Genomic DNA, 144,179 nt, shown 5'->3' with positions numbered 1-144,179 from the left:
CTTAATTGACTTCTAGAGATTATAATTTCAATTTTGACTTCCTTTTGAATCAATGGCTTTATAAGGATACTTTTCCTAATTTCTAATCAGCTGAGATTTTATGCCACTTTTATTTGTAATTTTATTAAAATGAATGTATCCTATAAAATCTTTCATTTAAGAATTGTTAAAATTTGTTTTATGACAGTCACATGGGAGATTTCTGTAAATATTCCATGGTCATATAAAACAAATTTATATTTATTTTTTAAAGAGGTAATTTTTTTTTCTCTCTCTCTCTCTCTCTCCGTGCACACACATACACTTGCATACACACATGTACATAGACACATATGCAGACATACATACATGAGTGTTTATGAAACTGAATTTGTTGATTGTCGCATGCTATCTCCATGCTCTTACATACTGTTGTCCAGCAGATCTGTTTGATTATGTGCCTTTGACGCAAACAACCAATAGAAAAATAGATAAAAGTTATGAATGGGCATTTTACAGAAAAGGGTCTCATAAAGCCAATACAAATATGGGGAAATATTTATCGTCATTAGAATTAGGTATGTGCAAACATGAAAACAATGACGCACCATTTTATACCCATTTGATACACAAATTTTTTTTAAAGTCTACAATATTAAGTGTAAGACAGAATGTAGACAGAGAGAATCTTTATACAGTGCTCTACATTTTGAAAACCAGTCAGATATCATTTTCTAATGTTAGATGGTCACCTATCCTATATGCCTAGATATATACCTAAGACACACTCCATATCTACAGCAAGAGGCATGTATGAGAATGCTCATTACAGCTCTGGTTAACAAAATTAAAACCCTGTAAAATCCCAAAATTTCATCAATGAGAGAATGGAAGGATAACTATGGCTCAGTGGAATGTTGTATTACAATAAAAAAGAGCTACAGGAACATACAACAAAATGGATGAATGGATGAATCTTATTAATAAGATATTAATAAAAGGTAAATCTCCAAAGATTTTATACATAGAATTCCTTTGTATAACGTTAAGAATTGTGTGTGTGTGTGTGCGTGTGTGTGTGTGTGATTTAAGAACATATAGATGGAAGGGAATTAAAAAAAAAGGAAAGCAAATGTGTGTTCTATAGAGGACTCAGGTGGTGGAAGGGAGTGGGGTGGAATAGGAGAGGGAGAGTATGGTTAGATGTAGGTTATTGTTGCTCTTCTGATCGTCTGGGGTAGGGTATCTGAGGTGTTTATGACGTAATTAAAAATAATACATTAAATATCCAGCTAACTAAATAAAAGTAGGCTGTGAATGGATCAATGATGAGAAAGTATCATGAATGAGGGATTATGAATAATCTATTTTTATGAACCCGAGGTCAAATAAAAAAATAAATTGGGCTTTTTCTTATATATATATACACAGGATCTCACTCTGTAGCCCAGGCTGGAGTGCAGTGGCATGATTATAGCTCACTGTAACCGCGAATCCTTGGGCTCAAGCAATCCTTTCACCTCAGCCTTGAGAGTAGCTGATACTACAGGTATGCACCACCATGCCCAGCTAATTTTTTTTTCTTTTTGTTTTTGAGACAGGGCCTCGTTTTGTCACCCAGGCTGGAATGAAGTGCCGCAATCACAGCTCATTGAAGCCTCAACGTCCTGGATTAAAGTGATCCTCCTGCCTCAACCTCCCAAGTAGCTGGGACTATACCCTGCTAATTTTGTATTTTTTGTAGAGATGGGGTTTTGCTATGTTGGCCAGGCTGGTCTCAAACTCTGGGCTCAAGCAGTCCTCCCACCTTGGCCTCCCAAAGTGCTGAGATTACAGGCATGAGCCACTGCACCCAGCCTAATTTTTTTGTTTTTAGTAATGTTTTGTAGAGACAGGATCTCCTCATGTTGCCTAGGCTGGTCACAAATTCCTGGACTCAAGCAATTCTTCCACCTCAGCCTCCCGAAGTGTTGGGATTACAGACATGAGCCACTGTGCCCAATCTAAATTGGGCTTTCAAAAATCAACACACAATTTCTCTCTTTGATCTGTTAATTAGCTTTAAACACTACCTGTCTGATATTAATATTCACGCTAACTTTTTTGTTTGTTTACATGTGTCTGGTACCTCTTTGCTCCCTGCTCTATTTTCAGTGTTCTTTTATAAATTGGTTTTAAATGTCTCATAAAATGAACACTTCTTAAACTTTAACATGCCCATGAATGACCTTTATTTTATTAAAAGTTTCTGTTCAGTGGGTCTGGGGTGGGACCTGGGATTTTGCATTTCTAGCAGGCTTCAGGGAATGCGAGTGTTGCTAGTTCCACACACTTTGAGTAATGAAGTTATAAACAATATATATCTGATCTTTTCTTAACCAAGAAAGTCTCAGTCTATATTTTAATAAGGGACTTCGGCATATTCACATTTAATTAAAACAATGCATATACTTAATTTTAGTCTTTCCATTCTACTTTAATTAGGATTTCATATTTTTTATGCTAGTTGAATTGTCACTATTTATTCACTTTTTCTCTTGTTTGGAAATTCTAAAACCATTTTCTATTCAACTTATGGTGTTTTTCTGTTTCTCAACAGCTGCAATTTATTGCTTAAACAAGTATTTAATAAATGCCTACAATCATCTGTTGAGTGTATTTATGTATTATTCTTGGAAAACAAAATGCCAACTATTTCCTCCTTCCAAGATACTCTCTTCATCCACTGATTTCCCTACTCCAATACAATGAGATCTTTAGATTATATTTTCCTTTCCTCTTTTTCCCTACAAGATAACATCTTTATAATTCATTCATGCTTCTCCCACCTTTACAACCTCTAGGTATTGCTGAGGTAACTATATTTAGGTTTTACATTACAGCATGTGATTTCTGTTCTAAGAATTGTATGTGAACAGTGATGTTGCTCATTATCCATCACTCTGTCATTATTCCTTTACATTCAATTACATATATTGCAAGGTCCATTTCTCACTTCTCTTTCCTCTCCTTTTTATTTTCCCCTAATTTAAATTCTTCCTTGGGATTCAAAAGTTGTTTAAAGTCCTTTTTATTAATATTTTTTTCAGATGGGGCATATGGTGACATATTTTCTAAATTCTTGTATATTTTCCTCTTATCCTGGTAGGTAGGTGATTGCCATCTTGACTGGATATAGAATTCTTGGGTTGTGTCTACTGAATTTCAAAATTCAAAACATATATTTCAACTTCAACAAAGTGTTTGTGCTTTAATTTATTTTCCTTATGGGCTCATAGTGTAATAATTATCATCATTATTTGGTTCAGATTGCCATCTATCTCCTCAGGAGTTCTTTATTAGGGAACCATCTGGGTGAGATTCTTGGCTTGTTCTTCTACTCTGTATACACAGTGTTTTGTTCCTTTCTCAGCTCATTGCTGCATTAGCTCTTGGGGCTCAGGTTCACCTGCCATGTACTGTCCATGGAATCAGTGTCAGTGATGAAGCTGAAATAGTAATGTCTATCCTTATGGGCCAGTGGTATAATGGCCAGCAGGTCATCTCTCAATCATCTCATCTTCAAGGGCTAATGCTCTTTTAACTTAGATGCCAGACACTTCTGCAGCTTTCTGGGAGCTGGGGAGACCAGTTAACCCTACCAACACCACTTGTTAATGCTTGTTCTGCTCTTTCCCTTGTGGGTTCTCTCTACAAGACAACCTAGCTCAGTCTAGAAGGATTCTCAGGGCAAAACCACTCTTAATTTGGCTTGTGGAGCACACTGTAAGGCATAACAAGTGGTCAGAAACATACCAGATGCCTCTCTTCTGCTGACAAATTCCAGACTCTTCAGCCTGGCATGGAAGTGGAAGGGCTTTCTCCTCTCTGTTTTTTTTTTTTTTTTTTCTTTTTTGAGACGAAGTTTAGCTCTTATTGCCTAGGCTGGAGTGCAGTGGCATGATCTCAGCTCGCTGCAACCTCTGCCTTCTGGTTTCAAGTGATTCTCCTGCCTCAGCCTCCCGAGTAGCTGGGATTACAGGAGCATGCCACCACACCTGGCTAATTTTTTATTTTTAATAGAGACAGGATTTCACCATGTTGGCCAGGCTGATCTCGAACTCCTAACCTCAGGTGATCCATCCACCTCGGCCTCCCAAAGTGCAGGGAGTACAGGCATGAGCCATGCGCCCAGCCTCTCCTCTTACCTTTCTAATCTTAGCTTCTCTATTCCCTTTCCTCTCATGCACCCAGAAAATTCACTCTTCTATGTCCATGCCACATTGTTTTTGCCCTCCTGCCTGGATTCTTCCTTCAGGCTGGCTGCCATACTCCTAACTATGATTGCTCCCTTCAGATTATTACCAATACCATGGTCCCCACTACCCAGAGCTTGCTTCTAAGCTCTACGCATCATGGGTATTTGTCTAACCTGATAGGGCAAAGTCCTCTGATTACAATAAATTATGTCACACATCTAGATGTTCAGGGTTCTGACATGATACCAGTCTTGAATATAATTTTCCTATGATACTTTTCTGGAGGAGTTCTTCTGCCAGTATCTTCTGGATTAAAAGCCTAGAAAAATGTTGCAGGTATTGAACTACGATGTTAGACTTCAAGGAAAACGAAAGTTAATGTTAGGTTGAACAAACAAATCAACTCCTTCCCCTCTTTTCCGTTTCTAAAGCAGTAGCTAGTGGAATATAAATGTTTCTCTTTCCTTTTTCAACAGAAAGATCTGCATTGATCAGCATGGTAGAAAGTTATGGTTAAAATGATTTTAGAATAACAGACAATGCTAGTTATCTGGAAAAATTCCTTGATTGGCTGATTAATTCATTCTTCCATCAATTGCATAAACACTGATTGAGTAACTGCTTTGGGTCAGCCTCAACTCTAGTAGCTTTGTTTTAACATTTATGTTCATTCTCTGGATCTAGTTCTTTAATTTGAACAATTAGTGGTGGTAGTATGATTTTTGCTCTTATCACTCAGACTTCATAACTCTTGCTATTTTGTCACTCTTAATATTTATATGACACCTAGTGAGTGATTGATCTTCTATAGGACCCTATGGTCACTCACATTTGCTTATCACTAGCACATAGGGGGCAATCCACAGATTTATGGCTGCCAATAAAAGTTGTTACCAAAAGTACCATTTCTTTTTTTTTCTGTGTGCTAATTTCTAATAACTCTTGTGCAGGAGAGCAATTACTGACAAAAGTCAGCCTCTGTTAATAGAATTTATCACACTTCATCATATATCCTTTGTCGTTGGAAGCATTTTGACAAGCCCAGGGTTAATTAAAACCAAGAAGACAATAAAATACACCTAATCAAACATAACAGGTACAGAAATCAATTAGCAGATTTATGGTACTTTGGAGGTTTCCATAATGTATAAAATTCAAAGAAACTATCGTTTCAATTTCTTCAAGACAGTGTAATTAAATTTCTAATTGAAACTATTTTTCAGTAGGTAATGTACAGTCCGCCCAAGTTTGATTTGCATTAAAGTGGGGTCTACAGAGGTTGAAAGAGCCTAGGAAATTAAAAAGATCATTGAGTCATTTCCATTATTGTTATTTTGTCTATCTGAAAGTTGGGGGAAAGTTATACTGTATAAAAAGGAGGAGAAAGGAAAAGTGGTGCTTTGCATGATAAAAAGAATAAGTGAAGTCTTTTATATATCAAAGACCTCTGTTGTTACTCATTGCAAAAAAAAATCACCAAGGGAAAGTGAACATCTCAAATAATTCTCAAATAATGCACTAGTTTTGTCAGCATTGTTAAACAATTCATCTGGCTTGTTTTCTCAACTTGATGGATTCTTTTGACTGGATTAATTACAATGATCCATTGCTTTGGTATCATGGAGATGTGGCCTTAAATAAGCCATATCTTTTTGAAGTTTTATTCCCCATCCAGCTAAGTGAAATGTGATGCCAGTCACCATGCCTGGAACACATTGTCTCAGTGGAGAATGGGTGAGGATCTGTATGGTCAAGTGTCTGTAAGGCTGTGTTCACTCCCCTTGTGGACCGGTTGACCAATGGGCATTTTCCTCTCTGCCTGAGGGTTTCTTCTATAGATACTTGTCTACATCTGCCTGATACTTTCTGAATTATTAACAAAATATCTTAATGCTATTTAAACATAGAAATGATCATATTCTTTACCTTCCACCTGAAATTATTATTATTATTATTATTATTTGAGATGGAGTTTCGCTCTTGTTGCCCAAGCTGGAGTGCAGTGGTGCAATCTCGTTTCACTGCAACCTCCATCTCCCAGGTTCAAGTGATTCTCCTGCCTCAGCCTCCCACGCAGCTGGGATTACAGGCGCCTGCCACCAAGCCTGGCTAATTTTTTTGTACTTTTAGTAGAGACAGGGTTTCATCATGTTGTTCAGGCTGGTCTCAAACTCCTAACCTCAGGTGACCCCCCTGCCTCGGCCTCCCAAAGTGCTGGGATTACAGACATGAGCCACCACACCTGACAATTATTCTTTTTTTGACATTTCTGTGCCATTGACATTTAATTTAAATATAGTTTTGTTGGTTTGAACTTTTTTTGTTTTGCCTTTAATGATTACCCCCAAATGTAATTATTATCAACAACAAAAGAACTTATATTTGTTTCCTGAACTTACAATTAAATTCCACCTATTATTAGGTTTTTACTTTTTTTGTTTGTTTTGCTTTTTAGAGACTAGGACTTGCTCTGTTGCCCAGGCTGAAATGCAATGTTGTGACCGTAACTCACTGTAACCTCAAACTCCTGGGCTCAAGCAATTTTCTCACCTCGGCCTCCTAAATAGCTAGGACTACATGCATGTGCCACCACGCCTGGGTAATTTTTTTTATTTTTGTAGAGCTGGGAGTCTTGCTATGTTGCCCAGGCTAGTTTTGAACTCCTGGGCTCAAATTATCCTCCTGCCTTGGCCTCCCAAAGTGCTGGGATTACAGACATAAGCCATGATGCCTAGCCAGGGTTTTACTTTTAAACTGGGAATAAATAAAAATGTATTACTCCTTTTATAAAATGATTGCTATAAAACAAACTGCAAGGTCAAAATTAGGTTTTAGATATTTATTTTGGTCTACGGTACTGGCTCTGAGGCTGTGCCCATATAATGCTAATAAAAGCCATATACCTTGAACAATTTCATGGAAAAACAACCGAAACATTGCTGGAATTCACAGAGACAACTGTGATAATATGCTTATTAATTATTTTTTTGTTAAAAGATATGCTGATGGCAAAGTAAAACAAATATTCAAATGTGTGTAAATCAATATTTAGTCAAGTAAAGACAGGTGTGATGATGTTAACATAAACCAGATCTCATGCTTTTTCTTTTTCCCTAATGATATCTGTTTTCTGGCCAGTTCATTGTTTTAAATAACTTCATTTGAGCGTTAATGGGCATTAAATGAATATGGAAGGGTTAGGCAATAAATCAGTGGTGGCTGTTTCATACTGCATGTCCCTAGGTTAATGGTGGAGCTCTTATCTGGACTTACTCTGTTGTTGGTCAGTGGAAGATGCATCAGAAACAAGAAGGTTTTATGTCTAAGCTATCTTTGTTGCTTTCCTATATCTCAGACCCTCCTTTCTCAATTCTTTATTAGCTCTTCTCCCTTTTTCCACTCCAAAATATATATATATATATATATATATATTTTGATGTTTTAACACTTCTATTTATCAAATTTTGGGACTTGAATATAGGCAACACATCAGAACAGACTTTTTACAGGAAAAATAATGATTAGCTACTCTAACTACTTCATAAATCGATGTATGAATATGACATTTAACATAAACATAATGTAAGTTAGCATAAAACCATTAACAATTGTTCTCTTCATGCAGTGAAGGATTCTGGTTGTTTTACTGCAAATGGTTTAGAAGACAAAACATAAAACAGCAGTAATAAACACAAGAACTGAACATATTCATACAGGCAAATAATGTTTTTGTTTTTTGAATTATTTTTCAGAACTATGAAAATTAATACCAGGAAATGCTTTTTAAAATTTATAGTAGCATCAAAAATAATAAAGCACTTATAGATAAATTTAACAAAGAAGTACAAAACATGTATACCAAGAACTATGAAACATTGTTCAACAAAATCAAAGAAAATTTAGGTAAATGGAAAGACATACTGTGTTCACGAAGTTGAAAACAATATTGTTTAGATGGTGATATTTCCTCCTCTTAAGCTGACATATTTATTCTTACATTTTCACGCTTTTATGTATGATATGAGAATGTGAATATATATTTAAGACACAGTGCTCCACTCATTTTCCTACACTTTCTTCATCTGAGAATTCTCCTATTCAAACTAGTGTCAACAAACTTTAATTCGCAAATAACAAATCTCTATTTACTATTGAGTCCTTTCTCTTAGGCTTTGATTGTGCCGTGTACTACCGGCTGCCTGTAAGACTTCCCACTCTCTTTTAGTATTCTCTAAAACTCCAAATTAACGTCTTTTTCCCAGCTCTTCTTCTGTTAGTGGTGCCACCATATTCCAAGTCAATGGTAAAGTGGTTTAATTCTGAAATAAATAGACAAAAATGTATAATGGTTCAGACTCGATTGAATGCATTGCACCGGGTGAGAGAAGAAGTCTGCAGGGTGGCCCTCCCCTCTACGTGGAGGATTGTTTGCAGGAGATTCTGTAGTTCAGATCTTGAAGTGCTGCATAATCTCTGCCCTCTTATGTTGGCTGGATCTCAGCGTCATGGTCACACATATCTCAAGGGAAGCCGGGAAATATGGTCTATCGCTTTGTCCAGGAAAAAAGCCGGAAATGAATGTTGATGTATAGCCATCAATCTCTGCCACAACCACCTAAATGCAAAACTATAGTTTCGGCCGGGCGCAGTGGCTCACGCCTGTAATCCCAGCACCTTGGGAGGCCGAGGCAGGCAGATCATGAGGTCAAGAGTTTGAGACCATCCTGGCTAACACGGTGAAACCCCGTCTCTACTAAAAATACAAAAAATTAGCCGGGTGCGGTGGCGGGAACCTGTAGTCCCAGCTACTCGGGAGGCTGAGGCAGGAGAATGGCATGAACCCAGGAGGCGGAGCTTGCAGTGAGCCGAGATGGCGCCACTGCACTCCATCCCGGGCGATAGAGCGAGAATCCATCTCAAAAACAAACAAACAAACAAACAAAAAAACTATAGTTTCAACTCTGTCTTATCCCCCATATCAGGTAAAATCCTAGACAAAATGCTGTTTTATTTTCAAAGCGTAGCTTATTGAATCTTCCCTCTGGTCCTGATACTACCACGTGGTCCAGGCCCTCATCACTTCGTATCTGGATTACTACATTAGCTTCCTAAATGATCTCCCCAATTTAAAAGCCTCTTCTGCTCCAATCCACCCTACAAAATCCTCTTCACACTCACTTTCCTTATGTACAGCTTTCATTTTTTATGTCACAGATTGAAACCTTCCACAGCTCTCTCTCTTTTCTGACATATCAAGTCTAATTTCTCTTGCCTAGCTTTTAACAATGGATATAACTTTAGAACTTTTTCTTACTTCAGCCAACTTTGATCTACTTCTGGAAGTTTCTGCCATGTGTTTCTGTATCATTCAATTTAGATATAAATATCAACTGTCGTGTCTTGTGTTGTTAAATTTTACTTTATGTGTTTTAGAGTTCTCTTCCTTATTATGTTGTGAGCTCTTTGAGAAAAGAGATGATGTCTGGTATGCTTTTATTTGGTTCCCCATGTAATCTAGCACATTGCTCAGTGCATGCAAAGTTGGTATTCAATAAATACTTGTGATAAATAGGCTAGCTGTGTGAAGAAATTAGTCATTATACTGATTTTATAAAATTTTACTTCCTAAAGGTGTCAGCTATATTGGCAAATCTTTGTTACAAACTGTCGTTTATTTATGGAAATCTATGCTTGATTATAATTAGTGCCAAAGTATCTCAACACAAGCAGATATAAACTAGAGACATTTAAAAGCCTGGGGAAACTAATTTCAATTGGTTTTTTTCCCATTAATTCAACCAACAATTTAATTCTGATCCATGTCCCGAAGAGGCTCATACACTAGAAGAAAGGCTAGGATACATACACATTGCGGTAGGCAGAATTCTAAAATGGTCCCAAAGATTTCTGCCCCCTGGGATACATGCTGTGCATAATCCCTACCCATGAGTGTGAGTGGGACCTGTAAATATGAAGAAATACCACTTCCATAATTATGTTACATTACATAGCAAAAGGGATGGTATGGGTAATGAAATTCTCTGATCAGTTGATTTTGAGTTAATCAAATGAATGATTATCTTTGGTGGGTCTGACCTAGTCAGGTGAGCCCTTAAAAGAGAAAATGAATAGCTCTCCTGTGGGCCTGGAAATACGCAAAAGCTATGTTGTAATCTCACTATGGAGGAAGTCTTGTGGCTAGGATCTGAGGGCAGATCCAAAGAGCTAAGAAAGGTCCAACAAGAAAGTGGGGACCTCAGTCCTATGACAATAAGTAATTTAATTCTGCTGCCAACCAGTGTGAGCTTGGAGAAGGATACTGAGCACCAGAGGACAATGTGGCCCAACTGACACCATGATCTTAGACTTGAGAAACACTGAGCACTTGGTTACTCCATGCTCATATCTGTAAGATAACAAATGGGTATTGTCTTAAGCCACTAAGCTCGTGGTAACATGTTGCACAGCAATTGGAAATTGATACACACATTTCTTAACAATATGTTATTTAATTGCTATGATGAACTGTTATATATGAGTTTAATCATGTTGAGATGATATAAATTTTAATTTTAAGACTTGAATTAGTTCCAATATAAAAACTCATAACAGACAAAAATCCTTTTGGACTTGAAAGTACCAATGTCATTTGCTTTCATTTTCTTGACCTTGAGTCAGTTAACTTCTGACCTACGTCAGTGAAGCATAGGTTGGCATTCCCTAGTCTATTTTCAAAGACTTTTACAAAAGATGATTTCACCCAATTATCAGTATTTTATTAGGTGGTTACCCCTTCTTTTCTCTATTCTAGCATGCATATCATGCTGACTTAACATCATTTTCTGGATAGCCCACTAGGTTAAATATTCCAAGAATCTTTGGAGAAGAGCCAAAGTAGTCTTTTTGCTCTTTAAAAGGAAAATGGTTTAAAGGAAGTTGCTGCTTAGCAAAGCCATTACTCTATTGCAGAGCAGGCATGTTTCCAAAGTACATTAACAATGCTAATGAGAAAACTAGCCCTGGAATGAAAAAAAGAGAAAATGAAGAAGTCATTTCATCGTCAGACGTATTCTGGTGAGGTAGAAAAAGCCCTAGAGTATGACTCAAGAGATGTGGCCTCTGTTGGCTGAAAGTCCTTGTAGAGCTCTCTATGTCTCCGTTTTTTTTTTTTTTTTTTGAGACAAGGTCTCGCTCTGTCACCCAGGCTGGAGTGCAGTGGCATAAGCATGGTTCACTGCAGCCTTGACCTCCCACACTCAAGTGATCCCCCTGCCTCAGCCTCCCAAGTAACTGGAACAACAGGTGCATGCCACCATACCCGGCTAATTTTTTGTATTGTTTGTAGAAACTGGGACTTGCCATGTTGGCCAGGCTGCCCTTGAACTCCTGGGCTCAAATGATTTGCCAGCCTAGCCTCCCAAAGTGTTACAATTACAGGTGTGAGCCACTGCGCCTGGCCTCAGCTTTTAAAATCAATAATGTGGGAGCATGAACTAGATATCTCTGGGTTCCCTTCCAACTTTAAGATCAATAATTCACCTATCCAATGATAAAATGGGAAGGATAAATGTGGGATCTTGGTGGAAAGCATAGAATGCTTAAAGTCTGTGTAAGGATATGAGAGAGGAAATATTTTTCCCTGAAGATCAGTCTCCATGTGAAGGCGAACACTAGGTTGTCTTCTGCATATCAGTAGCTCTATGGCTTTCCACTGTTGAAATTTCTTAATCTGAAATGCAGCATCCTCCCTGCCTGCCTCCTCTGGCCTTTTCCATTCCTCCATTCATCATTTTCTTATATATTCTCTATTTCCTTCCCAGTTGAATTCTTCACTCTTTTAAAAATATATCCTATACTTTCCCATCCGTGGTTGGCTTTTGTGGTATTCACAAGTGGATTGTTCCACCTTCCATTTTCACCTGACAAATCCTGGTCATGCTTTAAGCTCGAACTCAAAAACTACCTTCTCCATAAAGCTTTCCCTGCTGGTACTTCTCTCCTAGAAGTGACTGAGCTGTTCTTCTTTGGAACTTTCCTTGCTATGTATCCTTCTTCAAGCATAAGTCTTTATCTACCTTATATGTTATCTGTGCATATCTCATTCCTCATACTGTGAACAGAGATGTTATAGGAAACTGAACTGAGTAGTCCCTGAGTTTAGACTATAACCTGAAGGACATCTTATATTAGCTTGCTTACCTAACATCTTGTCTTCTTGTAATTATTTTTCCTGTTACTAGAGTGTAGCAAAAGTAAAAAGGTAGTTTCCTGATAGCGTATATTCTCAGGAGTCCTTCCTGTAGAATATTCATGGTGATAAGATTCAGGAGATCAGGTGCTATGAAATTAGCTGTGCTCTTTTGCAGGAGTCTTGCGTGAGCTTGATGGTTGGCCAAAGCAACAAAGGCTGAGGGAGACAAATTGATTTGGTGGGAGTCACATGTCTAATTAAGGGCTCCAGCACAGTAGGTTTTGTTCCCTCTCCTCTCCAATACACACTGCTTCAGAGTCCGCCCCCCAAAATTGCTTAAGGCTGCTATGATCCCCGAGGCAAAAGTATCTTCTGAATGAAGAAAACACTGATTTGATTTGTTTCTTCACAAGTTGTACTCCCAGATGGTGCCTCCAGACTCACAGAATCTCAATAACATTTTATTTCATTTCAGGCCATGGCTGATTTGCAGTGCTTTTCCATTTATAATTTTGAAGCTGAATACCTTTATGACTTTTCTGTTTCCTTTTTCTTTCAACTTGGAGCTGGAATTAAACTGAAGAATTTAGAAAAAATAGTTGTAAGCCGTTAAGGGGAGATTGTAAAGATGTACAAACAAAAGGTCTGAAGAAGGAAAGAAAAAAGAAGAAAACTGGAAGGGTTGGAAGAAAAGTGGGGAATCTGGCCAACATTACTCAGTACTACATGAGCCAGAGCTTTACTAGCTACTTGTCTATGATGCCTCATTTCATCTTATGACAGACCAGAAAAATTAAATAATATGTCCAAGATCCCATAATAAACAAATTATGGGAAAGGGCTTTGGATTGAAGACTGTTTAACCTCAGGACCTATGCTCTTTTAACCACAACTTGCTTGGGGGATGCTGAATAACACAAAGGCTGAATGCAGATCAAGTAAGGGATGGATTGGAAGGCAGGGGGAGATGAACAGGTTTATCTTCTTATTCCTCCAGTTAGAACACAGTGTCTGAGCTGGAGGGCACATTGAAGCATCCTCTAATTTCCAGCTCGTGTGCTGAAAACCTAGAGAAAAACAACCCGTGAGGCTTTCAGGAATTTAATTCAGATGATATGCTTCCTTCTTTTCATTTTCTTTGGTTTTCATGAGTCTCTAAACAGTTGTACTGGTCTCAAAGTTCTGTTTCAAGTACCCTCCTCTTCCCCTCTTGATTCCCTCCCCACCGAGGATGACACTTTTACTTCTGAAAACCTTAAGCAGAAATCTACTCCAAAATGGGCCATTGAGGTCAGAGTTCCTAGACTAAAAGGTAATGAAGAGAGATGTCTCAGCAGAAAATAAGGACTGGAGTCAACCCTGGGCCTCAGTTACTTGGGTGATCATCTCAGGTTCCTGATACACACACCACAACTCATCCCAGCATTACTTAGCTGCCTGAAGTTTAAACTATGAGATTATTATTATTATTCACTTTCTGGGATCAGAAGAATAAGAGGTAAAGAAAGACAATGGCAGTTTTATTTGTTCATTTATTTATTCACTCAACATCTCTGCTATGCTGTGGGGGAAATACAAAAGCAGAATGTGCACAGTCTCCACTTTTGAGGAGAATAAAGTGCTGGAGACACTGACCCGAGATTTGAGAGTAATAAGGCAGATTTAAGGCAGTGGAATGAATATGGACAAGTACCTAAACACAGTGTAGAAAATAGGTATTAAAAATTATCAGGGGCCGGGCGCGGTGGCTCATGCTTGTAATCCCAGCACTTTGGGAGGCCGAGGCGGGTGGATCACGAGGTCAGGAGATCGAGACCATGGTGAAACCCCGTCTCTACTAAAAATACAAAAAATTAGCCGGGCGTGGTGGCGGGCGCCTGTAATCCCAGCTACTCGGAGAGGCTGAGGCAGGAAAATGGCGTGAACCTGGGAGGCGGAGCTTGCAGTGAGCCGAGATTGCGCCACTGCACTCCAGCCTGGGTGACAGAGTGAGACTCCGTCTCAAAAAAAAAAAAGAAAAAAAAAATTATCAGGAAGAGAAGAGGGTAGAGTGGGTTAAATGAGAGGCAAAATTAGTTAGTTGAAGGAGCACAGAGAGGGGCTTGAAGGTTTCCATTTCCCCTCCCAGAGCACAGGGACTTGGACACCAGACTGGGGCTGTTGGATGGGGTGTCCCTGGAGCCTCGGTGACATTTGCCTGAGAGCTGACTTCAATGAATGAAACAGAGGGGAATGATTAAGAGGTGGTGTCCAGAGACAAAACCAAAGCCAGAGAAAGGCAGACAGTCTACCCAGTGATTGGAGAGGGATGCATAGAAGGTAGTCACCATGGTGACTGGGCCAATGCCTGATGGTCCTTCTCAGAGGCCGCATAGTGAAGCGTTCAAGCACTTTCTGAAGCAAGGTTTACTGGCTTTCAATCCTGACTTCATGGCTTACTCTCTGAGAGACCCAGAGACAGTTACTTGACCTTCTTGTTTTACAATTTCCTCATGTTTAAAACATCATTGATTATTATGGTACCGACCTAGGATACCATACCATCCTAGGAGTAGATTGTACAATTGAGTTAGTGTGGGTAAAGTGCTATGAATAGTTTCTGGCACATTGTAAGTGGTTAAAAACTGCTATTTATTATTAGTTATTAGTAGTTAAGGCCACTTCTCTAAATTCAATTTGGGCTACTAGTTAAATTTTGAGAATGATTTTCAAGTCTGATCCTTATCAATCTGTTTGTCAACAGGCACTGCCATTCTTTAGCCCATTCCAGACAGAGCAGAAGAGAGAAAAGAAGAAATAAAATAAAAGAAACAAGAGGGAGTAAAAGAAGCTCCCATGGTTTTTCTCTGAGAATTTCACTGGGGATCTAATTTTAAAGAAGGAGACATGAAGATTGAAGAAAGAACACTAATTTCAACCATTTTGTTAAATGAAATTTGTTGGCTCTATAAAAAAGCTTCTGTTTTGGTTATGCCCTCCAGTTTTCCCTGGTTTTCCTCACAAAAAATAATAATTCTGTTCTGTCCTCTCCATCCCAGACTCTAAATATTCTTTTTTTTTTCTTGTCCATAAAAGCAAAACTCCTAGGCTACATCCCATGTAACTCCGGCAATGTGAGCAAGCTTTTGTTCCCAGTATTGGCAGCATTTCCCCGTCGCTTGTCCCCCTGCCTGTCTGCAGGTCTCGGAGCAGCTCTGCTGTCGGAGATTGCAGGGAGTTGGTGGATTCAAGCCATGGGGCTTCTTTTATGAGCCAAGTGCAGAGAAAGAAGCTTTTCATATGCTCCAGCCTGCAGTCAGGTACTCCCTGGTGGGCTTCTCACAAAGCCTAGGCCCTGGAGCTCTTCCCTGGAGCCTGCATTTGTTTCCTTATAGGGCACGTTCCTGGCGATGGGCAGGAGGAAATGGCAGCCCAAATAAGCAGCTCCCTCTGCAGCCACTCTGGGCTGGTTCACTGCTCAGCCCATAGAAGTCACTGGTTTGACCCAGTCCTCCCTAAAGCCAGCTTGAGTTCTTTATTAGTGAGCATGAAAAATGCTTCAATCATAGCACCAGATGGTACCCAAACCAATTTGGATTGTCAGCTGAGGCCTACTCGTTTCCAAGGACTTGGTCTAACATCAGTGTTATTTCCCTCAGTGCCCATCTAGCCCTAAGAGATGATCTTGCTCAGATGATTTTGCTGAGAAATAATATTTTACTTTACACAGGACCACAGTCATTACTTCTTTCCATCTTTATTAATTCATTCAACAAGCTTTTATTGAGTGCCTGCTGTGTGCACTAAGCATTTTAGGGCATACCAAAGAGAAATTCTTTTCTGTACAATAGATATTTGTTGAGAATCTACTATGTATGTGGCAAACATTATACTAGATAATGGACATATAAGTCACTAAGAAGAGGTACTTTCCATTACTCATAGACGTAGAGAGATGAAGAGTGCAGTTACACAATGGGTACTGGGAAAGGCAAGTAACCCAATGTCCTGTCTTACCCTCTTTCAATTTTGCTACTTGAACTATAAACAAAATTTAATTTGGTACTCTATTCTCTCAATCTTCCTAAAAAGAATTTGCCAATAACATTAATATACCACTTAGGCAGGAAGGGTGCTGGAAAGAGTCACTGATTCTGTTCTCTTCTACCTTACCACTCAAGGAGTGGTCCATGCACTATCAATGATGGCATCTCCTGGGAACTTGTTAGAAATTCAGGTCCCACTCCAGACCTGATGGATTAGAATCTGCAGTTTTAATAAGATCCACAGGTGATTTACCTGCCCGGGGAAGTACTGCTCTGCTAGTTATTTGTGCCTGAGGTATTCCAACAATGATGGTGGGCTCAGTGAAAGATCACCACATTTATTTTTTCAGTGAATATGTATTGAGACCAACAACTCAGTATCTGCTAGTTACATAATCACTTTATTTTTTAAAAAAAGGTGCAGGTCATTCCTTACACATGAGTCATTGAGTTTTGGACTATGTAACCTTGACATGAGTGCCACTGCTGATTGGACAGAGATCCAGACTTAAACCAAAAGCAGCCATTGATGAGCCAGTGACCTTCACAGTATTCTGGCGAGAAAACTCTCTGAAGCACGGTTGCATTGTATTTTGCATGAGTAACTTAGAGGCATTTTCCTAGGGAATTCAAAAACTCGATAGGATTGATGTTCACCATAGGTAGAGTTAGAGAGACTTAAAAAGAAGCAAGCAGGAACCATCAGGTTGAGAGTAGATAGACAATAGGAGAAAAAATTTCAGGTCCATATCACTGTTTTGTGTGTGTGTGTGTGTGTGTGTGTGTGTGACTGAGTCTTACTCTATAGCCCAGGCTGGAGTGTAGTGGCGTGATCTTGGGTCACTGCAACATCGCCTCCTGGGTTCAAGTTATTTTTGTGCCACAGCCTCCCAAGTAGCTGGGATTACAGGTGGCTGCCACCACACCCGGCTAATTTTGGTATTTTTAGTAGAGACGGGCTTTCACCATGTTGGCCAGGATGGTCTGGAGCTCCTGACCTGAGATGATCTGCCCGCCTCAGCCTCCCAAAGTGCTGGGATTACAGGCATGAGCCGCTGTTCCAGGCAAGTATGAGCATTTTTAAGGGTTCACTTAGAAAAGTACTGGGAACTTCATATACATGTCACCATTAGTCTTCAGAGCACCACTGAAAGGCAAATGTTCCAAATGTATGTTTTCAGTGGGCAATGTAGACTCAGAAAATAGAGTAATTTGCCTATGATCACTCAATTGTAGAAACATCAGAATTTGAACCCATTTCTAACATGTTTGAAAGCCCAGACATGCATTTTTTCATGTTATCTTCCTTCAGCTTATTGCCTGCCGTTTTTTTTTTTTTTTTTTCTTCGTTCCAGTCCTTTCTGGGAGTATTCTGTGGCCATTCAGGTTCCAGGGCAAAATTATGGGCACAACTTGCTCTCCAGAGTGACATAAAGGAAATGGTTCAGTGCCCTTGGGAGGCTCAGGAGAGCTGCTTCTGCACCCACCACCATAAGAAGGTGCTGAGGGGGCCGGGCACAGTGGCTCAAGCCTGTAATCCCAGCACTTTGGGAGGCCGAGGCGGGTGGATCACGAGGTCAGGAGATCGAGATCCTCTTGGCTAACACGGTGAAACCCCATCTCTACTAAAAATACAAAAAATTAGCCAGGTGTGTTGGCGGGCGCCTGTAGTCCCAGCTACTCGGGAGGCTGAGCCAGGAGAATGGCGTGAACCCGGGAGGCGGAGCTTGCAGTGAGCCGAGATCACACCACTGCACTCCAGCCTGGGGAAGAGAGCAAGACTCTGTCTCCAAAAAAAAAAAGAAGGTGCTGAGGGAACTATGAGATGAATCCTGGCTTGCTTCCTTTCTTTAAGGAGCTTATAATCTTTTTGATGAAAAGAAGTCTGAAATATTTTTTTAAAAATGATTATGTAAGTTAGTGTGTTTGAGGATTTATAAACTTAAGGCAGGTGGTAGGATTTTAGTGAGGGCTTAGAAAGACTTGAGATACATGAAGAGGAGGGTCCATGCCAGTCTGGGGCTACAGCATGAGCAAAGGCAGGAAAGAACCTGTTGAGGTATGAGATGGAAAATAAATCATCTGCTCCTATTTCTCAAAAAACATCTAATTCAGGCTCAGTGAATGCACTCTATATGAAGAATATATGCATGCTATGTGAAGAATACATGCATAGTGTGTGAAGAATATATGCATGCTATATGAAGAATATACACATGCTATATGAAGAATATACACATGCTATGTGAAGAATATACACATGCTATATGAAGAATATACACATGTTATATGAAGAATATATGCATGCTGTATGAAGAATATATGCATGCTATGTGAAGAATATATTCATGCTATATGAAGAATATACACATGCCATGTGAAGAATATATTCATGCTATATGAAGAATATACACATGCTATGTGAAGAATATACACATGCTATGTGAACAATATTTGCATGCTATATGAAGAATATATGCATAGTATGTGAAGAATATATGCATACTACATGAACAATATATGCATGGTAGGTGAAGAATATACATATGTTATATGAAGAATCTGTAGGTCCAGTCGGTGACTGGAGAGAGACTGTTACGGGTCAGAGTGAGACTTGTGAAGAACCTGAATCATGATAGAAAAACAAAAATCAATGGGTTGATAGGTGTGGACTGGCAGGAGGTATATGTGAGTCAGAAGGAGTGCCTCAAATTGTGTCTACACTCAGGAGAGTGGGTGGACTAGGAAGTAGGTTGATGAAAGTCACCTCTCCTTTTCGCCACTGTTAGGAAGGGGAGGGGTCTAGTGGTTAATCACTTCATAGGTTTATTCTTGGAGAAGATGGGGGTTCTACCATGTGAAATGTGTCAAAATCTAATTATATGTGCCAAGGACTATTTGTGCTCAACAAATATCCATTGCTCCCTATGTTTCTTGGTTTCGAGGAGGTGCTTGAGTTTTGTCCAGTGGGCTGCAGTCAGAAGTCATGTAACTCTCTTCTGAGCCTGACCCATAAAGCATCCCATTCATCCTTCAACTCTTTTGTGCCCTTCTTTAATAATTTGGAGGCCACATGTTCCACATAGTGTAGCTATGGAATGGAGGGCTGCCTCTTGAGCATTGGGTTTGAAATATTCATGCTGAGCTGCTGAAAGTTTGGAGTTTGGTGGTTGTCACAAAAAATTCTAGCCTTCTCTGACTAATACAGATGTATTTTTTTTTCTTTTTCTTTTTTTTTTTTGAGACAGAGTCTTGCTCTGTTGCCCAGGCTGGAGTGCAATGGCACGATCTCAGCTCACTGCAAGCTCCTCTCCCGGGTTCATGCCATTCTCCTGCCTCAGCTTCTGGAGTAGCTGGGACTACAGGCGCTCGCCACCACGCCCGGCTAATTTTTTGAATTTTTAGTAGAGACGGGGTTTCACTGTGTTAGCCAGGATGATCTCGATCTCCTGACCTCATGATCCACCTGGCTTGGCCTCCCAAAGTGCTGATATTACAGGTGTGAGCCACCACACCCGGCCTATTTTTGTGTTTATGATTGCCTAACACATATTAGATGCTCATAAATATTTGCTCAGTGAACAAATAAATCATTATATTAGTTGCCGAGACTGGCTTGGTATGATTATTTTTTCATCTTAATTTTCTACTCTTTGAGAGCCTTGTGTGTGTTGGACTCTTTCCCCTTCAAAGGTCTTGATGTCATTATTTTCCTGGAGTTGCCTGAATGTTTGAGAGAAGGTTGGGGAGAGTGGAAGGTGTAAGGGTGATTTTCCCCTGCCCTTGCCCCTACTAGGGATCATTACAGGGACCTTCATCCCCTGGGAAAAACTCTGCTAAAGGAACCAGATCAGTCAACCAAAAAGAGGGCTTGCGCATTTAAAGACTGAAAATTCAGGAAAACCTTTTAGAAAAATATTACTGATCAGGGAGAGGGGGGAGGGACAGCATTAGGAGATATACCTAATGCTAAATGACGAGTTAATGGGTGCAGCAAACCAACATGGCACATGGATACATATGTAACAAACCTGCACATTGTGCACATGTACAAGTATAATAATAAAATAAAATAAAAAAAGAAAAAAAAGAAAAATATCACTGATCTCAGCAATCCACACATCATTTTCTTTGCCTAACATATGCACCAACCAATTCTGTCAAAACCTCTCAGTTTGAAAGAGATCAGTTCTGTGTTATACCCAACATTCCTGATGTCCTTGAGGCTCTGATTTGTAATAAAAAAGTGTAAAATCACTCAGGGTCATCTGGATTCAGGGCAGAGAAAAGGGCTTCTGCTGGGTGGCCCCCTTTTCTCTTTCCTTACATGTAAATTTTACCCACTTAGCCCCTCAGTTGGAACAAGATGAGGATTTGTTTGGTTTGCAATTAACAGCTGAGTGAAACCTTCTAGAACTGTAGGCTTTGGGGAAACACATTTCCCACCAGGCCTCCACTCCCTCCGTCCTTTCTGCTAAACACTGCTAACCCATACACCTGCTGAGAAATCAGACCCCACAAGGTCTATTTCAAATCCACGACCTAATTTGTTTTTGAACTTCAAAATGATAATATGTAACAGTAACATGGATTTTTGTTTATAGAGAAGTATTTGAAGAGCCTAGGGACACATCCATGATAAAACCGCACCATTTGCTAATTAATACATGTCCCAATTTGAGCTTCAGCAGAGAATTTGTATATTTAGTCTGAAGAAAACTCATTTGCCAAAATCTGATCATTTATTCCAGAGTGCACTCACAGTGACTCCACAGTATTAGACTTGTGTAAAGCTGTTTACCACTCATAGATATTTAAGACTTTTAAAATATATATACAGTAAATGCCTCATTACTGAGGGGGAAATAAAAACAATCAAATTTATGAAAGGACCACCAAACAGTGTCATACAGGTGGGACAAGACTGTAGAAAGGGCTGGGTAGCTGAAGAACACCCGGACTGTAGCTGCTGCTCTACCACTGACGAGCTGTATGACCTTGGGCAAGTCCCACAGTATTTTTGATTGTCTACTTCTGTAAAATTGACTAGTTCCACCAAGTTGTCTCTGAGCTCTTTTCTAGTTCTAACAATCTAAAAAGTTTTCTGGAAAGCTTTAAAAAACTAAAGCAATAGTATAGTTGGACAGCAGAGTGGAAGGAGGCCTGATTGACTGGGTCCCCAGTTAGTCTATATTTGTGGAGTCATCGTGTATTAAAAGTTCATTTTCCTCCTTTGTTTGTCCGGCTTTCTCTCCCACCATCCCACTTTCACACAGAGTAGACCTGGTTGTAGGGCCCTCTTGCTTGCTCCATTCTTCCTTTCAGTGGTCTGGAGAGTGGAGAAATCAGACACCAGGACTTGGGAATTAGAAGGAGTAGGATAAACATTAGACCGCATGGCCTGTTTCTGTCTGAAGCTATTCATGGTAGGGGACTCAGGATGAAGGGCTGCTTGACTGACCACCCAGCCTTCATAGCATTGATTTCAGGAGCCAAACCCACTGATCCATAGTGCACTTTCTCTCAGGACCTCAGGGTGTGAGTGTCTCTGATTTTGGAAAGCAATGACATTCCTGAGTTCCCTGGCCCAGAACCATCTTAATTCTATTCAGTCTTATCATGACTTTTAAGAGAAAGGAGTTAGCTGGAAGCACCAGACTGACTTAATTTCTGCCAAACTTCGGTTCAAATTTCCCGGGTTCACCTCACTGTGCCTTTAAAACCTAAGCAAGGAAAAAAGTATAATTAGACTCCGAGCTTTCTTCACAGGGGCAGTCTAAAGCCTTTATCCATAAGTGTGTCCTCCACGGACAAATAGTGGGCCCCAAGGAAGGAGGAAGAACGTGTTTGTGGGCGCGTCTGGCTCAGATTAAGCTGTAGGTAGTATGGGCCTTGGAGCAGTGGGAGACACTCTTTGTTGGGTAGGTGTAGTTTTCCAGCATCGGCATGGTGATCTCCATTGCTCGTCGAAATCCACCTTACCTGAACTAGGTCCGAATAGGTCCACTCTTCCAGCCTCTTCACTCCTGTGCTTGCCCTGTATCACCCACTTCCTGCGTAGAATGAGAAACAGTGCTTCTGTTTTCCTTCCATCCACCAGGAGGGTTTGCCATAGAAATCATTTGAACCATTGGGAAACTCAGCCAAGTGGCACCACATGTGGCAGAATCTGTGCCTGTTTTTCTGCACAGTGGGGGTTTAAACTTTTTGGGGGACTCCTGCCTGAGGCCCAACCTTCTTCCTCATGAAGCCGATATTTGGCAGGGAGAAGCAAACAAACATTTAAATGGTCAACCAAATTTCAGCTTGTATTAATTATATCATTCAGAGATTTTTTTTTGGCTTAAATATAGCATCATGAATACACAGCTGCAGAGACTGTGCCAAACAGCTCAGCCGGCTGTACACACTGCCATCAGCGGAAAACCGTTTTTCTTTTCTCCTGCTTGAGGTGTTATCATCGGGAGCCATGTGGATACTCCCTGGGCCAAGCAGCCGTCCCTTCAGCACCTTCACAAAAGCAGCCGTGGAGGATGGGCTCTGCCTGTGCGAGGCCTCCCTGTGGAAGCTGGGTGTGCAGGCTGGGGTTGGGGGCAGAAGAGGGGGAAGGGGGGCGTGTCGCAAAGTCTATTGTGTTGATCCCTCAGAGAGTAACTCTGGGAAATGAGATGCTATGTCCCTGGGCCAGGGCTACAACAAGAACATTATACCTGAGATAGACACTGTTTTTACATTCTAGTCAGAATCATGAAAAGTGTGCTTCAGTTATGGCAGGACTCTGGCTGGGAACAAGTTCCCAGCTGCCTCTGTTGCTCTCCTGGAGAACTTTGAACTCCATAAAGGGATGGGTCCAAGATATGTGCAATAGCCATAGAAAATATATTATAAACCTGAAATAATTAAAGAACAATACCAGGAAGTAAATGATCATACTATGCCTATACTTAAAACCCTCTGCGTTCCCTGTTGTATAAAGAATGAATTTCCAATCTCATCACACAAGTATCTTCACCATAAGACCCCAGCCCTTCTTTGTAGTCTTATCTCCTGTCTCCATACCCTGTATGCGATTCTCTGTCCATCCAAAATTACTTGCTACTTTCTAGACAAGACAAGCACTCAAATGCTTATTTGTTTTCGTGTGCGCGTTCCTCCCTCCCAGCAAGAATACCTGATTCTTTCTTCTCCCTTCATGGACATCCACTCATCCTCCTGTTATGACTCCAGTGCGACCTTGTCTTGCTCAGCCCTGGCTGACTTCCCTGGACAGAGCTGGCCTCCCGCTCCTCTGAATCCCCCTGCACTGTCTCACTGTTTCACATCACTTTGCACATTCTCACCAAGGTGTTCTGCTGGCTTCTCTCCCAGTGGACTCTCAACTCTGCAGGAAGTAGGGACCACCTTGGAAAATGCCCAGCACCTAGGTCAGTGCTTGGCACAAGTAGGTGCTCAATGAATGTGGGTTGAGTTATTTGAAAAATGTTTTTTAGGTTTGGCGCAGTGACTCACACCTGTAATCCTAGCACTTTGGAAGACCAAGGCAAGAGGCTAGCTTGAGCTGGGGAGGTCTAGCTCAAGGGCAGGGCAAGGCTAGCCAGGGCAACAGAGTGAGACCTAACCTCTGATTTTGGAAAGCAATGACATTCTTGACATTCCTGAGTTCCTGACCTCACCTCTACAAAAAATAAAAAAATTAAAAAAATTAAAAATAAAAGTTTTTGAAATGTAAAACTGTTTACATGCTCAGTAGAAAAATGGAAACAATACAGAATGTATAAAATAGAAAGTGAAAAGTTCTCTGGCATCCTTGTGCATTTATATGTCTAGGTGCACACACACGCACACACGTGCACGCACACACATGCACATGTGTACACACACGCACACGTGCATGCACACATGTGCACACACGCACGCACACAGGTGCACACACGTGCACATGTCCACACGAACACACACCCAGCACGTACACGCACACACAAATGCACACACACGCACCACACACACGCCCACACACACGCATGCGCAGACCTGCACATGCACACACACGCACACACATGAACACACATGCACACACTCGCGCGCACACACACACGCACACACGCACACATGCACACACACGCTTTTTAAAAAACAGAAATGGCTCAGAAAGCGCATGTTGTATTTAATTCTTGAAGTCATCAAGATGTTAGAAAAATCTTTCCATGTCAATACTTGCAGGTGTGCATACTTCTTACCAAGCTTATAGTATTCATTTTCATATTAATGAGGCTAAAACTGTAGCCACAATGTGTTCTAGAATCGCAAAGGGTCCAGAGGTCACCAGGGAATATCCAACGAAAACTCAATAGAGGAGATAGGATTTGAGTTTGGCCCAGAAAGGTGGTGAGAATATGGATTTTTGGATGGGGGCAAGTAGCTTCCCAAATGGAGGCAGTAAAGGGAAAGTCATGAGTAGTGAGTGCATTTGGGGTGGCAAGTAGATGGCAGGCCATGTTAGAAGGTTAGCAGTGAGCAGCAGTGAGATATCAGGTGTGAAGATAAATTGGGCGTGAATTGAAGGGGATAAATTGGATGCTTGAGGGTTTGGATTTATCATGCAGATAACAGTGGTGGAATAAGGGATGGCCTGATGAAATAGTGAGTCAGGAAGTTTGTTCCGTAGCTCTTGGTGTGCAGTGTGGACTGGGGAAGAAGAAAATAGAGACAGAAAGCTCAGGCTGAAGCCTCTGGTGTTACTCAGCGGTGACAGGGAAGAGAGAAAGGGGAGCTCATGGATTTTTGTTGAACTCCAGCTCTGTGCCCTTACAGTGTAGACACCTCACCTTATTATGCCAGTCTCTCCTCCCACCGACACGGTGAGAAGGCTGTTACCAGTAACATCTTACAGATGAGGATGCAGATGAGGCTCAGATCCCTATGTATATGGCCTGAAGTCAATGGTTTTGAACTTGGAGGCCACATCTGTTTAGCTTCAAAGCTTGTGGTCTTTTCACTCTGCTATGCTGCTCTGTGGGCTGGTGAGGAACTGTGGAAAGTGATGGAAGAGAAGAAGGGAGAGATGAGGATGATGGTATCAAAGTCGAGGGCATGTGGGGACTCACAAAAGGAGGATTTAGAACGGCCCAAGCGTTCATGAGGGACCCATAGTGGAAACTCTTTGACTAAAACATTCTGCCTTTGAAATTCTCCTTACCGGGACTCTGTATTTTGGTGTCATGCTTTTGAAAGCAGTGACTTCTGGAGGGAGTTTTATTGATCTAATTACTCAAGATATAGGCTCTCAAAAAATCTATTTTATACCCCCTGCCCTCTCCCACCCACCCAGATTATACTACATTTTCCTCTTTATGACACTCTCTATGAAAATTCCTTGCTTCTAGTGCCACAGACTGAAATACGACATTTGCTCTAACAGCATTTTACTTGAAATCGTGTTTGGTAAAATGTCTCTTTGCGGTGCCTGGAGTTATCCCGGTCTTTTGAGGAAGGCACGAGAATGACAGTCTCATGGACATGCATTCGGAAGTAGGAAATGGTTAGGGTCCTCCTCCCTGCTCCCTTAACCTGGAACAAAATCTCCAAGAACATCTAAAGCCAGAAGGGTCATCTCCAGCACTTCATTTCACTGAACTTCTTTTGTTCAGTTTTGCCTGCGTCTAGCGTTCATGCCTCTAGAGGGCACTGTTTGCCTTGAAATGAAAGTTCTTTAAGTTTCAATCACCTTTTCCCTCTGGGGTCTATTGTTTTTGCTCTACAGTACTTCTTTTTCTTCCAGAAAGGTTTTCTTTCCTTTTGTGCCCGTGTATTTGTGGGAGCGTGCGTTTCTCCTTTAAAAGTGAATTTAGTGCGTATGAACATGGCAGATAATTACTCTGACCAAAGCCTGTCATATCTAGGCAGGTCTTTTGAAAGCTTTCTTCTCCCATATATTCTTCCGGTGCCCCTCAGTCTGACCCAAGGTGCACCTCCCCCAACCCCAATTATTTCAGTCTGGGGGTCACCGTCACAGCTCTGCCAATGCATCTCAATCCTGCCTCACAGCTGCCTGGGCTGCTTCAGCCAGGGCTCCCTACTCAGGGCAACTGAGCCTTGATTTATGACATCCCTTTCCACCGGTCCTGGTCTCTCCTCGGGCGAGACTGCTGATCACGCCACATTTTCAAATTGATTCTGCACTGCAAACTAATGTCTGGAAGGACAATAATTTGGGCCTGAAACCCATTTCAACTGTGACCTCCCTCATTCAGTCTGCTCTCTGGACATGAAGGACACCAGGGTGCCCCTTTGTGCAGAGAAGGTGGGTGGGTAAGTATTGCTTCCTACTGCCTCTGTGTGAAATGTAGACACACACACGCACACACTTCTCAGGCCTCATGTCTGTGCAATGTACAAGCACTTCAGGAGCTCTGAGCCTAGTTGAGGGTCAGGGCCCGCTTCAGCATCCCTATTCTTTCTCCACTCTGTTCCAAGGGCCTAGCAGTTCTCACTTCTCCAAGGGCCTAGCAGTTCTCACTTTTCATGCTGCACACACAAGGGACGAAAGCATGTGTCCTCAGGGGTGGAAATTAACATCAGTGCGTGCTGGGGAGGGAGTAGTTCAGGACCAGAGAGCTGGATGGATGTGGAGGTACCAGGTGGAAGTACCAGGCTTCCTCAGTGAGACAGAGGGGACCCATGGAATGGCTTTAGGAAGAGATGGAAATAACTATGAACTTGGCTGTGGTCTCGTGTGGAGAGGGCTTCAGCAGCCATCAGTGAGGGCATCCTCTGAGCAACAGCACTGTGAAGCTGCAGAATTTATTTTTGTGGCCTTCTTTCACCTTCCTCTTGTTTTTCCTTCCCTCCACAATGTTCTCCTCTCTTCTGGGTACTCTGTCCCACTCTGCCAAGAGGAAGTCCTGTAATCATAGGATGCCAATGCTAGAAGGGATCACTTTGTCTAGCCAAAGATCATTTTGTATTAATATCTCCATTTTAGAGTTGAAGAATAAGAACTCATCCCCACTGAGGATGTAATGATGATAATTATAGTAATAATGTAGCTATGCTTTTTAATGCTCTGGACACAGTTTTAAATGTATGAATGCATTTAATCCTTAGGATAATCCTGATAATATTATGACATCGTTTCATAAATTTGAAAACTCATGTACAGAGCAGTTACTTTTTCTAAGTTAACAGAGTTAGTGAGTGGCAGAGCAGAGTCCAATCTAAGCGGTCAGGCTCTACATGTCATATTTAAGTGTATATGCTCAAAAAGTACATGATTCATTGATTGTGTACTATGCGTCAGGTACTTTACATGTATTATCTAAAATTTTTGTTAAAACTGTGCTGTAAATCTAATATTCCCATTATATAGATAAATAATTTAATTCTTAGAAATATTAAATGACTTGCTGCTAGCCATAGAGCCCACTGGTGGCAAAGCTGGGATTTGAACTGGGTGTGTTAGGCTCCAAAGTCTGGGTTTGTTTCATGTATTACACGGTTCACTCAAGTGACTTAATGCTATTCCAGGGATATTTGCATGTTAAGAACAAGACAGGAGGAAAAGACTACACTTAACCAGGGACATTACTCTGGGCTATAGATTGCAGAAATAAACAAAGGAGTTAGGGAACATTAAACCATGTTGGTACTTTGTAAAACATACAAACATCCTTAGACACATGTCTGCTCCGCACTGCTTTGCAGAGGCAACACAGTGTTGGGGAGCACACTGGATATACAGGCAGAAAAGCTGGGTTTGACACAGCGCTCCACCAGCTGCAGGCGATTTTGTACCACTATACTTAACTCCTATGGGACTCAACTTCCTCATCTGTAAAATGGAAATGATAAGGCCAGCTCTACCCTTTTCATAATAATACTGTAAATTACAAAGCCAATACATACTATTTATTTCTATTTCTTGTGAACTGGGAGTTGAGACCTACAGCCCATAAGAGGTCAGCAGTCTCCCCTCTACTCAATGTGAGGAGGAGGAGGATTGAAGGTCAGGACAAAGTGGAGAGTCCTTTTTTCAGCCATAATGGGTAGCCAGTTGACTCAGGCCTTATGAGTGGGCTGGCTAGGGCAGACATTATCTGCTGTCATCCAAGCACTCCTCTCCTTCTTTAGAACAGAACAGCACAGGAGTCATTGCTTTGCCCCAACTCTGGACAAGGAGGAAGGAGGAGAAGATGGCCCATTAGGTGACAAAGGAAGACTATGGGAGGCATGCACCCCTCTACCTTCCCGAAATGAAAACATATGCCTTGAAACAAGATATAATAAGATCATCCATGTATTGTAACACATAAACTAGAATTTTTGTTTGTTCTGTAACAGTCCAAAAAGTGCAGTTTTAAAATCAAGATCAGAGGCCAGGCACAGTGGCTCAAGCCTGTTATCCCAGCACTTTGGGAGGACAAAATGGCAGGATTGCTTGAACCCGGGAGTTTGAGACCAGCCTGGGCGACACGGCGAAACCCTGTCTCTACCAAAAATACAAAAATTAGCTGGGTGTAGTGGTGTGCATGTGTAGTCTCAGCTACTCAGGAGGCTGAGGTGGGAGGATGGTTTGAGTCTTGGAGGCAGAGATTGCAGTGAGCTGAGACTGCGACACTGCACTCCAGCCTGGGTGACAGAGCCAGACCCTGTCTCAAAAAAAAAAAAAAAAAAAAAAAAAAAAAAAAACCCCAAAAAACAAAAACAAGACCAGGAGAAGCACAACAAGCTAAGATCTCTTCATTGTAATTCAGCTGATAAAGATACATTTATTGGGTCATTATTACACAGTGGTGTTATTTTTAAATGAGAAACACATTTAGAAATTGTTTCTAGAAACTCATAGAGAAACCTAAAATTTCTTGTAAAGCTTCTTGCTTGCTTGTGGAGGGTTCTCTTGCTAACATATCCCTGGAGGCTGTATCCTTGACAAGTGCTCAGTCACGATGTGTGTGGAGTGGGGAAGGTGAGAAGACAGGAGCTAAGCTGAATGTATACCGGAGCAGGGGTGGGGCAGGTAAATGAAGTAATGTATGACTTGCTTGGGAAATTATAAATCCCTGATACTGTTATTAACATGTAGAAATTCTTTACTTGGGTGGGAGTGGTAGACAGATTTCCTTGCCCAGCTCTGAATCCATTCCATCAATACGCATTTGTAGAGGATCAAGGAATGAAAGAAGGTTCTTCCTCTCTATAGCCACTACATTTCCTGGAGCCCAGCATGGTGTCCATCACAGGAGGCCATCGAAATTTGTTGAATGCATGTGCTCAGGAAGTATCTTGTCATCACTTTCTCAGATAATACACAAATAAAAAGCCCCTTTTACCCTCTACTCTTCGTCATGACATCAGGAAGTAATAACTAAACAAAGTGGTCTCACCTAGCCATGACACTCTGTGCGTGTGTAGATAGAGCAGAAATACACAATATACTCCCTGGCTCTAAACCAGCCTCTATCTTGAATTTGTACTGTGTCTTCGGCAACACTTGAGTGTGTTTCCATGTTTAAAAACATCAGAGATCACATATCTTGATTTTTTTTTTAAAAATTAGGTAGACTTGAGTTTGAAGAAGGACATTGAATAATGGATACCTCACATCAAGAATGATTAGGTTTAATCTCAGATCTTTCCCAAGTAATTCTATCTTTTTTGACCCTTGTAACAAGGCAAAAATAAGACAAAATCAAAATGAAACAGGCAATAGGAGATGATATAAGTACCACTGAGGACAGGCATACATTCCCCATCTTTTCCCACCTAAATGCCTTTACTCATGCCGTGATGTCTGCCTGGGGCACCATTCTCTTATCTTTTGTTGGGTGAAATTCTCTTTATATTCAGAAGGACCAGCACCACATGTGGCACCTCTGCCAAGAAACTAGGCTTGACTCATTATGTCTTTTCTTCCCCCTAAACTCTTGCATTTGGCTCTGTCTTTTTTATGATGTTTATCACATACTTGTGTAGGTTTAGTGTTTTGGGCACATATCCTATATATCCTGATAAATTGTAATTTTCTTTGAAGCAATAGGCATATTTTCCTGATTTTTCTCTTTATTTTCATACTTCATAGGCTGAAAATGCTAAATTGAATGTTGTCAAATACATAAATTAATGAAAGAGTAGAGGCTGGGCATGGTGGCTCTTGCCTGTAATCCAGGCAGGAAAGTAGCTTGAGTCCAGGAGTTTGAGACCAGCTTGAGCAACATAGTGAGACCCCCCAGCTCTACAAAAAATAAAAAATTTAGTTGGGCTTGGTGGTGCATGCCTTTAGTCCCAGCTACTTGGGATGCTGAGGTGGAAGAATAGCTTGAGCTTGGGAGGTTGAGGCTGCAGTGAGCTGTAATCGTGCCTGCACTCCAGACTGGGCAACCAAGCAAGACCCTGTCTCGAAAACACATACATACATATATACATGCATAATGTTTAAAAAAAGAAAATAGGGATGCTAGATCAGGTGGTGTATAAACATGAACAGCTTTCTCTCTGAGCTGATCAGTAAAGTTGAGATAGAATGCTTCACTGAGTACCAGGCAGAATGAAACTGAATGTTCTTCAGCCACTCAAAGCAAGCTGTGACCTTCCCATTATCCTCTCTAAGGCCCAACTATCTGCTTATATATGCCCATCATCTCTTGCTAGTTAAGGAAATCTCTACACCAATTCTCTCTTTTCTCTTCTACAGCATCAAATTTCCCCTTTTTTACTAGACAATCACCATTCACATACAAACAAGCTATAATTTTCCCCATGTTTTTTAAGAAAGGAAAAAAACAAAAAGGCTTCTTGAGCCACTATTTTTCTCCAGTTACTGTCTCATATCTCTGTTGCCCAAGACAACAAAACTTCTTGAAATGTTTCTCTCTACCCCCTATTATTGATATATTGTACTTTTTTTACACCAGCTCCAATCAGGCAATGCCTGACTTCTTACCAAAGTGCTCTTGCTAAGATCACCCATGACCTCCCTGTTGTGAAGTTCAGTGGTCCATTCCTAGCCCTCATCACTCTTTCTCCACCAGCAGCATTTGACACAGATGATCAGACTCATTACTTTACTTGGCTTCTGAAGTGCCGTACTCCTAATTTACTGGTTTACTTCCTAATTCACTGGCAATTCCTTCTTCGGTACTCTTTGCTGATTCTCCCTCATGGATCCTTAAACTCTAGTATGACTCCATGGCATAATGCCCAGACTTCTTTTCTTCTCTATCTCTTATCACTTGCAGTGTGGTGCCTCCAGCCTCATGACTTTAAACATCATCTATGCTAAGGATTCCAGTCTTGACTTCTCCCCTGAGTCCAGCTGCCTAGTCATCATTTAATCTTGGATGTTTTGAGATGTCTTTAGTCATTTCAAACTTAACATGTCTCAAACCTCACTGTTGATCATGATCATTCCTTCACATTTGTTTATTTTCCCTTGTTTTCCCCATTTTAATAACTAGTAATTTCATTCTTATGTTTTCTAGAGTAAAAGCTTTAGTGCCATTGTTGAATTTTAAAAAATATCTCATAACAAATTCACCATCCAATCTTACCAGCTCTACCTTCTAAGTTTACTCAGACTCTAGCCTTTGCTCATCACCTTTATGTTGATCCTCCTGGTTTAAGGACACCATAATTTATGGCCTCGTTGCTTTCACCCTTGAACCCCCCATACTCTGTTCTCTGGCTAGCCACCAGAAGAATCCTTTTAAAAGCACAAATCAGATCTTATAATTCTTCTGTCAGTGGTTTTTCATCTCAGAATAAAAGCCAATGTTCTTATAATAACCTATCAAGCCACATTAACCCTCTTATGGTTTCTTCAGGGGACCAGAATAGTTCTGCTGCAAGGCCTTTGTACCTGCTGTTCCCTCTGCCTGGAATGCACTTTCTCTGGGTTTCCACGTGGCTCACTCTTTTAATTCTGTCAGTTCTCTTTGCAAATGTCATCTTATCAAGGACACTGTTCCTAAACACTCTGTTTAAAATAGTACTTCCTCTGCCTCTTTCTCTGATTTTATTTTCCCTGCTACCATATATTATCACCTGACATCCTATGTATTTTACATATTAACTGCTTATTGCCTGTTTACCCATTGCTAGAATCTAAATCTTTTAAAAGTGAAATTGTCTTTTTTTCCCCACTGTCTCGTCCTTAGGGCCTAGATACAGTGCCTGCCATAAAGATGGTGCTGAAGAAATATTTGTTGGTGTTTAATAAACAAAGCAACAATACTAATCAATTTCTACAATTTTTAAGTCTCATATCTTTTTCTTTAGGGATGTGGGAGATAGTGGTCATGAAAGGAGAGGCTTATTAAAAAGTTGACAATGGGGCCGGGCGCGGTGGCTCACACCTGTAATCCCAGCACTTTGGGAAGCTGAGGCAGGCAGATCATGAGGTCAGGAGATCGAGACCTTCCTGGCTAACACAGTGAAACTCCGTCTCTACTGAAAATACAAAAAATTAGCCGGGTGTGGTGGTGGGCGCCTGTAGTTCCAGCTACTCGGGAAGCTGAGGCAGGAGAATGGTGTGAACCTGGGAGGCAGAGCTTGCAGTGAGCCGAGATTGCGCCACTGCACTCCAGCCTGGGCGACAGAGTGAGACTCCGTATCAAAAAAAAAAAAAAAAAAAAAAAAAAAGTTGACAATGGGCTGGGAGAGAGAGAGAGAGGGAAATTAAGTAAAATTCCACAAAAAGAATCACCAGGCATGGTTCTAAAGTAACAGAAAGAGTTCTTTTTCAAGACTTGGTATCTCACTTCTCACAGGTTTGCTCTACTCTAAATAACATGCCTAAACACTAGGGACCCATCTTTCACATCAGAATAATATGATTCTGCCAGCGTGTGGGATTTGGGAACTAGTGGGGAAAAATTCATTTTCGGAAGAAAAGATGATTAATAAAGTGAGACATTAAAGCAAATGTTATTCGTTTATACATTGTACTAACCAGTCTTGAGTGCTTATGGGGTACCTTTCTTGGGACTCTGGTTAATGGTGTGAGGAGCAAAGAAAATACAGACCCTGATCTGCTCTGTCTTCGTGTAGGCTGATCCCTGCGAAGAAGTCATGGGGGAAGGCAGGCCCAAGGTGTGTGGGTGGAGAGTGAGACAAGAAAATGGGAGCAGTCATGAAGCAGTGTCCTGAAATGTCTTGCCTTCCAAGGCCTCGGGGTTTCTGCCAAAATGTGGGTTTTGTAGGGAGGTAGGCAACTCCAAACCTGGAAGGACATGTGGTTGGAATTGTAGAAAAAAGACAAAATTATAAAGAAAGCTACTGGATGAAAGGCTGGAGTAATTTTTGTGGGGAGTAGTGAGCCCCTGTGTATATGAACATCCATGTTGATTCTTATTTATCAGAGTAAGTACTTGCCTGGCCACATGGTTAGACTGCTCTAACAAACTGTGCCAGATGTTACCAATAAAAGAGAGTCCTTCTTTTTACATACCATTATTGGCATAATATTTTCTGTTTCCAGCTCTTGTGGAGTCATTGTTGACAGTTTGATGAACTAAGGACTCACTGTGGGTTTGACTGTGTTTCAATCATGAAAGCCCAAGACTGAAAGCAGAGTTAATAAGAGCTAACTATCTGTCTTGACGGAAAAACTTAATATTAGTACCTCAGGTAGGACATCCCAAGAAAAAAATGGTTTCACGTAAGAAAGGTCCCAGAGGCAGCTGTATAAAGCCCTATTGGTGGGCTTCTAGGTTCAGGATATATGAGATGTGGATCATACATTCCCTATTGCAGATTGTCTAAGGGAGGGAAGACAGGGAAGATGGAGCATGGAAGCTAATGACACTATCAATGTGAAACATGGACTAGACCACCTCCAAGCACCTGGTCACTTGTAAATATTAATTGTCATTGTAATAATAATGATAAAATGTAATAATCTCCATTTATTTGGTGACTACTTTTTGCGAGCCACATATTTGTATATCATATAAACATAATAAATATATATATTGGTAGTTTTTGCAAGAGCCTATGAGACAGGTATCAGTTACCTCTCCATTTTTCCTTACTGTATTCATGGCCCACTCTCTCAATTCTTTCCCCTTTTTCTGAAGGGGAAGTTCTCTTCAGACATTTTGAACCTCCATCTTGTCCTTCCCATCGCCAGAAGATGCTGGCCACATACTGAGTGCTTTGAGGTAAGAGGTATGAAAGCATATTCATTAGGGACTTTAAACCTTTACAATGTGCTGTCTGTTGCAGATTAAAGTTCTCAGAGTGGAACAGATGCAAAACCAAAGCCAAAGAAAAAAAAAAAAAAAAAAAAACACTGTAATCCCAGCACTTTGGGAGGCTGAGGCAGGCCGATCACTTGAGGCCAGGAGTTTGAGAGCAACCTGGCCAACATGGTGAAACCTCGTCTCTACCAAAAATACAAAAATCAGCTGGGCGTGATGATGCATGCTTGTAATCCCAGCTACTCGGGAGGCTGAGGCAGGAGAATCGCTTGAACCCAGGAGGCGGGCATTGCAGTGAGCCGAGATCGTGCCACTGCACTCCAGCCTGGGTGACAGAGAGAGACTCTTGTCTCAAAAAAAATAAAACAAAAACCAATAACAAATACAAGAACGAGATCTTTTTTTGTTAACGTCCTTATCTCTGACGGCACAACTTCTTCCAGAGGTGAGGGGGAAAAGGAGTGAGGGGAGTAATAGGTCCTTCTTTGAATACATTATTTTCTTTATTTTATAAATGAGAAACTAAGTCTCAGTATAGTGAAATTGGGGGCCAAACTGATAAGCAGGGAAAATGTGTTTTGAATTCAGGTCTATTTGACTCAAAAGTCCACAGATCATGTGCCATGTACCTTCTCATGGCTTCTATTCCATTCTTCAACTTGTAGGTCTTTAAAAGATCTGCATGAATGACTCAGTTCTGAGCTGGCCCTTTTACTATCAGTCTCTGTAGGTCTCAGATGCTTATGTTGTTGCTGCATGAATGTCAGGGGTGGGAAAGGCAGTGCTGTATACTGAGGGAAGGAAGGAACCATATACAATACAAGAAGCCGGGCGCGGTGGCTCAAGTCTGTAATCCCAGCACTTTGGGAGGCCGAGGTGGGCGGATCACGAAGTCAGGAGATCGAGACCATCCTGGCTAACACGGTGAAACCCCGTCTCTACTAAAAATACAAAAAAAAAATTAGCCGGGCGTGTTGGCGGGCGCCTGTAGTCCCAGCTACTCGGAGAGGTCGAGGCAGGAGAATGGCGTGAACCCGGGAGGCGGAGCTTGCAGTGAGCCGAGATCGCGCCGCTGCACTCCAGCCTGGGGGACAGAGCAAGACTCTGTCTCAAAAAAAAAAAAAAAAAAAAAAGCCACAATTCTGTCTATAACAAGGGGAAAATGGACAAAATAACCTCTAAACTGGTAATGTGATTGAATAAACTCTTTCTAGATAGAGTTAGATTAGGTTTCCCATGCAGAGGCCCTATATTCCACTATATGACACCCAGCACCATTCCAGAAAAACAAGTGGTCAGGTCACGACCTGGAGAAGACAGCTGACCTTGTCCCAGGTAAGGGGTTTGCATATGGAGCCTGGGCTGTGTCCTCCTCCTCTTCTTTACCCTTGAGATAACTGGGTGCCTGTTACTACAGTAGTAGTCTTTTTACACCCATATCCTCCCCTTCCCTGCAGTTCTTTCTTCCCTTCACCTACCTCTAAATCCATCTGTCCTGAAGTGGGAGTTAATGAAAGACTCCAGACTTCTGGGTAAAGATATCTTATTCCACTCTTCATTTTCTCTACTACTGTCATTCAGTATGGCTGTGAGCAGAAAGGTAACCTGTCCGTCACCATGTATAAAATAAGAGAATTATAAGGAAATTTTGAGAGGAGGTTGGAACCCACAGATAAAACATCCTTAAGCCTAAGGCAAATTGTGCATCACTGTTTCATTTTCATTGGGAATAAACCTAGTTTTTCAGTCTGGCTTGTGCCTTCTTTTTTCCTCCTGATTTGTTTTTAATAACTGAAATTGCTATAACATAGATGCAAGGTGAATTAGATATTTCCTGGTCAGCTATTGATACAGCTAATGGTGCAAAGGCACAATTTATCAATAATTAAACTTGACTCATATAATCACAAGTTTTTAAAGGAAGATAAAAAGAAAACTCCAAAATGCAAAACACACGGAGGCTTGAGAATTGTCAGGAAACAGAGGAAGAGGGGAAACCTGAATTATAGAAAAAAAAAGCTCACTGAAGAACACAAATTAAAAATCTGTATCCAGTTCATGATGTGGACAACATGTGGGCTGCTGTTGTATTTCCAGTCTTTCACAAAAGATTCCACGTTAACTTATATTTACAGTCTAGGATGTATTATATTGATCTGGACAGTGGGTAAAAGAGATCATTGAAAAAAGTCAGGAGATTAAATTTCTCTACCTAATAAAATATTAAACCAGAGAGAAAAAAGGAGGGGAAAAATATAATTAGTAATGAAGGGCTGGACTATTTGGGAGGATATTGGGGGAATATTTGAGAGAAAATACTAGAGGATGGATAATGACAGCAGAATAGGTTGCCCTAGACATCAAACAGCCCTTCTGGATTTAAAGACAAGAAAGACGAGTGAAAAGAATTTTTACGATGCTGCTTGAGAGCCATGCAGCATAATTATCCTGTTGGGGGCTTTTAAAGAGTCTTAAGTCACCATTTTTTCAAAGTCCTTTTATTTATTGTTATTATTATTATTAATACTGCATGAAAATTGGCCATGAGGTAGCCAACTTTACTTAGGCTATCTACACTTAAATAAATGATTTCATGTGTGGTAGATGGATCGTGAGGTATTCAAAAGCACAGTCTCATTGATTTCATTGCCATGTAGCTATTTTTTTAAGAAAAATTACATGTGTATATGTATATGTATGTTTAAACTCCTTGTTAACAAAGTATTCTTTTTATTGATTTTATTAAATTAGTTGCCTTACAAAATATAATAACTGTTAACAATTCCGCAAACTGTTGCTAACTATTAATAGTATAGTTAGCTGAGCACATTTTATAAGGGAAGGAAAATACCAAAACCCAGATGAAGTCCTTCCATTATAGTACAGCAGAACAAAGGAGATTCTGTTTCTCAGACACTTAAATTAGGCAAATAAAAGAGGTAGAGTCTCTCTCCTCTGTCTGAAGTGGTCCATCAGTAGAAATATTCTGATTAATATAAACTAGGCAGTTAAGGCATTAGACACTCAAGACATTCCACAGCTTATAATAGAATAATGATTTACCTTCTTGGGCTTCAAAGTTTGAAAGTTTTTTTTTTTTTTAATCATTTAAGTATCAAATTGGTGGCTTTTCAGCAGCAGTAACTTCACTCAAAAATAAGCACTCTTCCTCAAAATCTATGTTTTGAATCTTCCAACTCAATTTTTAGACAAAGTAACTTTAACGTAGGTGAAGACCACATGTCCTTTTTGCAAACTGCTTTTCTTGACAAGAAGTAGTTCAAGGAGGTATTGTTCAGGCTGCATTACTGGATGGTGCTGGTAAATACAATTTTGGCCATATTTTGTTTCCAATTTAGTGACACTGCCTTTGTGGAATAAGATACTACGGATTACAGCATTATTAGGATTTTAAAAAACACCTATGATTTAGTAGCAATTGAACTTCCAAATTTTAACCTCTTGGCAACAAAACCCAATTTCCTCTTTCTTACATTAGCTCCTAATTGTCAAGACATTAAATAGCAAGCACAAAGATATTACACTTCTGATTGCAGCATTTGGCAGAAACGAAGGGACAGGAAGTTGTGCTACATGTTGAAGGGATTGTGAGTGTCTTCGTGAACCAGAGTTTCAATAACAAAATATCATAGACTGGACGCCTTTAACAACAGGCATTTATTTCTCACAGTCTTGGAGGCTGGGAAGACTAAGATCAAGTTGCTGACAGGTTCAGTGTCTGGTAAGGGCTCCTTTTCCTGGCTTGTAGATGGCCACCTTCTTTCTGTATCCCTACTTTCTGGGGAGAAAGAGAGAGCTCTAGTCTCTTTCTCTTCTTATAAGGATACTAATCCCATCATCTCATCTCACCTGGTAAGGCCCAACGCCCCCATCTCCTAATATCATCACACTGGGGTTAGGATTTTAACATATGAGTTTTGGAGGAAAACAAATATTCAATCCATAGGACTGAGCAACCAAAAGACACCAGGAGAAGACTAAAATGTTACATGAGGTCTTGTCTTTAACGGTGGCCTTTAATCCTTTAATCCCCCTCCAGGAACCGCACTTTTCTGTTTTCACTTCTCTTGCTTCTTTTTGTCACTGCAGAGCATCAGTAATCTTTTTCAAGTCATCAACTTCTAAAAAAAGGCACACATCTCCATCTAAGGATACCCCAAACTTGCATAGTACAGTGACTTTTCATATTGTGTAATTTTATTTTTTAGTAACTTTTCAAAATCCAGGAAGCCATATCTTCAAAATGGATTCAGCGCCTTGGCTCCATAAACTGTATTAACACCAAACGTCTCTTTGGTTGGTTTGAAGTCTGACTCTTCCTGGAATTTCTTTAGTTTAGTCCCGGTCAAGTTTGTTAATTGTTCGTTGGTGTTAGCACTTTATGTTTTCCTAACACCTTTTTAATTTAATTTTTTTTTTCCAGTTGCTGTAATTTCTCTTTGGCTTTCTCGAGTCATATACATATACACGTATATAATATTATCATAATCTACCTACCTATCATCTATCTATTATCTATCTATCAATCGATTATCGATCTATCTTTTCTGAAACCTTTACTTCTAGTTTTACTTCTCTTTCTTTCTTTCTTTTCACATCATCACTGTCGCCCCAGTTATCCTTGATATCCTGGTCACTGCCTTCTCAGTTGTCCCCGCCAGTGGTACTGCCGGCCCCCACCTCCTGCACAGCAGTGCTTCACGGAATTCCCGTGGAGTCCTGGGAGCACTGGCACAGCCGCCGCCATTTCCCGGCAGGGGCGCATGGGAGCGACAGCGAGGTTTCAGGGCCGGAAGTGTCCCTGTCTTTGCCCTCGTTGGCCAGTGCGGGGCAGGCTGGGACCAAGGCTGTGTGCAGGGGCCTTTGGTGGCTGTGCACGTTGGGGAGGGGATGTAGAACTCAGAGTGATTTTGGGGTTGATGAAAAATGTTGGATGTGTAACCTTAGACTGTGGTCTAAATGAACCACAGAAATCAAGCTAAAGGGAAAGCAGATAAAACCAGGAGAAAGAACTCTTCTGGATTTCTGTTGCCACGGATTACCATATAACATCTCCCTTCCCCACAAGATTCCCAGCCCCTACTTAATCACTGCAGACCGGTCTCGGTACTGCTGTGAAGAGACTTTGCAGAGGTAATGAAAGCCCTAAATCAGTTGACCTTGAGACTTGGTGGGCCTGAGTCCTTTCAAAGCAGAGTTTTCTCTGGCTGGCAGCAGAAGGGGAATTAGATAAATCTGTAGCATGAGAAGCCTTCCACATGCCATTACTGGCTTTGCCAGGGAGGTGGCCGTGGGGCAAGGACCTGAGAACAGCCTCTAGGAGCCTGTCTGTTCCTGGCCAACAGCTGACAAGAAAACAGGAACTTCAGTCCTACAACTGTGAAGAACTGAGCTCTGCAGACCACCTGAGTGAGCTGGAAAGGACATTCTTCCCCAGAGTCTCCAGGTAAGAGCACAGCCCAGCTGACGCCTTGGTTTGCACCTTCTGAAACTGTGAGCAGAGAACCATATTGAGCTCATAGGACTTCTTACCTACAGACTTGTGAGATAATAAACGGTTGTGTTTTAAGCCACTAGGTTGTGGTCATTTGTTACTCAGCAATAAAAAGCTAATACATTCCTCATCACTGATTCAGGTAATAAAAGAGGGAAAAAATACAGGGAAAGCTAGGGACAACAATACGTATCAAAGATATATAGAACCATGGGCTTTGCCTTATAGTTCACATGTTCTCCACCTAGAAGACAAAATTATTGAACTCGAAAAAGCATTAAATGGGGAGCTTTGGGCATTCACATAACATTCCTAGTGTCTGTTTCTCCCATATGTAAAATGCAGATAATGATGTCATCCTCATAGAAGAGTTGAAGAAATAATTGAGGTAGTTGATGTGAAAGTGTTTTACAAAATGCACAAAATTAATGCATGGGTGGCTGTTTTTTTTTTTGGAGACAGAGTCTCATTCTGTCTCCCAGGCTGGAGTGCGGTGGTGCAATCCCAGCTCACTGCAACCTCTGGGGTGGCATTATTTTTAAGCAAACCTAGAAGAGGCAAATTCAAATTTGCAAACAGATGTAAGAGGGGATGATTCTATTCTTCCACTGGAGGAGTTTTCTCCCATTCTCAGTACCATTTTCCAAGGTTTCTGTCTCTTCATTTGGACTTTTTCTGTGCTATGGAATAAAGTGATGGAAAGGAGTATTATTATAAAGACTTTGCCAAACAAAGACAAAGGTTAGAAAGGATGCCTTATATATCTTTGTTTCTATATACTATATACTTTCCAAACAAAGACAAAGGTTAGAAAGGATGCCTTTTATATCTTTGTTTCTATATACTCATATTCTATCCATTGTTACAGCAAAGTTAAGTAACTTTTTTAAAGCTGTTATTGTTACTTTTTCACTCATTTGTATATTGTGTTCATTCATTCATGAAATATGTATTTAGTTCTTGGTATGTCAGGCATTTAGAAAAGTACCATTCTACTTGGAAGGGTCTCATCTGATGCTAAGAAACTCATTGTTAAGGGCTGTTTTAGAAGGTTTTTTTTACCTTAGGTTTTTGTGCAAACAGCAGAGTTCAAAGCCCTCACACCAAAAACACATGCCTGTTTCTTCAGAGAGAAGAGTCATTTGACAAATGCCACCTTTGATCATTTCCCTTATGTGTCCAAGAAACTCATCTGGGTTCAGATCTAGGAGTCTGTAGTTCTAGATCTACTCATCAATCAATACTGTATTGAAGAATTTCTTCCACAAACAAATTCCTTCAGCAGAACTCTAGGTCTGTTAACTAAAGCTCAGTTACATTTAATTGAACTTAGTTTTGTTGTAAAGTGGGTGTGATGTGAGGGCAAATCCTGCTTTTCTTTCCTAACTTGCATTGTATATACTCTGTATGGTGTCACCACCAGGATCAATGTGACTGCATTTTGTTGACTAGAAGTATACTGAGACTGATGAGGATCTTGGCCAGCCAGACCTATCAGCACTTGTGCCTATGGTCAGGTCAGGCTCAGGGGCACTCACAAAGTAAATTAGTTGATTGAAAAGCAAGCATAAAAGATAAGGTTGGACTATGCTTGCAATACACATTATCGAGGCAATCAATGGGGCATTAATTTGGCAGAGTTCTAAGGGACGTAAATCCCAAAGGTTAAGGTAGGAAGGTGATCATAAGTCAGAATAGTCAGGAACAGAAGAGAGACTTGGACAATAGAACATTTTGAGGTGCCAGTACAGGCACCAGCAGGGCCTCTCATTGAAGCAGGAAGCCATTCCAGAGCGTAAAGATTCCTAAAGATTCCTGGGCCTCTGGACAAGAATAAGAGTTTTGGTAATGGACACCAGGTCATAGGGAGGATAAGGGGAGATTCATTTAATTCAAATCAACGGGTATTTATTGAGCACTTCCCTGATTTCAGACTGCATTTAGGACTTTGTATAAAGAAATTATTATTGTATGGCCCATATTCTTAAAGAAGTTACAATTTAGAAGGAGAACCAGGCACCCTACGAGTATTAAGTCAGATATTAATAAGCATTGGAACAAAAGTGACATGCATTTCCAAGTACTATAAGATAAAGAAATATTGCATTTCTTGGGAAAGCATGACTTCTGGTTGACAGGTAAAGATCTTTGACAACAACACTTGCTCTGGTAAAACCCATATAAAACGAAAGGCCCAGGCTTAAGAAGATACAGTATTCACTGAATGTGGAAATGGGTCCAATTCCTTTCACTAGCTGCTAGCCCTTCTCTGCCACATATACAAAATCTCTGTTAAGTTATGATATGGGCTTACAAAATCTTTCAATCAACTTTCTGAGTGCCTAGTATGTGCTAGGCACATGATGGGGAAGAAGGACAGTGGAGAGAGGGCAATGAATAAATGCTGTAGTATCTGACTTCAAGGAGTTTACAAGCCAGACAAGGCAGATATCTGAGAGATGGTGACACAGGTCGAGGGGTCTGCTAAGCTCCTAAGACACTATTTGTGCTGCCACCGACTGTGCAGGCCTGTAAAATGTGCTATTACCACCTTTATGGGTTTCCAGCTAAATGTCTTGTTTAGAAATGGGAAAAAGTACAACGAAAGGGCTGATAATAGCCTACACTCCTATGGAAGATCTTAGGGTTCTTGAAGCTAAGAGGGAATTAAAAATGTAAATTAGATGGCAAAGTCATTCATCCAAAGCTGTGAGCTATGCAACTCCAGGCAGAAATGTTGGAAAAGGTATCCTCTATTGAAAAAGAAGGCCCTAGAAGGAGCAAGCCAGATGGTTTTTGTGTTTAAAGAACCCACAAGGCAGTTTAGGTTTCCAGACAGTTAATAGGGGTGAGAAGTAGGGTTTGAGGGATGGGGACTGGGGCAAGCAGAAAATAATTTTAATTCTGACCCCCATTAGAGATGTCTGACCGGTGATTGGAGGCTGTGACCAGAACCTTCTTGATAAGATAGGGGGTATCAGTGGGACTTGGGGCTCTGAATATTTATAGCCCAGATTTCTTTGTGTGGCTGATATCTGACTGGATATTTATTCTTCTAGATTACACATTCTGACTCTGAGGAACAAAGAGCTGGCGAGAGCTGCTCTCTGGTGCTTAATAATTTGAAGGAATTTACATTTCAATGCAGCCTTGTGTTAAATTTCTCACACAGTCTCTCTCCCTACTCCCTACTTGCCTTCCCCTCCCCCTAATTTCTTCCAATGGAAAGAACAGACCACTCTCCCAGCCTAGGAAAGGCACAGTGGGCAAAAAGAGAGAAAGAGAAAATCATAGCGACATCATCAGAGGGAGATTTGTTGATATTCCACTTAGAATTTATTCCCTCAGAATCCTATTTATTTTATTTATGTTTATAAATCATGCATTACCAAGTACAATGAAATCTCCAGAAAACCCAGAAGGTTAGTTGGTGTTCTCTGTTATTTGAAAGATGAAACAGAGGGAGAAAATGAATAAGAAGTGAAGGTATGGGAGGGGTTGGGGACAGGAATAGGTGGCTTAGGAGAAAACGTTTCTTAAGGAATAGCACATGTCGCTTTGGCTTACTCTGTGTGAGCAAGTGTGATCCAAATAATTTCCTCCGTCCTTCCCCACTGCCCCTCCCCCTCCTCCCAGGAGAGGGGATTCATTGTCAGGTAATTAACCATCAGCATTACAGAAAGCACTCACTAGGCAGAAGTGTGAAAACACATTTACACCTCATGTAAATGGGACAGGAGATTTTGCTGTTTGAGTGACACCTGAGGAGCCACAAATTGACAAAGATAAAGTCATCCATGGTTAGGATTACAAGATCTTAAGTGCTCACATTTTGTTTCTAAAATGGGCCATCCTTTCTCCCTTCGTGCTGTTATCACAGAGCATATAGTGACCAGTAGACTACAAGGAGCTTGGGATATAGCTTAGGAGACATGGCAGCCCAGCTAGGATCCTACACTAGTAATTCAAGGGGTTTATTCTGCCATTGCAAGTGCTGTCAATCAATACACTTGTAAGACATGCTTCATTTGTACCCTAACGCATTGTTTCTGCTCTCAGGATACTGACATACAAGTACACAATTATAATACAGGGTGATAGTACCTACAGAAAAGGCATGCACAGGAGGTTATGGAAGCATGGAAGTGGCAGTCACGGAAGATTTCATGGAGGAGGTGACATGAGATGAGGTTCAGAGAATGAAGAGGGGCTTGTTAGGTGAATTCAATGAAAAACTGGAAACACCAGTGGGATAGTTTGGGTTCGCATCGTACATTGTTTGATATGAAAGAGTGGGTAGATGAGGCTAGTTTAGTCTGTAAGACAGGCTTATGGATGTGCCACAAAATAACTTGGATTTTATTCAGTAAATGATAAAAAACCTTTATGGAAATAAAGGCAGTCTGTGGATGGGGTGACTAGTAAGGAAAAAAGGAAAAAGGAAAATGGATTTTTATATTCACCATGATACAAATATGGAAACCTTGACACAATACTTTTAAAACTAACCACGGGACAAGTAGGTTTAGACTTCTTCTCAACTGGAGGAGGAGGAGGGAATTAAGAACTATAATTTTCATACTCATAAAGATATTCTGGCCAATTATAGTTAGTTCCAACCAGAAGCTTCTCAGTAAAGGGGAAAGGACATCTGTGAAACTGGAGGCAGAGCCTTGTTAGCCTCCATGGTAGTATTTAAACATCAATTGCTATTAGAAAAGCAAACCTTTCAATTGAACTGCCTCTTCTCTGGCTCTAAATTTAACTCTTCTAAATCTTCACTGTAGAAGAATGGGAAATTCCTACTTCACACAACTCTAAGGGGGCAATATTAGGTCTATGCCATCTCCTGTAAGTTATAACTATGATTGCACCAAGCCTTGGGCATCTCATAAAAACATGAGATTCTCTTAAGTATAGGAGGGACATATTTAGGATGAATGAAAAAGGATGTGGGCCCTTTAATAAATGTTATTTGATGTCACAGAATGTGACATAACAGTGATTCTTCTCTTCCTTAGGCTAATTTATTCTCATCTTACTGTTTTAAAATGTATGTATGTATTATTATTCAGGTATAATAAGGCCAACAGATCAGGTGATGAGTATCATTGAAAAGATAATTTGTTATCATTCTTAAGGGGGGAGGAATGCCATGCCACAAGGTGGAGGGAGCACAAGGAAATAAATGTGAGCAGAAACTTTTATTGTAGTTTCCATGGGAAGAAATGAGTGAGGCTGCATAAACAGGTTTAGGATTGACTAGTTTGAATAATTTGCATGTAGGAACTATATTTAGTCATCTGGTATCTGGCCCTGTGGTGATCAGCGCAAGGGAATAGAGACCCAAAATGTTAGAGCCCAGTAGATAGAGGATGTGATTGGGGATATGGGCTCTGGATTGGTTGGTTCACATAATGAAAGGTGTGCTTGCAGGTGAGTCCTTACTATATCTAGGAATTGGTTATCTCTGGGAGTGGCTGTTCTTCCAGGGTCAGCAAGGACCCAGACAGGTATCAAGGCAGCAGAAATGCATGATTAATACCCCAAAAGACCTTACTTTTTCTTAGATTCTTCTTTGAACTTCCTCTTTTCTCTTTGAAGATTGGCAAGAATCCCCCTGTAAGCATATGGTAAGTGATGTCTATAATAGAAATAATATGACTTCCTGGTTTCTATGAACTTTTTCTGGAACCTTATAGGAGACACCAGATTTGATTGATTTATGAATGGAATAATGGTGTGGTAATCTTTTATGCTACTTTCTGGATCAACCTAAGAATAGTTGCTACAGCCCACATTTTCTGTTACCAATGCATCAGGTTAATAATTCTGTTAAAGCACCTCTACCAGTCAAGATGTTTTAGATGGTAATTAAGAGAAAATTCATCTTAAAATGGCTTAAATAAAGAAATTACATTGTTTTACTTAACAAAATATGTTAAAGTAGAGAATTCAGGGCCTCAATCATATTTTCAAAGACCTGGCTCTGTCTTCCTGCTGTGCCATTTTGGTGTGTAGAATTGTCTTCAGGCTGACTCCCTTCAAACATGCAAAATAACTGCAGCTGTTTCAGGAATATGTCTAGACCAAGAAACAAAACAGAACAAAAGTCCAGAGTAAGAAGAGAAATGATTTCTAATTTAAATTTTTTTTATTGACTCCTTTTCAAAGAACTAAAGTTTGGTTTCTTAATTTTCTCTATTTTTTTATCTTCTTTTGTTTCTTTGATTTCAACTCTTAACTTTATTTTCTAAGTTGTACTTAATTTTTTTTTTAGTTTTTAAAAATGAAGCTTTGATCATTGATTTTAAACCTTTCTTTTTTTCTAATATAAGTATTTAAAGCTGCCAATTTCCTTGTAAGCACTATTTTAAGTGTATTCTATACATGTTGATATGTTTTGTTTTCAATATCATTCATTTGAAAATACTTTCTAATTTTGTTGAAGAATTTCCTTTTTGGTTCGTGAATTATTTTGAAATATATTGCTTAATTTCCCTATATTGAAGATTTTAAAGATATCTGTTATTAACATTTAATTTATTTCAATTTTTGCCAGAGAGCATATTTGGTTGATTTCAATCCCTTAAATGTACTGATACTCATTGTGTACCACTTTGTGTATTTTGAATGTTCCATGTATGCTTGGAAAAAATTGTGCATTCGTCAGTTGTTCTACGTAATATTCTATAAATGACAATTTCATTAAGTTATTTGGTAATGCTGTTCAAATCTCAATAACTTTTCTTAGTTTTGATCTACATTTAAAAAAACAATTATTGAGAGAGGAGTGTTAAAGCGTCTAATTATATTTATGAATTTGGCTTTTTCCTTTCAGTTCTGTTAGTTTTTGCATCATATATTTTGAAGACCTGTTATTAGGTACATAGATATTAAGGACCAATTGTTGTTCTTGATGAATTGTTCTTCTTATTATGAACCGGTTTTCTTTATTGTGAGTAATACTTCTTGTATTAATGTCTGTTTTTGTGTTATAGTCACTTCAGAATTCTTATGATTATGGTGTATCATAAGGTGTATCTTTTATTATCCTTTCATTGTAACCTACCTGTATCTTTATATTCAAATTGGGTCTCTTGTAAACAGCATATAGTTAGGTCCAGGTTTGTTTCTTCAAATTTAATCAACCTCTGCCTCTAATTTATTACATCCAATGTAATTATTGATATGGTTCGCTTTAAGACTACCAGACTGTTCTTTATGTTCTATTTGTTGCATCTGTCACTTAGTTTTATCCCTTTTTTTTAAATGAATTAGTTTTTGTAAACATACAATTGTATTTCTCTCACTGGCTTTTTAGCCACACTTCTTTAGTTATTTTTATTTGTGGTTATAGGCATACAGTGTACATTTATAACTTACTCCAGATAACCTTGAATTAACGTTAAACCTCTTTGTATATAATAATCTTAGAAAGTATAGTTACATTTAAACAATTTAACCCTTTGTGCTACTGTCATCATACATTTTCTACTTCTACATGTTATAAACCCAATAATAATATGAAATAACACGCTGTTATTATATTTGCTTTAAACGGTCAATTGAATTTTTAAAAATTAATCTGTAAAAAGTAGCCTTTTATGCTTACCCACATACTTACTATATCTGGCATTTCTTGTTTCTTCATGTAAATTCCAGTTTCATCTTGTGTCATTTCTATTCAGCCTAAAGAACTTAAACATTTTTTGTTGTGTAAGTCTACTTATGAGAAATTCTTTCAACTTTTCTTTATCTGAAAATCTCTTCATTTTTTATTCATTTTTAAAGGGCATTTTAACTTATTATAAAATTATAGGTGGTCATTTTTTTTCGTTGTTGTCATGCTTTAATGATGTCATTCCATTATATATTAGTTTGCACTGTTTTTGACAAAAAGTCAGCAATAATTCTTATAATTGGAACCCTGTACACAATGTCTTTTTATTTTTGGTCACTTTAAGGAGTTTGCCTTTGCTTTTAAAACCCATTGGTTTTTTGTTTTTGTTTTTTTACTATACTTTAAGTTCTGGGGTACATGTGCAGAAAGTGCAGTTTTGTTACATAGGTATATATGTGCCATGGTGGTTTGCTGCACCAATCAACCTGTCATCTACATTAGGTATTTCTCCTAATGCTATCCCTCCCCTAGTCCCCACCCCTCAACAGGACCTGGTGTGTGATGTTCCCCTCACTATGTCCATGTGTTCTCATTGTTCAGCCCCTACTTATGAGTGAGAACATGAGGTGTTTGGTTTTCTGTTCCTGTGATAGTTTGCTGAGAATGATGGTTTCCAGCTTCATCCATGTCCCTGCAAAGGACATGAACCCATCCTTTTTTATGGCTGCATAGTATTCTATTGTGTATATGTGCCACATTTTCTTTATCCAGCTAGGTATATTATTAAAAAAACTGATGGATAAAAAAAACCCATCAGTTTTATTATAATATACCTAGGTATGGTTTTCTTTGTTTTCTTTTTGCTTGAGGTTTGTTGAGCTTCTTACTCCAAGTGTGTTTGCATTTTTAAGTCAAATTTGCACAATATGTTATTCATTATTTCTTTACATTTCTTTTGTGGTCCAATCTTTCTCCTTCTCCTGTAACTCCAATTATATGTATGTTAGGCCACTTAATAGTGTCCCACTGGTTACTTCCTATCTGTTCCTTTTTATATCATTCTTTTGTGCATTCTTAAGTTTATTGCCCTGTCTTCTAGTTTATTGATTGTTACTTCTTCAGTGTCTAATCTTTTATTGAGCTCATCTAGTACACTTCATGTTAGCTATTTCTCAATTTTAAAATTTTAATATTTTACAATTTCCATGTCTCTGTTGAGATTCTGCATTTGTTAATTTATTATATTTATTTTTAAATTTCTTTTTATTTTTCCCAAAGACAAATTTGAGATGATAGTTTATTTAATGCATTGTTTTGTTTTAGAATGGTTATAAATTTACAGAGAAGTTGCCAAGATAGTTCATATACCTGTCATCCATTTGTGCCTATTGCTAACATTATTACAATGATGCATTTGTCACTAGTAAGAAACCAACATTGTTTATTGCTATTAAGTAAAACCCACACTTTGTTTGAATTCCAGTCCTATTCTCCCTGTATTTTTTAAAAAATGTCAGTCCAGGAGTCCATCTAAAATACTACATAACATTTAGTCTTCCTGTCTCCATTTCTTCTGTGGTCTATGACAATTTATCTTGCTTGTGATAACCCTGAAGGGTTGGACGATGTCAGGTATTTTGTAGAATGTTTCTCAATTTTGTTTTGACTGATGTTTTCCCATGGTTATACAGGGTGTGGGATTTCACAGGGTGGAGTGCCCATCTTATCACGTCATATCAGGGGTATAGGCTAAAATGTGACTTACTGCTGTTGGCCTTTTCTTGGCTGAGGTGGAGTGGGCCAGGATTCTGTACTCTTGCCCTTTCCAAGCTCTAATCTTTAGAAATACTCCTTAAGCACAGACAGCACTCAAGGAGTGGGATATCTTTTTATTTAAAATTGTTTCTACTTATTTATGAGTTGTTTTGAAGATATTACATGTTAATTCTAATATCTGCTTGATCTCTTACCCTATTTCCATTGACTGTTTTTTCTTCCGGGTTATAAGTGGTTTTTTTTCCTGCTTCTTTGCATGTCTAGTACATTTTATTGTTTGTTGGCATAAATATTAATACATTACTTTCTTGTCTGCCTTTAAATAATATTAAGCTTTGTTCTTGAAGGCAGTTAATTTACTGACAGATCAGCTTGATCCTCTCAAGTCTTGGCTTAAGGGTTTGTTGAGATAAATCTAGAGTAGCTCTACTCCTAAGGCATTGTCCTTTTGAATTTTAAATGGAGTGTTTTGTGTGTTCCCAGAGGTTTCTCCACTCTTACTGGTCAGAACACCAGTGCTTCGCAGAACTGTGCAACATCCAGAACCTCCACTCTAAGCATGTCTTTCCTATACTCAATCTCTGCCATGTTTCATGTAGTCTCAGCCTAGATGGGTGAAAAGTATTTGGCTAATCACTTGAAGAAATTTATATTCAGATTATTTGTGATCGTTCTTTGGCAGCTCTCTCTTCTGCATTTCCTTACAAATTACAGTTGCCTCAGTAACTTAGAATTTACATCTCTGTTTCTTTTGCTGATAAAACTGTTGCTCTCTTTGGGCTCCATTTTGCTGTTACCATGGTTTGAAAATGACCTCCTTTATATAAAACTAGAGTGTATGTGGCACTGTTATTTTCCCTTCTCTCAAAGATCACAAACCTTCACCATGAGCACTTTGAGAAATCTTTTCTTAGCACTTTTGTTTCATCAGCATTCAATATAATGCTTGCATATATTAATCAGTGAGTAAATTTTAAATTATATGAATAGAATTAATTGTCTGATTAAACTCAAAAGTCATGATCATCCCATCTTTTAGTTTTAATTCCCCAAAACAATGCACAGTAGGCTGTCACCACAAGAAATAAGTGTGTAAAGTAATGCATATGTTAAATAGCTTTATTTAACCATTTCACAATGTACAATATCATGTATATCAAATCATCATGTATCAATATATATCAAAACATCATGTCGTACATCATAAATGTATACTTTTTATATTTGTCAGCTAAAAAATGTTTTTTAAAAAGAGTAGGCTCGTTGTTACTTATTCATGGAAAGAGTTGAGGTGATAAGGTTGAAATTGTGAGGCCACCAGTAGTTTATATCTAATACTATATCTTTATCTTAATTTCAAGAAAGTCCACAAAAAATATTTCATTTCAAATAATATTTTAACTTAAATCTTAATTTACCTATTTGGAAATTTCCTTAGTCAAGAAAAGTCAGTGCTTGATAATTTTTTCCTAACCAGGCTTAACAACATTAACTTATAGTTAAGAAGTAAAACAAATTCTTTTATTTAGACTATTAGGGATGGGTAAAATTGGCCTTGTGATTGCCAAACAATTGCCATAAACCAAAGGATGAAACTGAAAATTCCTGTTTTCCTGTTATAAGTGTTTTTAATCCTCTTTAGGGAAGTTTTTTTACCCAGAGAAAATATTTACATATACATTCATAAAGAAATATATTAATAACATGTGCCTGACTTTCTTTAGTTTTTTTAACTCTATCTTCTTGGGGTTAAAATATCCTTACCACTAAGAAAGCAGTTATTTCATTTCAAACACTATTATGGTTATCTTCCATATAAATTTGTGGGTTATCTCTCAGCTTGCTAAGGTTTTGTAAGCCAGACAGGCTTCTGGCCTGAAGGAGTACTAGATTCTTGTTTATATGGTTGATGGGTTATGTTGAGCCCTGTGTATAATTACTAATCCATGACTCCAAAACTGAAAGAAGGAGGTGGACATATTGTCTGCAGTTATTTGATTCATGTCAGAAATTACCTATTTCTCAAGTTATTTTGTAGATTCACCTATCTATTCATTTATGTAAACAAACATTTCTCAATTCTTGCTATGCACAGTATAAACTAGCCCAGGGGTTCTCAGAGTGTGATTCCTGGACCTGTAGCATTAGCATCACTTGGGAACTTGAAGGAAAATTTTGGACCTCGTGGCAGATCTACTGAATCAGAAACTTTGTGAGTGGAGCCAGCAATTTGTTTTAAGGAGATTTTCAGGTGACTCTGACAGAACTCCAAAGAGCTCAGAATTAACACAAAATGAGAAATCTTAGGTTCTTGAAGATTCAATATCTTCCTTGCCCAAGGTCTCACTACTAGTTAGTAGTAGAGGTAAAATAGTCTTCTGAAGGCCAATCCGGGGGTCTTTATACATCATATTGATTAGCCACCTCTTGTTCTCCTTTCTACCCCTCCTTCCCAATGTATTTAGGTTGTATTGTATGTACTTAGGTTGATGTAGAATTGATCTTCAAAGGACTGCCTTTGGTCATCTAGTGGGGAAGCAAAAGCAGACAGAACTGTAGTTACTAGGGCTTATGAAGAATCCTTTCCTCTTCTCCAGCCAGGTATTTGAACTGTTAGTAAGCCAGCTAGTCAGGCAGTGAGCATTTATCCCCACTGTGTGCAGGGCACCAAAAGCATATTGCCCTTCGGGTGGTCTAGAACTGGGTGCATGAGAAGAGAAAACAGTTCTTGTTCTTGAAAAATTCATACATGCACACATACACACATTTTTAAAATATAGAGGAACAGTTCTGATGATCGCAATAGCAAGGGCAAGATAATATGTACAAATAAATTATTTCTGGGGGATCTCAAATCCTAATGCCAGAGCTAGGAGGATGGGGGTTCATCAACCCCACTAATTCACTGGGCAATTTCTGCTTCATTTCGTTAGACAGAGGAGATTGTTACCAGAAAGCCAGAAAGGAAATGCCATCTGGGACTGTGTGTGCTTCCAGACAGATGGCTGACTCTTCCAGTTCTGTTTTATTTCTGGCTGCGGATCACACACCCCACAGCTACACTGTAAAAATGGGATGTGACGGGACATGGGATGTTGTCAGGATGTTTTATTTTTTTCTCTCTCTTTTATTTTTTTTGGTGGGGGGAACTTGTGGTAAAAATAAAACTTAATGATAATCTTCCTGTTTTTATTGTTGTTCAAATTAAGTCCTTGGTTGGCAAAGTAAAGGACTAATAGACCCCCAGAATTGGAGATAATATACAGGGACTTGGTAGAAAGTCAGGTTAACTTTGAGACTGCTGCTTTGTGGAAACCTTTTGTTATTGTGTGTGTGTGTGAGTGTGTGTACCTTGGGACAGTTGAGAACTGTTGACACAAAAGTATGAAGTAGTCCCACCAGACTGGAATGCTTCTCTCTCCTCCACATTTTTTCCTACCTTCTTCCCACCCCTGGGCTGCTCTTGCCCCATTGCTAACTCCCTGCAGGCCAGACAGGGGTAGATGCTGCCATTAGCAGAATGGTCATAGTCCAGCTACATTTGACCTATTCTGGGCCTTGGGTTTTAAAGTCTAGGATTTGAGGGTTTGGCTGGGAGGTTCGTATAGATGAGGAGTCTCTAGTGCCAAGAGTTGCGAGGGTCAGAGCAATTATTTAATTTAGTTCCATAGTATTAGGCATCAGCTTGTTCAATAAGTATTTATTGAGTGACTATTGATTGAATACTACATTATAGGCATGTAAAAAAGTAAAAAATGATCCCTGAAGCCAATAAATGTACCAGAAAGAGCCTTGACATCAGATTCTGATTATTGGCTTTGTGATTTGGGACAAGGAACTAAATGCATTTGGTCCTCAATTCTTCATCTATAAAAGCACTCAATATTGCTGGTGCCCCTCCTCCACCACTTTCCCAAGCCTCATCTCCCATCTATACCTTTTCCATGATTCTCAAACTTTGGGGTACGTACCAATAGCCTGGGAAGTGCATTAAAATGCAAATTATTTCGCTCAGAAAACTTAATACAATATGTCTGGGGTGGGATTCAGAAACTTGCTGTTTTAGCATGTCTTGGTGGATATCTAAAACAGGTCGTCGGTGGGCCACACTTTGTTAACTTGGCTTTAATACTATTCCAGCTTTTTGCACCCAAGTCTAACCAATATTTTTAACTCTTTCTCTGAATTCCCATAGCATTTTATTTATATTTCTAAATACTACTTTTAATGAACTTATTCCATTATAATAAGGAACAGAAGAAAGAGTTAAGCCTTTAGAACCAGTCATTAAGTTAATTAACTCATTTATTCAACAACTACTTATTAACATTTACTATGTTCAGTAAATTAACAAAACAGAATCACTGTGGCATTTACATTCCAGAGAGTTGAGACAGGAGCGAAAAAGCCACTAAAATAATAAGTAAATAATATAGTATGTTAGAATGATAAAAGGCATGGAAATAATGAACTGAGAAGCAAAAAACAAAAAGTGGAGCAGGGAAAGAGAATCAGGAATGCTGGAGTGAGGGGCAGGTTGCAGTATTAAATGGGGTTTAAATATTAATTGTATTCATTAAAGGATTTATTTGACCTTGAGCAAGTCTTTTAACTCCTTGAAGAATCCATTCCCCGTCTGTAAACCGAGACTAAGAGATCCCAACCTGAAGAATTGTGAGGTTAAGAGAGAATGTGGCATGTGGCTTTATAATACAATTAGGAAACACATCTTTCTTATCTGTATCCTCCCCTGCTGGGAGGCACACTCATCTTTCTATCCCAAGCTCTTAACAATACTTGCCATGTGGCAGACACTCAGTAAATGTCAATGGTTGAGGTAGCCAATTACCAAATACTGAGGGAGGAGTATATACAAAGGGTTATGGTCTGAAACCCTCAGCATGGCTCTTTACAAATGGGGTTCACTCTTCTTTAAAGAAGGTTAAATTGGTATAGTCATTACTGCATTGTGATTTTGAATTATGGTCTGAGTCAGACAATCTCTATAGATCAAAATGGGAAATTCACATGATGCCATCAGGTTACTAGTGAGGTTTCCAGGAGTGACAGTGGCCCTTCCCCTTCCCCTCATTTCCTATAGAATGATTCCCAAATAGTAAGGCCTGGAGAACAAATGGTCAGCTGCTCCTCTTAGCTATTCTAAACCAGACTATTACCTGGTACACAGAATAGGGCTGAAAAAGCCGTATTCTCTTCTGAAATATTTTATCTTCTGAATTCCAAAGATTCCATTTGGCAAATTTGGTGGGTGAAATATACAGCTTTGAATGGAGAGACTGAAGCAAGAGAAACCACATATCCTGAGTCCCTGCAGCCCTGTCGTGCTGGAAGCAATGCTCAGCTTCTCCCGTTCTGCCCAGCTCTCTCCCTCCTCCACCACTGAGCTGCTGCTGTTTCAGCCCTTCCCTTGTTGACATGGGACCTAAAGCCCCTTCTCAAAAAAAAGACATGAAGATGCAAAAGTGGCTGACAGGTTCTTTGATACTTCCAAGATATCTAAGAAATAATAATGATAACTAACAATTATTGAACTCTTATGAATTAGGCCCTGTTTCAAGAACTTTATGTGTATGACACCCACCTTGTGAGGTGGGTACAGTCTTCGTACTCGTTTTGCTGATGGGAAAATTGGGGTTTGGAAAGGTTGAATAACTTACATAAATACAAATCAGGAGGGGAGCTGGGAATATCCATATCTAGCTGACTCCAAAGTGCAGAGCTTATCCACTGAATAATGTTTGTACTTTATAAAATATCACCTCTATATAAACAGCAGTTTAAGTAAAATTAATGGGAATGATGTGGAATAGAACTGGAGAGGGGGCTAGTAACTCTCTTCAGTGAATTATCCTGCTCACCCTGGAGAGGTAGAAGAAGCAAGCGAACCTCCCCTTGCTCTCCATGTTTGTTTAATTTAGGAGGTAGATGACATCTTGGGGTTTCCTTATCCAAGGTCACTGAGTTGGCATCTGCTCCCCAGGTGTTGCCCTTGCCTGGTGGTCGGTGGCCCGAATAGACTTAGCTAGGCCTGGCATCAAGGACCATGTGATTTCTGTGTCCTTTGATGAGAGTTCACCTACTGATAAGGCAAGCTGGAGGGAATCAAAAAACTCAGTCGGGAAAAGATCAAGGCCTGCATTAAGGAGGAAAGAAATGTCAGTCACTCTGATAGGGAAATAGATTTTCGTGTTTCATTGCACAAGCACGCACATGTGCACTCAAAGCCTGCCATGTTTCAAAGCAGCCTTCAATGCCCTGGTGTTCGCTTGGAGGAGAGAGATCTGAAGCCTCTAAAAAGGCTGCAGGTATAGAGCAATTCACACAGGACACAGCCAACAATCCTCTCCCACTTCCCCTCTTCATCTCCCTCCCCGCTGCTCGCCTGTGCTTAGTGGTGGTGCTGAGGAGATGTTTGTGAATGTGCATGTGTGCACATTTAAATCTAAACATAAAAGAAAGGGGAAAAAAAGTGACAGCTTTGGACCAAAGCAGCAACTATTCATAATGAATGGAGGAGTCATCATGAAAGAGCAGGGGCACTTTAAGAAAAGCAAACCTCCTGAGGAAGACAGCTTTGTGGATTCTGTTTAGGATGGCAGCTTAAAAGACCCTTCATTTCAGAGCCAGGAAGAGGCAGAGCAAGAGTTTGATATACCACACATCTTTTTTTCTCTCTTTTTTCCTCCTTTCCCTTCTTCTTCCTCTGAATCCCATCCTGACTGAGCCATGGCAAAACTAAATTAGAAAAACCTGCAGAGCATTGAGAGTCCAAATGAAGCACACAGCCAATTTATCACAACAGAGCCCAGTTATCTAATAAGCCCCGTATGTAGTAAATGTGCTAAGTGCCCACCTTTAACTTCAGCACACAGAGCGGCAGCCAATGGTGGGAGATGGCAGAGTCCCTGACAAAAGGATGATGTCAGACTCAGCCTGAAGCACTCAGCATCTGGCTTGCATCACTGGCTCTGAAGGGTGCTGAGCCAAGGTGGATGATGTCGAGGTCTCTGAAGGCAAGGCAAACCACTGCTGAACATTTAGAATTGGAGCAGATGCCTGTTTGCAGATAGCTTTGTAAGCTGAGCAATCATCATGAGAGCAGAACTGGAGAAGCTTGGGTGAGAACAGGTTTCTTTCTTGCTTTTCTGTTTTGGAAAACAGGTGTTTTCAGGAAGAAGAACCTTCATCAGCACACGTTTCCTATCCAGAGATGAAGACAAGGGTTTTTAGAGATTGTGCATTAGACTATTTTTGTGTCTAGCCAATAAGTAAAGGGAAAAAAATCATCTGATAATGTCAAAGGGGTAGAGAGGCAGGATATGGTATTCTTAGTTTACCCCTAGGTAACCTTGGGACAACAGGGTTATAAATCAGAAATGACAAAAGGCTTGGAGGTCTAAACAAAATAATCAGGTTGTAGGTCAGTCTTTCAGCTTATAAGGACAGCCGGACACATAGGGTGTCTCTAGAGTCCTGTTGATAATTAGATGATCTTGGTGGAGCTCCACAGGGTCTACACTCAGATCATTAGGTAGAAGTGTATTTGAAACATAAAGGGTTGTTCCTATAGAGCAGTGGTTTTCAACTTCAGCTGTGTATTAGAATCACCAGGAGAGTTTTAAAAATGACTGATGCCTGTATCCAACTCTAAGAGATACTGATTTGTTTTTCAGATATTTATTTAATTGATTGGAGGTAAGGCTTGGGGTGAAGACATTTAAAAAGTCCACAGATGATTCCAATATGCAGTGGAGTTTGAAAACCACTGCAGCAGAGTGAAGGTTGGTTCCACAGAACCAGGAAGTACTGGAAATCCCGTTTTGAAATTGACCCATAGGGCAAGGAATTAGGCTTAAAAACATTGTCATTTGTATAGGTCAAAAATGATGAGTCCTCAGTCAAAGGGTCCTCTAGAGTTTATACTTGGTTCCTAGTCTTGTCCAATTGCTCATCTATATTTTTTTATCTAATGTGTGACTTATAATCTGCCTATACCTCGAATGGATTTGAGATAGCTTACAATAATAAAAAAGTCACAAGCATATGCATATAATAAATTTTTAGGAAATAGAAAACATTAGAAAAAATTATTAAAATGACATATTAATATTAATAAACAGTATAGTTTTCAAGCTTCTGAAACTCCAAGGCAAAAGATAAATTTATTCTCCCTCTCTTTAAAGACAATGCGTATTCATTTTTAGGGACAGCACTGAATTCTGGATAGAATCTATTGTATAGATTCTAATAACAAGAGCCTTGAGTACACAAAATAGACAAATGTTCTTTTTGTTGAAGTTGCAGTGATGATTTCAAGGCTACTATATGAAGTCATGGTTCATTGAAATAATTTTTATGCCACATAGCCTCCACTGGGGTCTGCACCCCAGTGACAAGCAGTGAGAGTTATAATGCCTCTGAGAAACTCGTACACCCTAAACTATCAAACTTCAAGTTGGCATTCTCTCCTCCTTGCCTATTTAAAATTGAACTACTGTTAATATTTCATCATTAGTACTTACACTTCCTTTTTATTCTTTGCAAGGTGAGAACGGGTTTGTGATCATCGTCTTCATACTTTTTTCTTTGCCCTCCTTGTGATCAACTATGCATTTGTGAGACTGATTGGTGGGGTTTGGGTGCAATTTGGGTCATGGAAAGTCATTTTTCCCCCAATTTGACTGGAATAAGTTCAAGATAACTTATTCATTCATCAAACATTGATTGAGAACAGATTATGTGCCTGTCACTGTGCTAATCGTGGAAATATCAGTCCGTGTGGGCATGGAAATCAGAGACAATTGGAGCAACAGATACTTGGCAGTACCCTGTGATAAATATAATGGAGCATGAAGAAGACAGATAGCACGGAGAAAGAGAAGTAAGTTCTCCATAATGAGAGTCAGGAGGGGCTTCCTAGATTAGATGACACCATGGCAAGGTTTGCAAAGATGAATCAAAATTTTCAGGTGGACTATGGGGAAAGGCACAGTAGATGGAGGCACTGCCTGGGCAGATGCCTGGGAGCTTTGAGGAGTAATACGCAGTTCACTACAACAAGAGCTTAAAAGAGAAGACACATAGATAGCCAGAGGACATAGATAGCCAGGAAAATACAGAAAACATTGTGTTCTCATACAATTTTGCATATAATCTTTATTCATTACACAAATATTTGAGTGCCAAGTATATGCCAAACTTGGGGAGGGGGGAGAACAAACCATAGTTCTGAGTCTATTTTTATAAGCTTTAAACATTTGCAATGCTGTTGTCATTTCTTTCCACTCTGAGCTAAGTTTAACCCAATTCCATCCTTCTGGGTGTTTCAAGCAGGGCCCATATGGATGGAGGCAGCTCTCTGCTATCAGAAATTCACCCCCTACACCCACCCTATTCTCATGAACCACCAGAAAGATAAAGAAAGGAAAGGCAGCATTGATTATTTTTCATTTAAGTCCTCCATCTGATTTTCTTTGAGGCCTCCAGAGTCTGTGCTAATTTGTATGGTGTGTCTAGGTCAATTCAATCCTTACAAATCTGTGTATTGTTGAAACTGGTGAAGACCATTGTTTGTCACTCAGATTCAGGCAGGGTGATAAGAGAAAGTGAAGAGGGAAGGAGATGGATGGGCCTGACATTGCATTCACACTGGAGAAAACTAAAAATAGACCTGAAAGAATCCCCAGAGTCAGAACTGACCATAACTGCTGGACCTACCCCCGCCGGCTGTCCCAATCCTCCCAAAGTAGGCTGCATTCTGTTACCACTTCGCCGGGGCTCTGTCTGAAGCCCGGTGTGAGGCTGGGATATCAGTATCATTTTCTGCATCCCATGGGATCTGGTTCCTATTGTCTGTTGCCTATGCTTTTCTCTTTATGGTACTCTGAGTGGATGGCATTGTAATTATGGTCATAAGTATTAGTAGCAGGTATGACAATGAGTGGAGCTCAAGTCTCTGGCTTTTATGTCAACAGAGAAAAGGGTTTTCATTTGTTTCAAATGTAAACAGATGCATATAGGCAGAGTTAGCAATAGATAGAAGAGTGGAGATAGTGGTTTTGTTCCCCCACACCCGCAAGCTTCTCTGTTAGGCAAATTTTTCCCTATGTGATGAACAGGGAGCCTGCTCTCCTCTGGTGTCCCTTTTTTTTTTTTTCAATACCCAGGCTTCTCCTGCTTTTACCTGAGAATGGTTTTGATAATGAGACAATGGTAAGGGAAGATGTCACATTAGCTTTAAAGCTGTGCACCCTCAGATAGTGTTTTTGTTTGAAACTTCCAGCAAAGGAGTCACCAATCAATCCAACTCAATCCAATTTAATTCATAATTACTGAGTGTGTCTTTTACTAGCATGTGTAAGAGAGACAGCTGTGCTAGATGGACAACTTTACATGCAGCAGTACTAATTTTAAATATTCTGTGAATTTTAAATATTTGAAGTTTACTTTTTGCATTGTTTGGATCTTAAAATATATAGTTTATATAAAAGAGTGAATATGCTTAGACATAATTGTTGGCATTTAAGCAGTTCACTGTAAAGGTGGGGCAGTTGAGAACGAGGTGGGACATCCTATCTGGGGAATAGGAATGTGAATAGAGGTGCCACCTGCCCCAGGCTGGCTTGGCTCCTCTTCCTCCTGCCTCATGCTCTGCCCTCTTCTGGCCTCCTTGGGCTTACTCTTGGCCAGCTCTACTATCCAGCTCCACTGGCCCCTCTCAGTGCCCCCACAGAAGCTTCTTTTAATTTTTCCATGCCTGTGTGTCTCTGCTCCTTCTCAAGGTCCCAGATTCCAGTCTACCTCCATGTAGTTTACATTGTTCCTTCCTCCTTGCTTCTATATTCCTTTGGCTTCTTAGGTTCCCTGGTCTGTTCTTAGCTCAGAGTATGGATTGAGAGATAGGAACATCTTACTGTATGGTATCTACCACTCCTTCACCTCTTCTCCCCTCATCTTTCCTTCCTAATTCCTTCTGGGAAGTCAAACCTTCCCAAAAGGGGGGGCTCATGTTTTTCCAATTTTGTGCTATCATTAACCCAGTCCTTATTTCAGTGACTTCTTTTGTTTTCTTAGATCTGATATCTGAGTCACTCCAGTAAACTACATTTGCATTGCTTCACCACGGATCCCACCCTCTGGACTCTGAAGTCAAGCTGCTTGGGTTAAATCCTGCGTGACCTTAGAAAAATTACTTAACATTTGTGCCTTTATTTCTACTTCTTCAAAATAAGGAGAATAATAGTTCATACCCACTGCATAGTGTCTGTATGAGAATTCAGTGAGATAATACACACACAACACTTCACCAGTGCTGAACATAAACAAACATATATGCTGCTGCTTCTTATTTGTTACCTATAGAAGGAGATACTGCTAGGCCAGGAGGGATACTAGGACCCTGTGTGCCTCATAGCTCCAAAACTTAATCCTTTGTGTCTGTGACTAACAGCATAAAACCCGAGGTGGTAAATGCAATGTTGGGCTCCTGTGGTTTCAGACTTTTTTTTCTGGAGGTTTATGGCAGTACCAGAGTTGGTTGGGAAGGGATTAGAACTGTATTGTTGCTTAGTGTTTATCATGTCTATGTAAATTCTTGCAGGATAAAAAACACTTGGTAATTATGCTTGGCTGGTTTAGGAGAACAATTTTCCTCATACAAAATAATGCCCTGACCTTGAAGAAAGAAGTTATTAGGCATTTACCCTCAGAAATGACATGTAGCTTTATCTGCAGAGGCAGTAATAGATTAAAATATTAAAGGCCACGCAGGCAGAAAGATACAGGATCTAAACACTGCTTAAAATATTATTTAAACTTAATGTTGTATTTATACATTTAATTCATTTTTATTAGCTACCAAGATATTTAACATAAAATAATTAGAATCTCAAGATTAAAACCAAAATGGTCACAATTTTAATTAAACCATCTTATAGGGAATTAGGCAGCATAATGAGAGGCAGCCTGGTGTAGTGGTGAGAGTCTCCTGGAGTTGGGGAACTGGAAGCACTGCTATCCACTCACAGATCTTTGGGAAAGTCTCTTTTGCTTCAGCCAACACCATGGACTTAATTGGTCAAAACAGAGAAACTTAATTTTGATGAGTTCCACTTTTTAACATAATCGAATTCCTTTTTTTTTTTCTTTTTTTTGAGACGGAGTCTCGCTTCATTGCCCAGGCTGGAGTGCAATGGCACAATCTTGGCTCATTGCAACCTCTCCCTCCTGGGTTCAGGTGATTCTCCCACCTCAGCTTCCCAAGTAGCTGGGATTATAGGCACCCACCGTCATGCCTGGCTAATTTTTGTATTTTTAGTTGAGATGGGGTTTCACCATGTTGGCCAGGCTGATCTCAAACTCCTGACCTCAGGTGATCCACCCACCTCGGCTTCCCAAAGTGCTGGAATTACAGGTGTGAGCCACCAAATCAGGCCTCCTTTGTTTTTTTCTCTAAAGAAAATCTTATATAGAATCCTTATATAGAAAAGAGAGTAAAATTAGCTTCTGCCAACTCCCTATTCCCTATAGCAGCCAGCGCCGTTGCTGGTCTCCCTGCCCACTAAAGCCCCAAGGCACCATAGAACACAGAAACAGAACATACTATGAAAACTTGCCTAGGGGATCTCAATGTTTCTTTCCAGCTATAAAATTCTATGATTCTGATTCTAATATGTCCCTATCCTACATTTCAAAGTCGAGTGCCCCTTTTGTATTTTATTCAAGGATTTTTTTTTTTTTTAAAGCATCCATGGAGCTGGTTTTAGTAAAAAGAAGAAAAGAAAAGAAGGAATATTTTGCCACCTGAATTGAATGTCTCTCGTGTCCCATCCCTCCTTTCTCATCTCATTTCCATTCTTCAACCAGCTGTAGTTGGAATTTGATCCCAGACTTCTTTGGAGCTATCATTCATTATGATGGTTTCGACTTAGACATCTAACTGACAAAAGTCTCCTTCATCCGCTTTCCTACTTAGCTTTTGCTTCCCAACTCCAGGTTTCCATCTTTGCTGAACAGCCTGGTAATTTTTTTTTTTTTTCCGAGATAGAGTCTTGCTCTTGTCATCCAGGCTGGAGTGCAATGGCGCGATCTCGGCTCACTGTCATCTCCCCCTCCCGGGTTCAGGTGATTCTCTTGCCTCAGCCTCGTGAATAACTGGGACTACATGCACCCACCACCACACCCGGCTAGTTTTTGTATTTTTTTTTTTTTTTTTTTTTTTTTTTTTTTGTGAGACGGAGTCTCGCCTGTCGCCCAGGCTGGAGTACAGTGGCACGATCTCGGCTCACTGCAAGCTCCGCCTCCCAGGTTGACACCATTCTCCCGCCTCAGCCTCCCGAGTAGCTGGGACTATAGGTACCCGCCACCACCACGCCCAGCTAAATTTTTGCATTTTTAGTAGAGACGGGGTTTCACCGTGTTAGCCAGGATGGTCTCATCTCCTGACCTCATGATCCGCCCCCTCCCCCACCCCCGGCCTCGGCCTCCCAAAGTGCTGGGATTACAGGCCTGAGCCACCACGCCTGGCCTTAATTTTTCTGTTTTTAATAGAGACAGGGTTTCGCCATTGTTGGCCAGCTGGTCTCAAACTCCTGACCTCAAGTGATCTGCCCACCTTGGCCTCCTGAAGTGCTGGGACTACAGGAGTGAGCCACCACACTGGGCCAGCCTAGTAATTCTTGAGTGACTCATACCCGGGTTCCTATAGACAACTGACCAAGGCTACAGGGCCAGGGAAACTTGGTAATTTCTTTTCTATTCCCTAGAATGCTGGGCCTGGCTGAGATCTGAGCATTACATGTTGAGGAATAATCAATTGTCAGTTATATTTACTGTGAATAAATGAGATACATAAAAAGTACTTGGCATGGTGCTTCATTTGTAATAGATAATCAATAAATGTTAGTTCTGCCTTTCCCTCCTTTCCCATGCTTCTGTTCCCTTTGGGCCTATCCAGGACAACTATATCCTCAGATAAAGCCTATAGGATGTCAGTCAAGGAGCTAGGTGGCTGTAATTCCTTTTAAGACTATCTTTAGCCACTGACTAAATTCATCTGATAGCCTCTGTAAAACCTTTATTTTTTATTTTTTATTTTTTTTTTAAAGCAAGATGAGATATACCTACTGCGGGCATTTGTGCGAAAAAAAAAAGACTTCTCAAATGGTTAAATATACTAAACCAGTTTCCTTCTTAGGTATCACTTTCTGTACATTCAGTGCCATATATATTCTTCCTTTGAAACCACTTTTTAAAGTGATAATTTCTTCTCTAGTTCATATAAAGCAGGGAACATTCTTAGTATCAAATAACAAAATTGTATCCCATTATAAACGCTTATGTCAATTGCTTTTAACAATCTGCAAATTCGTCCACTGGGACTACTTAACTACTGTGCTCAATTGCCCAAATATGGATTTGGAAAAGAAAAGAATGGGGTATTGAGATACATACATTAAAATATTCTCACAACTACATTCAGCATTTAAATACTAAGAATGTTGGTAGAAAACCATGGCTGTGTTTTAAAATCCCCAATTCTATAACGGAGCTAATTCACAGTGAGCAGGATGTTGTACTGCCCCAGACATTGCTATTCAGTGATTAGGAAAAGGTGCCTGTTTTTCTGAGAGGTTCTACCCCATGCCAGGGAACTAGTCATGGCAAGTGAAGACTGGACTGGATTTCAACTCCCACGTACTCAATTGCGGAGACTCTTGTGCAGGCTTTTATATAAGGCTGGTCTGATCAATAATCTGTAACTGTTCTAAAGGAGGAGATGAGGTGAGAACAGTCTGAAGCCTTACTGGTTCAATCTTTCCTACTGTGTCCAGGTCTGCAGGTCTCATCTACCCCTTCCATGATCAGGACATTTCAGGCATCCTAGTCTGTCAGGCAGTTTTTCCAGTTGCTGTCACTTGATCTCAACTTTCACACTTTTCAGTGAGTTTCACTGGGTTCTATCCTTTGAGATTTCTCAGGCTGTTCCTCTTGGACCATCCATTGTTATTAAAAACATCTCTAGATAGTTGTATATTTCTTTTAATTTTGCATGAAAATATTAAAATTATCTCTTTTGTTTTGCAGGTAGCATGTAAAATTCCAGAAAAATCAGAAAATGTGTATCATAAACATAAAGAAGATAAGTCACCCATAATATTAATAAGAAACAACATCACTGGGTCAATACTCAGCTTATGCATACACCCTTCTCAACCTTCTTATATTTATATTTGAGTGTAGGAATCATCATATTTATATATTTTCCAAAATGTTTGTCCCCACCTCCTTTTTTTTTTTTTTTTTTTTTTAATTCAACTTCACCTCAGAAGGTGTCCTTTGAGATAAAAAGTAAACTCAGGTTAGGTTTTTTTTAAAAAAAAAAATACATGGAATGTTATAAAAAATTATCTGTTCTTCTTCACAAGTTGTTTCAGGGAATTTTACTGTATTTTCGAACCTGTAATCTGTAATTCAAACATATATCCACTATGCTGCGTCCAAAATATGGTTCCTGCTTTAAGAAAATGGTACAGCAATCCCTCTGACTTCATGAAATAAAACCTGTTCTCCCAAGGCTAGAGTGAATCCATGGACTAGGGGTACAAATAGGGATGTATACCTCACACATACAAATAAAAGTAGGACCCTGCTATTTTTTCTTCAGGTGTATTTTGGCTATAGGTGCACCCATTGACTTTCATTTCACATCATCTGGATCAATACTCGGCTTTTGCCTGCATCATATTAATTGAGTCTTATGCTTAGAACCCTACAATTCCAATAGCTGCTTCAGTAGAAATTTGGGAAGCACTGATTTGAAGCCTGAAAAGTAAGAAATTGCATTTGCATTACATTGCATTATTGAATTGATTTCATTTCTAGCAGTTTATGTTTTAATAATTGCCTATGCCCAGTATGCTGTCATTACTTGTAGCTTAAATAAATTAGTACCAGGAATGTGTATCTGTTGCATCACTGCAGTGCCTTTGGAAATAACCTCAGAATGCTTTATTATAGGGACTTTATCTTCCAGCTGCAATGTGGTTTTCTTGTTTTAGCCTTAGACTAAATAAATAAATAAATTGCAAGAAAAAAATGAAAAATAAAAATTACTTCAGAGATCATGAATTTTTTATTGTGCTTCAATAATTTTTCTGAAAACCCAATGCTAAATAAAAAATAACTATTTGTGCATACTTATGTACACACACACACATGCACACACGCACACACTTACAATATGTTTTCCTAAAGAAGAATTAAAGACAAAAAGAGTGAGGGGGCAGAGGAGAAAGGAGATATAGAGAAAAATGTGCCATGGTGATAATTTAAGGTTACAATAATTTTTTTATTATTAAAAATTGGTTCCTTAGGACATAAAATTACATTAGACAAATATATTTTGTCAACTGTCTTCACAGTTGACAGAGAAGGCAAAGTGTGTATGTGTTTGTGTGTGTATGTGGTGGTCGTGGAGAAATGGGAGAAGGTTGGTCTTCTAAATCCAATTAAAATTTAACGCTTGTCTCTTTTTAGCTGACATCTTCGTTTTGGGGGAAAGATTGAGGAAATACAATTCACAGATGCTTTTTACAAAACAAAGATATTTTCCTCCTTCTGTAGCTTCTGGGTTTGGTGCAACTGCTAATAGCTCACAGAAAGGCACTTGGGATGCAGTTTTAGGCTGTAGTGTTCTGAAATCCCCTTGAAAAAACTCCTTACCAGTTTATTTATATTTATTTTTCTAAGGATATGTTCTGGACGCTGGCAAATTGGTCTGCTTCTTAAGATTCATGTTGATGCTTTGCTGATGGCCTCTAATACCCAGTTTAAATACACAATGGTCAGAAGGTTTGAACACACCATGTTAATCCAGCATCAGAGATCTCTGCTTGGCTGTTTATTAAAATAAAATTGTACCTGTTATGAACTGGAAAGGGGCACACAGTTGCCGTTAACTGCTTTACCAAATTGATTCTGACTCACTCGTTTCAAAATGAAAATTGAAATGCGTTAGCTGTTTTTTTGGTGGGGAATTTGCTTTACTTAGCCCTAAGTGGGTATCATTTCTTGTGATTACAGAAAAATGCATCATAACTTTTGATTATGCTGCTATTAAGGATGCATGGTAGCAATTGCTAGCACTCGTAAAGTACTGCTAGTGGGTTCTGTGTAACTCATTTTTATTTGGAACTGAGTGGAAAAGGAGACTATGGATGAAGTCCATAGTTCAAATTTTGACTTGCGTAATGAACTAATTCACCTGGGACAACAAGGGACTGGGAGAGAACAGTTTTTGTCAATAGATTTTCTTCCCACTTTAACCTTGGCCCCAGCTGCCACTTAGCCCTCTGCACCTCTCCCAAAGTCAACCCATCAGCTATTCCTACATTTTTTTATTCCTTTATTAAAAATGTACAGAGGCATACTATGTATAAATATTGGCTAGATATGATGGTGTCAAAATGAAGGAATATCCCTGTTCTGTAGTTCACAATGCAAGGTAAGAGATACCTACGTAATAATTTGTATGTCACATAAATTAAAAGTAAAGTGGATTAAAGGTGGAAAAGATGACCAGAGCCTGGATTTCTGAAAAATTAGCTTCTGTCCTCTCATTAGATTGTAAATATCATGAAGGCAGGGATCATGCCTATCTTGTTTCCTTCAGTGTCTTGGTCACACAATGTAGAATACAGTAAGCACTTGATAATTAGCCATTCAATAAATGAATGATGCATAGTGGTGTGCTTGCCCCAGCTTACACCTTCCTGCAAGAGCCAGTTATGCATCTCTCTTCTCAACTCTGTGCTCAATGATGCAATGTTGGTAGCTTGAAATTGGTCATGGTTGGAGTACTTACACCACAGCAATTGGACAACATGACAAATCAATGCTTTCCCCCCAATGGCTGATTGTTAAACATTTACCAAAATAGATGGGAAAAAGAGAGGGGGAGAAAGAAAGAGATAGAATATGAGAGAGACAGTTAAATGCATATTTACTCTTACAAATGAGACTTTTGCTACAATACCTGTGTAACCATCTCGTGAGCTAGGCTGCCAAACAGAAAGCCTCCTTTTGCTTTGGCTAGAGGCAAGCTAAAATATTTCATTTGCCCTAGATCTTACAATGGGAGAAAGTAGAGTCCATACAATTTTTCCAGAGGAAGAGTAAATCTGACAGTTTTCTCTATTCTGTGCCTGCCTATCACGTGTATCTAATATCTTTCCAGGGGAAGCCTGGAGCTTCTTCTAGCCATAATAGTGTGAGAGAATGAAACATAAGGGATCCCGCCTTCTAGGGGCTGAGTGTTGGAATATGTCAAGTTATCACTGTGAGTTCTTGAACTTCAGCATTGTAGCCTAATAAAAATTCTTTGTCCTAAATCCTGATGTAACCATGGGAAGAAGTTGAAAAAAGTAGGGAAAGAAAAGAAATCAGGAATTCTGGGCAGAGAATAGGGTGTGAGCAAAAGCACAGGAGTGGAAAGACCTAGTGGGTATTCAGTGAGCAGCCCAATCTGTAGGAATGGACAGTGAAGGGCCTTGATGACAAGGCCAAGTTTGGTCTTCAGTTGGCAATAGAGACCACGAGAGGCTTCTGATTATTTTGGTAAAATAACTGTTGATGGTATGTAAGATGGTTTGAGCAGGGTACAGAGAGACTGAAGGCAAGGTGGCCAGTGTCCTATTCAGGCCAAAGGTTCCAATGGTTTGAATTAGGAGAATGGCAGTGGAATTGGAAAGGAAAAATGTATTGGAGAGTTAAAAGCTTATTTCAAAACATATGCAGTATGGTAGGTGAAGGAGACCTGAGGGTGACACCAGGTTTTAAAACTGGTTTTGTAGGATAATAGTTTTCCTACCAACAAAACCACAATAAAAATAGAAAGTCTTAAGATGAACTTCATGGCAGATAGTGTAGCCAGCATCTGTTTAAACCCCTTTTTCTCTTTCCTTTTTCATTATTGATAGCAAAAAACTCATCTTCCCAGATTTCCTTGCCATGTGATAGAGTGGTCATGTGATAGAGATGGTCATGTCCAGACAGGGTACTAGACAATGAAACATAAATTGAAGTCTGTTGTGATTTCTGGATAAACCATTTGTTTTCCTGATAGAGAAGCTACTTTTTCTGTTTTTTGTCCTTAAATCTTCTCCTGCCTGGAAAGCAGAGATGATGGTTAGAACTATAGTTAGCATACTGGGATCATGAAGGAAAGGCCAAAAGTATTTAGAGACTTCAGCCTTGGTGTCTTTGGCTCACTAAAGTCAAGTCAGCACTGTCTACCTATGGATTTCTTGTTGCTGAAAAATTAAATAAACAACAAAAAAATAAAAACAAAAATAAAAGCACAGCACTTTGTATGTTATGCTCAGTTTCTTTTTACTTGTAATTGAATGAAATGTTGTAATTAATACAGTTGGTAACAATGGTGAATTTGGACTTAGACATGTTAAATTTGAGAGTAATCACAGAGTATCTGGGTAGAAAATGTCAGCAAAGATTTTAAAATTGCACCTAGCTGCACATGCAAATTACCTGAAAAGAAAAAAAATGCTTGTACTTACCCCTGGCTAATTAAATCTGAATCTCTAGGGGTGAAGCCCAAGTGGCTCTGATATTTAGGCAGGGTTGAGAATCATTGGTCTTGAGCAGGCAGCTCCTGAGATGTGGATAAAGCCATCTCTCTAATAGTTGGTGCTGGGAAATGAATAAAATCTCTGATGAAGAAGATAGAAAAAGGAGCAAAGGATAATCTTGAATAAATTAGAAACAAAACTTGAAGGGAAAGAGGAGCAGTGGAGGACTAAATGTGTCATTGAGGAGGAAGCAGTAATATTAATAAAATTGTGCTGCAGACTGAGCATTTCGCATGTAAGTTAATTACCTCCCCCAGGGTTCCACAAAAATCAGGAGATTGATCCAGGTTTGTTTGATTATATAAAGTCTTTCTTGCTTCACAATTGACTTCCTACTCAATAGATCCAGTATGATCTTTAAAAGTCCATACCCTTTTAAACTTTTTTTGCAATATGTGATACTCTTGGCCATTTCTCATCTTCATTTCTTAAAATTCTTCTTTTTGGCTTCCATTATTCAACAGAACAGTAGTTTGGTTTTCTTGTAAATATAGCTAAGATTTAGTAAGCATCATTATGTGTCAGGCACATTTCTAATCATGTTGTAAGTATTCACTCATGTAACCCTAACAATAGCCCTAACAACCGCCCTATGAGGCAGGTACTGTACCTTTTTTTTTTTTTCAAATGCACAGGCCAAAGTCACAGAGCTGGTAAGTGGCTGAGCTAGTATTAAACCAGGCAATGTTGCTCAAGTCTGTGTTCTTAACTACTGATCTGTGTGGTATGATGCTTAAATATATATGCTTTGAAGCCTAATGAATTTATTAGCTGTGTGACCTGAGATGAGTCATTTAACCTCTCAGAGGCGGAGATGTGTGATGGTAGAGAAGGAAGTCGAGAGTCCTTGCTTTGATATCTCTATTTCCACAGAGAATCAGGAGGTAAAATCACTAGAGGAGAAGTACTGGGATGGGAAGCTTGAGGACTGTTTGAAATAATTCTTGAAGGAAATGGAAGAGGTTGCTATCCAGGGACATACTGACAATTCTTGAGGTACCATGGGGAAAGGCAGGCTGAGATCAGAAACCAAGAAGCTGTGGCACCAATATGAGAGACTATGGGGTTTTCTCCAGTTGAGTTTGAAGGTCTAGGTTCAGGATCAGAATAGGTAAATAGTTGAATTGATTTAGAGTTGGCTGATTGAGCATAGAGGAAAGACAAGAGGTAAGTTGATTGAGGATGTTAACAAGAAAGAGGTTAATGATGTAATTTGTGTTTTGTGGGCTTGATAAGTAAAGAACTGAAATCAAGAAGGGACAAATTTTGGAGAAAATTGGGATCAAGAAAATGGTGCTCTGGATGAAATTTGAACAACAGATGTTATTCAAGTTAGGGAGTGGTAGAATTAGAAGATGAGTAGGTAGTGACTGATGCAAGCATAGATGCTGGGATCCTTTAAATTAACAGTCTACAAAGTGGAGCAGTTTCCTGTGGACTGAGGTCCAGGGTGTGGCCATTAGTGTGAATTATTCCAGGGGAGTTAAAAATGACTAGAATTGAAGAGGGAGGGAATTGAGACAGAGTTGATGGAAGACTTTCTTTACAGGGAAACTGAAGCCACCCATGGTGGTCATAAAATCTGGATTAGAGCAGTTGACTGAATCAAATACAAAACTTTCAGTCAAGATGACTAGAATGTACGCAGGTGCCAATGGGGAGAAGGAGAAGGAAACTCGCTAGATGCTTTAAGGGTCTACAGAGAAGATATTTACACAAGAGCAGGAAAAAAATGTCTAGAAAAGAGGACTTCTTGGAATTCTGAAACATAAGGGAAGGAGAGCATGAGAAGAAGAAAATACAGAGGACTTTGAAATGTGAAGGAGCTAAGTTGGACTTATTGTCAAAGGGATTTTAGAGGTAGAAGGACACGAGGGATCACCTAATTCAAACTTCTTGTTTCAAATGGTAAAGAGTGAGAGGGGAAAGCTATTCTCAAATTTATACCACTAGTTAGCAGAACCTGGTTATTCATTATTAATTCATCAAATATTTATTGAGCAACGTGTCAAGCTTTAAGGATACCAACATGAATAAATCTCATTACTGTCCTCAAGGAACTTATAGTATGGTGGAGAGAGGTGGACAAAGTCCAAAATGTAATTACAATGTAATGATACAAAGGCTAGGAGAGGGCCTTACAAAGGATGCTTTGGAAGTTTGAAAATGAGCCTCATGCCTAGAGGGAAGCAAGCAGAGTTGGTTGATTGTAGTATGGGTCCAGGTAGAATTGGAGCAATATAGCTAGCACATGCTAAATTTGAACAAATTAGACAAAGATGCTTTTTCTTTCAGGCTAATGTGGCACCTAGCCAGGGCATAGAGCTCACCAAATTGGCCCTAAGCTGGATTTTCTCTAGTTCTTTCCTACTTTTCCTCAAACTTCTCAAATGTAAGTGGCAGTTCTGCGTAGGGGTAGGTAGAATGCCTGTTATCAGGGAAGACTTCGCAAAGGAGGTGGATTTGAACCATTCTTTGCTTTCAAGTCCAAACTTCCATTTGACTTCTGATAGCTAAAGAAGCTAAACACTTTCTGCTCCACAAAGGAGGAAACTGAGCCATCTACTTAGAGGGAGGGCCTTGAGTAGTGTAGGAGAATTAGAGAATTGACAACTGTGGAAAACACTAGAAACTCTTCCCTCAATGTTTTAAAACAGAAGAACCAGGGACAGAAGATACTCTTATTAAATTTATGTCAGAAGCAATTTTTAGTCTTTCAGTTCATCCAGCTGTGGTAGTCTATGATTCTGTATGATTCATCCTAAAGAAAGGGTGATACAGCATCACTCTCTACTTGCTATTCACCTATACTCTACTCTATCTTTATCGTTTAGGCTTTCATTCATTTTTCAAAAGGGCAGTAATTTGGAGACACTGTTGATCGTAAATGATAAAATGGTTTGGACCTAAAGAAGAATTATAATCTCTCTTCCTGGCTATGCAGGCATGGCCACAGAGCAGTTTTTCTTAAAGAAAATTGATTTAACTAAAATACACTTTATCAATGTGACTGTATAATTGCCTCTAAAACATCTCTATGGAACAGTAGGGTGGTGAATAGCCTAAAGAAAAAGGGTATAATGTAATGAGAGAAACTAGAAGAAAGTGTTAACCGGCCAAAGCAAGACAATATTAGAAGCAAACTATTAGTGAGAATAGATGTAGTAATGTGGTAAAACCTTTAAATCTCAGTAGCTTAAAATATCAAAGGTTTATTTCTGTCGTTGCTGTATGTCGCACGTTGGCTAGAGCTTCTACTTCACATCATAACCTGGTCAAAGATGCAGACTAAAGAAACCATATCATCTCCAGAACAACTGGTTGCTGAGGCAAAGGGAGAGAGAGAATGTGCAGTGTCTTGCACTGGGAATAGAATGTGTCTGTCCTCAAGTAGCACATGTCACTTTTATTCGATTTTATTGGTCAAAGCAAGTCAGATGCCATGTTCAACTTCATGGAAGTAAGGAGCTACAATCCTGCTGTGTGCTGGTGAGGAGTAGAATTAAAGTATTTTGTATATGGAATTAAGACTATCAGACTTCTTACAGCATCTTTAATGCTGTTTCACCCTTCATCAACCTACTCTATAAACTTCTACCATAGTAATCTTCTTAACACATGGAATTCCTCTACCTAAAATCCTTCACAGATCCTCTTTACCTTATGAATTATGCCCTGAATCTTTAGCTTCACATTGCAGGTTTCTTACCATCTATTCCCAGGAAAATCTGGGCTGTCGACCCTCACTCTTTTCTCGCTATTCAGCTATACTCTGCTCTATCTTTATCATTTAGGTTTTCATTCATTTTTCAAAAGCAAGCCCCACAAAACAAAGGGTTTTTCAGTTCTTCCCTTCAATATCAGGATTTTCTCAGTGTTTTTCAAAGCATGCTTTACATAATACAAGTTTATATCCATGCCTCTTTACCATTATATAGGAAGTACTTTGAGGACGGAAACTGTCTTGTCATTATACCGTTCCCTTTCTTAAGCTTTGAGCACGGTGCTTGATGTATAGCAGGTATTCAGTTCATTGAAGGATCTTATGTTGTCTTTCTTGATTTGATCTGGTTGAACCTTAATCTACTCTCTTCTTCTTCATGCCTTGTTTGTAGCCCCCAGGGATGTTCATGGTCAAAGGAGAGGTATCCTGTTGGTGCTCACTATTAATGTTCTGAGTCAGATGTTTGATATTGGAAGCTGAAATGTTTTTAACTGTTATCAAAAATAGTGCTATTAAAAATAAATAGAGAATATAATTGGTTGGAAAGTCATGAGGAAAGGAGGAGAAAGAAATAGAGAGAAACTGTAATATTCCTTTCTAAGAAAATCAGAATGATAACTACCATCAGACTAATTTTCATAGATAATTGCACTTTAAATTTTGTTTTCCTCACTAGACTCTGGATATTTAGAGAGAACGAAGCACATTGAGTCATCTTTATATAAAGTACATACACCATGGTTGCTCAATACAAATGAGTTTCTTTTCTATTTTCTGTTAAATCTTGGCTTCTCCCTGGTTATGTATGTAGGTTGTGGTCATATGGGGCTAAGTCAGAATGTTCATTTTATAAAATTAGACATGTCAGAGACCTAAGAAACTATTTACCTTTTCTTATCTTATTGGTGAAGAAACTGAGATCCAGAGAGAAGAAGCAACATTTTCCTTTCAAGTATGCTATGTGAATACCCACAGATTTCATTAACCTCTTTCCTTCTCAAACTTCTAAAATGCAAAATGATAATGATCACCAATAATTGGATTCATTAGTAGGATCAGATTAATCACTTTTGTGAGTTTATTGAGTAGATGTTAAGTGTCAGCCACCTTGCAGATTGCTGGAAATGGAAAGAAAAAGGACACAATTCCCTTTATATAATTGCTCTGACTTTAGTTTACAATGTGTAAGGTTCCCTGCTGGGTGCTGAGTGGGAGGCTATTCACCACCCTACTGTTCCATAGAGATGTTTTAGAGGCAATTATACAGTCACATTGGTAAAGTGTATTTTAGTTAAATCAATTTGTATGGGGGTTTATTTATTGAATTTTCTAGTTGGTGGTTTAACAATTTCAAGATAAATTAGTTTTTTAAAATTAACAATAGGACATGATGATAAACTGTATAATGAGACTGGACATTCGTTTTAAGCATAATTTCAAAACAAAATGAACTTACCATTGGGGAACATTCAAAAACCAAATACTTTTGACTGATAATCTCTGCTTTTCTGAATTGAAAGCCTAGGTTTGGGAATGTAACACTCTGTTGGTGAGTTTCTAAACAGAAGCAGCAGTAGCAGAAATAACAACAATAATAACATCAACGAGACCTCACAATTTTTTTTAATCTTAAAAGAGTTCTATATTAATCTATGCGTTTTTTAATTGGGAAAAGAGGAAGAGCTATATGATAATCAGCATATTCATTTAGAATCAGGGAAGGGCAGAAGGACTAGAAAAACACTCAAAGAAATGTTATCTTAGCACTGATCTCAATCATAGATAAAATCCAAATGTGATTCTAAGGGTTTTGTTTCGCAGACAGCAAAGGGGAGCTCCTACAAAGGGAGAGAGATGTTGAAGGTGAAAATAAGGTGGTGGAACTACTCGGGAAATTAAAACCGTAATAAGGCACCAGTGGGTTGTGTTTCTGTCCCTTTGCAATAACCGAATGTGAACAAAAGGGTCAGAGGGCAAAGGCTGAAGTTCAGCTTAGAAAATGAGGGCTGTCATGGGGCTTCAGGCTGTGCATATGGCAGGTGGAACCAGGCTGACAAATTAAACAGCTCTGGCCACCCTTCACGGTTGAAAATCGGGACTCTTCAGTTTGCTACAGAAGAAAGGGTATAGCATTTGTAGGAAAGAGGAACAGCACCATTTCGCAAAGGTTTTAATATGAGCAACATGCTAGCTCTGCTTGGAGGAGATGGAAATGGAAAAAGACTTAGGAAAGTGGGTGTTTGGTATGAGATTGAGAGTGCAAAAGGCAAAAATGAAAATAAAGAAGAAAAGAGGAATGAGAGAGAGAGAGAGAAAAAAAGTGTGAAGGTAGAGATAAAAATGATGTGAATGAGAGCCAACATGAGCAAGATAGGCTATGAGAGGAGGAATAAAATGGAAAGAGCCAGCAAAAATGTGTTGGGAGGAGGAGAGCACTAGACAAAGATTAGAGATAAGGAGAGAGGGTCAGAGGAAAGAAGACCAGAGAAAGCAAAAAAAAAAAAAAAAAAAAAAAAAAAAAGCAGGCACTCCACTGTAAATTCAGGCCTGTTTCAGCATATACAATGTCTAGGGGGCTGCCAAGAGCTATCTCCTGTCAGCTGGTGCCAGGACATGTTGGAAGTAATAGAGGGAAAGTCAGAAGCCAGGAGTGAGCGCTGGGTTCAGGCACACAGGTAGCTCTGGTTGACTGAACTGAGCCCTTGTAATGACAGAGGAGGAACTGCCTCCATATGTTAAAACCAGAAGATTACTCTTTATTTTTTACTTACAAGCTATCTTTGTTTCATGTGCTCTCAAAAGCCATTAAAATGCTTGTAGCGAAGCTTCATGGTTGCTATGTGCACTGGTCATAATATTCAGGCCAAGGGGTTATTATAAGGGAGGGAGATAACAGGTTTTCCCAAGTGGAGATTTAAGTAATACCTAACAGTGTGGACCATCTGGTGAATTCCATGGAAAACAAATTGCCTTTCATAAGCATTTTTACTATCTTTACGGCATGCTAATTTCGGTGGACAAACTATTCCTTAAGGGGTTTTGCACAAAGAATAGAGGGCAGCTTCTCAGTCCTTTCCTTTCCTTCTCAAGGCTCCAGAAATGTCTTTGTTTTTCAGCTTGTCAGAGCCACAGTGGTCAGGATCATTTGCTCTCTTTAAGAGTCCAGGGGACATCCACTATAGTCTTAAAAGTATTGATTGAACACCTACTATGTGATCCAATAATGTTAGATGCTATGAGAAGGCATAGAATTATAAGAAATAGTCTTATGGAGTGTGTCAGTGAGTATAAATTTACACCTTTGAATGTTCTATATCTTCATAGGGGCTTGGCATATACACAGATGTATGCATTTTTCAAAACCAAATATAAATATACAGTTAGGATTGTACATTTCATTGTATTTAAATTTTACTTCAAAGGAAAAATAAATAAATATTGAGGCTTATTTACTGCCATGCATACTGAAATACTGAGGGTGAAGGGTACTGATATCTGCAATTTACATTAAAATGCATCCAAGAGAAAATGGGCTGATGAATGCAGAAAGGAATTAATCAATGAATAAATACGTGATAAAACAAGAGCAGTAAAACATTGAAATCCAGGTGGTGGGTATATAAGTGTTCACTGTAAAATTCAACTTGAAATGCTTAATTTGCTTCCTGAAATAATGAGTAAGAAATTAAAAGCTATTGATGTGGCATTAATTCTAGGAGTTAAGAAAAGAAAGTGGTGGGGTAAGAAATGGAGAAAGAGATGTGGACAGAAAGAAGATAATAAAGGATAGTTCTATTAGTTATCTATTGTTGCACAACAAATTACTCTAAAACATATTGGCTTAAAACACCACACATTTACTAATCTCATCATTTCTATGTCAGGAATCCAGAAATGCTTAACTGGGTAGTTCTGGCCCAGAGTCTTTCCTGAGGTTGCAGTCAGGATGTGTTCAGGTAGTTTAGTCATCTGAAGCCTTCCCTGGGGCTGGAGGATCTGCTTCCAAAATGGTTCACTCACACGGCTTTTGGCAGGAAGCCTCAGTTCCTCACTATTTGGGTCTCTCCATTTGCTGCTTGAGTGTCCTCACCACATGGCAGCTGGCTTTCCCCAGAGTCAGTGATCCAAGACAGGGAGCAAGAAGGAGATGCCATGCCTTTTATAAGCTAGTCACACACCGTCACTGTTGCCATATTCTATTTGTTATATGCAAGTCACTAAGTTCTGCCTATGCTTAAAAAGAAGGGAATTAGGCTTCACCTTTTGTAGGGAGAAATTCTGAAAAATTTTGGGTATGTTTTAAAACCACTATAAAAGCTTATGTGAGATTATAGTAGAATTGCTTGCTATCATAAGCAGATGGTGAAGGAATCTTAAGTTTCAAGATTGCTTAGACCATGTCTGAGGAATGAAAGACAACAGAATTAGGAAAAACTGTAACAAAGACACAGGCTTGATCTTTGTGAAGCCAGATAGGAAGGCAAGGCTGAAGAATCATGCTAGAAAAACCTCCTCATCTAGATGATTACAGAATTCCCACTGAAGCATCTTGAATTAGGGTTAGGTGAGATTGTGAAAAAGTTTAGCTTTGGCTCTTTAAAAAATTGAGATGAAATTCACATGACATAAAATTCACCATTTTAACCACTGCAAAAGCATACAGTGCAAAACTATATAATTCAATGTTTTCAGTATGTTCACAATGTTGTGGAATCATCACCACTATCTCATTTCAGAGAGTCATGCCAAAAGAAACTATGTAATCGTTTAGTAGTCACTCCCGGTTTTCCTCTTTTCCCCATCTCCTGGCAACCATTAATCTCTTTTCTGTCTGTGTGGATTTACCATGACTATGTCATTTGGGATCAAGAAGTAAAAGGGAACCAAGGTCAGACTACCTGTGAAAAATGGCTTGACAAGGATGGGAAGGTGGGAATTGATAAGTCCAAGAGAAATGGTAGAAGAAAATAATATCCATAGTAACAGGAAAGACAGAATAATGTAAGTAAATTTGCATAAGTAGTTTGGGGCCATATTAAAAACTTGAACACAGAGAATCTGAATGGTTCCATGCTTAGATGTTACCTGAAATTTAAGGATGATTATAGAGCTTCACTGGGCTCTATATTAAAATTTGCTTTAAAAGCACATCCCCACATTATCCTTAGTACTTGAGGATAGATACAGCTATTTAACTGTTCAAAACTATTTAGCTATTCAAATTGGATTTGTTATTCCAACAGGAAATGTCATCTGGTTATTTTAGGAGCGTAGATAAGAATTTGGTGGAGAACAACTGACTAGGAAGATTGAGATTAAAAGTCTAGTGTTATTTGTCAGTGCAGTGATGGTCCACATGACATAAAGTTGGGTGTGCACAGCAGCACTCCATCATGAAATGGAAGTAGTATAGACATGATCAGGTCCGAACAGGTCCTGAAGCACAAGTGAGTTCCAAGAAGAAGTGACTCAAATGCCCATGGTCCCCAGTTAAGAAATAAGCTGAGTTAAGAAATTACACATAATTCATAGTGTCATTGCTGTTAAAATTTTTCAGAATTTCTCCCTAAGAAAGGTGAGGGCTAATTCCCTTCTTTTAAATGTAAAGGTGTAAATTTGTACTCACTGACAGTCCACAAGGCGATTTCTTATAATTCTATGCCTCTCTCATAGCATCTAACATTATTGGATCACATAGTAGGTGCTCAATCAATACCTTAGTGGTATTGGTGGATGTCACCTGGACTGTTAAAGAGAGTAAATTATCCTGACCACTGTGGCTCTGACAAGCTGAAAAACACAGACATTTTTGGAGCCTTGAGAAACAAAAGAAAGGACAGAGAAGCTTGCCCTCTATCCTGATCACTAAACTACCTGAGCACATCCTGACTGCAACCTCATGACAGACCCTGGGCCAGAACTACCCAGTTAAGCATTTCTGGATTCCTGACATAGAAACTATGAGATAGTAAATGTGTGGTGTTTTAAGCCAATATGTTTTTGAGTAATTTGTTATGCAGCAATAGATAACTAATACAACTATCCCTTATTCTTTCTGTCCACATCTCTCCCCATTTCTTACCCCATCACTTTCTTTTCTTAACTCCTGGAATTAGTGCTATAGCAATAGCTTTTAATTTTTTACTCATTACTTCAGGAAGTAAATCAAGCATCTCAAGGTGAATTTTACAGTGAACACCTATATACCCACCACCTGGATTTTAATGTTTTAGTGCTCTTTATCACATATTTATCCATTGATTCATTCCTTTCTCCATCCATCAACCCACCTTCTTTTGAATGCATTTTAAATTGCAGACATCAGTACCTTTCACCCTAAATATTTCATCCTAAATATTTCAGTATGTGAGGCAGTAAATAAGCTTCAATATTTATTTATAGTTATTTTTATTTTGAAGTAAAATTTAAATACAATGAAATATATAATTCTAAAGGTCAAGTATATATCTGGATCTGATCCTCTTAGCTTTGGATTTCAGCTCTGTGACCTCAGGCAAATGACTTAACCTTTTCCTGCCTTAGTTTCCTCTTTTGTAACATAGGCGTAATCGTGCTGCTTATTTTTAGCAATGTTAGGTGGACTGAATAAGTCAACGTATTAAAGACCTGCAAACAGTGCCTAGCACATTCTAAGCTCTCATAGATGTTTACTCTATCACTTCTTGGCTTTTTGGCTAAGATCAAGTATAGGTGTTTGCACGGATAAACTTATTATTAAAGGAAGCACACTCTTTGGGGGAAACTAAAGAGTGCAATGTTTCTGTAATCCAATTGTTTTAACATATAAAATCCTGCATCTTTTATAGTAGGTCTCTGGGCAGATGGAGTTTTAACTGTTGACAGTGTAAGACTGTGTGAATGATGCTACTGTAGATTCAGTCACAGTGTCAATCTGCTGACAGTAACTGTTTCCCTTTGACATTTCTCAAAACCAGGACACCATCTTGAATGCTTCAAATGTGAGAAAGAATTCCTCAAAGAGACTATAAGCTTTAAAAATATTAATCTGCATCTGGAATCACTCCTGTGAACATCACATTTTATGATACAAATATCTCCTGGGATCTCTGCATCATCAACTTTTTAAAATATTGAATCTATATAATGGAGAAAACATTGTTCTATAAAACATAAAGCTTTGCTGTCAAGAATGGGGGAAAGAAAAGAAATTGGTGAAAGATTTAATAACTTTGGATCCTATGGCTAGAGGCAGATATTCAGCCTTTGAAAAATATTTAAGCTTGGCTTAAGTGGATTGGCATGAGTACTGCCAACAGGTTACATGACCGGAGTACCACAGGTAAGCTGCACCATCAAACCAGGTAGAATATGTGAAAGAATGAGCTCCTTTCTCCCTGGTTCTCAGAAATGCTGCAGTAATGAAGCAGTGACCTACCAACATCCATTGTATGTCTCAAGATCAAAGTCATTTCTTAAAAAAAAAATCCAAGTTATTCTTTAAAAAGTACCATGAGAAATGAAGATAATCAGTTTGGCATGGTCACTGGCCAAAGAGGTTGTGAATAAATTCAGCCTATCTACCAACTGCCTGTCAGTCCTTCACCAGGATATGGAAGTTTCAACCCAACCCACTATTCTGTTCCTCCTGCACTAGAGATGGCTGCTAATTTACTAACCAAATTTGTAAAGAATTTAATGAAATAGGAAGAGAGAGAGAGAGAGAGAGAAACCCAAGCCAAAAGCTTCCTTCACAACTTGCTCCCAGAATCAGGATATAGGATGTGGCATATATGTGTGTGTGTGTGTATGTATACAGTCATTGGGCACATCCTGTCTCTCTCTCTGTCTCTCTCTCTCTATATATATACATACGTATATATATGTGTGTGTGTGTGTGTATATATATATATATATATATATATATATACATGTCATGCTGTCTATGTAGATGGGTGCCAAAGTCTGGACAGTTGTGTTGAGACTTTGGCACCCATCTACCATGGCCATTCTTCTGGCCTTTAAACAAGCCTGCCCTGTTGATAACCTTCACTGATAATGGCAAGCTACATTTTCTAGCCAGGGACCTCTGTTTTTACTGAGGACAACTGACCACGGTCCCACCCACTGCTTGTTTTTGGCCTGCTTATGCTTTGACGTTGTTTTGGAAAGACTGGCTTTCTGAGCTTATGATTTAAGACCATTCCATAATGCCTCCTCCTGTTCCGATCTTGTATCTTCTATTTCCTCTTCTACCTGTCTGGGTGTAGGGTGAGTATGTAATTTTTCTGACACTTGGAATTCAGTCTTTTTCTTTAGATGTCAGGTTAGTTCACCTCTCTGGCTCAGGTTTCCTTGTAATTTAATGTAGTAATCCCTGCCCTTCCCCAGACTACTAAAAGCCAATGTCCATTGGTGGCTAGGTCAGTATTGACCTCCTGAGGGAGGAATTTTTAAATGGGCCACTGTTCAAACAGACATCTAGAAAATCTGTTCTGTCTTGTACAAGTATAAGCAATGTTAAATTGGTCCTTGGAAGAGTTTCAGAGACAAAGAAAATAATATAAATAGTCTGTTTAGTGGCTTCCTTTCTGAGATATATGAGGGTTTAGGTACCTATTTATATGATTGCTGAGTTTACTGACTGAGTTGAAGTAAGTGCAGTAAGAAATAACAAGACCTTTATCACAGAACAATGATGTGGAATGGAGAGATTTATTTTGATTGAGGTTAATATTTAGAGGGCAGAATCATAAGGCATCTACCTAAGTTACTGAGAATTAACCATAGATGTCATATAGTTCATCTGAGTCAGGGTGAATAGACAAACTGATCACTTAAAATGATACTTAGATAGCATATTGAAAAAACTGAGATTTAAACTCCATTTAATGCTGTTGCTGAGGCCTTAGAATGAAGGCCATAAAAATGTACCTATATGAGGTAGTCTGAAGAAGCCATAATGTTTTTTAGGACACTTATTGGATATGTTAAAAATGAGTTTTACTAATGAAAAGTGACTCCACTCTGTGGTTAATCATGTTAAAGAAATGTTCCACATAATCACTGTGAAATTGAATGTTGGTAAATAAGCTGCTTCATATTTATTTAAATAATTTCATAAATGCAGAGGAATGAGAAATAAGACATTAGGTCACGATACATAGATTTGGGCAAAGAAGACCTTCATTTCAAAGGGCTGGTGTTTAACCGCAGATATTCCAGAAGCTGTTCTAAATTCAAAGTATAGTCTTAGTTATCCAGTACCTTATTATGAAGTTTATGTGGCCAAATCAGGGCATGCAATTTATGTATGAATGCTATTAGTGTTGCTGGAACAATTTAAAGGGAAGATCAGAGTTCAGACATTTGCACCGTCTTTGAGGTGCATCCAGTGATCCTGTGGCCTTGTGTGTAGCACAGCATTCTGGAGGGTGGGGCATGGACTGCCCTGCCCACCCCCCCTTTTTTTTTCAAAAACAAGTGATTCCCTTGACTTTTAGAACGGAGCCAGATATCACACAACTTTCTCCATCAAGAAATAAAAGGGGTCTGGATGAGACTTTGAAGGTACTCATTAAGGGAAATGTTGTTAATCACCCTGATCATGAGCTAAGAATTGTGCCACCCAGTAATGACTAGGAAAAGTCTCCTGGCAAGGTGTCCGTATAAGTAATTAAGACTTTTTAGAATATGATCCACCCCATCACTTCCTATCAGTTGAAATGCATAGACAATAAATGCAAATAACACATATTATCATTTCTTGGGTATAAATGCTTTGCAGAGAGCTATATTGGAAAACATGAGATACACACATAGATATATTCGATAATCAGAAAAGTATTATATGTAAAAAGGTCCAATGATATAAGCATGGAATTGCCAAGAGTTTTGACTATGGTCGTTGAAAAATGTAATATTTAAGGAGTTGTCATAGATCCATAAGACAGTGTTTGAAAACCATGGAGACTAGAAGAGCTTCTCTGATGGGCAAAAAGACATTAAAAAGAGGTGAAGATGAGGCTAGCATATTTACAGGTGGCTGAGTGACTAGTATGCGCCTGTGGCTTTACTTATATTATTGTAATCTTTCAAATTATCCCACAAAGAGGCTCTTATTTCATTTTATACGTAAGAAAACTGACAGTCAGGAAAGTTAGGTAATTTGTCTAAGTTTGCAGAGCTAGTAAATGGCAGAGCAGGGATTTAAATCTAAGTCTGTTGGACTCACAGCCCATAAGCTTTCCAGTATGCAAAACAAAATGATGTTGAATATATAAATTAATAGTATTTATTTCTGTTTCCTTCTGCTAATACATGTGACTGATGGGCTTCTAAGTATATACCAGAGATGGTCAAGTTGCTGCTGGGCCTCTAGTGAAGAAGGTGTGCTGGACCTGTGTGTAATTATAAATGTATTCATTCTGCACATATTTCCTGAGGCTCTTCCATGTTTGTGATATTTTGTAGAGTTCTGACAGGTGTTGCAAAGGTGACTGCATCTACAACTTAAATACTGCATGCAGGATGGATCATTGAATTGTAAGAATGACTTAACAGCAAAGACTCAGGAAAGACTAGTACAGTAAGCAAGAGCATTTAGGGTGGAGGCATGTGTTGCATATGCATCACAATGAAGATGATGACCTTTTAGTCTGAAAATACAAAGGCTGGGAGGGGCTTGGGGGATACCAGATTAGAAGTCAGTTGACCATTTAGACTTTTCTTTCCGAGTAAATACATTTAATACTTCAGCATCCCCTTTTGTGAGGATCCTGGGAAAGTAACTTTACTTTTGGTGTCTTGGTTTTCTTATTTGTATCACAGGCATAATAATATCTTCTTTACTCATCTAACATAATTGTTTTAAGACTCAACTTGAGAAACTCAGAAAGTTTTCAGTTCTAAACTAATAAAAGGAAGCATCAACTTTATGAAATTAGAATTAGTCCATAGGGACCTTTAGATCTAATTGGGGTGATATGAGAAGTAGACAAATACAGTGTATTATGATCCAACAGCCCCAAATTATAGGGATCAGATTAAAGGCTATGATAGTCCAGTGGGGAATTCATATCTAACTGGGAACCGAGCATGGTCCTTTGCTTAGAATTAGATATACTATTTATTTTAAACCCCAAAAGGCTTGGTAACATGTTATGGGCAAATGTTTATTAAATGTGAGATGTTTACCAAATGATGACATTGTAGGTTTCTGATTGTAAGTCATTTAATCTGGATGTAAGCAGCAAATATATTATGAAGTTCCTGTAAAGGAAATCCAGAGTTTAAATGATGATCTGAATTTGGGGCATTCTTATTTTTTATTTTATTTTTTGCAAGCAAGAAAAAAGGTATGGGAAGTGAGTCACAAGCTGTTTTAGGAAGGAGGTTGTGTATGGCAAAGGTGCATCCCTGCTGCATTTCGATATTTAAAACTTGAGGAGACCTATGGAGACCACAGACAGATGTAGCATTCTGGTTATTTTCTTTTTATTGCTTTCTGGAGGGTATTCATCTTGCAGTGTCTTACAGTACCATAAGGTACTCTCTACTATCCAGTATCCCATTACCTGGGCATTTTCAATTGATAAACACTCCCAGAAACAACTTCATGTTAACTGAGGCTCATAAAGATGAGATGTCAGCCCTATAATATGTTTCTCCCATCCAAGTGCAAACCAGGCCCGACCCTGCTTAGCTTTCGAGATCAGATGAGATCGGGCACCTTCAGGGTGGTATGGCTGTAGACCTTATAATATGTTTCTAAAGCAACTTCTGAATCATCAGAATATGTTTAATTATGTTCAGAATAAACTTTATGCCAAAAATGTTGTGTTCTAAATATCTCATAACAGGTAGTTTAGGTTATTTCAATTCTGTGTTTCTAATGATCAGTTTTTTGCCTGTACTGAATAAAGGAAGTTACTGTATTTATTAGCCTAGATATGTCATAGGTTCACAGAAATTCAAATTTGGATCACATTAATAAAGTTGCTAATTTTAAGAGTTAAATGCTGTCCACAAGGTGAGACTCAAGATATGAGAGAAGAAGAGATATGATTCAAGTGGTTGGAATAGATAATGGATAATTCATATTTACCTATCATTATTAATGCAGTCTAATTGTCAAGGGTATTGAGAACTCAATGGCACACTGAAGGGAGAAGAACTTAAGCTAGTAACATAACGGCCAGGACCAGGGAAAGAAATTTGGCTAGGGAGCTTACCTCCTGGGGTGGTTATTAGTCTAAATCTTAATATTCAAGTGGCCATGACACTGCTCCATGTCACTCCAATCTGGTGGAGTGACATAGCGGCAGGAAATTCACTGTATATACTATTCTGGGTTGGTAGCTACACTGTGATTATTTGGAGAAAAATGTCAGCCAGAATTTGTGGTGTGGTTGTCTGGAACTCAGAGCCAAGCAGCGGTTCAGGGTCCCAGAATGATGCACAGAAATTTGGGACCGGGGAACTATAGTGCCACCAGTACACCAAGGCAGAATCCTTACTCTAAAGAGGGGTCAAAATGGATGATAAAGTTAAATGGGAAAGCTGAAGCTTAGAGGACGCAACAGTGTCCAGGCCATCAGTCTTTAGGTGTACCAGATTTGGTCCTATATTTTGGGGCTGAATCTGCAGACCAGCACTCAAATAAGACTTCAGTTGTAAGGATGGTACTAAATCTTCCTTATCTATTCTGCTGGCTGCCAACTTTCTGCTCGGACAGAGTTCTTTCAAAGAGGAAGGTTGAGAAGTGGTCAGGCAGCCACTATAGACGTTGTTTCATTTTTCGGTTTTTCAGAATTTTTTCCTAACTATAACTTTTAGTTGAACCAATCCATTCTGAATCTTTACATGCTACAGAAGGGATAAATGGGTAGGAGATAATGCTGTAGTTAGAGCAATTGCGGAAGGATTTTTGTTGTTGTTGCAAGTGTAAAAATAGTATAAATGAGGTAAAATGAGATGAATTTGAGAGAAAAAAATATCTCATATCCACACATAATTTTGTTTCTGTTATACAACTACTAACATTTTAGGGTTATTTCCATGATAGGCTAACTTTTTAATTTTTATCTATGAATTTACAAGGACATAGATTTAGTCTGAACATTAGTCATCCTCAACATGAGTAGCTTAAAAACTTCTCAGCTGGGCGCAATGGCCCACGCCTGTAATCCCAGCACTTCGGGAAGCTGAGGCAGGAGGATCACTTGAAGCTAGGAGTTTGACACCAGTTTTGGCAGCATAGTGAAACCCCGTCTCTACAAAAAAATAAAATATTAGCTGGCCATGGTGGTGTGTGGCTGTAGTCTTAGCTACTCGGGAAGCTGAGGCAAGAAGATCACTTGAGCCCAGGAGTTCGGAGCTGAAGTAAGCTATGATTGCAACACTGCACTCCAGCAGGGGCAACAGAAAAAGACTGCCTCAAAAAAACCCACAAACAAACAAACAAACAAACAAAAAAACCAACCAAACAACAATAACAAAAAACTTCTCAAGTTTGCTATGGTTTTAAAAGCCAAGTGGAATCTTTATCTCCCCATTTGAACTTGAGGGGGTAGTTAGGGGAGAGGCAGACATTTGTGACTGCCTTGATGAACAAAATGTGGCAGAAGTTAATACAGCCTGACTTCTGAGGCTGTGTTAGAAAAGGCCATTGCAACTCCTCGTTACTTTTGGGAAATTCTCTCTGAGAAACTTTAGTTGCTATGTGAGAAGCCCAGCCACCATGAGACCAGCATGTAGAGACACCATGGAAAGATCACTTCTAGAGGGATGCCCAAGGACCCCCAGATGTTCTAGTCCCAGCTGTTTTGAGTGTTCTCAGTCCAAGCAGGAGACGTGTGAGTAAAGGAACCTTTGGGTGACCCCAGCCACTCTCTCACTGCCATCTCACTAGAGACACTTGAGCAAGAACTGTCTCACTGACCCCTGTCAAACCTCAGATTTATTAACAAAATTAATGTGTATGACTGTTTTAAGCCACGATTCTGAGGGTAGTCATTACCTGGCCATAGATAACCAGAACACAGCCTGAGGAACATGTCTATGGACTCTGCTTCCTGATGGAGGGCAAAGGGTACTGGGATAACATACAGATTGATCCTTACTGTAGCAATACATCCTCTTTTCCGCTCACTTATTTTATACTGCTCTTCCTTTTCCTATCCTGATTCTGTGGCCAACAACAAAAGTTTATTGCATTCACTGCACTTTTTTTCAGGGCACATAGGAAGACTCCTAGAAGGTTCCTAGCCTCTTTTGCAGTTAGGGTGAGGCCATGTGCCTGAGCTCTGGCCAACGAAATGTTGGCAGAAGTGATGAAAACCTCTTTCATGCCTGGTCCTAAAAACTTCTTGTCTAATATTTGGATACTCTTCTTTTTCAGCAGTGACCTTGGAGGTCACATGTTTCAAAGGAGGTAGGAGGGCACCTTAACCCACATCGATTGCGACGCAAGTGAGAAATAAACTTCTATTCGGCTAAGCCTCTCAGATGTTAAGTGTTGAAGCCATGTGTTTAGCAGCTAGTTAACATTACTGTAACTTATACAGATCTTTTGACCTGACTCAATTTTTGCTGGTGCAGAAGACACACAAGAGGAACAATCCTTTCTTCTGAATATCTCACAAAGCTTTCAGCTGTCCTGACATTCATTTCCAACCCTCCTGTAGGGCATGTGGAAGATGCTCAAAAAGTGATCTCTAAGCCCCACTCTCTTTGTTACACCTATCTCCATCTGAAAAAAAATCAAATTTCTAAATTTTTCTAAAGAAACTTGTTTCCCCTGCCATTGGAGCCAATGACTTACAAAGTAGAGACTAAAATACTGAAAAATATTTCATAACTGAATTTTCTTTCCTAAAGAAATTACACTAATAAACTTCCAAAACAAGGGAAGTAAGAGACGGAGGGAGAAGTGTAGAGAATACTTCTATCAGCCTCCCAAAAGAAGAGTGATCTTTCTCAGAGATAATGTTTTTTGTGTGTGTGAGTTAAATTAAAATGTATTTTCCATAGATCAGCCAACGTCTGAATGAAAGGCCAAATCAGGAAAGAGTGAGCCAGTCTAGAAAATAAAACAGTGGTGTATAAAAGTTAAGCATTAACCTGGTTTTGCAGCTGTAGCATTCTCCAGGGAGTTGTGTATTTTCTATCCTTGTTCTTCCCAGAGAAAAGAGAAAGAAAATAGTATCCTCAAATGCTCTTCTAATTCTCACAATCATTACCTCTTTCCCTCTTGCCCCTTATTTCTCTCTCACGTACAAGCACACACACATTACAGTTTCTAATCACCCACCAACACAAGAGAATAATGGACATACTTTGCCATAAGACAGCTAAAAGGTGATGGGGGAGGGGAAGAGGAGCAAACTACCCTTTGCCCCAGGAGGGAGCTCTTCTGGCCAGAAGGTAATAGCTCAACACTGCCCCACAGGTCATTGGACCCCACAGTTAAGAAAAAATGCTGGCACGGGCGATAAAAGGGATATAATGAAAATGTAAACGAAAAACTTTATACCAGGCATGGCCTGACAGAGGGAAGATTGATATCCCATGATGCTTTGTCTTGATGAGACAATGAAAAATAACCACCACAGCAGCTGTGTCAATATCAGACTTGGTAATGCACCACTGGCTGTGGGTTTTTATTTAATCCGCTTTGCTTTAAGATGATAACGGTTGTTACTTTTCAGTGCCTGTCTGTCAGCGCCCAGCATTGCAATATTCCTCCGCAGCTCTGCGAGCGGGTTTCATTTATTTTAAAATACCATTTCACACACTGCTGACTTTTAACAGTGTTCTGTGTGAGTTTGTGAGATTGAATAGTGACAGAAACAACACTTTTTATGAGAATACAGAATATTAAAAACGGGGCACAATATACAGATGGCAGTTTTCACTACAGCTTGTTTTTTTCCCCCTTGCTTCTGCTACTGAGCTTTCCCACTGAATGCATTTGTAGTAACACCATAAATGTCACTTTCACTGACTGCCTTTTGGCATTTTATTTAAATGGAATTCAACTCTGGCTTGCTGCTGCCGCTGTTGCTGCTGCCGTTACTGACTTGTTTTTAGGGTGGCTCCCCGTTTTACAAAATCATCCCGTTAGCTTCCTTCCTCATGGTCCCCCAAAAGGAAATATATGAAAAACCTCTCAAACCATAAACCCTTGGCAAAGACTCAAAGTCCAAGGATTCTGAAAGACTTCACCAGGGAGATTACTGTAGCCCTATGTGTTTGGTCTTCGCAGCCATGGCTCAGTGGAAAACACTTCTGAGCTATAGGAATACTCCTGATTGGGAGCTAAGATACTTCATCAGTGGGGAGGGGAGGGAGGAAGGACCAGCACATACTGACCATTTTCCGTTGAATGCTACGGAAAACACTCGGAGAGACAGGGCTCTGAGTGACTTATCTAGGCCTAGTGTCTGTTATTACTGACTCGAAATACTTCGGTTGGGACGTTTTACCCGGGCCCTGGCTTCTCTCCATTGTTCCTATCTTGGCAGGTACATGCTTATGCTGCTGGGCTTTGAGACAGGTAGAGGGGTGGTATGTTGCTGCCAACATGATGTTGACATGTGCAGATTCCCCTCTCTCTCCTTTTACTCCTGCACAAAACATCCATTGCTTCATCAGTTCCAGACACTAAGTAGAATAGACAGGGGTGGTGAAGCCTTTTCCCGGGAGAACCTGTAATTTGGGGAAAGCTGGCTTCTTGACTAAGTCAAATGAGACTAGAAATGATCTGCTTAATCCAGCCATATAGATGTGTCCACATCTCACAGTCTTAGGCCTGAATCAAAGAGCCTAAGAGATTTCTAGCTAAGAGCTCAAATTTTCAGAAAATTGGAAATTTTTATAGAAAAAAAGTAAAGAAAATATAATTCAAAGTCTCAGTTCTAGCCTCTGGACTGTAACATTCATCACCTTTATGTACAACTCCTTTTAGAAACAAGCAAAGCTGGGAATATTTGGTGGGTTCATAAGCATTTTTACAGACTGGACTAGTTTTTGAAGATGTCTGAAAGTCTGTCTTAATCTCTTCGTATCCTTTTAATTATAAAAGTTAGAGTTGGTAAAGGATGGGAGACTAGGGAGATACCCACAAAATAAACTTTTGAATCTCTTTGTTTTGAATTATTTATGCTTATTTTCTTTTTTCTTTCTTTTTTTTTTTTTTTTTTGAGATAGTCTTGCTCTGTCACCCAGGCTGGAAGTTCAGTGGCCATCTCGGCTCACTGCAAGCTCCACCTCCCGGGATCACACCATTCTCCTGCCTCAGCCTCCCGAGTATCTGGGACTACAGGTGCCTGCCACCATGCCCGGCTAATTTTTTGTATTTTTAGTAGAGACGGGGTTTCACCTTGTTAGCCAGGATGGTCTCGATCTCCTGACCTCGTGATCTGCCCATCTTGGCCTCCCAAAGTGCTGGGATTACAAGTGTGAGCCACCATGCCCGGCCTGCTTATTTTCATATTAACTTCTATAAACCTTGCAGAAGTACTGAAGTAAATGAAGATAACATGACAGTAAGTTAGGTCATCACAATATTTAAATAAATTTATGAAATGAAACTACTCAAGACCCTATATCGAGAAATAAAGGATATAGAAAAAGAGAAAGTAGAAGTGGAATCCAGGCAGAGACAACATCTCATACTATCTCTGTATTTCAAATAACACCTAACACAGAAGTCTGTCTCTTCATATGCATTTGCATCTCAGTGAATGGAAAAACCATCTAAACAATTTTCTTAGACAAAAATCTTGGGTGTCATTCTTAACTCTTCCTTGTTTGGCAACTTCTCTTCCAATCAATCACTAAGTTCTGACAAGAGATCTACTTAATGTGATTTAAATGCATCTGTTTCTCTCCGTCCCCGCTGCCCTCATGTTAATGTGTATCATTGCTGATGCAGCAGTAGTTTCCTTGTCTTATTTTTTTCTTTAGATCCATCCTTAATAATGTCACCTGAATAATATTCTAAAACAAATATCTAGTCACGCACTGTTCTTTGTATATTAGACATCATGAAAAAATTTTCTCTGAGTACTTGAGTTCATAGCAATCTCTATCCTCGTTTACTTACTGTAAATGTGTCTCATTTAACTTGGTCTGTGTTTATTGTCCTTTAAAAATCTTCCCATATGCATATGTCTTTTCTCCTCTTTAGAACGTAAGAGATCACATTTATGTTTTTTTGGTTCACTCTGTAATACCTAGTTGGGTATTGGGCCCAGTACCATGACATCAATAAATGATCAATAAATATTCATAGGGTTTGCTAAATATTTGAATTGGTCTAGCATGTAGTGTAGCCCCTGATAGAGTTAGCCATAGTAAACCTGTTGAATCTAAGGCACTAGTAATTATGCAGCAAAAGAGAAGCTCTCCATTATGTATGGTGGTAACCAGGATGTTTAGCCAAGCTTAGAAGTGGGGGAAAAAAGCCCTTGTATGAGCATAGAAATTTCAGGGTTTGCCTAGAAAATCTTTGGGTAAATACGGTATTTCTACCTCAAAATCTTTTGCTTCACAACATTGCATTTTTTTTTTTTTTTTTTTTTTTAGTTTGAGACTAGAATTGAGCTCAGCAACTCTTCTCTGGGGCTGTGTATTTATTTGTTCATTTTATTCACTTTTATTTTAGGCTCAGAGATACATGTGGAGGTTTGTTATATACAAAAATTGCATGTTGTAAGGGTTTGGTGTACAGATTATTTTGTCACCCAGGTAATCGGCATAGTACCTGATAAAAAGGTTTTTGAACCTCACCCTCAGGTAGGCCCTCGTGTATGTTGTCCCTTTCCTTGTGTCCATGTGTACTCAATGTTTAGTTCCCACTTAAAAGGGAGAACATGCGGTATTTGGTTTTCTGTTCCTATGTTTGCTTAGGATACTGAACTCCAGCTCCATCCATGTTGCTGCAAAGGACATGATCTCATTCTTTTTCATGGCTACATAGTATTCTGTGATGTATATGTAACTCCTAGTTCTTATCCAGTCTACCACCATAATTTTTGTAGCTACCATTGATAGGCATTTAGGCTGGTTCCATGTCTTTGCTACTGTGAATAGTACTGTGATGAACATATGCAAGAATACGTCTTTGTGGCAGAATGATTTTTATTCCTTTGGGTATATACCCAGTAATGGGATTGCTGGGTCAAATGGTAATTCTGTTTTAAGTTCATTGAGAAATCACCAATTTGTTTTCTACAATAGGTGAACTAATTTACATTCCCACCAGCAGTGTATGTGTTCCCTTTTCTCTACCACCTCGCCAGTGTCTGTTATTTTTTTGATTTTTTAAATAATAACTTTTTTGTCTGGTGTGAGTTGTATCTAATCATGATTTTAATTTGCATTTCTCTAATGATTAGTGATGTTGAGCATTTTTTCATATGATTGTTGGCCTCACATATATCTTCTTTTGAAAAGTGTCTGTTCATGTCTTTTGCCAACTTCTTAACGGGGTTGTTTGGTTTTTTCTTGTAAATTTGTTTAAGTTTCTTGTAGCTTCTGGATATTAGAACTTGTCAGATGGAAACTATCCATCTGATGCAAACTATCCATCTGATAGTTTGCAAATATTTCCTCCTATTCTGTAGGTTGTCTGTTTACTCTTGATAGTTTCTTTTGCTATGTAGAGCTCTTTAGTTTAATTAGGTCTCCTTTGTCAATTTTTGTTTTTGTTGCAGTTACTTTTAGTGTCTTTATCATGAAATCTTTGCCAGGTCCTATGTCCAGAATATTTTCTAGGTTATCTTCCAGGCTTTTTATATTTTTAGGTTTTATATTTAAGTCTTTAATCCATCTTGAGTTGGTTTTTGTATATGGTGTAAGAAAAGGGTCCAGCTTCAATCTTCTGCATATGGCTAGCTCGGGCTATTTAGAAGAGCTAGACACATCTTCTCTTACCACCTTACTAGTAAGGCAGAAAGGGGTGGTGGAGTCTTCCTTTCAAAGGTTTATAAACAGCCTGCTCCTTTCTGGAAGGGAAAATTAGAATTGGATACAGTGAAATCTAAGTGAATCTTATCTCTAAATTTTCTTTTCTGGCACCGACTCTTTTATCCTTTAGGATTTTTCATTAATTAAATGTTAATGTTTATAATTAATTTGAAGGTCTAATTTACTTTTTGATGGAAATATCTATTACTTTAACATTTTTGTGTTTATTGGCATAGCATTTTTGCTCTTTAGGATTTCTGGAGGCTTTCTGTAGCCTCTCTCTCTCTATCTCTTGGTCTTTTGCTTTTTCTCTGTGTGTTTCTCAGCATCTACCCTCCTCAGCTAATATCAGGTAATAGTCTTTGTAGATCCCACCTCTTTTCATGACCTCTGCTTATGATCAGAAGGAAAAAATATCAGAGAGAAAAAAAATCAGCTAAAACAAATTTACTCAAAGAATAATGCAGCCCCAAACCCTTTTCCTTTAGCATTCATAAGTAATATAAAACTAGGAGCAGAAAAAGGTCACAGAAACAAAGTAGGTCTCAGGGTGAGCCAACGGACCTTCCAGGAAAGGATACTAATTGCCTTCTTCTCCAGGCAAGTGTGACCTGTGTGAATGACAGAAACTCAAATCTTCTGTGACCTGAGAAACGCTGCCAAGGTGACGTTCTCACAAGAGGAACTGTGAATCAGCTGTTTCTCCAGAGACTTCCTACCAAGTACCATTTTATTTTCAAGAGAAAGAGACAAAGTAACCTCTCTCCTTTCAGACCCCGCCACCCCCTTCACTAGTAAAGCAGTTTCTGAAGTTCTAGGGCTTAAAACGAAAGCTGATAAGAAAGAAAGAATGCTTAGGGGACTTTGAATTCCTAAGCACATAGATATAAACTGCTTTTCCAGAGTTTTGCCCTTCATCAATTCAAGGACCCAACAGCAGACACAATCCCTGACTCTCCTGTCCCCCATTTTCGAAATCAGGTTCCAGAGCAAAGTTTCTGGGCCTGTAGCTGCATCAGACTTCCTAAAAATTACGGTTCTCTTAAACTAACATTCTTTGCTTTTTCTCAAGATATCACGAGATATTATGGGTGACTATAGGCTTCCTCTCTTTTTGTAATCTTCAATGAGGACTTTGATATCTGATCTTCCTGGTCACCCCCAAACTACCTAAAATACTTGAGAGATTCAGCATATTTGTTGACATCACAGCCAATGCCTCCAAATTATGCCTTCTTGCATGCTTGATTCTAATCATTCGTACATTATCACCCTGTAGCATCTCAGTGATCTATTTTCTGACCCGACCTTAATTCTTTCTTATGTTTTGCTCTTTTACTTACACTACACATCTATGCTCTGCTCTAATTGTGACCTCTCATTCCTTGGCTCTTGTTCTGCAAGTTCTTCAGAGCCCTCACCCTGCCTGGCTTCCCTTCACTCACCATCCAGAACAGTCACCATAATAGTCCATCCTGGGGTCTTTTGTTCTGCCCCAACAATCCCACTCCCCCAGAGCCATGCTGCACATTCCTTATCGACTCCCCATTTTATTTCTCCAAAGCAACTCTGTCAAGAGTTCACTCCATTTAGCAAGTTCCCTGTTTCAGTAGCTGATATGGTTTGGCTGTGTCCCCACCCAAATCTCATCTTGAATTGTAACTCCCCACCCACAATTCCCATGTGTCATGGGAGGAACCCCATGGGAGGTGATTGAATTATGGGGTGGGTCTTTCCTGTGCTATTCTTGTGACAGTAAATGAGTCTCATGAGATCTAATGGTTTGATAAGGGAAAACCCATTTCACTTGGCTCTCATTCTCTCTTTTGCTGCTGCCATATGAGACGTGTCTTTCACCTTCTTCCATGATTGTGAGTCCTCCTCAGCCATGTGGAACTATAAGTCCAATAAACCTCTTTCTTTTGTAAATTGCCCAGTCTCAGGTATGTCTTTATCAGCAGCATGAAAATGGACTAATATAGTAAATTGTTACTGAGAGTGGAGTGTTGCTGAAAAGATACCTGAAAATGTGGAAGTGACTTTGGAACTGGGTAACAAGCAGAAGTTGGAACAGTTTGGAGGGCTCAGAAGAAGACAGGAAAATGTGGGAAAGTTTGGAACTTCCCAGAGTGTTGTTGAATGGCTTTGACCAAAAGCCTGATAGTGATATGGACAATAAGGTCCAGGCTGAGGTGGTCTCAGATGGAGATGAGGAACTTGTTGGGAGAGGAAGCAAAAGTGACTCTTGTTACGTGTTAGCAAAGAGACTGGCAGCATTTTGCCCCCACCCTAGAGATTTGTGGAACTTTGAACATGAAAGATGATTTAGGGCATCTGGTAGAATAAATTTCTAAACAGCAATGCATTCAAGATGTGACCTGGGTGCCGTTAAAGACATTCAGTTTTATAAGGGAAGCAGAGTGTGAAAGTTCAGAAAATTTGCAGCCTGACAATTTGATAGGAAATAAAAACCCATTTTCTGATAAGAAATTCAAGCTGGCTGCAGAAATTTGCATAAGTAACAAGGAGCTGAATGTAAATACTGAAGACAATGAGGAAAATGTCTCCAGGGCATGTCAGAGGTCTTCACAGCAGCCCCTCCCATCACAGCCCAGAGGCCTAGGAGAAAATAGTTTCCTGGGCCAGGCCAAGGGTCCCTGTGCTGTGTGCAGCCTAGGGACTTGGTGCCCTATGTCCTAGCTGCTACAGCTGTGGCTGAAAGGGGCCAAAGTAGAGCTCAGGCCATGGCTTCAGAGGGTGTAAGCCCCAAGTCTTGGCAGCTTCCACATGGTGTTGAGCCTGTGAGTGCACAGAAGTCAAGAATTGGGGTTTGAGAACCTCTGCCTAGATTTCAGGAGATGTATAAAAATGCCTGGATGCCCAGGCAGAAGTTTGCTGCAGGGTGGGGCATGAAGAACCCCTGCTCAGGCAGTATGGAAGAGAATTGTGGGGTCGGAGCCCCCAAACAGAGTCCCTACTGGGGCACTGCCTAGTGGAGCCATGAGAAGAGGTCCACTGTCCTCCAGATCCCAGAATGGTAGATCCACTGACAGCTTGCACTGTGCACCTGGAAAAGCTGCAGACACTCAACGCCAGCTTGTGAAAGCAGCCAGGAGGAAGTCTGTACCCTGCAGAGCCACAGAGTTGGAGTTGCCCAAGACCATGGGAACCCACCTCTTGCATCAGTGTGACTTGGATGTGAGACATGGAGTCAAAGGAGATCGTTTTGGAGCTTTAAAATTTGACTGCCCCACTGGATTTTGGACTTGCATGGGCCCTGTAGCCCCTTTGTTTTGGCCAATTTCTCCCATTTGGAATGGCTGTATTTACCCAATGCCTGTGTCTCCATTGTGTCTAGGAAGTAACTAACTTGCTTTTGATTTTACAGGCTCATAGACAGAAGGGACTTGCCCTGTCTCAAATGAGATGTTGGACTGTGGACTTTTAAGTTAACACTGAAATGAGTTAAAACTTTGGGGGACTGTTGGGAAGGCATGATTAGTTTTGAAATGTGAGGACAGGAGATTTGGGAAGGGCCAGGGGCAGAATGATATGGCTTGGCTGTGTCCAGTCAAATCTCATCTTGAATTGGAACTCCCACAATTCCCACATGTTGTGGGAGGAACCCAGTTGGAGGTGATTGAATTATGGGGGTGGGTCTTTCCTGCGCTGTTCTCGTGATAGTGAATGAGTCTCACAAGATCTGATGGTTTTGTAAGGGGAAACCTGTTTCACTTGGCTCTCATTCTCTCCTGCTGCTGCCATGTGAAGTGTGCCTTTCACCTTCCACCATGATTGTGAGGTCTCCCTAGGCACATAGAACTCTAAGTCTAATAAGCCTTTTTCTTTTGTAAATTGCCCAGTCTCAGGTATGTCTTTATCAGCAGCATGAAAATGGACTAATAGAGCAGCCAAGCTTTCTTCCCATAAGGAATTAAAGGCCACGAAGCTTCTAGCTTTGGCCCACTGCTGTCTGCCCACACTCTCATGAATTTAACTACAGTTTATATTCTAAGGGTTCTCGAATCTGTACTTTCACTTGCAGCTTGTTCTCTTCTTTGATATTTGAGCTCAGGAATCCACGTCTCTGATGAGTATATCCTGTTGATTGTTTCTCATTTGCCTTAAAAATCAGCACCTTCCCAAACTGAACTTGTTATATTTCCCACTTCCTAAGCCTGAGATGGAATATAAGCTCCATATTGTATTCAAACTTTGAATTAAATCAGAGAAGAAAAGGAAGTAAATTATATAAAACCTATTAAGGAATAGAGTCAATAGGATTTAATGACCAATTGGGTATGCAGGGAGAGTGAGAAGTCTAAAATAATCTGCTAGATTTGGTTTGAGTGATTTTATTTATGTGGTTTCATAAGAGAGGAGGGAATATAAAAGAAGGAACACATTTGGGAGTTTTTAAAAAATGAGGTCAATTCTGGACAAGTATAATTTGAATGCCTTTGATATTTAGAAGATAGGTAGACGAATGAGTCTTGAATTCAGGTAAAAAATAAAAAATAAAGAAAAAAAACTGAAGGTAAAGACATAATTTGAAGTTATCAGCATAGAGATGTTAGAAGTTACTGGTTGTTGGACTGAAAAATCCTGCCCAGAAAGTTTATTCAGCAAGAAAAGATCAAGAGTGAAGGCCTAGAAAACACCATTGTTTAAAGGTAAGTCAAAAAAAGAACCCAAAAAACCCCTGAAGAATGAGACTAAGGAGAATATGCTAACACACAAGTAAACTGGGTAAGTAGTTTATAGAAAAAAAAGTGCTCAAAAGCATCAAATGCCAAAAAGAGGGCAACTAAGTTAGTAACTATTCAGTGGCCTTTGGGCTTGGCAATTAGTGAGTTATTAGCTTTAGCAAGAGATCATTTCAGTGGAGAGGTTCAGGGGCATATATACTCATATAAATATATCTATAGTTATATAGATATACATACTCATAGAAATATATCTATAGTTGTATAGATATATGTGTATATATTAGGGAAACATCAAACATCATGACTGGGTAATCAAAGTTATCAGTGAACAACACCTGTAGGGGATAAGTGTGCATGTACATATATGTACACACACACGTGCACATAAACATATGCTCATACATATATAGAGATTTTAGAAATCTTGCATTCATAGCCATATTTATAATCTCTTCATTATCTAAGTCTTGTCTGAAATATTCTTTGGTATTAGAATTATAACCTCTTACTTTCTTATTGTTTCAATTTCTTTGCTAAGTCTTTGTTTATCCTTTTATATTTAAACTCTGAATTATCATGCTTTAACCATATGCCTTACACAGAGTATATAGTTGGGTTTTACTTTATGAGCCAATTTAAAAATCTCTTCCCCTTAATAAGCAAGTTAAACCTGTTCATATTTGTCTCAATTCTGTCATATTATCTTATGTTGTAATAACTGTGTATATTGTTATGTTTTCTTTTAATTTGGCTCTCTTTTCTTTTTAAAATATCTTTTGGTATATAAGAAGGTTCTTTTTATTTTAGTAGTATATTAATTTTCCATTACTGCTGTTAACAAATTACTACAAACTTACTGGCATGAAACAGCACAAATTAAGTTCTATGGGTCAGATGTCAGAAATGGGTTTCTCTGGGCTAAAATTAAGATGTCAGCCAGTCTGTGTTTCTTCTGGAGAATCCAGGGGAGAATCCATTCTTTGCCATTTGCAACTTCTAGAGGTTGCCTGCTCTTCTTGTCTCACAGCCTTTTTCATCCAACTTCAAAACCAGCAATGTTGGGCTGCATCTTTCTCATGCTGTCATGTCTCTGATTCTCTCTTCTGATTTTCTATTCCACTTTAAAAAATCCTCATGTTTACATTAGGCCCACTCACATAATTCGGGATAATCTCTTTGTTTTCAGATCAGCTCATTAGCAACCTTAATTCCATCTGCAACTTTAATTTCCCTTTGCCATTTACCTGACGTATTCACAGAATGGGAGAATTAGGACAGAAATATCTTTGGGAGGGACCATTATTCTGCCTCTCACAAGTGGTTATCTTTGTATTAATACTGTTTATAGTGCCCTTAGTTCCCTTTATTCTTTCTAAACCTTTTACCATTTGTCAGTTTTAGATGGTATCCTAGGATTCCCATTTATTATCTATGAAGCATTCAATGAATATTTTACTTTCCCCTTTCATTCTTTTCTCCCGATGTTTAGTTGGGTTTTTTCTACTTAGAAAGAACATGTAATATTTCTTTTTTTAAATTTTATTTATTTTTTATTTTTTTGAGACAGAGTCTTGCTCTGTTGCCCAGGATGGACCATCGTGGTGCCATCTCAGCTCACTGCAACCTCTGCCTCCCGGGTTCAAGAGATTATCCTGCCTCCTGAGTAGCTGAGATTACAGGAACTTGCTATCACGCCCAGCTAATTTTTGCATTTTTAGTAAAGATGGGGTTTCACCATGTTGTCCAGGTTGGTCTTGAACTCCTGACTTCAGGTGATCTGCCCACTTCGGCCTCCCAAAGTGCTGAGGTTACAGGTGTGAGCCACCACGCCTGGCCTATGAATATGTAATATTTCCATAATATTTTTCAAACATTTACCCCACAATTGTTTTAGTCCTAGCTCTACAATTGAATGTATGAAATCCTCTTTTGGGGAATTTTTCCAGTGATTTCATGATTGGATAAAACACCCTGAAGTAGATATCTCAGGATGGGCACATGCTTACAGTATTCCCTGAGTTCAGGCACATGCAAAACTTTTTCTATAACCTTAAAATTTGAATGACAGATTGACTGGATATAATACCCTTGGTTCACACTTTTTTGTTTCATTGACTTTCTTGAAAATACGGTTCCACTGTTATTATCTTTTCATGTTGCCTCTAAGAAACCTGGTAACAATTTAATTCTCTTGCTTTGTAATTTATTTCATCTTTTTGGCCAGAGCCCCAAAAGACTTTTGCTTTCTTTATGTCTCAGATTGCATCATTCTAGATCAATTTCTCTGGTACCTGCTAAGCCTTTTCAATGTGTAGTTTCTTCTTTTATTTCTGAAGGTTCTCTCTCTTTTTTTTTATTGTAGTGTAAATATTAATTATTTTACATTTTTTTGACTTCTTTTCTTCAGGGACACCAGTAGTGTAAATAAATATTTGCTGTTTTTTTTCTTTTTTGGCCTTCCATTTAACCATTTTACCAGAGTCTTTTCATTTCTTTCTTTATCTTGTTTTTATTTTCTTTGATATTTTCCTGATTTTCTTTAATGTTTCTTATTAATTTGCATTTAAATCTATTCTCCCTTGGCATACAGTAATTTGGTCTTTTTAAAAACGTATGTGTGTTTTTGCTTTTTTGTATTTCCTTCATCAGAAAAATTAACTCATTTTATTTCTTCCTTTTTTTGTTTATTTCTGTTTTTAGTTTTTGTATTTCTGATTCAAGGTGTTTATTAGTATCCTCATGTTCTTGCTTGCTTAAAGTGCAATGTTATAATTTTCTTAACCTTTGTGTTTTATTTCTTTTTTCAGTGTCTTAACCTTCTGTTCACAAATTCTGACATTTTGCAGTAGTTTGTCATGGATAAAGTCTGTTTTTTTTCTTCTGTTACTCATTTATGGACAGGATTTTAAGTTTGATGGTTCACTTTACTGGCATTTTGCCCTCTGCTCATAAGTTGGTTTTCTTGTCTGCTGTTTCTTGTCTGTAATTTGATTATTCCCTGGTGTGATTTTCTATGTATTTATCCAGCTTGAGGTTTGTTGAAATTCTTAGATCAGTAGGTTTATGACCATTATCGAACTGGAAAAATTTCAACTATCATTTTTTCAAATATTTTTTCTATCCTCCTTCTTTTCCTAGGACTACAATTTTTATTTATTTTTCCATGGGCCACTGAGTCATTGTTTATTTTGTTCAATATTTTATTCTCTCTGTGTTTCATTTGGGATATTTTCTATTACTATGTCTTCAAGTTCACTAATCTTCTATTCCTCAGTGTCTAATTTGTTTTAAATCCCATTCATGTAATTTTCATTTCAAATATATTTTCATCTCTAGAAATTATTTTCTTTAAATAATTTCTATTTCTTTCAACATTAGATTTATGTTTTTCTCAATTGTTAAGCATATTTCTAATATTTAAAATTTCTGTCTTTAAGTCTTGCTGATTTAATTTTTCCTTCCTCTCTGGGTACATTTCTATTGACTGATTTTTGTTGTATCCTTTTAAACAGCATTGGTTAGCTGGGCATGGTGGCGTGCACCTGTGGTCTCAGCTATTTGAAAGGCTGAGGTGGGAGGATCACTTGAGCCCAGATGGTTGAGGCTGCAGTGAGCCATGATGGCACCACTGCACTTTAGCCTCGGTGACAGAGCAAAGCCCTGTCTTTAAAAAAGTAAACAAATAATTAAATAAATAAAAGTTAAACGCCATTGGGATTTTTTTTCTGTCAGGCAGTATAATTCCTTATGGATGAAGTGATTATTTGAGGCTTGTTTTAAAATTTTTTAAAGGAAAGGAATAGAGTTGCCTTTATTATTCACATTACTGAGGTACGACCCTTCTAGTTCTGTGTGGAATGTCCTGTGTATTTGACACTGTCTCGCCTCTCTGGCTGGTGGGAACACAGAAGACTTCCAGCCCTTTGTGAAGCTCTGGAAATTGTTTGGCTTATAGTTCCTAATCAATTGCTTTTTCTCTGGCAGTTCTTAGCATGACCTGTGGCGTTTCCTTATGCAGGCACAGATTAGGAATCTATGAAAAACCCTGGGAATCCGTGCAGATTCCCGGGATACTTTCACTGCATACATCCTTTCTCTTTGGTATTCTATCTTGAAAAATTTAGCCATATTACCATCTTTGAGCTCCACTCTCTGTCTTAAGTTTGTGAGACTGCCAGGCTTTGTTTGGGTTCCCATTCTGGCAGCAAGAGTCCAGAAATGTCTTCCAGGCAGAAATCTAAGATAATCATTGCGTTTATCTTATTTGTTTCCCTCTTCTCAAGAATCACAGCCCTGAGCTGCCTTTTGTTCACTCTCCGAAAATTGTTATATATATAAACTGTCTAGTATAGCTGTTTATGGTGGAAGGAAGCATTTAATAGGACTTATTCTTTTGTTGGCAAAAGTGAAGATTAAGTAGGATTTTTCGTAGTGGAAATGGAGAGGATGAGCAGCTCAGGGAAAGAGAAAATTGTAAGCAAAGGCAGTAAGGGGAAAAATTCTGTTTTGAAAGAATAATGTACTGTTTGGGTCACTGGAGAGAACTAGTTGAAGAGGCGAAAGAATTGGAGTTATGGCCTAAATAAATTGATTCATTGTAGGCTTCAAATACTACTCTAGTTTAATCTTTATAGTTAGGCAATAAAGTGTTCTTTAAAGTAGGTATAAACTATCAAATATGGTGCTCAATTACCCTTTTGTTTTTGTTCATAAACAATGGTGGGCTTGTGCCAGATAATGAGTGATGATGGCCTTACTGGAGAAACAAGAGCAAGGAGAGAATGTGGAGAAAAAATGAAACACAGTGCATGAATAAACACAGGAGAAAACATAGGTGGAAAGTTAAGCTAGGACAATATTATGGAGGTCCTCCCATGACAAGCTAAGGAGTTTATGGTATATTTAATAGGCATTGGAGTTATTGAAAGTTACTGATCAGGAGGATGAAATCATAAGAATTGGCCACATATAATTAGATTTATGGATTTTTCTAGTCCTATTTGATATTATGTTTTGTTTGAGCCAGCCAGTCTATCATAGTGTACCAAGATATTGGTCTTAAAAAGTGTTACAGGCAAAATCCGAAGCTTTCCTTTCAAGGTTCTTGGCCTCTGGTTGTTGAATCAAACACTAATCTATGTACAGTTGTAAAGAGATTTTGCAACTGCAATTAAAATCTCAATTGACCCTAAAATAAAGAGATTATTTGTATGGGCCTGAGCTAACCACATGAGTGAGCCCTTTTAAAGTAGAGAGATTAAAAATGTGAGAGGTGTTCATCATCAGGGAGGCTCTCTACTGTTGGTTTTGTAGTAGAGGTAGACATGGACAAGGTATGGGCAAAGAGCAGCTCTTGGAGCTGGATGTATTGCTAGCTGATACCAGGAAACTTGCAGAAGCTATAGGCCTATAGCCACAGAGGATTTATTTCTGCCAATAATAAGGATAGGGTTAAAGAGGGATTTGAACTTCAAATGAGAATGCAGCCTGATGCTACCTTTTTTTCAACCTTAGCAGAGAACCCAACCATGCTCTGCCAAGTGTCTGACCTACAGAACTGTGAGCTAATAAATGAATGTTATTTTAAGCTGCTTTATTTGTGGTAGTTTTTTACACAGCAATAGAAAACTAAGACAGAGGCCCATAAGATATTTTATAATATGGTTCATCAAGGTTAATTACAAAAGCCCAAACTTTTGAATTAAGAACATTCAAGAATTTAATTGTATAGCTTTAAAGCTACTTACCAGATTTTTTTTAAATTTGGAAATTTGTTTTCAAGGACCATTTTGGTTAAGACATGGGACAGTCTTCATCTTATCCATTTGATGAATGGATCTATTGGAATCTATTGTAATGAAGAGATACATATATATATATATATACACATATATATATACACATATATACATACATATACATATATACACATATATACATATATATACATATATACACATATATACATATATATACATATATACACATATATACATATATATATACATATATATATAAAATTACCCCCACCATCACATATATATATATAATGTATGTATATATATGTATGTATATATATATATGTGATGGTGGGGGTAATTTTCTAGGATTGGCCCAGGAGTTAGATGCATTCTTAGTGCTTTTTCTTTACATCATTATAGTCCACCTCTGCAACACATACTTGTTGTCACCTGAAGCTTTCCCACAGCAGGTGTTCAAGATATTAATTTAATACCACTCTTTCCCTACTCCATACTTCGATGATGCTTATTCAGTTTGGATTCTGGATACATTTGATTTTTTAATTCTGTCATTCAATCTTGATCTTCATCCTCTAACTCTTAAGACATGACATTTGGGCATGTTCTGTCTTATAAATGTATACCTTGGCTTTATTTTATAGACATTCTCTTGATCATTCATTCATTTCCTGGATTTCATCATTATCTCTAACTTGAAACCTTCACTATAGTCTCATCCTCACAACATACAGCACCCATTCAGGGCAGCTAGGTGTCTCTGGTAATGGTGAGAATCATACATTCTACCTGAGTTCTAGTCATTCTTCTTTCATGCCCATATAATAGACATGAAATTACCAGTAGGAATTTTGGGAAGAGATCATACAGTTCTTTATACAGGTAATGTGCAGATCTAGTGATAAGAAGAAAAATGGTTTGGACGGTAAATATGGCAACAGCTTTTATTTATATCTCTAGATCTTTCTAGTTTTCTAAATAAAAACATGATTATAAACCATCTTGAAAACTGGGTATTCATTGCTAAATATTACTACATGGTGACCTGCATCCTATTGCTGAAATGTCCTCCCATCTCTTTGATTATTGTTTAAATTCTACTGATTCTTCAATATCTCTTTACCAAGCTGTAGGCCAGTTGGAGTTTGTTGTGATTGTATCTTTGTCATATATGAATCCCTGACCAAAGACCTCTTCTCCTTTGTCTTTGAGAAATATCAAGATGAGAAATTTGATAAGGGAAGAAACATCTACCTAATACTACAAAATGGAGTTAAATCTGCTAATCAATATCATGATAGAAATCCTGCCAGATCCTCTTCCCAGTGCTTTGAATTTTGGTAATATAAAGGAAGATCAATAATTTCTATATAGGTGGGATGATTGAGATAAGGTGAAATGGGGTAGGAGAATATGAAAGAGACTTGGCTTAGAGCTGGATTTACGTAGAAAGCATACTTCTTAACACTAAAGGTTAGTTTTTAGAGTAGTAAACTGATGGACACTATCAGGTAAGAGAGATATAAAGTTTTTCACTGGCTCTGAGGTACCCTTTGTGGCTACTAGTGAAGTAATTTTAATAGAGTTGAAAATTGAGAGCTTGTTTAATCTCATTACATAGAGCTAAATGTGGTTGTTTCAGCATTTCCTATAAATTACTGGGATTATTAACAATCTCCCTTGTGCAAAAAATAGACTTGAAGTCTTAAGTAATCTTGCGTTATTCAAAACATGAGGGCAAAACTGCAGAAATATACATATGACATTTGATTGTCTGTAGCTCATATCCCGGCTTCTAACAATAAGATATTAAAAATCTATTTCCTATTTGAAATCAAGAGAAATCTCAGAATCAGGGAAGCCCAGGTGCATCACTTTTTTTCTTTTTATGAATTTAAGTGAACATTAATCGAAGGAGGATTGTGCCTAGGTAAGTGGAGGCAAAGTTTGGTTCTGAATGCAGAATTTTCTATCTGAGTTATTCCTGGATGAAATCTCTCTGAGAAATAGGCACTATGGTATTATATTTCCTAAGTTTATAACTCACAAGTTGCTGAGTACATATGGTTAAAACCCCGTTATTTTATTTTATTTTTATTTATTTATTTATTTATTTATTTTTGAGACGGAGTCTCGCTGTCGCCCAGGCTAGAGTGCAGTGGTACCATCTCGACTCACTGCAACCTTCGTCTCCTGTAAATCCCATTCTTTTAAAACATAGCCAAAAACTATGCACTAACAGCACAAAAGGGAGATTTCAATCTAATGAGAAGTATGTATTATTTTCTTTCATCTAAAAGTTATTAAGAAAATAAGGGCAAGATGTTATATTACATGTTTGAGATCTTGAATCACATTTATTCATTAAGTATGAGAACTTCAGAAATATCATAAACCAAACTTATAAGTAGAATTGCTTGAAAGCATAAATGCTAAAGCTTAAACTGTCAATGCATATGTTCCCTAGGCATTTTCAATAAATATTAATTTATTAATAACCTATAATATTCTTTTTAATGCTGATTTAGTTAATATCCTTCTCTTTGTTACACAGCAGGATAGAAGGAGAAAGTATTCTATTTAATATTAAATTTTATTGTTAATGTGGAACTCCATACATTGTAATCCATGAATAACTAATATAGTAAGCTGGAGAAATTTATTTTACACTCGTGAATGAGTATTTTCCTAGTCATTTGGTCTTGCTCTTAGTGGTTTTATTCAATTTTGCCCATTAAAGAAGGAATAAAGTTGTAGTTATATCAGCAAGATGGTAGAAAAAGATATTTCAGAGCTCATCCACTGGCAGAAACATCACTTTGAACACTATCTACCCATGAAAATACCTTTACACTAGCTTCGGGAATCCAGGTGAGAGAGTACAGTACCTGAGTAGAACACAGAAATAAGAAAATACGCATTAAGTAGGGTATGAAGGATAGTTTCACTTATCCACATTAGCCCTCCCCAGCCCCAGACAGCATAGCATGAAGAGATACCATACACAATGTGGGGGACGGAGTGAAGTGAGCACCAAACTTTGCCGTGGACCCCAGCACCACACCTGCCCCAGAGAACCCCAATATTAGGCCACCCTCATGGCGCCAGGCTCCAGGCTGGTCCCTGTGGCCCAAGGATCCAGTTCTGCTCTGTGGATTCAAACACCAGGCCTGTTCCAGTTCCAGGCCTACCTCTGAAGTTTGAGTTTCTAGTCTTGCCTTTGTAGCCTCAGGCTCTAAACCTGCCAAACCATCAGAACATTCCTGCAATCCCAGGCTCCAGGCCAGTACCCCACTGGACCTAGGGTCCAGGCCTGTTCCTGCAGTCCCAGACTCTAGACCTGTGCCAGCAGACATGAGACCCTATCCTGCCCCTTTATTTTCAGTCTCCAGGTCTGTCCTAGGAGACCCAAAACTCAGGCCCACCCTCATGGACTCAGTCACCAGGCCTACCCCTGCAGATCAAGGGTCCAGGCCCACCTGATGAACTCGAGACCCATGTCTGCCTCAGTAGACCCAGGTTCTAGGCCAGCCCCTGTACATCCAAGCACCAGGTTGGTCTCCTTGGACATAGGCACCAAGTTCAACTCTGTGGATTCAAGCTCCAGGCCTGCTGACTTACTGACCCTGGCACCAAGCCAACCTCTTCAAAGACTCCAGTATGAACCCCACACATAGGCCCCACTAGTTGGCTTATCCAGTACCTCTGGATGGACTTACTGGTGGAAGACTCTCTATTGAAGCCAGTCCATAAAGACTTCAAGAAGTATCCACCTTTTCAAATGTGCAGACACCAATGCAAGGCCACAAAAATGATGAATAATCAGAGAAACATTACATCACCAAAGGAACAAAATAATACACCTGTTACTGACCACAAAGAAATGGAAATCTACAAACTGCCTGACAAAGAATTCAAAATAACCATCATAAAGAAGTTTAGTGAGCTACAAGAAAATACAGATTGACAAACTAGAGAAATCAGTAAAACAGTACATGGAAATGGAAACACAACATATCAAAACTCATGAGATGTAGCAAGAGCACTTTTAGGAGAAAGTTTATTGCATGAAGTGCCTAGATTAAGAAAAATTGTACATAGACAAAATTAGAAATTCAGCAAAGAGAAACCATAAAAAATAACCAAACAGATGTTCTGGTCTGAGAACACAATGATGGAACTGAAAAATTCAATAGAGAGCTTCAACAACAGACTAAATCAAGCAGAAGAAAAAATTAGCAAACTTAAAGACAGATAATTTGAAAGTATGTAATCAGAGGAAAAAAATGAAAAAGGAATGAAAAAGTGCAAAGGGCTATCAAGCAAACTATATATATATATACATATATACATATATATACATATATACATATATACATATATATATATATATATATATACATATATACATATATATACGTATATATATATATATATATATATGTGTATGTATGTATTATGGGAGCTCCAGGAGGAGCAGAAAATGATAAAATAGCAGAAAACATATTTAAAGAAATATGACAGAAAACTTTCTAAATCTGGAGAAGTGACATCCAGATCACTAAGCATAAAAACTGAGATAGATAAATGTAAAGAATTATTTAATGAGACACATTAGAATCAAATCATCAAAAGTCAAAGACAAGAGAATTTTGAAAGCAACAAGAAAAAAATAACTCACTACACACAGACTTTCTTCTTCTCCCCAGAATACTATAAGTAAATTTCTCTGCAGAAACCTTGCAGATCAGGAGAGAGTGGGATAATATCTTCAAAGTGCTAACAGAAAAAAAAAAAACCTTGCCAACCAAGAATACCATACCCACCAAAGCTGCCCTGTAGAAATGAAGGAAATATAAAGAGACTTCCACAAGCAAAAGCTATGAGAGTTTATCACCACTAGACCTGCCTTATAAGAAATGCTAATGAGAGTTCTTCAAGTTGAAGAACTTCCAAGGTGCTCACTAACAACATGAAAACATATGAGAATATAAAACTCATTGCAAAGGTAAGAATATAGCCAAATTTAAAATACTGTAATACTGTAACAGTGGTGAGTAAACCACTTTTAACTCTATTATAAAAGTTAAAAGAAAAAAATATTAAAAATAACTATAACTGCAATAATCTGATAATAGATACACAATATATAAAAGATGTAAATTGTGATGTCAATAACATAAAATGTGAGGGAAAAGAAGTTAAAATGTAGAGCTTTCGTATTCAAAGTTAGGTTATCAGCTTAAAATATACTTCTATAACCACAAGAAGTTTTATGTAAGCCTCATGGTAGCCACAAAGAAAAAACTTGTAGTAGACACACTAAAGGTAAAGAGAAAGGGGTAGAAGCATGCCACTACAGAGAATTAGAAAGGAAGACAGCAAGAGACCAAAAAAAAAAAAAGGAAAAATAGTCAGAAAACAATTAACAAAATAGCATCAGTAAGTCCTTACCTATTAATAATTACCTTGTATAAAAAGATTACATTCTCTAATCAAAATACACAGAGTGGCTTAATGGAAAAAAAAACAGCAATAAGATCTAACTATACGCTGCCTATAAAGAGACTCACTTTAATGGCACACGGACTGAATGTGAAGGTATGAAAAGATTTTATGCAAATGGTAACAAAAGAGATATTCTCCAGGATACATTATATGTTAGTACACAGAACAAGTCTTAAAAAATTTAAGAAGATTGAAATCATGTCAAGTACCTTTACTGACCACAATGATATAAAACTAGAATAACAGGAAGGAAAACTGAAAATTTGTAAATGTGTGGAAATAAAACAACACATGACTAAACAACCAATGAGCAAATCAAAAATCAAAAATAAAATACAACATATATTTAGGCAAATGAAAATGGAAGCACAACATACCAAAATTTACAGGATGCAGCAAAAGCACTTCTGAGAAGTAAGGTTATAGCATGAAGTGTCTGCATTAAAAAAGAAGTCAAATCTCACATAAACAATCTAACTTTACACCTCAACAAACTAGAAAAAGAACAAACTAAGCCTAACATTAGCAGAAGTAAGAAATTGAAAAGGACACACATAAATGGAAAGATATCCCATGTTTATACATTGGAAGAATTAATGTTAAAATGTTCATACTACCCAAAGCAATTTACAGATTCAATACAATCTCATTCAGAATTCGAAAGGCATTTTTGACAGAAATAGAAAAAATTCTGAAAAGACCCTGACTAGCCAATGCAATATTGAGAAAAATAACAAAAGCTGGAGGCATCACACTATCTGATTTTAAATTGCACTACAAATCTATAGTAATCAAAACAGCATGATATTGGCATAAAAACAGACATATAGATCAATGGAATAGAATCTAGAGCCCAGAAATAAAACCACACATTTATGGTCAAATGATCATCAATAAAGCCACCAAGAAAGGCTAGTCTCTTCAATAAATGGTGTTGGAAAAACTGGATATCCACATGTAGAATAATAAATTTGGAGCCTTATCTCATGCCATACAAAAAAATCAACCCAAGCTAGATTAAAGTCTTAAAAGCGAGACCAGAAACTAAAACTACTAGAAGAAAACATAGGAAAAATGCTTCATGACATTGATCAGGGCAATGATTTTTGGATGTGACTCCAAATAAAAGTAAAGATAGAAAAATGGGATTGCTTCTAACTAAAATGCTTCTGAGTAGCAAAGAAAACAAGAAACAAAATGAAAAGGCAGCCAATGAAATGAGAGAAAATATTTGCAGACTATACATCTGATAAGGGCTTAATATTCAAAATATATAAAGAACTGATACAATTCCTTAGGGAGAAAACAATCAAATTAAAAGTGGGGTAAGTTCCTGATAGTTCTCAAAAGAAGACGTACAAATTAGTCAACAGGTATATGAAAAAATGTTCAATTTCACTAACCATCATGCAATTACTTTTGCACCAACATAGTTGTACTCAAAGGCAAAACCACCTCTAATTTTTTAAATGATTTTTTCTTAATATTCTATTTCTTAGTTTCTCACTTATAGACATTTTCTATTTACTTTAATTCTTTTACATGCCTTTTACATGATTGTTATTTTATTAAAAATTTTATTTTCCTTTATCTTTCAATCTTTCTATAAATTAAAAAAATTTTGCTTTCATTTTAATTTTAAGAGTTTTCTTGCTCTCTGATTATTCCTTTTTCATGGCATACAGTAATTTTTTAATGAATGCAAAATATCCTATTAATCCTCTGAAAATTTCAATCATAGCTTTAATAAGGTTTTGTTCTGAACTCTACATGGTAGACACAATTCTTAGAGGAATCTCAAGTTTTTTGTCCAATGTTGTACATATATATTTTCTCCGTTTTTCAATCAAACACTCTCTAGGTACTGCTGTGATTAGGTTTGAGGATATAATTAAGGTCATAAGTCAGCTGACTTTAAGGAAAAATTGTCCTGGGTGAACCTGACATAATTATGTGAGATTTTTGAAAGGATCAAGTTCCTCCTGGTGAAAGATTTAAAGAATGAATGAAATTTTATTCATGGGAAGTTCTTCATTGCTAGCTCTGGAGATGAAAGAATGCCACATGGCAAGGTCTGTGGGCCATGAGGATAATCTTGAGTTGCTAACAGCAACCATTGGCAGACAGCTAGCAAGAAAATAGGAACTTCATTTCAGAAACCACAAGGAACTAAATTTTTTCAACAATCTAAGTAAGTTTGGAAGCAGGTTCTTCCCTAGAGCACCCAGACAAGAGCCCACTCAGGATGACATCTTGACTTCAGCTTAGTGGAACACTGAGCAAATAACCTAATCATGCTATTCCTGATCTTCTAAGACCTATAAAAGTGTGATCTGAAATGAGTGCTATTTAAGCTGCTAAGTTTGTGGTAATTTGTTACACAGCAGTAGAAAACTAATACACTCTGCATTATTTCTTTATTCTGCATTCTTTTTTTGTTTGTTTTGACTTCTATATTTCTTGTTGCCAATTTTTTTCATCTATCTTACAATCCATAATGATTTATTTGTATGCATGTAAGTTCATGGTGTTAGAAAACTGATGAGGCATTCTGCATACATGCATTTGACAAAATTCCATGTCAGTAGCAACGGAGGTCTTTTCTGTGAAGCCTGGAAAGGTATATGGTGAGTTGCAGGTGTTATGGAACTAGGGATGCATAAATAGCCCAGGAGATTTAGTGTTTACAATGTGGAATTTTTATTAATACACTTACCCTCTGTTCCACACTTCACCTCCACCATCCACTATGTTTGGTTCTCCTCTTTAGGAGTTTCCTCCATTCAGTTATTCCAGCAAATAACCCTCCAGTCTGCTGCTGGATTTGTGATAACCACTCTTTATACTGACTTTGAATCATTTCCCAGTTTCTTAGTTCCACTTTCTTTAGTATCTGAAGCTTTGAAGAGTTCAGGTTTTCAGGGGTTGATGTAGCAAATAGGATAACTTCTCAGAGCTTTGCAGCCTCTTCTTTAACTCAGTTACCACTCCTCAATTCACTTTATTTCTTCCAAATTTGTTTGCAATCACTTGTCCATGGATGTTTCCTCTTCCATTTTCTTTGTCTTCATGTGTCCATTTCATTTAAAGTATCTATGCTGTCATTTAAAAGGACTTCAGGAAAGAGAGAAGATAAATGCATACAGTCAGTCTTTTTAAACTAGAAATTCTCTTGATTTTATTTTTATGTATTTTGGCTTAAGAAGGGAATTTTACTTAATAAAAGGAATTAGAGTACCTCGATGAACCCCAGCGCAGGAAATACACCTAGGAATGTCAAACTATGAAAGTAAGGAATAAAAATCCTCAGAAACCAAAGAAAACATTTATTAGTATTTTTCAAAAATAGTTTTATGAGAAAGATTGGCCTATAGTTTTTCGTTTTTATAACTACTTTCTTATTAAAAAATCATGATTGTATGTGCATAAAATGAATTGGGAACTCATTGTCTATGTGCTGGAAAAGTTTATATAAATATCAGTCTTCATTTTTTCTCTAGTGGTTGGTAGAATTCATTAATAAAGTCGTTGGGGCCTATTTCTTTGTTGGAAGGTTTGAATTTGCAGGTTTGTAGTCTTTAATAGGTATAGAACTATTAAGTTTTTTTATTCTTTATTATCTTTTAGTAGGTAGCATGAAAGCATTTATGCATTTCACTTAAACTTTCAAAGTGACTGACAACGTTGTTTGTACTATTCTCTTACTTTTAATGTCTGTAACATCTCTGATGATGTCTGCTTTTTAATTCCTCACAGTGCTTATTTTTCCATCCCTCTTTTTTCCTTGATCAGTCTTGTCAGGGGATGTCATTTTCTTAACCTTTGAAAAGATTAACTTTTGGCTTTCTTGATGCTATACTGTATATTTGTTTTTGATTCATTAATTTCTGCTTTTATACTTATTATTTTCTTCCTTATAATTTGAGCTTAACAGCTATTTTATCCTAACTTTTGATATATGTTACTGTTTCTTGATTTTAAGCCTTTTTCTTGTTTAATATATGTATTTAAGGCTATGCCTTTTCCTCTAAGCATAGCCTCAGCTGTATCCTACAAATTTGTATATGCTATATTTTATAATTATTCAACTTAAGAAAATTTCCAATTTCTATTGAGATTTCCTCTTTTACTCATATGTTATCTATAAGTATGCTAATTAATTTACCAACAAATGGGAATATGGAGGTTTTCTAGTTTTCTTTTCATTACTGATTTCTAGCTTTAGATGTGACAAAACAAAAAATTTCCACATAGTCTCAATAGTTTGGGGTTTGTTGATATTTACTTTATGGGCAGGTTTAGTAGATTATTTACCTCCTTGCAGTTGAAAGAATGTGTATTCTGCAGGGATTATCCAGTGTTCTGTATATGTCAATTAAATATAGTTTATTAATCAAGTTGTTCAAATTTTCTGTATCCTGATTTTTTATTGTGTGCTTGTCATATCAGTTGTTGAGAAAAATCTTACCAGTTTTTGAGAAAAATCTTACCGATCGTCAAGAAAATCATGCATAATGATTGGGAATTTTATATTCTTCCTTTAATTTTGTTAATAATTCAAAGTTTTATATATGTGTTGAGCTACTGTATTAGCTGCATACATATTTAGAATTGTTATATCTTACTGGTGAATTTACCTTTTCATCATTTTAAAATATTCTTCTCAGTTTATAGTATTACTTGTTTCCTTAAAGTGTACTGTTACTTACTATTTCATTTAGTGTTCCATCAGATAGGACTGACTATTGTTTAATTGAGTGCCAAGCTGGCATTATTTGTAAAATTTATAGAAATAATTTGAGAGTAGACTGATAGTCTTTTTATGGGGTTTAGTTTGTGCCTCACAGATAGAGACAAAAGACATCACAGATATTAGGGTTTAAGATAATTTGGCATTTGTGCTAAGTTCTGTTGAACTCTGAGTCACTGTTATTTCTACTGTGTAGCCCTTTGGTGTCACAGCCTAAGGGAGAGGTTTTCACCAGGGCACTCCTTCTCCGTGGTCCCTGGACTCCATTTTTGTCTTCCTATCTTCTCTTGGCTACCTCTTCTGGGAATGGGAGTCCTTAAATTCTGTGCTCAACTCTTTGGCTTGCCTTCTTGTGGATGTTGGCCCCCTAAATAGCTGATGCCTTGTGATATCTGATAAAGATTCTCTCCTTGATAAAACTTTAGCCAGCCCCCTCTGTGCTCCTTTTGAACTAGGTGTCAACCTTGGCCTTTAAAGACTCGAACAAAATACTAACATAATTTCTAACAGCTCAAGGCCATGTCCCCGTGATGACCCTAACACCTTTAAAGCATTTGCCTGAGAAAACCCAAGGCTGCTAAAAGAATTTACTTTTTTTCCATCCAGCTGACACCTGAAGATAGAGTCCTTGTCTCTGAGCCTTGGTGGATGAGTAGGAGCTAACTTTGCTAACTTCAGTAAGCATCAGTTAGCAAACACCCATGGGTTTCACATTCATCAACTCCTCTTTTCCCTTTTTGTGATTTTTGACTTCCTTGATTCCACTGAGCTTTTGTTCACCCCTCTCCCTATTTCCACATTCTGCCTTTAAAAAGCTTGTTTATCTCTACAAATTGTAGTTGGGTTCAGTTCATGCTGGACTCTTTTCCTTATTACAATAATATATTGCTGATTAAAATCTGTCCTTACTGCTCTAACTGGTATCCTGCTTTATCTTTGAAACATCTATGAAGACTTCAAGTACATTAATGTGTGTGTGTGTTCCAAATTTTCTAGTTGTTTTTAGTAAGAGGATTGGTCAGAATAGACTTTTTTTTTTTTGGATTTTCAGAAGTCCCTCCTCCTTTCACTCTTCAACCCACTCAATATGGCTTCATTCAGCTGCCTTGTTAACATCTTATTGGCCGACATGTTCCCATGCGTGATTAATGCTTTCTTGAATCTCATCTTACTTAAACCCTCAATAGCACTTGGCACCACTGAACATTCTTTCCTTTTTGAAACATGCTTCCCATTTGAGTTCTGTAACTCCACACTCTTCTTTTTCCTTTTACCTCCCAGACATTGCCATCTCAGTTTTCATTGCTGGCTCATTCTCTTCTACTTTACCTCTAAATGTTGGAGTTTTGCATAGCTTAGTCCTGATTCCTCTTCTCTTCTTTCCCTTTCTTTTTCTACATTCTCACCTAAGGCAATTTTTTTATTCCTGTAGTTGTAAATAACAAGTCAGAAACCTGAGATTTATCGTTAATGCCTTCTTTCTCACTTCACGTCAACACCCATGGGTTTCACATGCCTCATAGCTTCAACTTCCAAGATGTTTCAAATCTGGCTTATTTTTCTCTATTTCTCTTGGCACCATCCAACTCCAAGCTATAATATATTTATTTCCCATTTGAACTAAGGCAATACATTTCTAGCTGATCTCTTTCCTTTGCCCTTTTTTCCCTTCAATTCGTTCTTCACATAGCAGCCAATTTTCTTTTTAAGCATGTAAATTAAGTCATGCCATTCATATGCTTAAAAAGCCCTCCATGACTTCCCATCACAGTGAGAATAAAATAAAAGTCTTGGGTTTTTGGTGTCTGTATCTGCAAGAAATGTGTTTGGCTCCTAAAACAGAGATTTGACCATGATATTTAAATAGATCAAGTGTTTTTTCCTCTCATATAAAAGAACTGTAAAAGGGTTTATCCAGTATTGGTTTTATGGCTCCACAAAGTCATGAGGAACTCTGGCTCCTTCTGTTGTTCTGTTCTGCCATTCTTAGCCCTGGCTTCAATCCTCAATGTTGCCCCATGATCATAAGATGGGCTGATGGACCCCCAGCTATCACCTTTATTTTCCACGGGAAGAAAAGAAATGAAAAGGTACAATAAAAGTAACTTCAGTTATTTACTTTCCTTTGCAGAAACTTTTCTAGAAGTTCTTACCCAGAAAGTTCTGCTTATGTCTCCTTCGGTAAAACCTAATTATATAGTCACATCTGTATTCAAAGGAGACTAAGAAAAATAATATATTTTATTTCAGTAAATTTCCAGCTTCCAGAAAAATCAGACTTCTCTTATAAGGGAGAAGATGAGAATTAACTTCCAATAGGCTACTACCAGTCTCTACCACAACAGCCTAAATCATCTCACCGTTGGCTCCTTCTCCCAATCCTATGACAACCTCTTTCCTGTTTATCACATTCTGCCTGTGCAATCCTTTGTGACTACTCTGTCTAAATTAAGGTTATCTTGTTTATCTCTCTCATCACAATCTTTTATCCTTCCTTATTTAAGAGATACTCAGGCAGTATCTCTCAAGATTCTTTGCTCTTAATGTCTGGGCTATACAGGTCACATTCAGTAAAGTTCAGTACATTCAGTACAGTTATTTCTTCATATTAGTTTATTTGTTTTTAAATCATTGATTATATTTATGAATTACCAGGGTAAATAATCATTCTATGTGTTATTCAAATAACTATATGGAGCAAGAGAATACTAAATTATAATCTCAGCTAAATTTCTAGTACTGTAATTAAAAAATCAGAACTTTTTTCCAGAGTATAACTATGTTATACCTGTAAGCACCAAGTACTTACTTTTTAGAGCTTTACTTTATATTCAACATTAGTGTACTAGGCTAATGTTTACTATTCGTTATCAAGCTTATTCCTGGCTCTTTTGTTATTCTAATCACTAGGTCTGTGTACTAGTAAGAAATAGAGCATTTAGTTTGCAATTAAATGCAGACATTGAGGCCAGAAAGAAAGATTTTGCCTTATTGGGAAATTCAAAAAACAGAAAGTAGGTCTTTCATTGTGTGACAACATAAAAGAAGTTTTAAAAAAGTGGGGTATAAGGTAGAAGATAGGCCTAAGAATAGAACTTTGTATATATATATATGGCTTTAACCCTTAGAGGAATTCTTAACCTATTTTGTTTCACTTTCAGTCATTATGGCTGAAATTTTTGTCATTTGCAACTAAAAATTGTTATCCATCCTGTTCAGGATCATATATTTAGTGGCAGCATCTGTTTAAGGTCTGGACACAGTCTGACACTAAAAATGACAACAACAATAACAAAAAACATAGGAAATAAAACTCAAATTAGGATGTGTTCACTTCTGTTCCTTCAGTCTTTCATGTATATCTTCTCATTCTATAATCCGTAGTCAACCCAGACACAGTATGGGATAGAGGCCCAGAAAGCAGGCACAAATATACCGAATCCTAGCACTTAGGTTCTCTCCTCAGAGTCAAGCACTTTCCAGAGTGTGAAGAGGAGAGCTACATATTTCATATCGTAAGCTAGTGGTCTCTGTATCTCTCGGAAGGGTGTAAATAGGGGGTTGGAAAAACTACCTCTGTGCCCTTAGAGTACTGTCGTGGGTCCTCCTGCCCTTTGCATTTTGTCAAAGTGCTTGCTTATCAACACCTCCTGTCCTTTGCAAAGGGGGAGAGGATGGTGGTGATGGGGGAGCCAATTATGGCAGCTTCTCGCTGCAGTGCTCAGAGCGGCTGAGTTGTCATTCATTACCGCCTAATGTTTAGCTGCAGTATGCAAACCAACAAGGCTGCTGCGAGGAGTCGCAGCTGAGAAGGGAACGCCTGACAGAGGCAATAAAGCACCTTCTTCTTCAAGAGGTGCCATTGCAGGGTCATAGAATTTGCATGCGGCTCCAGTTGTGCCTGGAACTCGGGTTATTAATTATTATCCAAATTACCCCCCTTGTTACCTCCAAGATCTCATTATAGCTGCAAATACAGGTATATTCAACTCCCGCCCCACTGCCCCCATATATTATGCCACCACTTTGTTATATAACTGCCGAGAGCAGGAACCCATCAGAGGGACTTTAAACAAAATAAAAGCTCTGCCGAGGAGTGCTTTCTCTTTGTTTGGCTGAAAGAGGATGGCAGTAATGTAAAACACCTTCATATTGAAATCCAACATCCATACTCATCAAGTGGACTTAGATTTCGAGATTATCTTCTGTCATTTTGTCACAATGCATTTGCTTTGCAAAGGGCAGGATCAGTGGGGGATGCTGTTACCCACATTCAAAATCAGGTCCTGCTGCAAATGGAAATTAGAGGCATCTCAGAAGCAAGAGGTTAACCTGATCATTGTTGTTTATCGAGGCCCATATAGTGCCTTTCACAAACCTCAGAAGCTTTATGGAATTCTGACTGACCCCATAACTCTGCCTGCTGGTGAAACATGGCTGCCCTTGCTACAGGACTCATCTCTTTTGTAAAATCACCAGCAATCCAACAATAAATGATTTGCTTTAGAATAGTGGGCTGTCTCCTTGCCCTCATGACCTCCCTTCCTCTCCTAGCATCTAAGAATAGTCTCCACCTAGTTAGCGTGGTCCATATCCCAACTCCAGAGGATGTGCCAAGAAATCCAAACTGCCTGTACACCCTTATGAACTTCACCTCTTTTACTTGCAAATAGATACAACTATGTAATTAATATTTATATCAGTACAAACTCATTCTTAAATATGCGACTAGTGGATACTGACTTTTATACTAAGCTGAAGCAAATCTGATGATGTGGATGTAACATTTAGTACGATGCTTAGTAGCTCCATAAATATTGCTATTATTATTTGAATTAGTTTTAATAAAAAATAAAACTAGTTGCCGACAAAATTTCTCAAACGAAAACCATTACATGGAAAACTGTGCTTCTGTTATCTGTTAATTATTATTTCTATTGTCCCAAAGTAGGATTTTCAGAACGGATATCTTCCCCAGCCTTCACTTTCTCTTTCTCTGTATAGTGTGTGTGTGTGTGTGTGTGTGTGTGTGTGTGTGTGTGTGTTGTGCGTGAAAATATACTCTATGAAAGAAATTTCTGGCTCAATAACTATTTGTATGATTTGCTCGGGATTCTGTCATTATGCAAGCTGAACCTGACTCTCCACCAATCAAGGCAGCAAAATGGTGAACAGTTGTCCATTTTATTGTATAGTGGGCAAGGAAGACTATCTCAACAGATAGAGTCACTATTTATGAATGTTTGGATTTCATAAAATTATATCTTATCCATGAAATATCTTTGCCTCTTGAGTACTCAGAAAAAAGTTCTCAGCTCCTGTGTACGTTGAAACTTGGGGGCAGCAAATTGAGGGCTGAAGCATTTTAATAAGGAGGTGATCACTTTTTCATATGTTTTAAAATACACACCTTGAGATTGGAAGCCAGCAAAGGCTTTCAAGCATCTTAGGTTTTGCTCACTGAAAAAGGGAAAGAGAAGTATTAGTAGAGCACCAACTGTGGGCCACCCACCTCACAACAATCCTCACACTTTTACAGATGGGTATTTATTACAGCTAAAGGCTGTGAAATGAAAAATGGCCAAAAATCATTGACTAATTGACAGAGTGAGGAGAAGAGTGTGGCTTTAGCCTTAGAGCTAACCCACAAAGACTATGTTCTTTGTCACGCTACAATATTTCTTTGGTGAGTGTTATGCCTCATAATACTCAGACTGCAAATGCTCAAACATCTTTGTAAATCTCTCTTTGAGAATATCCTTAATAGCTCTTTCCTCAGTTAAAGAAATCATCAGCATTATTACAATATTACCACATCTGCTTTTTGACCCAGAAGGAAATTATTCACTTTGCCAGACTTAGTTCTAAACACCTTTTGCTTGTTTTTAGAAATTAAGATCACCATGAAAGTGTCAAAGTTTGCTCCACTGAATATATCTAGTTTCTAAATAAATAAAAAACAATTCCAAAAGGGAATACTACAATGTTTAAAAATGGCAGCATCTATGAAATGAACATACAACTCAATTGTGTGGCCACATGCAGTCCCCCTTATATCTTGCCTTGCTCTTACTGCTGGTCATTTATCTATCCTATCTCATCTTGTTCTAACTTTCTTCCTGAAGGAGAAAGAGCTCCAGTGTGTACAAAAAACAAAGTGGAGGACATAGAGAAACTTTGTGGCTGTTGTTTCCCAAAGAATGGGGTTTGATTATCCCCACATCCAGGCCTGGGAGACACAATAAAGAAATTTGGAAGTTAGCTCCCTCTCTTTTCCTCATGCTCTTCTACACCCATCATAGTGAGGTGGAGCCATCGGAGTGGTAAGGGGGAACTGAGATTTCTGCCTTGTGCCATCTTCAAGCACCAATTCCAGTTTTTGGTTATTATGGCCTAGTGTCAGCTCTTTTTGAGTAATAAAGAGAGTAGTTGCTCAAACCAAGGAATATAGAAGTGAGGAGAAAGCTCGGTGGGTGTGGAGGAGCATCTTGAGAAAGCCTAGGAAAGCTGTTCTCAGTAGTAACAAATGACAACAGGACTAAGTAAACTCTCCTTGAGATCCTCAGAAGCACTTGAGAAAGGCACTGAGCTTCCTGACGGCAGCAAAAACAGGAAATTGAATGATGATCTTTAGGAAATTATAGATAAAGTGCAACTTGGCAGGCAAGAGAATTTGGGGACATTTGGGTTTTGTAAATAGGCATCGAGATAGTTTTGAAAATAGACAACAAATTCTATCATGTTCATTTAAAAATGTTAAAAATTAGCATTTTATATTCACAGATCTTACAGCTCTGCTGGGCCCATTAATCTCCTTTACACATAGTAGATAATGCACAAAAGAGCTCTTATCACACTGATTGACACCTAGTAAAAGTTTAATATCTGGCAACTTTTATTGAAACGTGTGATATTTGCAGAATTGTAGCAAATCAGAGAAGTGCCATAAGTCTAGATGAGCAACTACTATTTTGATTCCTAAAAAGAAAAGGAAGATGAATTTCATAAATCCTGAGAAGGCTGGCATTGACCGTAGCAAGTTGCTATAGTGTATAGTTTGTAGGCATCTAGAAGTGGTAGCGGTAATGATTAAGGACTTAGGCAGTATTGGGCTCACAAAGAACAAATCATGCCAGACCAGCACCATTTATTTCATTCATAGTATTATTATTAGATGGCTGTATTAGGGAAATGAAATAGGCCTAGTGCAGTTGGATTTCAGCAGGGCACATAACAAGCTCCTTCATGCTACTCTCTGGACAGGAAGAAATATGAACTGGGCTTAAGGTAAGTAAATTACCTTAAGGTAAGTAAATGACTATATCCAAAAGGTAATTAACAAATTATCACAAATTTGAAGGAATTGTGAGCAGCGACTAATAGAACACTGTCCTAATCAAACTTTTGATCACTGATGTGAATAGAGCAGCTTTGAAGAAACTATTTTATCGTTTGTCGAACATGCTCTATCTTCAGGATATTTTTAATTCCCATGGTATATGGACTGTATTTGGCTCTTTTTTCTCTTCCTTCTCTCTTTTTCCTCTTCACATTCTGGAAAGGATAGAAAATGTGATAGTAACAGGATCTGTGTCCCAGAAGATCATTTGTTATCTAATGTTTTGTCCTGCTATCATGTAACTGATAAATTTTACATATAGGAAACTCCTCTGTGGATATATTCAGATCCTCATTAACCTAAAAAATGTAGAGAAATAAAACACACAATAATTTGTTAATTGCTAAAATTGTGATGCATTGAGAAGGCTTGAATAAGATGTGAGAATCCACGGCAGGGCACATTATTGGACACCTCTTTAAACTGATATATTCTTTACATATTTGTTCAATGTTTATTTAGCACTGAATTCCATGTTGGGAGTATAGACTCAGAAAACCACTTGTAATACCCCACACATTTTCTTCTATTCCCTGATTTGTTCAAAGCTGCTAACCTGTTTGCAGGATAAAAATCCTTCAGTTACCTGGAATTATCCTTCTGAGAAGGTAATTTACCAATCATCTGCTGTTATACCCTATAACCCTTCTATATCCTAATCAATACCTTGAAATAATCCTATTAACCACATATGTACTTTCTCTCAAAAACAGTGTTGGTAGTGCCTTTCCAGTGATGTTTTAAGGCCTTCATAGATTAGAATCTTGAAAAACAGCAGGCTGGTAATCCAGCTCCATGCATCAGTAAGAGTCCCTTATTACCAAGTGACCACATAATTTATCATTTAAACTGGGACACTTTGGAGAGTGGAAGGAGGAGCTATTAATAATGTTGCAGTAACAGCAGAGGTCACATGGGACTGCCCCAGACCAACCAGGATGCAAGGTCATCCTGCTTATAATGACTCACCTGCTGCAGAGAAAACAAAAGGTGACAGTTTAGGATGAATCCTTGGTCTTTTTCTTTGCAATCCATTTTCAAACAAATCCAGAGCGTTCCTCTTCTATGAGGTCTTATACCTAGTCTGTGGCCATACACCATGAACATGACCAATCTCATCTGATCTCAGAAACTAAGCAGGTTTGGGCCTGGTTAGTACTTGCATAGAAGGAGTTCTTATAGAAAAACATACCTTCCTGAAAAACATACCCTTCTTCCTAGATTTTTGGGGAAGTGCATCTCACTGTGAGTACAGCCACCTCCTTTGCTATGCTCTCAGGGCAGGACTAAACATAAGTTCCCATCTTGAGTCTTTTCCAAGGCAGGATCAAATACCGGTCCCTGTGTCCCTTGACCTTCAATGAACACAAATGAAGTGTTCCAGATGGTTCTCATGCAGACCCTTTCGCCTGACTTGAGGTGAGGGGAATGCCTCTACCCTCCTTATGTAGGCTGGAGGTGTGTGCTCAGCTTATGAACAGAGGGCCAGTTAATGGCTACTCCCTATGCAAAACTTACACAGAATGTCCGTAATCTCACTTTAAAATGCAGTTGTACTTGAAATCTGTCATTTCACCTTTGACCTTAGAAGTCACTGCTTATGAAAATGTCCTGTAATTTCCTGTTATGCTTTTGTATTGTGCCAGCAACCTAAAACAAAAGTTCTTCTTAGAAATTATACCTAAAAATTTTCTTATGCAAATGTCTTTGATGACCCTATTCACTACTTCAAACACTATTCTTGGCAGACAGTGCTAGTTACTTATTCAGTTTCCAGTCTCTCTTTCTTCCCTGACGATGAAAAACTGATTTTGTTTGGTGGGGTAGTAAGCCTGGTTAAAAAAGATTCATCCTCAGACTTCCTTGAAAATAGATATTAACGTGTGACCCTATTGTGTTCACTGAGATACAAGTGGCAGTTACTGGTTGAGGTTTCTGAGAAAGCCTTTAAAAAGGACAAAGTTGATTCACACACCCTTTTGCCTTGTGCTCTTTTCTCCTCCTTTCTGTCTGGCCTGCAGACATGATGCTTGAAGTACAGCTGCCATCTTAAGACCGTAAAATCGAAACCACACAGTAAAGATGGCAGAGCAGGAAGATAAGAGGGGGCTGGCTCACTGAATCATTGTCTTATTCTACAATGCCAATACTCGAACTTGTTACATGCTGCAACTAAATCCGTTATTTCTGTAAACCACTTTCTGAGGGATTTTCTGTTGCTGACAATTGAATTCGTTGTGTTTCTGACTGATAGAGTTCTCTGAGAATGCAGTATCTTTCTACCTGGTGTAAGGAGGAGGTAAAATACAACAATGCACATGCACACACACTCTTCTGAGAACAATGGGATGCTCCCCGATTGTTTTCTCCAGCTCTCATAAAACTTGCCTGGGAGAGGGAGCAGCAGTAAAGACAGTAAAAATACAAAGCTGTTTCTCTAAGATTTCCCTGATATGTGGAAATTACAAGACTGCCTTGTTTTGTATCCTAAATCACAAGACATAACATCAAGGATTTCTTTCTCATGAAGCTATGGTTTGAGTATGCAGGAATATGGAATAAATGCGTCCAGCTGCACATTTACTCACTAATTCTATGATGGAGCATTTCCTCTGTGCTCAGGATAGCCAGAATGGAGAAGAGGCAGGAGAAAGCATCACACTGTGTGGCCTCCTTGGTCTGAGAGCAGTTTTGATACCCTCGGGGCATATCACTAGCTTTTGAAATTAGTGAATTTATGGGAAGGGGTGTTTGTAAAAAAATGAAAAAAATCTTTTAGGGTTCTGGCAAGCAGCATAAAGATGTGTGAAATGTGAAGTGACAGATATAAGACAATTGGTAATGGTGGGGTCTGTCAAACTAGAGAGGGCAAGCTGGCTTAAAGGATTGAGCCAGCATTTAAAAAATTCATTGCTAACTCCCCACCCCCTAAAGAAACATGTTGTATAGAGCCATCCAAAGAGAGACAAAAAGTTTTTCTTTCTTGGTTTATTGAGGATAGTTGCAGAAGGAGACAACAAAGGGGAAAACAGAAGCCAAATAATATAGCCAATATGTCTCTTGCTAGCTGAGGGAACTATTTTATGAGCCCTAAGAAACTGCTCAGGAACCCCAAGGTTTAATTAGGAAATAACTGAGTAGGTCCTTAACTCTCATAATTGGTAGATACAAAGCCAAATAATGTACTTTTGTTAATGTAATTATGTTTTCATTTTTATCCTCAACCTGATATAGCCTGGACATTTCTTGTTTCTGTGAATAGTTTTTTTTTTTTTTTTTTTTTGAGACGGAGTCTCGCTCTGTCGCCCAGGCTGGAGTGCAGTGGCGCGATCTCGGCTCACTGCAAGCTCCGCTTCCTGGGTTCACGCCATTCTCCTGCCTCAGCCTCTCTGAGTAGCTGGGACTACAGGCGCCCGCCACCACGCCCGGCTAATTTTTTTTGTATTTTTAGTAGAGATGGGGTTTCACCGTGGTCTCGATCTCCTGACCTCGTGATCCGCCCGCCTCGGCCTCCCAAAGTGCGGGGATTACAACGTGAGCCACCGCGCCCAGCCTCTGTGAATAGTTTTGCAGTTATGTTGATGGGTAATAAAGTACATTCATTTCAGGCACCATGCTTTTCAATCATCTTTGACCACATAGGACATGATCAATAAGTGTTTATTGAACTAATGAAGGAAGCTTCAGTTGTACCTGGTAATATTAGTGATGATGATGGTAAAAGCTATGATAACACTAACAGTAAATATGATTTATTGAGTGATTATCATGTATAAGACAGTATCCACGGATAATCTTTAAAGGTGACAAAACAATAATGTGGAGGAGTTATAAAAGTTTGTGAAGCCAGCTTGAGGCAGAGCAGGATGGCTGAATAGAAGCCTCTGCTGATTGTCTTCCCTGCAGGAACACCAAATTGAACAACCATCCATACAAGAAAGTAACTTCATGAGAACCAAATATCAGGTGAGTGATCGCACTACCTGGTTTTAACTTTATATCGCTGAAAGAGGCACTGAAGACGGTAGGATAGACAGTCTTGAATTTCCAATGCTACCCACCACCCCATCCACCAGTGGTGGCTGTGTAGCATGGATAAATAATCTATGTGCTTTGGGGAGGGACAGCGCAGTATTGTGGGACTTTGCATTGGAACTCAATGCTGCCCTGTCACAGTGGAAAGCAACACTGGGCAGAACTTAGTGCCCACAGAGACAGCATTTAGACAGCTGTATCCAGAGAGGAATCAACCATCCTAGCAGTCAGAGTGTGAGTTCTGGCAAGTCTTGCCATCACAGACCAAAGTGCTGTGGAATCCTAAATAAATTTGAAAGGCAGTCTAGCCACAAAAACTGCCATTGCTGGGCAAGTCCTGGTGCTGTGCTGCATTGGGAGCCAGTGGACTTTGGGAACGTGTGACCTAGTGAGACACCAGCTGTGAAGGCCAAGGGAGGGCTTGTATTACCTCTTGCCCGACTCAAGGGACTGCAGCTTATAGCTCTGGGAGAACTCCTTCGTTCCACTTGAGGAGAGGAAAGAGTAAAGAGGACTTTATTTTGCAACTTGGATACCAGCTGAGCCCCAGTAGAATATAGCATTAGACAGAGTCCTGAGGCCCCCATCTCAAGCCCTAGCTCCTGGATGACATTTCTAGACACACCCATTGCCGTGAAGGGAAAGATCCAGTCCTGGAAGGATTCACCATCTGCTGACTAAAGAGCCCTTAGGCCCCGAATAATCAGAAGTGGTACCCAGGCAGTACTTGCTGTGGGTTTTGAGTGAGAGTCAGAGAGTGCTAGCTTCAGCAGTGACCCAGCACATTCCCAGAAGTGGTAGGTATGGGAAGGGACTCCTTCTGCTTGAAAAAAAGAGAGGGAAAAGTAAAGGGGACTTTTTCTTGCAGCTTAGTTATCAGCTCAGCCCCAGTGGGGTAGAGTGCCAAGGAGGCTCTGATTCTGGACCTTGACTCTTAGAAGACATTTCTTGGCCTGCCCTGGGGCAAAGGGAAGACCACTGCCTTGAAGGGAGAATCACAGGCCTGGCAGCATTCACCACAAGCTGATTGAAGAGCCCTTTGGCTTTAAATGAACATTGGTGGTAGCCAGGCAGTACTTGCCATGGACCCAGGGCAGTAGCAGCCACAGAGAGAGGCCCCTTTGCCTGTGAAAAGGAGAAGAAAGAGTGGCAAGGATTTCGTCTTATGGCTTGGGTGCCAGCTCAGCTGCAGTAGAATAGAGAACCAGGTAGATTCCTAAGATTTTCAACTCCAGGCCCTTGTTCCCAGATGAGGGACCCACCCAGAGCCAGGGAAACTCACTGCCCTGAAGGGAAGGACACAAGGCTTACTGGCTTTGCCATCTACTGATTGTAGGGCTAGTACCTTGAGCAAACATAGGTGGTAGCCAGGCAATGGTTACTGCAGGCCTTAGGTGAGACCCAGTGGTGTGCTGGCTTCAGGTCTGACCCAATGCAGTCTCAAGGGTGGTGGCCACATGGGTGCTTGTGTCACACATGCCTCAGATCCAGGCAGCTCAGGAGAGAGAGAGAGAGAGAGAGAAAGACTTTGTTTGGGAAAAAGCAAGGGAGGAGAGTAAGACTCCCTACCTAGTAATCCAGAGAATTCTTCTAGATTTTATCTAGGACCACCAAGGCAATACTTCTATGGGTCTGTTAGAGACACAGTGTTATTAGGCCTGGGGTGCCCCCTAATGCAGATACAGCTGCAGTGACCAAAAAATTATATTACAACACCCTAATACCCTTGAATAGCTGGAAAGCCTTTCCAAGAAGCATGGGTACAAACAAGCCAAGACTGCAAAGACTGCAATAAATACTTAACTCTTCAATGCCGAGACACCACTGAATAGCATCAAAACCATTCAGGAATCATGACCAAACCAAGTAAATAAGACATCAAGAGTCACTTTTGAAGAAATAGAGAGATATGACCTATCGGAAAGATAATTCAGAATAGCCGTTTTGAGAAAAGTCAATGAAATTCAAGGTAACACGGAAAAGATATTCAGAATCCTATCAGATAATTTAAAAAAGACATTAAAATAAAAAAAATTAAGCAGAAATTCTGGAGTTGAAAAACGCAGTTGACATACTGAAGAATGCATCAGAATATCTTAACAGCAGAATCAACCAGGCCAAAGAAAGAATTGATGAGCTTGAAAACAGGCAATTAGAAAAGACATGGTCAGAAGAGACAACAGAAAAAAAGAATAAAAAATAATGAAGCATGCCTACGAGATCTGGAAAATAGCCTCAAAAGGGCAAATCTAAGTAAGATTTATTGACCTTAAAGAAGCAGCAGAAAGAGAGAGAGGGGTAGAAAGTTTATTCAAAAGGATAATAACAGAGAACTTTCTAAACTGGGAGAAAGACATCAATATTCAAGTACAAGAAGGTTATAGAACACCAAGTAGACTTAACCCAAAGAAAACTACCTCAAGACGTTTAATCCAAACATCCAAAGGTCAAGCATACAGAAAGGATCCTAGAAGCAACAAGAGAAAAGAAACAAAAGACATACAATGGAGCTCCAATACATCTGACAGCAGACTTCTCTGTGGAAACATTAGAGGCCAGAAAAGAGTGGCACAATGTATTTAAAAGGCTGAAGGAAAAAAAAAGCCTTTTATGCTAGAATAGTCTATCTGGCAAAAATATTCTTCAGACATGAAGGATATATATAAAGACTTTCTCAGACAAACAAAAGCTGAAGAATTTTGTCAACATCAAACTTGTCCTATAAGAAATGCTAAAGGGGATTCTTTAATCTGAAAGAAAAGGCTATTTATATAAAATGAGGAATCATAAATCATCTGAAAGTACAAAACTCACTGCTGATAGTAAGTACACAGAAAAACACAGAATATTATAATACTATAATTGTGGTGTATAAACTACTCATATCTTGAGTAGAAAGACTAGAAGATGAACAAATCAAAAATAATATCTAGAAAAACTTTTCAAGACATAGTACAATAAGACATAAATAGAAGCAACAAAAAATTAAAAAGGAGGAAGACAAAGTTAAAGTGTAGGGTTTTTATTAGTATTCTCTTTGCTTGTTTCTTTATGCGATCAGTGTTGTCATCACTTTAAAATAATAGGTTGTAAGATATTATTTGCAATCCTCATGATAACAACAAATAATAAAATACAACAGATACACACAAAATTTAAAAGCAAGAAATTAAAACATATCACCAGAGAAAATCACCTTCACTAAAAGAAGAAAGGAAGAAAGGAAATAAGGAGGAAAAGACCACAGAACAACCAGAAAACAAATAACAAAATGGCAGGAATTTTTACTTATGAGTGATAACATTGAAGGTAAATGGACTAACCTCTCCAATCAAAACAGTGTGGTGACTCACGCCTGTAATCCCAGCACTTTGGGAAGCCAAGAAGGGTAAGATCAACTGAGGTCAAGGGTTTGAGACCAGCCTGACCAACATGGTGAAACCCCGTCTCTACTAAAAATACAAAAAATTAGTCAGGCATGGTGATGGGCGCCTGTAATCACAGTTACTCAGGAGGCTGAGGCAGGAGAATCACTTGAACCTGGGAGGTGGAGGTTGTAGTGATCCAAGATCATGCCATTGCACTCTAGCCTGGGCAACAAGAGCCAAACTCTGTCTCAAAAAATAAAATAAAATAAAAACAAATAAAAAAATAGAATGGCTGATTAAAAAAAAAAAAGACCCAATGATCTGTTGCCTACAAGAAAAACACACTTCACCTATATAGAAAGACATAGACTGAAAATAAAGGGATGGGAAAAGACATTCCATGCAAATGGAAACCATAAAAGAGCCGGAGTAGCTATATTTATATCAGCCACAATAGATTTCAAGATGGAAATGATAAAAAGAGACAAAGAACGTCATTATACAATGATAAAGGGGCCAATTCAGCAAGAGGATATAACAATTGTAAATATATATGCACCTTAAACTCAAGCACTCAGATATATAAAGCAAATAGTATTAGAGCTAAAGAGAGAGTTAAACTCTGATATAATATGATATAATAATAGCTGGAGACTGCAACATCCCACTTTCATCATCCAAATGGAAAACCAACAAAGAAACATCAGACTTATTATTTACTATAGGCCAAATGGACCTAATAGATATTTATAGAACATTCACCCTATAGCTGCAGAATATACATTCTTCTTGATACATGAATCATTCTCAAAGATAGACCCTATGTTAGGCTACAAAACAAGTCTTAAAAATTTTTTTAAATGAAATTATATCAAGTATCTTCTCAGATTGCAATAAGATAAAACAAGAAATCAATAACAAGAGGAATTTTGGAAACTATACAAATACATGGAAATTAAACAATATGCTCCTGAATGGCCAGTGGCTCAATGAAGAAATAGAGGAGAAAATTTAAAAAATGTTTGAAACAAATAATAATGGAAACACAACATACCAAAACCTATGGGATAGAACAAAAGCAGTAGAACTAAGAGAAAAGTTTACAGCTCTAAGTGCCTAAATGTTAAAAAGTAGAAAAACTTCAAATAAACAACCTAATGATGCATCTTAAAGAACTAGAAATGCAAGAGAAAACCAAATCCAAAATTAGTAGTAGAAAAGAAACAATATGTCTGGGGGTGGTGGCTCATGCCTATAATCCCAGCACTTTGGGAGGCTGAGGCAAAGCAGATCACCTTAGGTCAGGAGTCTGAGACCAGCCCAGCCAACATAGTAAAACTCTAACTCTACTAAAAATACAAAAACTAGCTGCATGTGGTAGCCCATGCCTGTAATTTCAGCTACTCAGAAGGCTAAGGCACAAGGAGGTGGAGGTTGCAAAACAAAATCTACAAACCTTTTTCTTTCTTTTTTTATTATACTTTAAGTTTTAGGGTACATGTGCACAACGTGCAGGTTAGTTACATATGTATACATGTGCCATGTTGGTGTGCTGCATCCATTAACTCGTCATTTAACATTAGGTATATCTCCTAATGCTATCCCTCTGCCTTCCCCCCACCCCACAACAGGCCCCAGTGTGTGATGTTCCCTTTCCTGTGTCCATGTGTTCTCATAAAATCAACAAACCTTTAGCCAGACTAAGAAAAAGAGAGAGAAGACCCCAGTAAATAAAATCAGAGATGACAAATGAGACATTACAAACTATACCATAGAAAATCAAAGGGTCATTGGAGCCTACTATGAGCACCTATGTGCCAATAAATTGCAAAACCTAGGAGAAATGGATAAATTCCTAGACACATACAACCTACCAAGATTGGACCATGAAGAAATCCAAAACCTGAACAGATTAATAACAAGTAAGGAGATCAAAGCCATAATAAAACTGTCCAGCAAAGAAAAGCCAGGGACCCAATGGCTTCACTGCTGAATTTTACCAAACATTTAAATAAAAACTAATACCAATCATATTTAAACTATTCTGAAAAATAGAGGAGGAGGGAATACTTCCAAGCTCATTGTATGAGGCCAGTAATTCCCTGATACCAAAAGCAGACAAAGACATTAAAAAAAAAAACAAAACTTCAGGCCAGTATTCTTGGTGAACATTGATGCAGAAATCCTCAGCAATATACTAGCAAACTGAATTCAACACCACATTAGAAAGATTAGTCATCATAACTGAGATTTATCCCATGGATGCAAGGATGGTACAACATATGCAAATCAATCACTGTGATACATCATATCAACAGAATGAAGGACAAACATCATATAATCATTTCAATTGATGCTGAAAATGCATTTGATAAAATTCAACATCCCTTCAAGGTAAGAACCCTAAAAAAAACTGGGTATAGAAGGAACATACTTCAACATGATAAAAGCCATATATAACATACCGACAGTTACTAGCATACTAAATAGGGAAGAACTGAAAGTCCTTCCTCTAAGGTCTGAAGCATGACAAGGATGCCCACTTTCACCACTGTTATTCAACATAACACTAGAAGTCCTAGCTAGAGCAATCAGAAAAGAGAAAGAAATAAAGGCATTCAGACTGGAAAGAAAGAAGTCAAATTTTCCTTGTTTGCAGATACTATGATCTTATATTTGGAAAAACCTGAAGACCCCACAAGAATACTATTAGAACTTATCAAAACATTAAGTAAAGTTGCAGAATACAAAATCAACATACAAAAATCAGTAGCATTTCTGTATGCCAACAGAAAACAATCTTAAAAAGAAATCAAGAAAGTAATCCCATTTATAATAGCTACAAATAAAATAAAATACCTAGGAACTTAACCAAAGAAGTGAAAGATCTCTACAGTGAAAACTACAAAACATTGAAGGAAAAAATGCTCGAGAGGACACTAAAAAGTAGAAAAAGATTCCATGTTCATGGATCGGAAGAATCAATATTGTTTAAATGTCCATATTACCCAAAGAATCTACAGATTCAATACAATCCCCTTCAAAAGACTAATGACAGTCTTCACAGAAATAGAAAAAACAATTCTAAAATGTATGTAGGATCACAAAAGACCCAGAATAGCCAAAGCTATCCTCAGCAAAAAGAATAAAACTGGAGGAATCACATTACCTGATTTCAAATTATATTACAGAGCTATTGTAACCAAAACAGCATGCTACTGGTATAAAAGCAGACACATAGACCAGTGGAACAGAATAGAGACTCCATAAACAAATTCATACACCAATAGTGAGTTCATTTTCAACAAATATGCCAAGAACTTACATTTTGAAAAAGACAATCTCTCCAATAAATGATGCTGGGAAAACTGGAAGTCCCTATGCAGACAAATGAAACTAGACCCCTGTCTTCCACCATATACAAACATCAGATCAAAATGGATTAAAGATTTAAATCTAAGTTCTTAAACTACAATACTACTAAAAGAAAACTTTGAGGAAACTCTCCAGGACATTGGACTGGGCAAAGACTTCTTTAGTAATACCCAACAAGCACAGGCAACCAAAGAAAAAAAAGGCAAATGGAATTGCATCAAGTTATAAGCCTTCTGCACAGCAAAGAAAACAATACACAAAGTGAAGAGACAACCCACAGAATGAGAGTAAATATTTGCAAACTATCCATCTGGCAAGGGATTAATAACCAGAATACAAGACCAGGCATGGTGGCTCACACTCATAATCCCCTGAGGTCAGGATGGTCTCTATCTCCTGACCTCAAATCGCCCACTCATAAGGTGGGCAAATTGCTTGAGCTCAGGAGTTTGCAATAAGCCTGGGCAACACAGTGAAACCCCGTCTCTACTAAAATACAAAAAATTAGCGTGGTGTGGTGGTATGCACCTGTAGTCCCAGCTACTTGGGAGGCTGAGGCACAAGAATTGCTTGAACCGGGAGGTGGATGTTGTGGTGAGCTGAGATCATGCTACTGCACTCCAGTCTGGGCGACAGAGCTAGACTCCATCTCAAAACAAAACAAAACCAACCAAACAAACAAAAAACCAGAATACATAAGGAGCTCATACAACTCTATAGGAAAAATTCTAATAATCTGATTTTTTTTTTTTGACGGAATCTCACTCTGTCACCCAGGCTGGAGTGCAGTGGCACGATCTTGGCTCACTGCAAGCTCCACCTCCCAGGTTCACGCCACTCTCCTGCCTCAGCCTCCCGAGTAGCTGGGACTACAGGTGCCTGCCACCACACTTGGCTAATTTTTCATACTTTTGGTAGAGATGGGGTTTTGCCATGTTAGCCAGGATGGTCTCTATCTTCTGACCTCATGATCTGCCTGCCTTGGCCTCCCAAAGTGCTGGGATTACAGGCATGAGCCACCACGTCTGGCCATAATTTAATTTTTTAAAAATGAAAGATCTGAAAAGACATTTCTGAAAAGAGGACATACAAATGGTAAACAGGTATATGGACAGGTGCTCAACATCATTGATCATCAGAGAAATGCAAATCAAAATTACAATGAGGTATCATCTCACACCAGTTAAAGTGGCTTTTATCCAAAAGACAGGTAATAACAAATGCTGGTGAGGATGTGGAGAAATGGGAACCCTTATATACTGTTGGTGGGAATGTAACTTAGTACAACCACTATGGAGAACAATTTGAGGTTCCTCAGAAAACTAAATATAAGCTACTATATAACCCAGCAATCCCACTGCTAGATATACCAAAAAGAAAGAAAATTAATATATTGAAGAAATATCTGCACTCCTATATTTATTGCAGCACTATTCACAATAGCCAAGATTTGGAAGCAACCTAAGTGTCCATCAATAGATGAATGGATAAAGAAAGCATGGTACTTATAACTATGGAGTATTATTTAGTCTTAAGAAAGAATGAGATCCTGTCATTTGCAACATAGATGGAATGCATGTCGTTATGTTAAGTGAATAAGCCAGGCACAGAAAGACAAATTTCACATATTCTCACTTATTTGGGGAAATAAAAATGGAAACAACTGAACTCATGAAGATATAAAGTAGGACAGTGGTTACCAGAGGCTGGGAAGGGTAGTCAGAGGTTAGGGGGAGTGGGGATGATTAATGGGTACAAAATATAGTTAGATAGAATGAATAACATCTAGTATTTGATAGCACAACAGAGTGACTATAGTCAACAATCATTTATTGTTCAAATGTACAATAAATAACTAAAATAGCTTAAAAAGTATAATTGGATTGTTTGTAACACAAAGAAAGGATAAATGCTTGAGGTGATGCATACCCTATTTACCCTGATATGATTATTATGCATTGTACGCCTGTATCAAGATGTCTTATGTATCCCATATATATATACACACACACATCTACAAAAATTAAAAGTTAATAATTAAAAAAAAATTGAAGCCAGACAATTAAGTGGCAGAACCTGGAATCAAAGCCAGTCTCACTCACAAGCAGAAGCTTCTTACCTCTTTGCTGCTTAGGTTGAGTTTAAGGCCTCTTATATAGTGAATTCTAGTATTTCCACAACATTAACCAGTATTTCTGAAATTACCTGATGTGCTTTGGCTTTGTGTCCCCACCCAAATCTTATGTCGAATTGTAATCCCCACATGTCAGGGGAAGGACCTGGTGGGAGGTGATTGGATCATGGGGGTGGATTTCCCCCATGTTGTTCTTGTGCTAGCGAGTGAGTTCTCATGAGATCTGATGGTTTAAAAGTGTGGCACGTCCCACCTCACTCACTCGCACTCCTGCTTTGTAGTAGTAAGACATGTTTGCTGCCCCTTCTCCTCTTGCCATGATTGTGAGTCCCATGAAGCCTCCCCAGCCATGTGGAACTGGAGTCAATTAAACTTCTTTTCTTTATAAATTACCCACTCTCAGGTAGCTCTTTAAAGCAGTGTGAGAATGGACTAATACAAAACCTAAAGAAAAATGGTCCTCTAACAGAGGTAAGCAGAGAACTCTGTCCATACCACTACAGAATATTCCTTTTCCCAGATGTCCCAGCAAGTGAATTTGCAGAGCAGATGGCTGAAGGCTTCCTGCAAGGTATCCTGCAAGGCTGCTGGCCTGGAGAGGTAGAGAACTAAGGAGAGAAGCCCTGTTGCATCTTGTGCTGTTTGCTGGTCTGGGTCTGAGGATGAGGGGAACAGGGGAGTAATAAAGAAATAGTTGCTTTAGGAACAGTCCCACCAGAGAGAACAAAAGAGGATCACAGAAGAGGATTCTAAAGGTAAACTTCATCTCCTTCCCCATTCCCCAGTCTTGACACACATCTCCTATAAGCCTCTTTGAATTTCGGTGGGGCATGAACTTTTTGAGTTCAGGCTGTGGCTGACTTCTAGGAATATAAACATATTGTGGTTCTCCTGGGAATGAAGCTAATACTGCAGCTCCATTGTAATTTATTAATCACAATTATTTCAAGATGAAAATGAAAGCTCACTATTTGGCTGCACACACATGTTACACATAAAAGACTTCAAAATATCAGAAGAACAATTTCCTGTGGGGGAAACAGAGCATGGAGACTCCGGCCTCAGTCAGGAAGAAGCTGGGCCACAGGGCCCTACTACAACAACCAGGCTGGGGCCCCATTTATACCTTCAGGTTTTTTGTTATTCCAATGGCCAAACCTCTGTCTTGTGTTGCCTAAGCTGCCTATGTGGCTCATTTAACACAATGAAATACATCTGCTGTAGTAGAGAAGGTGTCCGTGAGCGCCTTCATCACAGTCATTGGCAACATCCATCAGGAAAGACTTGACTTTCTGCAAAAGGACTCTAGCGCTGCCCAGAGACAGCCCCTGGCTCCCTGTCCTCCAGGATGCTCCAACGTAGGTCTGTAGAAGTGAACATGCTGATCACCCACTGAAAAGAAGAATTAAACATCCCAGCGAAAATCAAAATGAACACTGAAATGTTTATATGTTTGTTTAGGAGGCAAAAATAAGTTTGGTTTCAAGTTTGGCAGAGAAAAGAATGAACATGGAATTCATCCATGCACACATTTACTCTGTATCAAATGTCTGTGGCACATGTGCTCAGTGCCAGCTCTTAGGTGGGACCTGGATGGAGAAACAAAGATGTGTTCCCTGTGGAGTCAAATGGAGAAGAAATTCTGAGAATTCCCTACATGGACTGCATGCACTAAAGGGCAGCAAGGACTGCCCATTGAATTAATGAGGGCCATATTTGTGGAGAAGGTTGGATTTCAGGAATGATTTTTAAGCTAGGTAGAGAAAGAAGAGATGGGAAGAGAGGAGGAAGAGGTAAAGAAGTTTGTCGACTTTCTCCTGGGGTTGCTCCTGCCACAGTGTGACTTTACTAAAGTTGATTCGATGCTCTCTCTATATCACTCTAAAAGCACAGAGAAGAAGCTTCCCAGGGACTAGGGAAAGCAATAGTGTGTGGAGTGCCCTGCCTTCAGGGGGAAAGAAAGATCTGTAACACTGTAATCCTGAATTCCTCTTTGCATCCATATTCAGGGATGCAAAGAGACCTGGGAAATTAGGAAGTTTCCCCCAGAAGGAGGAGCTGGATCACAATTACACCTCTCTGGGTCCCGAGAGGGAATTGAGGCCTTGGAGAGGGTTTTCAAGGTGGGGAATAAAGCCCACTCCTCTGTGGCACCATCAGCAGGACATGCCAAGTAAATCATCAAGAATGGCAAGCACTCTGCTGGGTATGCCCTTCTATGCTGGCTCTCTCCTTCCGACATATCAGTGATGTTTATTAAGAGATGACAAGTCTATCAGGCCTCATGAGCAGTGTTTCACAAGGAGGAGATCTTCCTGTACACCCAGGGAGTGTCATCAATCTTGTGCCTGCTCTAAGCTCAGAGCAGCTGAGAGTGAACAAGGACCCTTCTCGCCCCGCCCCCTTTCTAACCATCTCTCACTCTCCTCTCCAGTGCTTTGTAGCACAGCAGGAGATGGCAAAGGAAAAGATGCTATTTGCATAAAGCATTTCTGGTAAGGATATGGAAACAGAAGAATAGAAACAAAACAAAACAAAACCAAAACAGGGCCCTTTTTCTCCAATGTCAGTGGCTTTAGGAAATTCATTACATAGTAGGAGCTGGGATGGATAGAGCTGACACTGTAGAAAGGACGGCCAGGCGTTCAGCTAACATCGTTCATGTTATATATATAACAACATTTATGATATACAAATGATATGTGAGTTTCATATTATATATGTAAATATTATACCAATCTCCTTGACAATCAGTTGTCCCTCTTTTTAAATACCAAATTTGAATAGTCCATTAAGTGTGAATAGGCACTGTGTTGTTTTTCCTATGTACATGTCTCTTTTTTTTTCTTTCTGGAAAGAAACTTTATGTTGTAAGTATCAGCAGCTAATGTGCAAGAAAAAAGACCCCATTGCTCTGTGTAGGAAGCAAAAATTGATACTAGTAACTAGCAATTGCAAATAGACCTCACTGAATATATGTCTTTTGAATATTATATATGTCACTATATTTGTAAGTCAAATGTGCTGCACGTTTATTTTTCATTAGAAGGCCCCTAATCTGGGCCACACAGCTCCTAGTCCTGAAAGACACTCTGTCAAATGGGATAATAATATCATTTTTAAATTCCATGAAACTTTTTGAGGCTTACAAATCATTTTTTGGCACTGGTTCAATATTTAAACATTTCAATCTAACACATCATAAGGTTGTTTTTTATTTTGGGATGAGAGAGAGGAAATTATTTTTCTGTATCATGAATGCTTCCAAACATTTTTTTGAATCTTGTTCTTCACTATAATACATGCTTTTCAAGGATTTTGACACTGGGCTTTGTTCAGAGAAACGAGGAAGGTCATGAAAAATGGCTCTTTTATCCTTTGCGCGGCATCTCTATGACTGTAACAGAATCAGATAGGAATGAAAGATTGGGTTGGTTTAATTCACATTGGAAAGTCTATGTAAGACTTAGATGCTTGTAAAGTGCTTTTCAATACATAGATTCTGTGATTCGTTTCAATGAGCTATAGAGATCCAGAAATATTGTTTTTAGGATTATAAGAAGCCAAAACTAAACAGATGCATAAGCGAGCCTAGCCAGGGCCTGCCTTGGCACTGCAGACAAGGTTCCCTAAAATGTTCCATGTCACAACCCAATGTACCAGAGTATTGTCTGCATACATAAATGTGAGAGTGTGTGTGTGTGTGTGTGTGTTGTGGAAGGGATTGTGACCATGGGTCAGATCATAAAATCAGTAATGCGATACCAACCAACATCAGTGACTTCTGGTGGTGAGATTAGCTGTGCTCTAGATACCTAAAGTGAATCTTGTTACAGTTAAATGTAAAATTGTATTTTCCCATTTTGATGAGGACCACTGAAGCCAGAAGAGAATACTCTTTTATGGTAAAATAAAATCAGGAAAAAAAAATGTTTCCAAAGCTCCCAATTAGTTTATGTAAAATATTTTAGCTTCTATAGAAATATTTTAACTTCTATAAAAGACTAGCCTCCATAAAAGACTAGCCTCCAATGTCAGATTGAAATTTTTAGTTCTGAAAAGAACATGAAGAAACTTTTGTGTGCATAGGGGAGAAATGATGAACCTCTTCTCTATCACCATTTTGGACATGCTTTGTTTTTTACTTTTTAACAACTTTTTGAGATACAGTAAAAATATCATACAATTCACCCATTTAAAATGTCATACAGTTCACCTATAAATATATAAAGGCTTTTTATATATTCACAGAGTTGTGCAACCATCACCACAATCAATTTTAGAATGTGTTCATTACCCCAGAAAGAAACCCCATTTCCCTTAACCATTACCTCCCAGCTTCAGCATACCCCTCCAGCCCCAGGCAAATGCAATCTACATTCTGTTTCTATGGACTTTCCTGTTCTGAGTATTTCATATAAATAAAATTACATAATATGTGGCTCTGTGACTGGCTTCTTTCACTTTGCATAGTATTTTCAAGGTTCAGCCATGATGTTGCATGTATTGGTACTTTATTCTTTTTATTGATGGGTAATATTCCACCTTAAGAATTAATTGAGGGACATTCGAGGTTGTTTTCACTTTTTGGCATGAAAAGAGCCAAATAATGCTCTTATGAAGATTCATGTACAAGTTTTTGTGTGGGTTTATGTTTTCACTTCTCTTAGATTATACCTAGGAGTAGAATTGATGGGTCATATGATAACCTTGGGTTAATCCTTTGACAAACTGCCAGACTGTTTTCCAAAGTAGCTGCACGATTTTACATTTCTCTCAATAGTGTATAAGGGTGCTAATTTCTCGAAATCTTTGCCAACATTTGTTGTTCATTGTCTTTTTTTATTATAGCCATCCTAGTGCATGTGCAATGGTATCTCATTATGATTTTAGTTTGCATTTCTGTGATGGCTAATGCTGAACATTTTGTATGTGTTTTTTGGCTTTGTGAATATATTCTTTAGAGAAATATCTATTTAGATCTCTTGACCATTTTTATTGGGTGATTGGTCTTTTTATTGAGTTGTAGGAGTCTTTTATATATTCTAGATACAAGTCCCTTATCAGATATATGATTTGCAAAAATGTTCTCTCATTCTATGGATTGTCTTTTCTCTTTCTTGATAATATCCTTTGGAACATAAGGGTTTTTAATTTTGATGATGTCTAATGTATTTATTTTCTTTCTCTTTTTTGTGTATGCTTTTGGTGTCATGATCTGCTTTATTTTTACATAACTCCTCAGAGCAATGCCTAAGCTTTTGAATTCAGGCTGCAACAGGGGTATTGAGGGATATTGAAGGAGAATGGTATTAAGCTGATGGCATTAAAGATAGACATCAGTAAATTTTGAAAATCCAGATTACTGCTTCAGGTATCTTCATAACATACCAAAGTGTCACCACATATTGGTTATAGGAAAATGTGTAGTACAAACTGTTGTTGTCTAAACTTTTCCCATGTGTGTAATATGTGAGACTCTAAGGAATGTTTAGGATTTCATTATATATAGTTGTCACCCCAAAATATACAAGATTGCTTTGAGCTATTTGGGGTCTTTTGTGGTTCCATAAACATTTTAGAATTTTTTATATTTTTGTGAAGAATGTCATTTGTATTTTGATAGAGATTGCATTAGATCTGTAGATTCCTTTGGGCAGTACAATGATTTTAATAATATTAATTCTTCCAAACTCATAAACATGGGATGTCCTTCCATTGTTTTGTGTCCTCTTCAATTTCTTTCATCAGAATTTTTTATTTTTTCTTATAGGGATCTTTCACCTCCTTGGTTAATTTATTTTTAGAAATGTTATTATTTTTGTGGCTATTATAAATGGGATTGCTTTCTTGATTTTTGTAGAATATTTTGAGTGACGAATAATAAAAATTTCTTCCAGCTAGTTAATTATTGGTATATAGAAATGATATGGGTTTTTTTTTTTTGCATGTTGATTTTGTATCCTGCAACTTGACTAAATTTGTTTCTCAGTTCTAAGAGTTTTTTGATGGAGTCTAGTTTTTCTGTATGTAAGATCATGTCATTTGCAAGCAGGGACAATTTGCTAAAGCAATCCTGAGTGAAAAGAATAACATTGTAGGCATCACACTACCTGACCTCAAAATATATTATAGAGCTATAATAACCCAAACAGCATGGTACTGACATAAAAATAGACACATAGACCAATGGAACAGAAAGAGAACCCAGAAATAAATCCACATAGTTACAGATACCTGATTTTCAACAAAGATTGCAAGAACATACATTAAGGAAAGGACGTTATCTTTAATGAATAATGCCAGAAAAAACAAATATTCATATGCAGAGGAATGAAACTAGGCCTCTATCACCACATACAAAAGTCAGTTCAAAATGGATTAAAGACCTAAATCTCAAACTATGAAACTACTAGAAGAAAACTTAGGAGAAATGCTTCAGGACATCAGTCTAGGCAGATATTTTTGTGGACAAGACCTTAAAAAAGACAACAAAAAGGACAATAAAAGCCAAAATAGACAAATGAGATTATATCAAAAAGCTTCGGCATAGCAAAGAAAACATTGACAGAGTAAAGGACAACCTACAGAATGGGAGAAAATATTTGCAAATTATTTATACAACAAGGGAACAATACTCAGAATATTCAAATAACTCAACAGCCAACACACCACACACACACACACACACACACACACACACACACATGCAATTAAAAATGGGCAAATGATATGAATAGACATTTCTCAAAAGAAGGCATACAAATGATCAAGAAGTATATGGAAAAAATGCTGAACATCACTAATCATCAGGGAAATGCAAATCAAAACCAAAATGAGATACCATCTCACCCCAGCTGGAATGGCTATTATCAAAAGGACAAAAAATAACAAAGTTGGCAAGGAAGTGGAGGAGAAAACGAAACTCCTATACACTGTTTGTGGAAATATAAATTAGTATAGCCATTATGGAATACAGTATGGGGCCTCCTCAAAAAGTAAAACAAACTACCATGTGATCCAACAATCCCATTACTGGGCATAGATCCAAAGTAAAGAAAATCAGTGTGTCAAAGACATATATGCACTCCCATGTTTACTGAAACACTATTCATAATAGCCAAGATATGGAATCAACCTAAGTGTCCATCAACAGATGCACGGATAAAGAAAACATGGTATAAATACACAATGGAATACTATTCAGCTATAAAAAGAATGAAATCCTCTCATTTATAGCAACATGGATGAGTCTGGAGAATATTGTGTTAAGTGAAGTAAGGCAGGTACAGAAAGGTAAGTGCCATGTATTCTTACTCCTATGTGGAAGCTAAGTAAGACCTCATAGAAGTAAAGAGCAGAATAATGATATCTAGAGTCTGGGAAGGGTGAAAAGAAGAGGGGATAGGGAAAGGTGTTGGTTAAGGAACACATATTATTCCCAGATATGAGGAATAAGTTCTAGTGTTCTATAGCACTGAAGGATGACTATAGTTAATAATTATTTATTCTATATTTTTACATAACTAGAAGAGAGGACTTTGAACGTTCCCAACACAAAGAAATGATAAATATTTGAGGTGATAAATATGCTAATTACCCTAATTTGATTATTATGCATTGTATACAGGTATCAAAATATCACACTTTACCCTGTAAATACGTATATGTCATTTTTAAATTTTAAAAAATTATACAGTATGCTGCCACCAGGTGGTGATAGCGGCAGCCTTTAATGGACAGTCTCATTGAACTGCTAGAAACATAGTAAGACCTAGATTTTCTGTCTAGCACGTTACATTTATAAGAATAACTTTTTAAGATTCTGTTTTAAAACATAAACTTTCTAGTGAAATCAAATGCTGGATGTTAAGAACATGCGCTTAATAAGAAGATGAAGAGAGGAATGAATATTTACTGAGCACTTACTATATGATTTTATATACATTATTTTATTTAACCTTCATGAAACTCTATCAATATCCCTTAATGTCCCCAGTTTAAAGACCCTAACTTCTTTGTCCAGGGTCACATAGCAATGATATACCATAGTTCAAACTGCCTGTATGTAAAGCCTGTATATCTGTTACTATGCCTGTATTTTGTGACTTTCTATCAATAAATAAAGCATAAATTCAGGTTTAGTTAATATTTATGCATCTACTGTACCAAGTACTATGCTAAGTAATTATCACAAATGTGAGTACAATTTGGACTTCTTTCTATTAACCCTAATTGGTGTCTAACGTTGTTTAATATAAAGTTGATCTTCCCTTAACTTGATAAGGCTTCTCTTTCTCTCAACCATGTTCTCCATCTCTTTCTCTCTGTCTCTCTCTTTCTTCTCCCTACCTCCTTAAAACTGAAACCTCCATAAGCTGCTACATGGTTTGGGGGTTTCAGTGGAGGACTTATTGTCAAGAATTCCTGCAGAAGTAAAGTCTACAGCTTTCTGTTTTGCAGATTTTCCTCTGTCAGTCTCAGAAACAATATTTCTTGACTTAGTGGAATAGACGCTAATTGGTTGGCAGCCTTGCCCATACAGATTCCCAGAACTTCCTGAGGGGCAGAAATTCTGTCTGCTTACTCTCCATTATATTGTTAGCTCCTCAAAATGCTTCTGATGGACCAGGCACGGTGGCTCACCCCTGTAATCCCAGCACTTTGGGAGGCCGAGGCAGGTGGATCACCTGAGGTCAGGAGTTCGAGACCAGTCTGACAAACATGGTTAAACCCTGTCTCTAAAAAGATATCTTTTAACTGGCTTTGATACACATCTGTCCTCTACTCTTACCCCTGCCCTGCAAAATTGGCTATAGCTATTGATCCAGAAGCTTTTAAATCCGAACCAAGCCAGGCCAATAAGATCTTCTCTATTTCAAATCTGAAACTTTGACAGAAATTATAAGGATGAGAAGCATGGTTGCTCAGACAGTGGCTCCCTGTAGCGCTGGGGTCCTAACTCTTCGGGCCTACTCTAGTTGCTAGTGCTCCTGGGGCTTTTTATCTCTTCCTTTAGTTTTGAACTGCCTTAGTATTCATCCTGACAACGTGGTTTCTCTTTCACTTAACCTTCATGGGGTTAATTTACCAATACATTCAAGCTGTCAGATGTAATGGACAACTCACTCCATTCCCTCCCTTCCTCCCTCCCTCCCTCCCTCCCTCCCTTCCTTCCTTCCTTCCTTCTTTCCTTCCCCTTCTTTTCCATCTCCCCCCCTTCTCCTTCTCCATTTCCTCCTCCTCATTCTCCATCTGCTCCTCTCGTCTGTCCCTCTCTCATCCTTGTCCTATTCTTCAACCTCCTTTGCTCCTAGTGCATTGAGAAACACTATTTCTCTTGCTTCTATTCTGCCTGAATCCATACAGTAGCTCAGGGCTTCTTTATGTCCTAACATAAAGTTCTCCAAGGTTCTTCATGTTTCACCTTCATGTTAAGTTTTACTTTATTTCAGAGAAGAAGAGTATGTTCTGCCTGCTGATACGTATATTCAGAGGCATCACTGTTCAGGAGTTTTTGACTTTTATATTTATTTCTTCTCTTTATTGTGATGATGATCATCAGGCTCCAATATTTATAACTTGTCTCTACAACAGAACTCCTCAAAATTGATTCATAGAACAGCTAGGCGACATTGTAGAATATTTGTTTTTACCAGAAGTATAAATAGTTTTCTGAACATTAAAATGGTTTCTTCAAGATTTGGAAAGGATACACACACAAATGTGTTAATTTGTTTGACTGAGAGTTAGAAAAGTAGAATTTTTTTCAAGAAATAAGATAAGGATAGAGTTGAGGTGATTAAAATAAAGCTACAGGAACTGAATTCAAGTGCCAGTATTTCTCCAAAGTCAAGAAAAGGGTATAGATGTGGCAATGGGAAAGCCTGTGCCTAAGTCATGTGCCTCACACAATGTACGGAAGAATCACCACATCTATAGAGAGATTTACATTCACCATAGCATTTCATATCTTGAGGAAATATCTATGCATGCAAATATTTGAGCTGCTTGCCTTCAGTGAATCAGTAGCCAATTACACATAGTTAATGGGCAATTGAAAAACTAGTCATTTCCTACAAGATAATCATGAAGAAAAGAAAATCTTTGCCCTTACTCTTGATGTTATTGCCATCTCTCTTCCCTTTCTCAATCTTAAGTTTGTAGCAAGAATGACAGGGAAATCCAGGAGAGTCTTTAAAGCACTTGAAAGCCCAGAGCATTTATGTGGGAGTTGGTGAGACTGTGGGACATGGGAC

The sequence above is a fragment of the Nomascus leucogenys genome, chromosome 12, assembly GCF_006542625.1.
Source record: "Nomascus leucogenys isolate Asia chromosome 12, Asia_NLE_v1, whole genome shotgun sequence".
NCBI lineage: Eukaryota > Metazoa > Chordata > Mammalia > Primates > Hylobatidae > Nomascus > Nomascus leucogenys.
The sequence above is the reverse complement of the archived record's forward strand: the minus strand, read 5'-3'. Positions refer to the sequence as shown.